Below are 144,179 nucleotides of genomic sequence, written 5' to 3' on the forward strand. Positions count from 1 at the left end.
GTGCAGAGGTAGGTCTAGGCTAGGAACACAGGAAGCTGCCAAGTCATGGGTCCATCTAGCCCAGTACTGTCAACACTGACTGGCAGCAGCTCTCCAGGGTTTCAGGCAGGAGTTTTTCCATCCCTACCTGGAGATGCTGGGGATTGAACCTGGGACCTTCCACATGCAGAGCAGGTGCTCTACCACTGAGCTATGGCCCCTCCCACTAGGCTAGAAATTGCATGGTTTTATTGCTCAGAAATTGAACTTGAAAATCATATCTGTTCAATACATATAGATTCTAATTCAGAGCTGTCCTATAGCGGATGAACTCCAGTTGAAGCCTATCAGATGCTAGTAGTGTACACTGGCAGATACATACAGAAATATATATATATATATATATATATATATATATATATACACACACACACACACACATACACACACACACACACACACACACACTCATATACTGTATACCATACAGGAATGGGGGAAACGAATGAGAACAATTACTATTGTAGGACTTCCACTGTTTGAGCTCTATGGCACATTTGATTTCATTTTGCAGTTTGTAACTGTTTGAAGGGATCAGAAATGGGTGGGGGAGTCCATTGCTATATGGCTATTCAGACATGAAGAGTAGGGGGTGTTGGGGAGTTAAAGAATGTAATGGAAAGAATGAATGGTAGTTGAGGAAGAGTTCACATCCCTTGTCCGCACCATTTAGGACCACTTTCCATTATATGGAAGTCACTTTTTATAAATGAAAATCATCCATTGCAAGACAGTCAACTACAGTGGGTTAACTTAGGTAAAGGACTGAGAAGCAGTGGAGGCTGGTGGCTCTGATATCAGCAGGGCGGTGAATCTGCTCCAGGTTTCTGTCAGAACCAGTCAGAACTCTAAAAAGGCACTATCCAAGGTGCAAAGCAAAGGCAGCCATGCTTTGCACCTTGGATAGCTCCTTTTTAGAGATCTGACTGGTTCTGACCAAAACCTGGAGCAGATTTGCCACCCCGCTGACATCAGAGCCACCAGCCTCCACTGCTGAGAAGATTAACCTTAGAACCCCAGAAACACATGTTTTAATACTACTTATCTAATCGAGGCAGTTGTCTGGAAGAGGAATTACACATTGACCTCCATTCTGTTAACCCCTTAAAATTCGGATGTCTTAAAATGCTCTACAGATCCGCCACTGTGTCTGGTGCCTCAGGCTGGGAGAAAACGCTTTGAGCACTTCGGTTACCCGTCTCACATCACCTTGGCCTTCTCATTCTTTCTTTTCTCCTCCCTTTTGTGCTTTATTTTATGGCAGGGAGAACTCTTTTGTCTGGCTGTGATTACATAAGCGTGATGCAGCCAAGCTTGGCTTGCAACAGTAAAAGGATTCGTCTGATTAGCATTACAGAACTTTGCGATAGCAGCAGCAGAAGCGGCAGGGGACACTTCAGTGCAACTCCTTTGACTGCTGAATGTTTCCACGTCATTGGTTTACCAAAGTAGGCCAAGTTAACAATTTCCAGGAATTATCTGGGCTGGATTTACACACTAGTACAAGGATGTGCATTAACCTTGACTGGCTGGTTTTAGCAATGCCCGCTGCAAACTGCTAAAGGTTTATACTCCTTGAAGAAGGAAATAAATGTTAGACTTTTATGGCAGAGGTGAACAATTGTCATATCTATTCTGGTTCCAAGTCTACATTATTCTGCCCAACAACCATTTCTTACCTTTTTTGTGATGACTGTTTCCCACTTTGACCAGAAAAGGAATTGGAGTTCAGCACAGACATGCTTTTCTCCATCAAATGATTAAACTCTCACTCTGGAGGATGATGTGAAACTTGAAATTACATCTGATCTTTTTCACCCATTGCTAAAGGGTTCTAAGGTTGCAGCCCTATGCATATTTTCATGGAAGTAAGGCTTCTGATAAAAACTTACTTTGGAATAAACATCAGTGGAACTGGGCTGTGAGATTCTTGGGACTCTCAAGTGACAATAATGGCACATATGCCCAACTTATCTAAACCTGTTTGAAATTGGTTTATCTATTATGGCTCTCCATCTCCATCATCTCAAAAAAAACCCTTGTGAATTCTAGTTGGTGGGGATACTGAGAGCTTTTCTACACGAGGTATTTATTGTGCGCTCATCATTTCCTACTCATGGTTGTTTATGGGTTCTTTGGAAGATGTTGTGACACTTCAGTTTTGCTTCAGTTTTTAAAGAGCACCCTAGGTGAGTTTTTTCAGAGCAGGAAAAATGCAGTATTATTTCTGAAACCAAAAGAAAATGCTTTTTCCACTTGTGTATTTGTGTATTCCACTATTCCACTATACCATAGTTCCACCTAGAAGTTATGAAGTGGAAAAGCAGGAAAGGAAACACTCCTCGTGTAGTGCACAGATCTCAGCTCTGTGACAAAACTGAAAGTAAAAACAGCCTAATGTAGAGAAGCCCTGAGAGTTTTCCAATAGAAATCCTCTGCTTTTCATGAAATTTCAGTTCACAGGACTTCTTTCTTGAGAGCCATGATGTATGCAGCCTGATCTTATGCATGTTTGCTCAGAGGTAAGCCCCACTGAGTTCAATGGGACTGACTCCCAGATCAGTGCACACATGATTGCAGCCTGAAGCCGTTTTACTTTTGTATCATAGACGTGTTCTAAGAATGGCTTTTAATTTTATGTATTTATTTCTTACATTTGTATCCCACCATTCCTCCATGGAATGCAAGGCTAAGGATGGGAGACAAATTTGTCTAGTTCACATTTTTCATACTAACTGACCCACTTCACATTTCTCAAAATGATACGCAAATTGGAACAAAAATATCCTTTGGTTTTCACATTTATCTGAATTTGGTTGTGCAGTTCTGTGATCAAAAATGTGTACATTTGGGGAAAGAGCATAGAAAAACAGAGTATATAGGAGAAAAGGGCTTGCAAAAATGCATATACTAAGGGAAATTATGTACTAAAATGCATATGAGTTTTCATACAGATGAAAATGCATATGAATTTCCATACAGATCAGAATGCATATGATTTTTGGTGAGGAATTTTTTTTAAAAAAATTGCAAGCTGTTGCAGAAATGAGATGGAATGAACTTGTGCTTGAAAAAATGCAATGTTATAGAAAAGAAAACAGGCAGATTCATCTATGCCTGCTGAATGCAGTGGTGTGTATTGGTTCCCAGGCAGTCTCCTATGCAGGCACTGACTAAACACAGACGCGATCCAGTTGCTGTATCTTGTTGCTGTATCAAGTTCTTTCAATGCTATGCTGTGGAAAGTACGTGTCAGCTGAGGCACCATCTGGCCAACCTCAAAAAAGCACATGTCATAAAACAGAAGGTATCTTCATCAAGACAACAACAGTGATCCATGCGCTGGTAACCTCAAGAGTGGACTGTTGTAATGTGCTTTATGTGGGGCTGCCAGTGAGACTGGTTTGAAAGCTGCAGCTACTGCAGAATGCAGCAGCTAGATGTGCTGAAAACTCTGCACTGGCTGCCAATTGGCTACCGAGCCATGTCTGAGGTGTTACTGCTGGTTTATAATAGGGATGTCACAAAGACATTAGCAACAAAATCAGGTGAATTTGGATTTCTATGAATCTGATGCATGGACTCTGCAGCAGACCAGCTTTTCCTGACTCGTGCAAATTCCACAGATTTGCAGGCTTAAAAAAAAAAAAAAACTTTCTGGGGTTTTATGCAAATTTAGTCCTAGAAAAATTCATAAAATTTAAAAAATGGCTGAAAATGCACAAGGGCTAAACCATGAAAATGAGCATTTGTGGGGATTTGTGCATTTTGGGGAAATGTGTGCAAAATTCGGGAAATTGGAAAGAATCGAATTCTGTCAATGAGCAGATGATGGAACAAAAGGCACCTGACAATCTGCGAAACGCAGACGGAACAGATTTTTAAAATCCATACATCCCTAGTTTATAAGACCCTAAACAGCTCAAGGCCAGGTTATATGGGAGACCACCTTCTCCCGTATAGGCTGCCTCAGTCTCTGCATTCTAAGGGGGAGGCCTTGCTCTACCATACCTCAGCCTACTGTGGCTCATTTGGCCATAGTGCATAGCAAAGGCTTCTCAGTTGTGGTGCCCATGAACTGGAATGATCTCCCCATGGAGACCAGGCCAAGTCCTAGTGAGGAGTATTTCCACCGACAACTTAAAACACATCTCTTTGCCCAGATGGTCCCCTGACCATTAGCATTGTCAACTACCCCCTGGCCATTTTAATGAGATTTTAATGTTTTATTTCTGTTTTAATGGTTGGCTTTATTGTATTTTATCATGATTTTATCTTGTAAAACTGCTTTGGGATTGATGGATTTTTTTTAAAAAAAATGAAAAGCAGTATAAAACCCTTCTGAAATAAATAAATAAAACAAAATAATGTCCTGTGCTGGCTGAATGGTGTACATCAGAGGTGGGCAATGTATGGCCCTCCAGATCTTTTGACCTACAACTCCCATCATCCCTCACCATTGGCTATGCTGCCTAGGGTTGATGGGAGTTATAAGCCAAATATCTGGAGGGCACAAGTTGTCCATCCCCGGTATACGTAATATTTACCTTTTAGTGGTTCCCATGAACATATGGAAAAGATAGCATGGTTAACGTATAAGTACAAACAACATTTGCTGCAGCAGACTGAAGTTTCAGTGAGTGGTTGCAGATGCTAAAAAGGTTTTATTGAGGCAAAGTAGCCTATGCAGGCATTCTCCAGGGAAACCTCTTTTCTTCCCCCTTAGCGCTTTCTGACTCATTGTGGGATAATTTAATCACATCTCTCTGCCATGTAGTTCCTGATGAGAAGCTGCCAATCGCGCTGGTGTAATTGCAGTTATTCATGTCTGTTATTGTTCCCCTGACAAAAGCGCCACTTCTAAATGTTGCAGATTCTTTAATACGCAAATATCTCCTGCTGTTAACCGATCGATCGGTTTGTCCCATGCTCTTGGTTTGTGCCTTACTCATTATAGCTTTGCATGATTGTGGTCCCTCTAGTTGTCCTCATTATCGTTATGCCCTTGCCTCCATTTTGCTGGCATTGTGTCTCATGCTCCTAGCCAGACTGTCTGAAAAGTTAATTTGGTACATGGCCAATTTTCAGCCTGGGGGAAATTTTGGTGCACCATTTATGGCTTGTATATGTGCCAAGCCGGGTTGGTCTGTGCTATATGTTATCATTGTCACAACTGTATCATTCACAGTATTCTATGTACACATCCGTAGATATCTTTAAACATATATGAATGCTCACCTGCTGTTCTTTGTGATGCCATTTGTGTAGAGGATGGAACAAAGAGAACCACTTTCCTACATTCATTTCAGCTGCACAAATCCCCCCCCCCCCGCATACTGCTACGAACTCAGAGGTAACAATAGCTGGCAGTAGTTTTTTTTAAGAGGCGGACAAGAGTGTTTAAGAGAGCTGGAGCCTGGCCATATGGTTCATATGCAGTCTGAAGCCACATGGCATTGTGCTGCAAGGAAGTCAATTCTGCGCTGTGGGGGTTGCATGTGAAGGGGACCATAATTAGCATCAGATGACTATTTACCAAGGTAATCACCTTCCATGGTGGTTATACTGGTGAGGGTTGTTTAACTCTATACTGTCTTTTCCTGCTCTTTATCACTTACTCCTGTGTGTGTTTTTTACCCAGAATTCTGTTCTGTTTCATGTCCTAAGTAATCTGATTTTTTTAAAAAAAAATCCTCTTAGGGTGTGATCCTGTTAGACAGAAATAACTTCTACAACTCCCATCATTCCCCAGCCTTACACTGCAATCCTTCACATGACTACTCAATCAATCAATCTTTATTTGCTTTCAGCAGACTACCAGTAGATCACATTGAATATACACGCATCAATATAATTCATATTAGTAAAATGGAGGGATACAAAATCTATAAAGGACTGAAAAGTAAATTTGTCTCCAAGAGGAGTATAATCAAACAAACATAACTACTAAGAAGTGAGTTCAATGGGACTTATTTCCAGCTAAGTGAGTACAGGGCTGAACCTACACATAGCAGTTTTACTGTTATCATACCGCAGTGATAATTATTGGTGCACATGACACCATTGGGCACCAATAGTTATCACTGCAGTATGATAACGGTAAATCTGCTATGTGTAGATTCAGCCCAGGATTGCAGCCTCAAAATAGTATTTATATACATATTTAAATGCATATTTTGGTCATTTAAAGTGCCAAGAACTGTGTCAAGACATGCAGAGGAAACTGTTGGACAGCTACATTCCTATATACATTAGTCCAAGGGTACAGATCAGCTCACTTGTCACTTCATATAGAAATGCATTTATATGTTCATTTGTTGGCTTGTTGGCTTGTTTGTTACCTTTATATCCTGCCTTTTCCTCCAAGGAGCCCAAGGCAGCGTACATGATCTTCCTCTCCATGTTATTCTCACAACAACCCTGTGACATAGATTAAGCTGAGAGTCAGTGACTGGCCCCAAGTCACCCAGAAGGCATTTTAATAATCTAATTCTAGATGTGGCTGTTTTATCAATGTCTGTGCTGTTTGTTGTATTGTATTGTATTCTTTTAAATATTTGTATTGTATTTTTTATTTTAACTTCCACTGTATGTAATCTGCCCAGAGACCATTGGTTATTGGATGGATTAAACATATAATAAAGTAATAATAATTCCCAGTCCCAGTCCAGCACTCTAACCATTACACCATACTGACCAGGTTCAAATGATATGCTATGGTGGCTGTCAGTGCCAAATTGCATATCCCACCCCTGCTTGGGGGTTGTTGTCACGTTGTGTCATGCGAACCTGCTGAGCGTAGGTCATGTGAGAGTTAAACAACCCTCACATAACCCTGAAAAACACCATGAGTTATGCGAGGGTTATTTAACCCTCACATAACCCATGCTTGCTGGGTTCGCACATCACAACAACCCCAAGTAGGGCTTGCATATTCAAAATGACAGCCACAAACACCTTGCTCAGGCCACAAACTCATCACAACTAGGGATGTATGAAAGAGCCTTACCTGGAGTCCATGGGGAGGTCCGCGGGGGGGGAGGCGATCCATCCCTCCCCCCCAGAATCCTCGCTGGCCAGCTCTGCTCCACGGTGAGCCCACAGAGCTGCTGGCCGGCTCTGGCCACCGGCGGACTTCCGGCAGTTGGGACGCAAATGGCATCTGCTACACCATTTGCGTCCCTGCTCTTTGTCATGATAGGCTACGTAAATATTTACATAGCCTATCATGGCTAAAGCAGCGGATGGCAGCGGATGGACCCCATGGGCTGGCAGCAGGTAAGTTCCGTCCCAGGGGGATTTCGGGGGGGGTGGAGGGGGGTAGTCCATTCCGCCACTGACTCCGGACTCATTGGAGTCCATGGTGGATTTCTCCTCCATCCCTACCCACAACTTAAAATAACTTACAGTGGCTGTCATGTCATCTGAACAGCCCCACTGACTGTCACAAATTCACATTTATGTATGTGTTTGTTTGTTTTAAAGATATCTAGGCCACCTTTTAGGGCAAATCCCTCTCATGACAGTTGACTTAAAAAGGATAAATTGTAACTCCAATAAAATACAATAAAGTGTAAAACAGGAATGATAATGTTTCATGCGCTCGTATTAATTTAAACAGCTAACAAGAGCAATTCAAAACCAATGGTTTAAACCCAAATTACTCTGGCATACTTAATTTATACTGATATATGGAAAACCAGTGGTTTATAAGTTCTACCCGCATGTTGAGGAGAACATGGCCCTGTTTCTGCACCCAATCAGAAATCCAGGAAAGAAGGTGAGTGATAATATTCTCCTCACAATATAAGAGGATACTGATGTTAGGTTCCCCTTGTGTCTGCTACAGTAAGTAACCATTTGGCAAAGGGTTGCCTGTATTCACCTGGTCAGTCAACCCAGAGTCCAGTACTAAAATCAGGGCAGTGGGATTTTGAGTTACCTCCCTAAGCTGTGGCAAACATCTCTACTTCCATTCTCTGACCTGTCCTGTGTCAAAATATACAGCACACGCTATCAAAGTGACAGGGAGGGAGGGAGAAATAAGGCAAAGAACACCTTGCTAATCACATCCCCCTGTGCTTGGAGAGCAGCTCTTGTCAGTGTCATAGTGCCTCCGCCAGGAGGGACTCTTGGGAAGGTGCATGTGTATGAACTTTTAATTACAGATGGATTCTCCTGCTTCAGTGGGTTGGAAGTAGGGATGTCGGAGAATTTCTCCACGAATCTCCAGGAGGCCGAATGCCAACGCATTCGGCCCCCCAAAATTAGTGGAGAAACGGTCCATCACCCCCCCCGCCACCCCCCGGAATGGGACTTACCTTTGTCGAATGTCCCTGGCGCTGGCGGCTCCCGGCTTTGTCGAATGTCCCTGCTGCCGCCACCATTTCCCAGTAAAAAACAAAACAAAACAACAAACGTGATAGGCTACATGAAGATTTACATAGCCTATCACGGCTAGATTTTCAAAAAACACCGTGATAGGCTACATAAATCCTTACGTAGCCTATCACAGCTGACTTTGGGGGGGGAGCGTGTACGCAAATGGCGGTGCCCATTTGCGTTCCTTAATTGGGCACGTGTAGTCTACGTAAACATTTACGTAGACTACGGCGAAAATAAGGGCTGGCTGCAGGGACGCAAACAGCGGCGGCTACGGCCGCCGCCATTTAAGTCCCGGCCGGCCAAGAGGATTCGCGGCCGGAGGGATGGGGCGCCTCCCCCCCGGCCAGAATTTCGGCGGGGAGGGATGGGGCACCTCCCCCCCGGCCAGAATTTCGGCGGGGAGGGATGGGGCACCTCCCCCCCACCCAGAATTTTGGGGGGAGGGACGGAGCGCCTCCCCCCCACCGCGAAGCAAGCTGCGGGATGAGGTAAGGGACTTTCGTCCATCCCTAGTAGTTGGAAGTTATTTTTTCAAAGGTTTAAAGACCAAACTTTCAGAAAGGGCAGGCCAAGATCTGTGTCCTTTTCTGGTTAAGCAAGCATTCAAAAGAGGTGGTCTTTTGTTGTCATTGTTCATTAAACTGGCATTTAGAAGGGTTCGTGTTGTTGCTTTTTATGAAACAGGATCATTGTTAAAGCCAGAAATTACAGTGTGTGCGGGGGGGGGGGCACATACAGGAAATTTTAAAGGGGATCCTGAGAAAGTACTACATATGCAAGAGGATTATGTTCACACCAAAACGTCATCCTACAAGCAGGCTGCTTAAATCCCCTTGAAAATCAATAGAATTCAAGTAGCCTACTTGTGTATAGGGTGCAACCCTAAATGCTTTGCAGGACAAAACTGACAAGATAGATGGGTGGTTTACTAGGCGATGACATGCACAGATCGTGGAAGGTTTCCACTTGGTAAATGGCCATTTGTAATTGCCTCATCTTTCTTTTGGAAAAAAAATATCTCAAATGTCTCAGGCACTGAACAGTTTTAAGCAGGCCTTGCTACCAATTGCAGCTCTATGGCCACATCAGAAGAAGAAAAACAGCAGGGTACCTCCATCAGCTTGGCTGAGATCAACTCCCAGTTGGCTCCCCCGATCCCAGAACTATCTTTATCTGCAGTCATTCCACTTGGCTGCTCAGAAGGAGAGATGAGAAGGCAAGGCCTCCTCCTCCATCAGCCGGCTTGTGACCACTATCCTCTTATCTGGTAACAGTTATCGATGCCTCTGTTACATCATGGTTAGACTATTGCTATGCTGTCTACCTGTAGCTACACTTGAAGATGACCAGAAACTTCAATTGGTGGAAAATGTGGCAGTTAGGCTGCTAACCAGTGCACGGGATTGTGATCACTTCTTTCCAATACTGAAAGATCTTGCAGTGGTAGCCAATTGTTTGGGGGGCTCATTTCAAGGTGTTGGTTGGTTTATTTATTTATTCATTCATTCATTCATTCATTCATTTCATTTCATTTCTATACTGCCCAGTAGCCGAAGCTCTCTGGTTAAAACCTTCAAAGCTCTAAACAGCTTGGAACCTGGCTGTCTGAGGGATCACCTATCTCAGTATGAACCTGCTTGGTTATTAAGATCAGCAGGAGAGGCCCTTTTGAAGACACCCTCACTTGCAGAGGTCTGCTTGTCAGGCACACCAGAAAGGGCTTTCTCCTGCGTTGCTCCCAAACTTTGGAATGCACTCCCTTTGGAGTTGTGACTGTGGTCCCTGCAGTCTCCACATTTAGGAAGGGGGTCAAGATGCCAGGTGCTATGGTCCATGGGGTCACGAAGAGTCGGACACGACTGAACGACTGAACAACAACAAACAAGATACATCTTTTTAACTTGGCTTTTAAAATTGTTGTCTGGGTTGTTATGGTTTTTAGTAGCGCTACGCTGAAAATTTCTCCCAATTGTTTTCCCAGCCATTCTCATTCAATTTGAGAGAAAATAAATTGCTTTGGAAAAGAAATTCATGGTTAAGAAAATGTCAGAGAAATGCTCACACGTTGGGTTTAGGTTTTTTGTGCTTACCTTACTTAAGATGTAGCTGAGGAGTGTGTGTATGTGTCCTGTTTTTCATTGCACAATCATCTCTCTGGCAGCCTGTAGCCACCTTGGCTTCTCATATTTCAGGCAAGACATCATGAGGTCATTCCTCCCATAGGGTTTCAGATCAGGAAGTATAGGCAGCCTGGGAGCCTGCAGTGCAATGGAGAGAAGTGTAATGGAAAGAAAACACTTACACACACACACACACCATCCTCAGCCACCTCACAGTGATTACGTAAGCTCAAAAACAGCAGAAAAATAAATTACAAAACAGCCTGAGAATAAGGCAGAAGAATAGAAGCCTCTTTCATGGGAGGAAGAAAACTTTCAGGAAATTGGAGGATAGATTTGGACACAGCACTAGCTCCACCTCTTCCCTGGAGCTAGACACAATACTGCACCCCTCACACCTGCAGTGTGGTGGACCCAAAATGGGGGCCAATCTGCCAACACAGTTGATTCTGTTGCCATTTGCAGTGGCAGCACACACACACATCTAAACCCTTACAAATAAAAAGAAAAGCTGTGTGGCAACCCCTGCCAATAGTGAGCCCTGCTTGTGAAAAACTGTCAAGAATTTCTCTGCCACCTGGCGACATTCGGTGAAATTATCCCCCCAATTTTTCTGCCCACAAATACAGTGGAGAATTTTGAGAGGCCATTTGTGCTCAGCTGAAGTTTGTAAGGTTGGTTAAAATGTTTTACTATGTTTTAATTTGATTATGTTTTTTATTCTCTGATATTTTTGTAAACCACCTTAGATGGCTTCAGAAAGGCAATATAGAAATGCAATCAATCAATTGATAATAAAAAATAAATTGGCTCCTCCATTCTCAGAACTCTCTTATACACTGGCTAGGATGACTTTTCTTTTTCTGCAAAACATGGCCCTTCCAAGAAATTCCTCACTTGTGTTGCTGATAACTTCCTCCTACAGAAAGTGGAGAAAGAAACTAGAGGATTGGCTATCCTTGACTTGATGCTAACCAGCAGAGATGACTTAGTGGATAAAGTAACAGTTACGGAAACTCTGGGGGGAAGTGACCGTGTTATACTTGAGTTCTTGGTTCTAAAGGAAGCAAAAGCCGAGTGTAGCCAAACACATACCCTGGATTTTAAGAAAGCTGATTTTAATAAACTCAGAACAATAATCAGGAAGGTCCCATGGCAAGTGACTCTAACAAGAAAAGGAGTCCAAGATAGGTGGGAGCTTTTAAAAAAGGAAATTCTAAAGGCACAATTACAAACAATTCCAACCAGAAAAAAAGGTGGAAGGCAACAGAATAAGCCAATGTGTCTTCACAGAAAGCTTGGAGCTGACCTGAAAACAAAAAAGCACACATATAGAAAGTGGAAGGAAGGCTAAGCTACAAAGGAAAAGTACAGGCAAGTAGCACAGAATTGCAGGGCTGGTGTCAGGAATGCTAAAGCTGAGAATGAGTTGAAGTTAGCGAGGGATGCTAAAAGCAACAAAAAGGCTTTCTTCAGCTACATGCATAGTAAAAGATAGAGGAAAGAAATTGTGGTTCATCTATTAAATAAGGATGGCAAAATGATAAAGAAAAGGCAGAAGTGCTCAATTCCTACTTTGGCTCAGTCTTCTCCCAAAAGAGGGTCTATGACCACCCTGGCAAAGGCGAAGTAAAGGCTGAAGAGACAGGACCGCAGCTTGAGATCAATAGGCATATGGTCAAGGAACACCTCATTACTTTGAATGAGTTCAAGATGAACTGCATCCTAGAGTAATAAAGGAACTGGCAGAAGAACTCTCGGAACCACTGTCTATTCTCTTTGAGAAATCGTGGAGGATAGGTGAAGTGCCAGATGACTGGAGGGGGGCTAATGTTGTCCCTACCTTCAAAAAGGGCAAAAAGGAGGAACCTGGGAACTACAGACCAGTCTGTCTGACATCAATCCCTGGGGAAATTCTGGAGCAGATTATAAAGCAATCCATCTGTAAGCACCTTGAAAACAATGCAGTGATTACTCGAAGCCAACATGGATTTGTCAAGAACAAATCCTGCCAGACTAACCTGATCTCATTTTTGATCAGGTAACCTCCCTTGTGGACTGTGGGAATGCTGTGGACATTATATACCTCGACTTCAGCAAAGCTTTCAACAAAGTGCCCCATGATATCCTGATTAGCAAGCTAGCTCAAAGTGGGCTAGATGAAACAACAATCAGGTGGGTCCACAGTTGGTTACAGAATCGGACTCGAAGAGTGCTTATCAATGGGATCTTCTCAAACAGGGGAGAGGTATCGAGCAGGGTACCACAGGGCTCAGTCCTGGGCCCAGTGCTCTTCAACATTTTTATTAATGGCTTGGAGGAGGAGGTGCAGGGAATGCTGATCAAATCTGCAGATGACACAAAATTGGGTGGGATAGCTAATACCGTGGAAGGCAGAAACAAAATTCAAAGTTATCTTGACAGGCTGGAGCTCTGGGCAGAAAACAACAGAATGAAATTGAATAGGGATAAATGCCAAGTTCTGCACCTAGGAAAAAGAAACCAAATGCACAGTTACAAGATGGGAGATACTTGACTCAACAATACTACAAGCGAGAAGGATCTTGGAATTGTTGTAGATCACAAGCTGAATATGAGCCAACAATGTGATGTGGCTGCAGAAAAGACAAATGCTATTTTGGGCTGCATTAATAGAAGCATAGCTTCCAAATCACGTGAAGTACTAGTTCCCCTCTACTCAGCACTAGTTAGGCCTCATCTGGAGTACTGTGTCCAGTTCTGGGCACCACACTTTAAGAAGGACGCAGACAAACTGGAGAGGGTTTAGACCAAGGCAACGAAGATGATCAGGGGAGGGACTGGAAACAAGGCCCTATGAGGAGAGACTGAAAGAACTGGGCATGTTTAGCCTTGAGAAGAGAAGACTAAAGGGAGATAGGATAGTGCTCTTCAAGTTCTTGAAAGGTTGTCACAGAGAGGAAGGCCAGGATTGCTTCTCAATCATCCAAGCACAGGACACGGAATAATGGGCTCAAGTTACAGAAAGCCAAATTCCGGCTGAACATCAGGAAAAACTTCCTGGCTGTTAGAGCAATACGACAATGGAACCAATTACCTGGGGAGGTGGTGGGCTCTCCCATGCTGAAGGCCTTCAAGACGAGGCTGGACAGCCACTTGTCAGGGATGTTTGACTTGGATTCCTGCACTGAGCAGGGGGTTGGACTTGACAGTCTTATAGGCCCCTTCCAACCCTGCTGATCTATGATTCTATTCTATGATTCCCCTTTTGTACTGTGACTATTAAATTGTGAGCCCAGCTCAGTGGTACAGGATATGATTTGCCCAAAGCCCTGGAGAGCCACTGCCAGTCTCTGTTAACAATATGAGCTAGACAGAGCGATGGTCTGACTCAGTATAAGGCTGTTTCAAACGTCCCTGTCTTGGGTGAATTGGCAGAAAGGTGGTAAAGATACGTAGTAAATAAATAAATAAATAAATAAACGTGAGTTTAGGTGCTCCTAGCACTAATAACGAGGACACATTGTGCAGCTATTTTGTCTTTTTCTCCTTAATGGATTTTCCGTGGTAAGAAAAGAGACCGACAAAGCAGTGGAAAAACACAGGATGTTATGAGTGGGAGACGACAATATCCGGACCCTGCAAAATCCCATGAATGAGGCAGGGCAGCGGCACAATTAAAGTTAATATAACCCATTCATTCATTTTCATTTATCATATTTTTATACCACCCCATAGCCAAAGCTCTCTGGGTGGTTCGCAAAGATTAAAACCCATCAAAAATGCATTATATAAAGTAAAAAACCATTTATATAAAAGCATATAAACAGACAGCACACACAGAGGCAACATATACCTAAAAACATTTTTTCCATTTTTTTTTCTTTTTCTTTTTTGCCGGGTTCTTTTTCCTTGCTGGAGCTTACCAGCCCCAAGCTGTCCATCCAAGCGAATGTCTGTGAGTTTTCAGGCTCACAGTCACAGGTGGAACCAGGCTGGGATACTTCCTTAAGTATATATAACTGCATGTGTTCAAATTCATCCTTGTTACCCTGGCTTTTCACCCCCTTCCTCTCTTCCCATCCCTCTGTTGCCTCCCATCATCACCACCACCCTATCTAAGTTTCAGCTGCAAGATCTTTTTATAACGTTTGTTTTTTCCTTGTATTACCAGCCTTATTTACACCCCACTTGGACTTCTGTAACTTGCTCTACATGGGACTGCCTTCAAAAACTGTTCAGAGACTTTAGCTGGTCCAGAATGCTGCAGCCAGACTGCTGACGGATTACAGGGAACACACAGTTCCCTTATTATGACAGATTCTGTTTCGGTCTGTTTCCGGGCAGAATTCAAAATATTGATTATGACCTATGAACTGAAGCCCCGTATGCCTTGGGACCAGGGTACCTGAAAGACTACCTTCTTCCATACAAGCCTGTCCAGTTCTTAAGATCTTCCAGGGAGGTAGTCTTTTAAGACTACCACCTTCACGTTTGGTGGTGACACGAGAGAAGGCCTTCTCAGTGGCCGCTTCCAGGCTGTGGAACTCCCTTCAAACAAAGTGAAGCTAGGTTTGCTCTCTCTCTCTCTGCAGTCCTTCTGCCAGCATGCAAGGACTACTTTATTTAAGCAGGCCTTTAGCCTATAACTTGTCTGTTGGGTTGAGAGCTGTTTTTAATTTTAAAAATTTACTGTAACTGTTATGTTTTTATTGTATTTTAAAGTATTGTTTTATTGTTTTAATCAACTGTAATTGTTTCTGTCAGCTGCCTTGAGTGCCATTTTCTGGTAGTAAGGCAGGGTACAACTAAAATAAATAAATATTACTCTGTAAAGCACCTTGTGCACCGAAGGCAGGGGTCTGCCTTTTTCGCCTGTGTTGTTATTCCATAAAGAGTCCTGTTCATCAGTTGTGATGTATAAATAACTAAGGATGATCGAAAAACCTTGAATCCGTTTGGATAAGGAACAGCAATTGTAAGTGACTTTAAATAACCCATGGATTTTTAAAAGAGTTCTAAATGTTCTAATAATTAGGGCTGTGCACCGCTTCAGCTCTGGAGCCGAATTCTGAGCTGAAGTGGAGCACTTCAGCCTGCACCTAAAGCAGATCGGGATTGGCCCGAAGCAACTCGAAGCGGGTCGGGTTGATCCGAAGCACTTCGGCATGCTTCAGCACAATCTGGAAGCCCAGCCACCCCTCTGCCCAGCCATGCCCCTTGCCGCCCCTCCACCCAGCCGCGTGAGCCCCTTGCTCCGTACCTGAACACTCAGAAGGCACACCAGCAGCCAGCAGCCTCTTCAAGGGTGTTGCCATTGTGACTTCCTCTATTTCTCAAAATTGAATCCTGTGCAAATGGCAGCCATAAGGCCATCATGTAACCAACTTTTCAGGCATAAACACCTGTAGGGTTGCGTACATGATGGCCTTACGGCTGCCATTTGCACAGGTTTCAATTTCTGGCAACTGAATGGCAACTTCCTTGAAGAGGTCAATGGCGCACATCCCACAGAGGGTTCCTGCACTGCCCTACTAATAATTACCAACTCCTGAATCCCTACCCCACTCTTATCTGGCAGCTGTAGCTGGGCTCTGGAGGCTACTTTGGCAGTGATGATTATGGTAGTGGCAGGAAAAGCAGCTTCTCTGTCCCTTCTTTTTCGTCTCCTTCCCCGTCTTCCTTGCCCGTCTTCTCCATCCCTGGTGCAGCTGTGTTCCAAGTGCCAGGAACTCTAGGAAATGTAGGGTTTTTTAGAGCACTTCCCTTTCCCTAACTCCCCTTTCCCTTCCCAGGAAATGTAATTTTCCCATGGGCCAAGGAGGGAGGGATAGGTGAAGGAAGAAAAAGAAAGGTGCCTTGGGAAAAATAAATTTCCTATGATCCTAGTTCTTGGAACACAGCCATAGCAGTGTTCTAAGCACCAGGGATGGAGGAAGAAAGACACCTCACTCCGTGCCCACTCCACCTTTGCTACAGTGGCAGCAAGAGCTGGGTAAATAAGTGGGAGGGAGGAGCAACCCATATCTCCCACCACCACATCCTTCCCCAGCTTCAAATTGTAATTTGAGTTGCAGAATCATGGGAAAAGAGGGTGGTATGGAATACAGGCATGCATTATATGTGACCCAAATGTATATAATGAACCAGTATATAATGAGCCTTAGCAACATCACTAATAATAATAATAATAATTAGTGATACTGCTGAAATTGAGAATTAGTCAGTTCGTAAGCTGAATCTGGCATGTTCTTGAATGTATAACAAGCCCTTATTTAGATCCAACAAACTTTATTTTTATTGATGCAAACTGAGTTAATTTATATTTTAGTCTCCTGACCTGTGCAGTCAGTGTTGGGGGATGGGGGTGAGAGGTCTTGGTAAACTTGTGGTAATATGATGTAGTTTGAGGGCTTAAAAACAATTTCCTTCTTTATTTTTAAAATATTTTTAAAGGTAAAAGCCTCTCCAAGAGGCTAGAAAGCACAGTACCTGCTACGCCATTTCAAAATGGGACTGGGATAGTCTCTGGAAATGGCACTATGTGATCATATTATGTTGTTTCCAAAGGCTGTACAGAAAAAGAAACAAGATAGCTGACCCCATGGGCCTCCTGAAAACACTGTGACATGATCACATGGCTCCATTCCCAGGGACAATTTCAGCCTGTTTTAAAAGCAACCATTCCTAGCCTTGGAGAGGCTCTTACTCGTAAAGAAGTTACAGAAAATTAAGAAGAAATGGTTAAAAAGCACTGAGGCCACCTCATACTAATGTAAATTTATATTTGTTATCACTTCAAAATCTTGCAGAACCAAAACCCCTTTCACCTCTGATGATAGTAATTTTGTTACTATTTAGAACTCTGTCCTGCCTTGAGGTATCACAGGAGTGGATGGTACTATTCATGGAGAACAGTTGGCTACTGATGCTTGCGACTAATCTATCCCTTTCTCAGACCTGCACACACCATGACGTCTCATGTTCTCTGAATGACACACTTATCATCAGATCTGGCTATATTCAATTAAGAATGTTGTGGGGCCATCTTTACAGGGGCAAGATTTGTAAGGAAGTTCACGTGTCAAGAATTCTGTTTGCTCTTAAATGAATTGCTCACAGTTAACATGACATTAGAGCTCTAGGCACATTGGTTCATTAACTAAAATCTAGTCAATAGGCTGCTGATGAGGAGCTATCTCAGGAGGTACATAAGAGTGCAAGTTGGAGACAGGGAAGAGAGCATCATGTTTGCCTATTAGGACATGAATGAGAAAGAATTACAGAGTAATTCGAAGACAAATTAGTCATGGCCAGCCATTAATAATAGTCCTCCTAGGCCTCTAATGAGCTGGATCCAAACCATCACAGAAAAGTGTGTTGTTTTTTTAATGAGATTAATGCATGGCGCATCGTCCCACTGCTCACCGTGTAATCATGCACACCAGTGGGACTGTATATGACATTCTGGTTTAATTGTTCTTTATTTTTTCAACTTTTCTTCTGAGGTTCTCTTTCCTCCAGAGAACATCCCTCCTCAGTTCCCCTGCACCTTTGCTAGCATAAGCTAAATGTTAGCCATAAAATTCTGAGTATGCAAGTGCAGCCAAAAGGAGCTTATCTGATTCAATTGACCTTTAAAATGTATTTTGCTTCTGTCAAAAAACATGTCAGCCTGCACAAGAGATTTCCAAGGCTATTAGGAGTGGAAACTATAGAAAAAGTCTACTTGTTGCATTTATCTGCAGAACATGAAGTGTGTACTCTCTTTCGCTCCTCTCTTCTTGTTTAATGAAAGAGAAATGAATGAAGAGAATTTTAATAAGAGACTCAAAAGACAGTAGTCAAGAATCTACAAAAGATTCACGTGGACCAATTGTTGAACATGAGTGCTCCTTTGGAGTATTTGATATTGGCTTTGGGGATCTCATTTTAAGCTCCTATCAGATATAAAACTAAAATCGTTCACTCACACAGGATGTTCACACTGTACTTTGTCATGGTGTATTGCATTGAATTTTCAGGATGCACGTATTTCAGACCTGGTGAGGAGGCAGCTCATCTGCATATTCTCCCAGCAGGCTCAGCTGGAAATGTTGGAGATCGCTGTGAGCTGACTAGTGCATGGGCTTTGGGTAGGCTGACCATATGTACATACCATTTTAAATGGGACAGTACCATTTTTTTCATATTTCCTGACCGTCCCGTTGTTTTAATATAAATGTCAATTTTGTCCCATTTTTAATTTTTTGTAAAAAAATGAACCCGGTTATCATAAGGCTCTATGCTAATCAAACTACTAGTGTGATGAAAGAGGAAGTTCCATTTACTTTATCCAGTCATGGCCAGGCTTCTTGAGCTAGCGACGATCAGATGCCGCCCCCTTGCTTGTCTGCAGTGGCGAGGAATTCAAGAAGCATTGCTAAGCCCCATTCAGTGTGTGGGAGCCAGGAGGGTGAGTCTTACTGTTATTTCTACCATCATTCAGCCCATAGAGATTCTTTCTGCCCTACATTCAGTTTGATTCGGACTTTTCAGACTCATATTTCGGTTCAACAGGCTGTTAGCTATTTTTTTATTACAGCGGAACTCTCTGGTGGGACACAAGCATATACCGGCTTGTGATAGCAGTCAGGGTGTTCATTTCTTTTTTTCTTTTTTGTGTATGTTTATGATTTTTTGCAGTCTGGCCACTGCAGTCCTGCATTAGAGTGTTCAGTGTGGTATGCCATACAGATTTTTTTCCTGCTCATGTGATAATTTATAAGTATTTTATATATGTATATTTATGAGTGTTTTTTTGTGTGTATATGCAATAAATTAGTGTTATTCATTTGCACCCCTTTCCATGTTCTTTTGCAGTGAGTTTAGGTTGTTTTTTAGGTCTCTTATAGCCTGAGAGACCACAAAGGGAGCTGCAGTTGTTTTGTTATATTGTGGTTTTATTATTATTTTTTTGACCTTAGCGCAGTTTCCCCCTCTACGTCTACCTAAATTTTTGTATGAGTTCTGTCACTGAAGAATAGTTGTTAGCTCAATGTGTTCATGTAATAAAACTTTTGTTATCGTCTTACTTTTTCATGAATACAGAATATTACATAACCCCGTCCCGTTTTGGTCATCCCAATATCCCGTTTGGGACACCCTGCACTCTCTCCACCAGTAGGCTGAGATCTGGTGAAACAGCGTGCATATTGATAACAACAAACCACCCCCCCACATCGCTACCATTTAAACTACTACCATGAAATAACAACCTCATCAAAGAAAAGGAAAGAAATAACCAGCCTCTGCTATATTATTTTCCACATTATCTGACATCTGTCTCAAACAACAGTAAGACTTGAAAGCCTCATTATCGCCTCATTCACTTGCTAGAGCAAAGACAGTGTTATCTTACCCTGGCAGTCCAGGAGATAAGATAATCACTCCTGCTCTGAAAAAAGTCCTGGAGCTGTGCTCCGCTGTGTTTTCCCTCTTCTACACTTTTCTCCAGAATAAGCACAAATCTCAGCTTCAAAGAAGAAGCAAAAACTGCAGAAAATGGGGGGCGGGGAAGAAGAGCAGGAAACCCGGATTCCTAAAACATGACATTAGGCCTGCTGTCTGCAAGGCCAAAGCTGGGCTATAAATCTGCATGTTATAGCTACAGGCACTGAGGGTCAAAAATGTTAAGGCTGCAAACTATTCACATAAGTTATCTGGGAGTGACTCCCATTGAACTCAGTGGGCCTTATGTCTGAGTAGACATGTACAGAATTGCACTAGAGATCAGTGAAACAGTCTATTTCTGTTCTGTGGCAATGTCCCATGTATTCAATGATAAATCTGTCTCATCTGATTTCTGCATAAGTCTGTGTGATTTTAAAAAAATAAATAACGCATGAACATTTTCATTTTTTTTGTATGCAATTTCCCTTAACGTGCGTTTTGTCTGCAACGTTACATAACATGTGCAGTTTTGTATACAACACCCCCTAATCTATCCATTTTTGCACACAGTGTTTGAGCTGGGAACTGCAGCACAAAATTGGAGTGTGCACAATCCAAAGAAAAACGGTTCCAAGACCAATACACATATTAGTCTGTGAAGTGCAACTTAGGTCGATTCACTTAGAAGTGCAGACTAAACTAATTTCTCCCCCACCCCTTGAGTGTACAGGAAATTATTTACCCATCTCCCCCATAATAATCCATTGGCATTTCCTGTCTCTTAATCCCATTCTCTGCCGATGAAATTTATTCTGATCAGCAGTTTGAAACCATGTAACACCTTGCAGGCACCATAAACGAAGCAAGCAAACAAAAACATGTTGCATCGTCTGCTCAACAGTGCAAAGGCAGCTCACAGACAATAGGCAGATTGCTGCCATTACAGTAGTTGGGGATTAAGCTCAGTGCTTGTTAAAGAAAATGGAAGAAATGTTTATTTTCCACCTGAGCTGTGAAATGGTGCATGAGGGAGAGATCTCATAAATTGTCAAAAGTACCGCTAAGGAAATTATCAGGTAGAGTGCTTCATTTGCATCTCACCAGCACAGCAAGAGGATAAACCACGCAGACCGACACAGCATGCTTTCCAAGGCATGGAGAGGTACCGCCAGCATTAGACGGACAGCAGTGTATTCTGAAACCTCTGAGAATTTTGCAGTTTTAGGGCCAAACTAAACGTGATGTTATTACAATTTTTGGTCTTGCATGGTTGTTTGTTTTTTAAAGAATAGCTGGGGGGTGCACTTCAGAATGGCCCTTGTGAGGCTTTAACCCTTTGCCACTGGTGCAGTTCGAAATGGGGGGGGGGCACCTGCCATTTGTAATATGGCCAGTGGGAGTTTTTTTCACCAGGTTTACAGGCTAGAGCATCCGTCCCAAATTGGTGCCCTCCAAATGTTTTGGACTAGAACTCCCAGACTCCTGACAATTGGCCATGCTGCCCAGAAATGATGGGGTTGAAGTCCAAAACATCTGGAGGGCACCAGGTTGGGGAAGGCTGGGCTAGAACAACTCTGTAGGCAGTAAAGTATTCCCAGGAACTGGGTGGTTCCTCCCACTCAGGTTGGCCATTGTCTCTCCTCAATTAGGAAGTGCTTTAAAGGCTTCCTTTTTGTGCTGAGACTTCACCTGGGCAATTATAGTACTATTTACTGGCTCTGGACTGGGCCTCTAGTTCTGACTCTTGGCTTGACATCTCTAGTCTTCCTCTAATCTAGCTCTGCTGCCTATAGTTCTGCTCTGACAATTAGTCTTAAAATTTTATACTGATCATGTACTTCTTCTATATCATTCTGTCTCCAAAATTAAACAGAGGAATTTAGCAGGATAGATCATATAATACACTTCCTGCTACCCTTGTACTACTGTTTAATTCTGCTCTCATTATCCCCCTTGTCTCCTGCATTGACTGATTCAGCACATTTTCCTTTAGAGATAAATGTCATATGGTCCAATTTTGTTTTTTATTTAATGTAAATTTTTTATTCTTCTAAAGCTCTCAGTATTTGGCCTTTCTCTTATCCCCTTGATTTCTATTACATGTTAGTCTTGATACATCTGCTTTTCCTTTTTGTAAGCCCTCTTCTATCAAACTTTTTCCTTTTTCCTCTTTCTTCTCTATACAGCTAGAATGCCCTCCATAATCACGAACTCTTTCATTGAACGTATCTCTTTTGATCATCCTTTTGTTCCTAAATCTTCTTTTTAAAAATCTACTTTCCACTGACCTGTTAAAGTTTAAAGTTTAACTTAAACTGTGTCTAATTTGCTGCAAAGTCTGTTTTGTTTTCATTTGCTTTCGTAAAGTAATATCTTTAAGATCTTTTTTGCTGCTCCTGCCTTTTGATCTTTTAAGCCTTTTCTCAGATTGCTTATCAGTTTTATTGATTTTTATTATTTTTTTATGACTGTATATTGTTTTACTATTGCTGTAAGCCACCTTGGATATTTTATAGAAAGACAGGATATACAGTAAATGCTGAAAATAAATATGTATTCCCTCAATTTTCCAATTCCATTTCTTTTAAAAAAATGTAATCTGATTTAGGAAATGTCTTTGTTATATAAAGTAGAACCTTAGATAATAACAATAACAACCACAACCACAACAAGAAATGCCCAAGAACACCTAGGTTGAACTGCAGCTCTCTAATGAAATGGAGAGAATCCTAATTTCAGAATGCCACAAAATAAGCCTGATTTTGGAGATTTTGCTTTGGAAAAATGAGGTTTAGAAGTTTTACCACTTTCATAAGAAGCATGGAGTGGGTGGGTGGGGGGAACAACACTGATGATAATGAAGATGGTAATGATGGTTTTGATATTCCTCCTTTCCTCCCTGGTCCTCAAAGCAGCCTACGTGGTTCCCCCCCCCCCATTTTATCATCACAACAACCCTGTGATGTAAGTTAGGCTGAGATATTAGTGAATGTCCCATGGTGATCCAGTGAGCTTCATGGCTGAGCCTGAGTGTGGATTTAAAGCTGCATCTCCCCAGTTCATCCATCTTCTGGTAGAGATACTGAGAACCTTAAGCATTCTGGAAAGGAACTGATGGAGATTGAGTCATTAAAAAGACCGCAGTGTCTGCTTTTGCTATTAAACAAATATTTTGCAACTTACATGGCTGTTTGAGAATTTCTTTGTAAATCTCCCTGAGCTTTCTTTAGGGGAATGGCTGGTACTAGGGATTTTTAATACAATATATTAATATGTATGGATGGATTTTATCATGGCATACATCGCTCTATAACAGCCTTCCCAAATTACCCTCCAGATGTTTTGAACTACAACTCCCAGCATTCCTGACCATTGGCTGTGCTGGCTGGGGCTGATGCGAGTCAAAGTCGAAAACATCTGGAGGTCACCGGGTCGGGGAAGGCTGCTGTATAATATGCAGGGGAATTAAAATGTCCTACATCTTTCACACTGATATAATGTCTGCATAGTGCAGAGGATTCTGGGAGAAGTTAGAGGGTGCATCTTACATTTCCTCAGGATGTGGTGAGGCCTGCAGGCCCTACCCTTACTACCATTAGGAAGAGTGAAGCGACCGCCACAGCAGCTAATTTGGAGGGTCATGAAAGGGCAGCAAATTGTTTGATATTCATTCCCTATCGTTGTACTTTTACTGTCAGGGAGGGGAAAAGGTGCTTGTGGATTTAACTGCCTCAGGTGCCAAGATAACTTTGCCAGCCTCGGGTAGTATGCATTTTGACTTGGTGGGGGCGGGGGGCGTGTTCCATTTGCTGCTCTGCCTAAGGTAGCAAAATGTCTGGCTTCTTGGCCCATCTCTGGAAAACACACAAAAATGTGAACAGAAAATACATCTTAGAACCAGGGAGGGCAACCTTCAGCCCGCAGGTTTAATCCAGCCTGCAGAGGGCTGAGCACCCTTCTGCAGCCCCCACCTCCTGCCCTTGCCTTTGCCCCACTCCCTGAGGAGGAGCGGTGCAGAAGGGAATCCCTTTGTTATCTTTGATCAGATTGATCATAGATGAGTGGGGGATTCCCCTGCCCCACTTCAGGATGTGGGGGGCCCAGGCAGAAGGAGCTCAGCCTGGCTGGGGCTTGCAGGAGGAGGCTCCTGCAAGCCCCAGCTGAGTCCCTTTCCACACTCGCACTCAGTTGGGTCAGAGAGACTGTCGACGTGGATTTTTAAGACCCCAAGGAGAAGGGATGGGGATATTGTCAGAATACTATAAAGTGAGCTAAGCATCGTGGACTGACATTAAAGCTGGCAGGGGTTCGAGTTGTCCAGAATGTCCAGAATGAGAAATGTTGGGACAAGGCACACAAGCTCAAAACTGGCAGGATGTGGCAAGGAGAAGGCCAACAGCACCACAGCCTTCAGGGTGAGGTAGAAAGAGAGATCTCTAAGCGAAGGGCAGCAGCAATAGCAGTGAGACAAGAGAGGATACAGGTTTGAGTGAGGCAGGCCCACCTCAAGAGGGGGTGTAATGGGGCAGCTGCCAAATTCTGGTGCCAAATTCTGGGGGCACTAAACAATCCACTGAAGGTGGCGACAGCGGCTGTGAGGTGGTGGCAGCAGTGCTCTGTCTCTTCCTTCTCCTAGCCTGGACCCAGAGGGCCACATCCACATGTCCCTCCACTGTTGCCACTGCTGGGAGAGCCACAGGCCCCATTGCTCCAGCTGTCCAGAGTGGCAGGCTGATGCCTTGCTCTGAGATCGGAAGAGAACGTGTGGGTGAGCTCCATGATGTTAGAGGCAACCACAAGTACCATAGGAATAAGTGTCTGCAGATGGATAGACCAGAAGCGATGGGGAGCAAGAAGAAGCCCTGCACAAGAGATGGAAGATGACTTTGAAAGAACAAGGGGAGCCATAAGGGCAGTAGAGGCAATCCGCAACCTCCTGTAAGCCTCTTCAGCAGCTGTTTGCTCCTGTAGTGCAGGGAACAGATTGGTAGGTGGATCAGCTGAACATCTGCTGGAAGCAATGCACCACTTTCCTCAATGCTTCCTCAGCACCTCTGATACCAAGCGGTCAGAAACAGACACCAAATCAAAGATGCCCCCGCCACTGCCCTTTGGCAGTGGCTGACCTGGCTGGCCCCAGCCCTGAGTCCAGGCCCCAGGTGCACATGGGTCCTATGCTAGAGGGGAGGAAATTTCAGCAAAAACAGCACAAAGCAGAGGCAGGCATATTTATTCTGCTTTGGAAGGAGCAAAGTTCACTGCAGTTCTGTAGTTCATTGACTGACTGGCCACGTGTTAATGCAGTGAGCTGGCCCCACTCCCATGAGAATGATCGTGCTTCGTTTCAGAGAGAGAAAGATGTGCAGGGGCTTAAGCTCATATTGAAAGCCATGCATTCTTAATGTATTTGTTTTAACTCTGGGTTTTTAAAAAAAAAAAAAAACGTTTGGATGATTGTTAGCCACTTTGAGCAGCATTTTCTTGGTGAAAAGGTGGGCTATGAACTGAATGAATGAATGAATGTCTTCTGAGCTCGATGTCCTGTATGTATATGGGCTTCTGGTGGTTATTCAGTCCCAAATGTATATGGGCTTACTTGTAGGTATTCAATGAGACAGAAAAGGTTTACTTCTTTACTTAAGGAAAAGGCTTCCTTCTTATCCCTTCCCATATTTCAGAGAAGTGCCATGCATCATGGACTGTGGATGAAATCAAGTTCTTATGGCTTTTGTTTGTTTACAGCTACAGCCTTGTTCAAAGTAAATTGATGCTTCTTTAATTCTAGATCCCAGGAGCCACCTTTGAATGCCTAGCTCTTGTTTCCATTGATGTATCATTTCAGTAATGTGGCCTTCATTTGGAGCAGGAGATGTGGAAAGGGAAGGGAGTAAATCTATCGCCCTATGCAGAGGTTTTAGTCATGTGTTCTCTGAACACCTGAACAGGGGGCAGGGGTGCAGTGACTAGCCCTGCCCCCTGACATCTTTGCATAGAGTACAAACATGTGTGGGGTAGAACCTTCACATATAGCTGTCAGCATGAAGGTTTCCACACAACCTGGATGGAACCCCAATCACACAGGGTTTCAGATTGCTTGAAGCCTTGACACATACAGTTACACACATGAAGACTACATCCCTGTGCTGTGTGTGCAGATGCCAGGGGTCAGAGCTAGTCTATACAGGTAACATCAGCGGTGTGGCTACTTGGTGCAGCCCGACTCCCCATGCATTCATTGGGAGAATTCATCAGTAGGGCTATATGAGAGATGCATTTCAGTTTGTTTTTATTAGGGTTGTGCGAACTCACACCCGTTCAGCTTCTCCAGGTGCCCGCCCAGCCCCTGTCCCTATTCGCCGGTCCCTAGACTGTGCTCAAGCCCTTCCCGCTCTCAGTGAGTAGCTCGCACTTACCCTGGCAGCTTCGTCAAGCTCCACAGTGATATTTTTTGAAACATAAAATGGTGAACACAAAATACGCATATTTGCATACATGCAAAAATACACACTTTGCGAGTGTGCGTGTTTGTGTGTGTGTGAGAATGCACATTCTTGCAAAAATGCGCATTTTTGTGCACGTGCAAATATGCACATTTTTGCAATCACCGTTTAATTTCTAAAAAAATGGCAACTGCGAAGCTCGATGAGGCTGCTGGGGTGTGTGCAGGCCATTTGCTGAGCACAGGCAGGGGGAGAGCAGGGGCTCGGCGGGCGGGCGGGGCTCAGGGGTGCGGGCAGGGCAGTTCTGCTAGATTCCCAGACAGAATCAGGTGGCCATGCCATCCTTATTTTTTATCAGAATTTACCCTGGCCACACCTCCCAGAACCCAACACAGACCCAAATGCAATCTGTGGTCAAAGTCCATACATTTCTGACCTTGAGATGTGATTTACAGGACACACCGAATGTGTTTTGAATGTGTTCAAAAATGCATACATTTGAAAAATGCGCAAGAAAAAATGTGTATGTTTGGAAAATGCATACAAACAAGCTTTAATCAATGAGAGAAAAGTGTGTACATTTAAAAAAAACACACACTTGATGTGTACATTTGGAAAAATGTGCACAAAAATGCACACAAATTTTTGTGCAAAATGAAAAAAACAAATCTTGCAATCCGCTAGAGACCTGAGTTGGAACGAGCTCCAAGGTGGAATGCAGAGCACCTCAATAAGCTCGAGTTTTGCTGATTTGCATGTCCCTATGCATCAGTAAAACTTCTGAATAGGGCTTCTGTTACAGAACTTATACACTGCTGGGATTCTTTTTAGTCAATTAATTATCTTGAGTTGTTAGAAACTTGTTACTGTGTTAATCTTAGGTACAGATGAAGAATTGTGTTTCCCATTTGTGAACAACCATGATAAGAAGGAAATAACAGCTGGGCCATGTGTTGTCTTTGCACTGAAATAATGAGAGCCTTCTGCAAAGAGGGCGAAGTAGGGTTTCTTGTCTTCTTCCCTGACAGTTCATCACTAAGACTGTGGCCTCTGGGGGCTTTAAGACACCTGGCTCTCAATTAAATAGCTAATCTGTGAAGCAAAACACTTAACGCCAGGAAGGAAAAATAGCTTATCAAGTAAACCAGTTCTGGCCTAAGGCCATCAGCGAGGAGAACATCAATAATTTTAAAGGATTCCAGCATGGTAGCAAGCAACAGCAGCAGCAGCCAAAGAACTGTTCTACATATTATTCAGAATGAGGTGCTAGGTTGTGTTGGTGGAATTCTGGATTGTACCACTTTAGGGTACACCCAGAAGGGATAGAGAGAGGCGGGGAGGGAGAGAGAGGTTGGTGTAAAGCGGCACAACAGCAAAGCAACAAGGAGGCCTTGGATCCACTGTGGATGCAGTCAGTCTTAAGGTAAAATGTATAAGAAAAAGAGAAAGACTAACAACAGAGTATTAAAAAAAAAATTTACACTAAACATTTCAGTGTCCGTCCTCATCAGTAGCTGTGCCGTTATAATATATATAATTTAAGAACATAAGAGCCATGCGGGACCAGACCAAGGATCCATCTAGTCCAGCATGCTGTTCACATAGTGGCCAACCAGCTGTCGACCAGGAACCCACAAGCAGGGCATGAGCACAACAGCACCCTCCCACCCATGTTCCCCAGCAACTGGCATACATAGGCCCACTGCCTCTGGTACTGGAGGTAGTACATAGCCATCAAGACTAGTGGCCTTTTCCTCCAGGAATTTGTCCAACCCCCTTTTAAAGCCATCCACATTTCTTGATGTTAAAAATGCCCTGGATGTAGTAAATTAGGGTGGGGTCAAATGCAAAAGGGGTGGGGCCAAACATACCAACATATTTTGGCATGAAGCTCTTTCTACCACGAGCAAAGCCTTAGGTGAGGCACTTCAACATTTTAGAATGGGGGGGAAATCTGCACAAAAGTTGGCAAACCACCAAATGAGCAGTGGTTGGGGGAAAGGGGTGGGGCCAAGGGAAGGGGGTGTGGCCATCTGAGGAACCCTGGAGGGCCAAAATTGGTACCCCAGGAGGGCCAAATGAGGCCCTCTGAGGTTCTCCACCCCGCTGTAGAGCTTACATGTTAGCCTTAGCACCACTTTGCAACTGCATCCATGTCCATCTGAAATCATCACATAGTCCTGTGGAGTTGAAAGCGAAAGGTGACTATTTGTACTGGCCTCCCTTCCTCTCTCCTGTACAAGGTACATAATATGAATTAAGGCTCAGGGCAATCGCTGCAGGCTGCCAATCATTCTGGGGTCTTCCCCTAGCTCTGAAAGTGGAAATGATAGCAGTGTCCTTTGACCTTTAGGGGATGTAAAGCTAAATTAAATACCACGTTAATTTTCCCTGGCTTAGTCTCAAAGAACAGACTTCACTCTGATATTTTTAACTGTGCCTGACAACAAGGGGGACTTTCAGTTTTGAGTTTGGGATTATATACCGATTGGCAAAGGAGGTGTTAAAAAAACGTAGATGGAGAGCTCTGAGTTCAGAGTCCTTTGCCTATCCTATGCTCTCCTGGGGCAAGAGGAGGGTGGAGATGATTGAGAGAGGATAGGGAGATTGCACAGAAGCTAACTTAAGTTCTTTGCATCAGCCTTTGCTGCAGACAATGTTGAACTTCTACATGCCTGAACCTATGCCCAGTTCAGAGAAAGTAGGGAGAGCATCTGAATAAGTAAGTCAGTTAGAAGTAAAGACTGCGTGTGTATGAATCTGTGTGTGTTATAGGTTGTGTGTGAATGAATGTGTGTCTATAGCAGGGCAGCTGCGGCCATTCTTGGATGAAACCATTTATCTAGATCCTTTGTGGTTCAGGCCTGGTTTGGGGACCGAATCAGCCTTGGTTGCCCAGCTGGATGCCTTTTATCGAGAGAGGGATAGAGAGAAGGCAGTCGTGCTGCTCTTGCTCAATCCCTCTGTGGCTTTTGATACCATCAACCATGGTATCCTTTTAGACTGGCTTTGTGGAATGGGAATCAGGGACACTGTACTTCCGTGGTCCGTCCCTACCTATGATGCTGATCTCAGAGAGTAGTGTTGGAGGAGTGCACCTCGGTCCCCTGGCATTTGTGCTGTGGGGTGCTGCAGGGCACTATGTTACCTCAAGTGCTATTCAACCTCTATATAAAGCCACTGGGAGCAGTCATCTGGGGCTTTGAAGTGAAGTGCCATCAGTATGAATATGACGCCCAGCTCTGTTTCTGTGTAACATCTGAATCAGGTATGGCCGTACAGGCTCTGGACCAAGCACTTGGATGCTGTGGTGGGCTGAATGAGGGCCAGTAAACTGAGCATGACAGAAGCAAGATGGAAGCACTGTGGGTGGGTGGGTCACAGATCTGAGAAATAGGTCAATTGCCTGCTTTGGGTGGGGTTAGACTCCCTGAAAGAACAGGTGCATAGTTTGGGGGTACTCCTGGATTCATCTTTGTCACATGAGGATCAGGTGGCTGTAGTGGCTAGGAGTGCCTTTTCACCAGCTTCGGCTGGTACACCAACTATGGCTGTTCCTGGACCATGATAGCTTAGCCACAGTAGTACAGGCAAAGGTAACCTCAAGATTGGATTATTGTAATGCGCTCTATGTGGGGCTATCTTTGGGCTTGGCCTGGAAGCTGTGGTGGGTGAAGAATGAAGCAGTGAGCCTGCTTGCTGGAGCCTCCTTCTGACAGCAAGCTACACCCTTGCTTAAAGAACTGCACTGGCTGCCCATATGGTCCTGGGCCAAGTTCAATGTACTGCTGTTAACATATAAAGCCCTAAACAACTTGGGACCAGGTTATCTTAGGAACCGTCTCATTTTTTATGTCCCTGCCCAATCTCTGCGATCATTAGAGGGAGCCCTTCTGAGGATGCTACATGCCTCAGGAATGCTTGTAGTAGAGCATTCTACTACAATGCAGCACCCGCCCTCTGCAACACTTTACCAATTCTTATTAGACAGGTTCCCACAGTTGTCTTCTTAAAACTCATCCCTTTACAGAGGTTTTCCCTGAAGTTTGACCCATCCCTCTATGGTTTGTAGCACACGTAGGGATGTTAGAGAATTCCGCCATGGACTCCAGTGAGGCCGGATTCCCCCCTGCCACCCTGCGAAACTTCCCCAGGACGGATCTTACCTTGTGTCGGCCGTCCAGTCCATTTGCTTCCCCTGGTCTGTGGCCATGAATGGCTGCCCTGGTCTGCGGCTGCCATTTCCCTCCCTACTTTAGCCATGATAGGCTATGTATATATTTACGTAGCCTATCACAGCAAAGAGCAGGGATGCAAATAGCATCCGCTATGCCATTTGCATCCCTGCTCTTTTCGTGATAGGCTACGTAAATATATTCAGTTTCAGTTACTGAGGCCTGAGGATGCGGACAAGGTGCTTGGCCAAGTCCAATCGACCACTTGCTTGACCCTTGCCCTTCATGGCTTATTAAATCAAACAAGGAGGGGATGTCCAGCTGGGTCCAGGAGGTTGTAAATTCCTCCTTGAGAGAGGGAGTGGTGCCTGCAGCTTTAAAAGAGGTGGTAATTAGACCATTCCTGAAAAAGCCTAACCTGGACCCGGAGGATGTTAACAATTATAGGCCAGTGGCCAACATCCCCTTCCTGGGCAAGGTGCTTGAGCGGGTGGTTGTAGGACAGCTCCAGGCACTGTTGAATGAAATGGATTATCTAGATCCATTTCAATCGGGCTTCAGGCCTGGTTTTGGAATGGAAACTGCCTTGGTTGCCCTGTGGGATGACCTCTGCCGGGAGAGGGAGGGGGACAGGGGGAGTGCAACCCTGTTGATTCTCCTGGACCTCTCAGCGGCATTCGATATTATCGACCATGGTATCCTTCTGGATAGGTTGTCTGGGCTGGGAGTTGGAGGCACTGCACTGCAGTGGTTCCGCTCCTACTTGGATGGCCGATTCCAGAAGGTGGTGCTGGGGGATTATTGCTCTGTGACACGGCAATTGTGCCATGGGGTTCCACAGGGCTCTATTTTATCCCCTATGCTGTTTGACATCTACATGAAACCACTGGAGGAGGTTATCCGGAGGTGTGGGCTGAGGTACCATCGATATGCAGATGACACCCAGTTCTACCTCTCTTTCTCATCAAACCCAGGTGAGGCAGTGGCTATTCTGAACCAGTGCCTGGGCACGGTAATGGACTGGATGAGGGCCAATAAACTGAAACTCAATCCAGACAAGATGGAGGTACTGTTAGTGGGTGGCTTGTCTGCCCAGCTAGGTGATATTCAACCTGTTCTGGAGGGGTTGCACTCCCCCTAAAGGATCGTGTTCATTGTTTAGGGGTGCTCTTGGATCCAGAACTGTCACTTGAGGCACAGGTGAAATCAGCGGCACGGAGCACTTTTTATCAGCTTAGGCTGGTATACCAACTATGCCCTTATCTGGACAGAGAGAGATAGCCTAGCTACAGTTATCCGTGCTCTGATAACGTCTCGTCTGGATTACTGCAATGCGTTATACATGGGGCTGCCTTTGAAAACGGTCTGGAAACTTCAGCTGGTCCACAATAGGGCAGCAAGATTGTTAACAGGGACTGGCCTGCGAGCTCATATTACACCAGTACTTTTTCAGCTGCACTGACTGCCAGTCGATTTCCAGGCCCGATTCAAAGTGCTGGTATTAACATTCAAAGCTCTCAACAGCTTGGGGCCAGGTTATCTGAAGGATTGCCTCCTCCCATATGTGTCTGCCCAGACCTTAAGATCATCCTCAGCAGGCCTGCTCCGTGAGGCCCTGCAAAAGGAATTGAGGCGGATGGTGAGGAGGGCTTTTTCTGCTATGGCACCCCGGCTCTGGAATGAGCTCCCTAGTGAGGTTCGCCTGGCACCTACATTGTATTCCTTTTGGTGCCAGGTGAAGACCTTTTTATTTTCCCAGGCATTTTAGCGTTTTAGCTTTCTAGACTTTTAGCTTTGCTGTTTTAAATCTGTATTTTAAACTCCTGCACTGCTGCTAGGTTTTATTGTGGTTGTATTGTTATATTGTGGTTTCAACATTCTATATATTTTAAATTGTTTTATTGTGTGCTGTTTGGTTTTAATTTTTGTGAACTGCCCAGAGAGCTTCAGCTATTGGGCAGTATAGAAATGAAATAAATAAATAAATAAATTATATATATATATATATGCACACACACACACACATAGCCTATGACGGCTAACGCAGGGAAGCAAATGGCGGCCGCTATGCCATTTGCATCCCCGCATTAGCTGTGATAGGTTATGTATATATTTACGTAGCCTATCACGAAAAGAGCAGGGACACAAATGGCATAGCAGCCGCCATTTGTGTCTCTGCTCATTGCCGTGATAGGCTACGTAAATATATACGTAGCTTATCACAGCTAACGCAGGGACACAAATGGTGGCTGCTACGGCAGCTGCCATTTGCGGCCGCAGCCCGGCAGCAGACGGAGGTCCAGCTGCAGGCAGCCCTGGCCGGTGGCTCCGCAGACTCGCCACAGAATGGAGCTGGCCTGGGAGGATTCCAGGGGGGAGGGACGGCTCGCCTCCCCGCCACCGCGGCCGCCTGGACCGGAACAAAGTAAGGGATTCGTACATCCGTAAGCACACATAACAGTATAAGGTTTTATTGCTGATTAATTGTATTGTGTTGTTTTTATTGTTATATTTATGCCACTGTATTTTATGTTCACCGCTTTGATACTTTTGCAGAAAGCGGTATATAAATCTAAAAAATAAATAAGTAATGCATGAGAATGGGAGGGGGTGAATGAATGGATGAGTATTATGTGTAAAAATTGGTGTGTGTGTGTGTGTGTGTGAGAGAGAGAGAGAGAGAGAGAGAGAAGTGGCCCCACCCTCCTTTTGGTTTGGCCTTCTGGGTGGTTAGGAAACTTCTCCCAATTCCTGGCAGGGGGTGTTGTAATCTAGGTGTCTATAAAGAGGCGGGGGGCTTGCAGTTTTGAGAATGAGACAGTGGCTGAGAAAGACGCACAAGGCTGTGTTTGGGCTCTGTAAGTACCTTAAGGCACTGGCTATCTCCTTGGATATCTGGTGTGGAAACAGTGGACTTTGGCTGTCTGCTTAGAGTGCTTAAGCTGTACCTCCACTGATGCTTTATTTGTAAATAAGCACAATCCTTACAAAGTGTGTCTAGTGATCTCCTTCAAAGGAAACAAAACCTAGGTAAGTGCCGTGCCCCAAGAACATATTGCTGCTTGGAGAAGTGGGGTTGCATAACAAGGTGTTCCAATTGTAGCAAAGTATTTGCTGGCAGAATGAGTACTAAGAACAGGGCATTAGCCCACTTCCCAACCACCTGTGATTAATGTGTCTCATCCTCATAAATGTGCCTCCTCCCCATAGAGCAAGCATCTGCTTTTTATTATGCTGATATAAATCCAGAATAAACCCACAGGCTGCTGCTGATTTATGCTGGGTTTATCCCAGCGCCACTGAGAGTTTAATCTAGCACCATACTGTCTGAGTGGCTTATGTGACACAGCCTTTGCAGTACCTGCAGTATTTCACAACACTTCTATCCATGTTAAGCAACATGTCAACCTACATGTTAACAAGCAGGCAATTAAAAATACATTAAAGATGCTCAGCTCTCCAGGTGGAGAGAGTGGTATGTTTTTTAAAGAAATCTACAAAAACATTCATTCAAACGAAATACGGTGCAGGTGATCTCAACAGAATCATCTTCCTCATTCAGCGTAATTAATTACTTACAATTTCTTTAATTACTGTTGGAAATTTTAATATTCCACTATCTTGAATGTTTTCCTGGCCAAAGAGATTCCTAAAGGGCTCTGTTTTCAGGAAGAATGGAGAAAATATATACACAGAGGTTTTGGTTTCTGGTCTTGCTTGATAAAACTTGTGAAGAAGCCCCTATAAGAAAGTTTTGCAAAGGAGCCGCATGCATTCAATCCTATGCCTGTTCAGACAGAAAGAAGTCCTACAACTCCCAGCATTCCCCAGCCAGCACAGATGGAAGTTGTAGGATTTCTTTCTGTCTAAACATGCATAGGATTGCACTCTTAGGAAGGCATGAGGGGTACACATTCTCACACTGTTTTCTGAGCCTGCCCCAGGCCTCACTCTCCTGTCATATCTCTCATATTTTCAGGTCTATGTGTATTGTATGATTTCACAGAAGCACTACTGTAGGGTGCAGAATTCAGCATCCTAAGGAGCTAAACACATGTAGCACACAAACGTCCACATTAGAAGCTTGACATCATTTTCCTGTTTTCGGTCACAATCATGGATTTCTCCAAGTCACACAAAAAACAAAGGTAGCCATGTTGGCCATAAGAAAAAAAAATCCAAAATCCATAGGACAACTCAAAGGTCACAAAAAACATGCAAGCTTTCAAGATCTCCAGATCTTTTCATTCGGGAAAATGTTCCCAAAAGCAGGTCGGTGTGGGGGAATAAGGTGTGTGTGGGGGGGGGAGGCTGACCTGGTGTTGAAGTCATGATGACTGGAGTCTTAAGCTGAAATGGGGAAGGAGGGTTTGCAGACATTCAAATTGGACTTTCAGGCGATCAACAATGGTTGCTCCCCCATTTTGACATTTGATTATATGTTTTCAAGTGTTCCCAATAGGTTTCCCTCCCTGAATGGGCCCCCTTCCTGCGCCTTGCCACTGTTGCTGCCGCCTATTGACTTGCCTCTCACTCTGGGCCAAACGGGCACTACCTACCTCTCAGAGAGAGAAAGGACACAAGGCATACAGAGGTTACTGTGCCTTCTGCTCTCACTGCTCGGTCACTCAGAGAGCGTAGGTAGCAGCAACAAGGAAAAGCAGGGCCTGGAGGCTCCAGGAGTTAGCAGTGAGCCCCCAACTTCAGTGTGGGACTCCGCTGGTGGCAGTGGATGCTGATGGTGCCAATTTCCGTGGGGCTGTGAATCCAGTCAGTTTCAGTCAGAACCAACCAGAATGCTAAAGGTGCTATCCAAGGTTCTGAACCCCCAAATAAGTTCAGCACCTTGGATAGCTCCTTTCAGTGGAGGCTGGTGGCTCTGATGTCAGTGGGGCTGTAAATCCGCTCTGCGTTTCAGTCAGACCCAATCAGAACTCTAAAGGAACTACCCAAGGTGCTTTGCCACCCCACTGACATCAGAGTCACCAACTTCCCCTGGCTCCTTCACAATTCTGACTGGAGCCCAGAATGGATTCACAGATCCACCAGAATCAGAGCCACCAGCCTCCACTGGCTGGTGCCCAACATTGTCTGCCCTTGTTAGCCTGCGTTGAACCAAAGCCTCCAAGTCTCATCTAGCTACCTACCAGGCTGCCCCTGAAGCCTCTATGGCCTGTCTCTGCCAGGACTGGGCTTTGAGCAGCAGTCTGCAGCAAGTCAGATGCTGGAAACTAGGATGCAGGACTGAAGAGTAATCAGGAGCAGAGGACAAACCAGAAGGCGGGATCGGAGAACAAGACCAGAAACACAAGACATGACATCAGTGATAGATAATGCCAGGTAGACATTGTTGTCCAATGAGATAGGAAGCCCTCTTATGCTCCTTCCCACCCAGGAGGAACCAATGGCCAGTGTGAACAAAGCTTGTCCAGAAGGTTCTTTGCCGAGAAGTGGTAATGACACTACTCACCAGATGGGGCAGTGGTCAGCAGTTCCTGACAGTTTCATGCATCCTGCTGTGGTTAATGAAAGTCCAGTTTCCACAGCACAGTGGTAACATCTACAATAAAGGTAAAGGTAAAGGTGTCCCCAACCAGTCGTTTCCGACTCTAGGGTGCGGTGCTCATCCCCGTTTCTAAGCCGAAGAGCCAGCGCTGTCCGAAGATGCTTCCATGGTCATGTGGCCGGCATGACTGAACACCGAGGTGCACGGAACGCTGTTACCTTTCCTGCCGAGGCGGTACCTATTTATCTACTTGCAATTTCTTGCTTTCGAACTGCTAGGTTGGCAGAAGCTGGGACTGAAGACAGGAGCTCACTCCGTCACGCAGCACTCGGGTCTCGAACTGCTGACCTGCCGACCTTCCAGTCTGCAGTTCAGCGTCTTAACCACTAAGCCACCGCGGCCCCTTACATCTACAATAGGCAATCATTTAGGAAAGGTGGATCACTTAATAAGTTCCCACGCTAGTACCACTATGTCCTTCCTTCAAGTGGGGCTGGCATAGGAAGGAACTTTCCATGTGATGCACTCATTCCACATTCTTCCTGGTTGCAGACATTACTGGTCCCACATGGAGACTAGACCATATAAAAGCAACAACACAGTATAGCAGTAGATATGAATAGGGCCTATGTCTTCCATAGATATACACACACATACCTGCTACGCCAGCCAAGTCACTACCATGTGTCAGGATCCTGATTAGACATTTATGGAGGGGCAGCATGTGTACCTAGTTCTCTTTTCCACAGGAGAATTCCTCTTAGTTTCATGCAGCTTACTACAGAAAAGGGGGATCTAGTTCCATGCTGCACAGTTCCAAGATGTTTCTAAGCACATTGTTTCCCCAATGAAAGGGACAATAAGCCAGTGTGGCTGATACCAGTGTGGCAGGTAAAAAGGAGGAACCTGGGAACTACAGACCAGTCAGCCTGACATCAATCCCTGGGAAAATTCTGGAGCAGATTATACAGCAATCAAGAAGACTAAAGCTGAGAATGAGCTGAGGTTAACGAGGGATGCTAAAAGCAACAAAAAGGCTTTCTTCAGATACAGGCATAGAAGAAGACAGAGGAAAGAAATGGTGGTTCAACTACTAAATAAGGATGGAAAAATGATTACAGATGACAAAGAAAAGGCAGAAGTGCTCAATTCCTACTTTGGCTCAGTCTTCTCCCAAAAGAGGGTCTATGACCCTCCTGGCAAAGGTGAAGAAGTACAGGCTGAAGGGTTGTGGGCTCTGAATGCCTCCACACTGGAGGCATTCAAGATGAAGCTAGACAGCCATCTGTCGGGGATGCTCTGACTTGGATTCCTGCACTGAGGAGGGGGTTGGACTCGATGGTCTTGTAGGCCCCTTCCAACCCTACTATTCTATGATTCCATGATTCTATACAATGCTAGCATTAATCTGCATACAGTGTGTAATACTCTCAATGCTACAATGCAATTATGCAGAGCATGAAATATTAATATATGGTGGCTTAATGTAGGGTTTTTTTAAAAAAAAAACTTGTCACAGTAAAGGGGGCACTAAGTAGTGTGAAATTATTACAGACTATTTTTCACAAAAACTCTGCAACATGTTCCAAAAGGGAGGACTTTTTCCCTAATGACCGATAGACTAATCTATACAATCTACTTTGTTTTAACATTTCAGCTGATCCTTTTTGTGTTATACTTCCTGTATTAGCAATTTCTTGTTTCATGTTACAGGCTCCAGATGCTTTTGTGTATAAATATTATTACTCATTTTGTACTGCATCATGGATTTTGTACTGCATCAACAGAGGTTCTAGTGCATGATATTGCAAGATTATAGAATTTTCACTGCTCTGGAACTAAAAAGCAGTCAAGCATTTCCTGGATAAATGGCCAAAGAGAATATAAATTTCTACATAAATTCTGTTTAAATAAAAATCAAACTATTCAGCCTGGTAGAAAGTAAGGCTGTGCACCGCCTCATTGCAAAGTCCAAATAAGGAGGTAAAGCAAGCTTATTCGGCGCAAGCTCCTCATGATATGAGGCGGGTCAGAGCTGTACCGAGGCACCCTGGGTAGAAGCACGCGCTTCACAAAGCGTCTCCTTCGCCTTGTATATTCGGAGCTCTACTTAATGCCTGAGAAGTCCAGACAGGCTGTCTCCAAAATGTATCAACTTCTGAACACTCACATGGAGGGGCATGAGAGGGAGGAGGAGGGAGGGGGGAGGCAAGCAGACGAGGGAAGGCAGGGGGAGGCAGGAAGGCGAGTGCCGGAGGAGGAGGGAGCGTGCTTTGGCAAATAGGAACTTTCAGCCGGAACCAACATCAGCAGTCTCCAATCAGAGGGAGGAGGAAGGTGGTATATATATAGTTTGGTGAAAGGCTGCATTCGATTATTGCACTAGCTGTGCCTTTGGGAGAGGGCTGGTGTGGGTAGATGATCGTGTGCGTGCACACGCACATGCATTCCTAGGAGGTGCGCCTTCAATTCATTTGATTTCCTCAAACTTTAAATTAAAATGAAACAGCTTGGTTGTACTGGGAGCATTTCCTCGCTCCTTGATACTCCGTCCCCTTTGGGACGGTGTCTTTTGCAGCACCTCTTCCAGCCACCCTCTCCTATTTCCTTCTACCTCCGACTCATTCGTTATTTGTATTTCATTTGATTCATCTCTCCTTCCCATAATTTTTCGAACGAACATAGCTTTTTCTCGGTTGTTGCTGGTACACTCTCCCCTCCCCCACAATTCCTGTGTTTGTTTGTTTATCTTGATTTTGGATTCCGGAAAAGGCTGAGTTTGGTGCTTAAGGTCAGCCATCACTTCTGCTTTCTCCAACCTATTTCCTTGTCATTTTTGTCTGTCAACTCTGTCTCTTTTAGATTTTTTAAAACTCAGTCTTATTTTGATTTTTAAAAGCAAACCTTGACTTCGGAACATATTCCTCCCCCCTCCTTTTTAAGTCATATTCAAGCATTTACTTTTATCTTTCTAAATTCTGAAAGAAAGGCACATGATAGCAGCCTCTGTAGTGCTTGTTTCCCCCACCGTGCTGAAGTGAACCATCTGTGTCTTCTTTCTCTCTTGATCCCCCCAAAACAGAAATTAAAGGGGCTTTTTTAACATTTGTTTGATTTCTGCTCTTATCTTATTGCCTGTGTTGTACTGTATTGCTTGAAGTTACCCTGCCTTCCATAAAAGAACATGAAATATAAAACAAAAAAATGAAGACACCTGTCATTTGCTTAGGTAGTTCTGCTTTTCTTTAGCTCTTTTGTGTCTGTGTCCGTGTGTGTCTGTGTCCGTGTGTGTGTCTGTGTCCGTGTCCGTGTGGGTGTGCGTGCTAGGGTGTTTTTCCACCAACACTATATATCCATATTTCAAGGCAGTGTTGAAAACTCATGAGACATATGGTATTTTATATTAATCACCCTCTTATTCCAATAACTCTCCACTGTGTAGCAAATCAATCCAGCGCAATATGAGGTATCTTCGGGGTGTTGGCAGGGACAGAGGTAGGGAGAAGTTACAGCTCTCAGCTTTGGACGTTTTCCTGGAAAACCTCAAATTTCACCAGCGCCTTGCACACAAGCCAGTGGCCCAAAGTTCTTGGAATTTGGCAAGTGGGATGCCCTCAAGGGGTGCTGGGAGGGGCCCAGGTTTCACGCCTGTCTGTGGAAACAGGGAGAAGTTACAGCTCTTTGCTTTGTGAGTTTCTGTGGAAAACATCAGATTTTAACTCCACCTAGCATAAAAACCACTGGGCCAAACTGTCTGAGATTTTGCAGGTGGCCTCCGCTCCAGGGGGGGGGGGGGAATCCCAAATTTTCATGACTGTATCCTAAAAACTGGAAAAGTTATGACCATTTGTGTTTCCCATTTGCAAGTCAATGGTAAAACACCAAAAACATGTGACCCGGATATCCGAATCTCACTTCGGATTTGGATCCGAGTCAGATCGGAGGGGGTCCAAATCGGTCCGAGGCAGATCAGGATCACTTTGGATGATCCGAAGCTGCATCCAAAGCTGATTGAGGGAGTCCGTGCACAGCCCTAGTAGAAAGCACTAGCCTTAGATGATGGGGAAGTTTAAGCAGCCGGAGATCAACCTGCTATAGTGACAGTAGGGTTGGAGCGGACAGTGGTTTAGACCAAAGATAAATTTGGTCCACATTGTTCCATAGCACTCTTCAGATACCTGAAGTGCTGTAAGACAGGAGAGGGCAAATACTTGTTCTCTGCTGCCCCAGAGGGCAGGACTAGATCTAATAAGCTTAAAGGTTTTTCTACAAGGGGCATTTATTGTACGCTCATCATTCCCTACTCATGGTTGTTTACAGGTTCTTTAGATGATGTGACCCTCCAGTTTTGCTGCTGCATCTAACAAGTTTTTCTTAGAGCAGGGAAAATGCAGCATTTAATTGTGAAAGTGAAAGAAACCGCTTTTTCCACTTGTGTATTTGCCCTATTCCGCTACAACATAGTACCACCTAGAGGTTATGCAGCAGAAAAGCAGAAAAAGAAACACTCTGCGTGTAGTGCTCAAATCTCAATTCTGTAATGAATCTGAAAGTAGATACAGTGGATAAGGAGCTGATTAACAGCTTCATGTAGAAAAGCTCTACATTACAGAAGCGTAAATTTTGGTTGCACATTAGGAGAAATGTCTTGATGGCAAAAGCAGTTTGACCATGGAACCAAATACCTAAAGAGGTATGAGCTCTCTCTTGCCGGAGATGATCAAACAGAGGCTGGACAGCCAGCTGGTGGTAGGGACAGTGGGGGATGGTGGATCCAATGTCAGTGGGGCAGTGAATCCACTCCACGTTTCAGGCAGAGCCAGGCAGGACTCTGAAGGAGTTATCCAAGGTGCTCCACCCCTTGGATAGCTTCTTTAGAGTTCTGATTGGTTCCAACTGATACCTGGAGGTATTCACCACCCCACTGACATCAGAGCCACCAGTCTCCACTGGGTAGGAATTATCTAGCTCTGGGTTTCCTGCATCAAGGAGGGGGTTGTCTAGATGCCTACAAGGTCCCCTTCAACTCTCAAATTTTACAGCCCAGCATTGTTTCCATCAATCTATCAGTCAGATGTGCTATCATTTCTCTTTGGCTTATCACAGTTAATATCCATTCATAGACATGTCTTGCCTGAATTTGTCTAATCCTTTTCTAAAAACCACCTGGGCTCTCACCCAAATCAACCACCAAGTTCCAGTTTGGGCAGAATTCTTCATCACCCCATTCAACCCCTTACTATACATTGCTTTCAATGAGATTGCAGCCAGTTTGCCCACATGCTTCCAAATCAGAGCTCAGCATACTGGCAGTGATGATATTATTGTTTACAGCAAAGCCAGCTGGTCAGAGATTTGAGCTTTTGTAAATATCATTGTTCAGGGTCCATTAGAATTTGGGAAGCATTTAGACTAATAGCAGAATGAGCCTTTCTTAAGCTGGTGCTTGAGATACTGGCATTTAAGTTCTTTAGAGGCATAGCATCAAGTGTGAAGCAGGACTTTGTTCATTTTATTTTAAAAGATATTGAGATATTTAGAGGGATTTTTCCCTATCTGCTTTTCTCAGGCTTAATGATAAAGCTGGGAATCCACATGCCTGAATCTTTGAGAATAGCCTAGAGCAGAAAGGATAAGAAGGCATTAATGGAGCAGATGGAGAGTTAAAACAAACCAGCATAAAATGCAAACTAATGAGAATTTCAACAACATTTTTGAAGGCCCTTTACCCTGAGAAGTCTAGCCAAATGGATGTTAACACATACATGATTTGGTGCCTATTCCAGGAAATGGTGGTGTGATGCAATGCAATTTCAATGTGCATGGCAAATTTCACACACATAACAGATGGTTCAAGACTACTCCAGTTCACATTGTTGGAAAACCCAATGCAATGCAACTTTTATATGTGTGGCTGATTTCACACACACAGCAAGTAGGTGGCTCAAGAAAAATGGCTGGTTCACATTGTTGGCAAACCCAATGCAGTGCAACTTTTATGCAGTTGGCTGATTTTACACATACAGCCAGTGGCTCAACACTACTCCAGTTCACATTGTTGGAAACTCAAGCCTGCAATTCAGAATCACCTCTGAAATATCAGCTGCTGACTAGTGTAAAGAGTGAGGCTCTTAATCTAATCACAAGTCTTCTAAATTAGTTTAGGATGGACATAGGATGCTGCCTTATCCTGAGTAAGACCGTTGGTCCATCTAGCTCAGTATTGTCGACACTGGCTGGCAGCAGCTCTCCAGGGTTTCGGATAGGGGTCTTTCCCAGCTAGGGGTGTACAAAACCCCCTTACCTGGAGTCCACTGGGGGTTCTGTGTGGGGGGAGGCGATCCGGTCCTCCCCTCCAGAATCCTCCCCAGCTGGCTCCGCTCAACGGCAACTCCGTGGAGCCGCCAACTGCAGCCGGACTTCCAGCCACAGCTGGTCTTCGGACGCAAATTGCATCCAGCCTAGTGGACGCTATTTGCATCCTTTCCCCTTCCTGTGATAGGCTACGTAAATCTTACATAGCCTATCACGGGAAGGGGAAGGGACGCAAATGGCGTCCGCTAGGCAGGACGCCATTCGCATCTGAAGACCGGCCGTGGATGGACCCGGCTGAATCTGGACCCGGCGGTGCCAGGAAGGATCTGGCCGGGTCCAACTTTGCAGGGTGGTAGGGTGGTCCGTTCCACCACAGACTCTGGGGGGGCAGATTCTAAGAATCCGCCCACCCCCGGAGTCCGTGGCGGAATTCTCCACCATCCCTATTCTCAACCCTACCTGGAGAAAGGGGTGTCAGAGAAATCTGCAATGGATTCAAATGAGTTTGGGTTTCTCTGAATACGACCTGTGGATTCCTCAGCGGACCGGCTTTTTCCAAGTTGAGTGGATCCCGTGGACCTGTGGACCAGTTTTTCACTTGGGGGGATTGGTGCTAATGCGCATTTGTGCAAGTGTACATTAGCGCTAATATACACTTGCACTAATCTGCTAATGCACATTAGTGCTAATGTGAATTAGCACAAGTAGAACAACATTCTTGTAAAAAAAACACCAGTTGTGTCAATGAGCAGACGATGGAGTGAAAGATGCCTGACAATCTGTGAAACACAGACGGAATGGATCTTACAAAACCCACACATCCCTACCTGGAGATGCCAGGGATTGAACTTGGGACCTTCTGCATGCAAAGCAGGTGCTCAACCACTGGACTACAGGTCTTCTGCCTGGGGGCTCCTGCACCACTGGGGGGATGTCACGTCAGTGCCCAGTGCTAAATGCTGGTTATAAGCTGGGCATGAAGAACCCAAAGAGATGAAAATGTCCCGAGAAATGTCTTATTGAAAATGTTTAACAGAAAGTGAAAAAACCAAAGTTGCAAAAGCAGGAGTGCATCCAAAATAGACCCACAAAAGGAAGGGAAATTCTCAAGATGCTGGAACAAAGATTTCATTTGTTTAAAAGCCTAGTGCATTTTGGCCTATTCTTATTTTAGGCCTTCTTCAAGGGTTATAAAAACATCTGCAGAAATTCCTTTAATAATGTCTCTTAATAAAATTCACAGGCTTATTACTCTAGTATAGTACCTACAAAGGTCTGCATAGTTAAAGCAGTGGTATTCCCCATAGTAACCTATGGCTGCGAGAGCTGGACCATAAGGAAGGCTGAGCGAAGGAAGATAGATGCTTTTGAACTGTGGTGCTGGAGGAAAATTCTGAGAGTGCCTTGGACTGCAAGAAGATCAAACCAGTCCATACGCCAGGAAATAAAGCCAGACTGCTCACTTGAGGAAAGGATATTAAAGGCAAAACTGAAGTACTTTGGCCACATCATGAGAAGACAGGATACCCTGGAGAAGATGCTGATGCTAGGGAAAGTGGAAGGCAAAAGGAAGAGGGGCTGACCAAGGGCAAGATAGATGGATGATATTCTGGAGGTGACAGACTCAACCTTGGGGGATCTGGGGGTGGCGACAGCTGACAGGAAGCTCTGGCGTGGGCAGGTCCATGAAGTCACGAAGAGTCAGAAGCAACTGACCAAATAAACAACAACAACAAATAGTACCTACAGAAGATGCTCAGTGCCTGATCTTAGGAGAGTAGGAAGGCATATATGGAAGAAGGCACCCCTTCAATAATATTTCCACCAGCGACTGTTCCCCATGTGTCATAATGGTATATTACAACTTCATATTACTATGTATGCACCTTTGTGAAGGTCACCATTCATCATATTGCCCTGGAATCAATTTTAGTGAAGAGTAGTATATCAATATTTTTTAAAAAGTGATATATCATACATCAAGCCCTTGTGACTCTTTCCCCCTCCACCCCAGAATGTGTACCCTGACCAATAAATAGGAGTTTCTATCAATCCACAGGCCCCAAGATTTCAGCAGTAAGAAGGAAACACTTTATCTGCTCCTGGCTCCAAGTGATATATCTTGTCAGAGTTTATAGTTGCACCCAAATTGTTCAGGGACAAGCAGGCTCTTTCCTTCAGCCCTCCAGCAACACCAGCAGATAGTTAACAAGGAAGTACATCAGGGTAATAGAGAACTCCACTGTTTGCCTTGGTAGCATTCTTCCTGAACTGGAGCCTTCATCAGGAAAACATATCCTGACAGATGGCTTAAAAATCTATTCAGTAACAAATAATATGCAATGTACATTGCTCTATTGATATATTCTTCCCCTCCCCCACCTCACATTTTTTCTGGCTTTGTCAAGTCTGGCACCAGTGATCTTGGCTAAACAAGCATCTATTCCCAGTTGGGTAATACCTAAATGTGGTATGACAACTTCACCACATTGTCCCTACTCTCTATGCTCCATACTGGCTGGCTATATATACTCCCACCAGATCAGCTCCAGCCTTTGCTCATGTGGTTGCTAACTAGAGATGGGGAAGACATTTGTTCAGTTTGCATTGTAATTTTAATGTGAACTTACCTAATTTTGCCCTTTCAAACCACTATGTTAACCAAAACTCAGTTGTCCTTCAAAATTCGCCCTTCTACGAATTTTGCGATGAAGTGGTCCAATCCAAAAATGCATATGAAGTTGTGTATATCAGGGGGGAAATTTTCAAAAAGTATTATATTAGGAAATGTCCTCCAAAAATGTGTATGTTAGGCAAACCTTCATACAAAAATATTAGTAGAAACATTAGGGGAAATGAGCACAAAAATGCAAACCTTTAAAAAGAAAGTTCTCAGCATTCGGGAAGAACCAAACTGGATAAATTATCGAAGTCTGAGACAAACCAAACTTAAAACTGGAAAAATTAGAAACTGAGAGAAACCAAAAATGACAGATTCATCCATCCCTATTGCTAACCCTTTCTTACCTTGACAATCCCTGTCACGCTTGCCCCAGCCTTTATCTGCTTGCTTTCCAGCCCTTTTGTCTCCACTCCTGCCCTCCTGCCAAACCCTGGCTTGGTTCAAACAGCACTTAGATCTCTTCCTTACAGGTCACTCACTTCCTCTCCACAGACTGATTCATTCTCAGCCACCAAACTTAGCAAACCAACAGCATAAGGACTACCGTGCTGGATTCAGCCAGAGGTCCATCTAGACCAGCAACTTATTTTCTAGAGGCATCAGTGTTCAGTATTCAGTGATTTGCTTCTTCTGAATGTGGAAATTTGGCTTGTAGCAAGCTCATTAGAGCAGACCTTGCTATGACATATACTGCTCCAGCAAAGCCAGAGCTGAGCGGCTTGCCTCCTCACTCTGCAGCACCAATCAAACCACTCACGGGGCCAAAACAGCCATTACGTTAAATCTGTGCTTAGCAGTTATATCTTTTCATCATTTTAATCTCGAATAGGCACAGGGGGGCTGAATCCAGATCTTAAAAGCCCTCTTACCCTCCATGCTAGGGCCCTGATCTGGATTGGGACCCTGTGATTACTCTAGACTAAAAATGGGGGGAAAGATGTGGCTAATAGACCCAGATTTAAAGTAACATCTGTTTTAGCCCATCGTGTCCTAGAAGATTCCTCCAACAGCAGCCATGTGGTGAAACAGATGAGAGAGGAAGCAGTAAGCAGCAGAGCTGGATAGCTCCCAGCTGAAGTAATGAGAGAGCCCAGGTGGCAAGTTCTGCTTAATCAGAGCTCTATTTTTAATCAACAATCCATTCATCAGTTAATTAGACCAATTAATTGATTAATATATATTTTGCATCTAAACAGATACTTCTGGTTAGCTGTAATGTCTATAGGCAGTAGAAGAGTTCCGTTTTGATAACAGTGTTTGCTCTGCCGCTTATTGCTTGTTCGGGGTGATCAGGTTTGGGTGGTTTTTCTTTAGACAGCATGTTAAGTACCAGAGAGTTCTCAACACATGTAGATTAGATACAGCTAGTGCCTCCTACACCGGAGAAAAGAGATCTATTGTATTCTGTCTGCCCGTGTGTTTTTGGAAGTAAGCAGCAGACAGTTAACCTATTCTTCACCACTTTAATTGGTACTGGCATGAAGAAGATTAAAATCCAATCTGATCCTTGAAGCACATTTTCATTTCATTGGATATATTGTCAAGGCTCCAGTGTTGCAGTTGTGGGTATGTTTTTAAGACTGTTGTTAGGTCAGTGGTGTAGTAGCAATCTTCGAACGGCAGGTGCTTATGACAGTCCCCCAGTAGAGTCCAAGAATTCAGGCAGTTGTGTTGATCCATATCGACAAACCAGTTCTAGCAGTTTTCATCTCCACCAGGAGCAGGACTTTTGCAAAGCTAATGGGTCTTAATAGCCCATTCAAGACCAGGCCATCCCAAAATACTTTGCATTACAACAGGGAACACTACATGATTGCTGGTAAAATTACTTCCCCCAACTACTGTGAGGATTTTAGCAAGCTTAGAGGAAACAGGGAATTCTGAGGGAGGCTGTGGATGGCATCAGTGTCCCTACTAATCAGGCAGTGCCAGTGCTGTGTCCCTGTGAGCTCTGGCTCGCCTCTGGTTAAGGTTGGTTGCCACTGCTCACCCCAGATGCTAGACACTGCCTTGGAGACTACTTGTTCAAGCAAGAGAAAAGGCAGCAGCAGCTGCTCCTGCCCATTCCCTTTGCGATCCTGTCATCCACACCTGGCCCTCACCTCCTGTGCTACACACCTGGAGACTTGCTCACCACAATGAATGAAGGTGAGCACAGATGATAGGACCACAAAGGAAAGGGTGAGAGGGGCTGCAGCTGCCTTTAGTTTCTTCCCCTGCCTCAGCTATGGAGATTTCAAGGGCCAGGTGACCTATTAAGAATGAAATCAGTGTTTGAAACAGCTGAGCCAGTGAGTCTCTCAGGCTTCCTGTTCCCAATGTAATAGCATCACCTACTGTTCAAGAGGAGACCCACAGCCACCTTCACAAGACTATATTGTAAGGATGCAAGAGGCCAATATGCTGCCAAAACTCATAACTAGTTGATCCATACTTTGAACCTAGGCTCTTTGTAATTCCTGTAAGTATAACGAGCCCTGACTTTGATCTACTGAAATTGTTACACTTTCATAGTTAAAACTGCAATTTATTACAAAGTAATTTCTCCTTTCTGCATCTGTGTGGCCTGTGTGTATGGCATGATTAATCCTCCAAACTCAGCCATCCTAGTGCATGCTCAGATGTTGGTTATTGCAACCTTCCCCAACCTAGTGCCATTCAGATGTCTTAGACTATAACTCCTAGCCAGCATGCTGGGAGTTGTAGTTCAACACATCTGGTTGGCGCCAGGTTGGGGAAGACTGGCTTACTGTAACCTCTTAGTTACCTTCTCTCTCTCTCTCTCTCTGTGTGTGTGTGTATGAAAAAAAATCTGTTTGCTCATGGAATGGATTTACTTTAATCCTTTCATTATTCTTTGCCAAAGAAACCAATCAATGTAAAAGGTTCATATGCAGCAACCAGTTACATAGGAAGAATCAGATGAACAACAGTTTTGCTGAGAACAGAACAATCAGGCCTGGAAGGATACTCCCTTCTGAAAGAAGTTAGACTGGCCCTGTGTCTGATGGTTTCTAGGCAGACAGTAAATATATTTTTGTTTTGCCTGACTTTAAATGGTTTTTAGTGTTTGAAGGTTTAATTTCTTCACCCCATAGGTTGAAAATCTCTTGTCCTAATTGTGTTTTGTTGTTTAAACCATATTAGTGGTTGTTACTAGTTTTAATGTTGTTGTAAAATGCCTTGGGAATCCTTGTTAGAGCCAAAAGGCTGTCTAGAGATGGATGGATGGATGGATGGATGGTGAGTCATCTCATAAAACAGGGATGTGGAACCTGCAGCCCTCCAAACATTGTTGGCCTCTCCCTATCCACTTTCTCCGTGCCATGCATAATTTTTTACATCTCTATCATGTCCCTTGAATGCCTGTTTTCTAAGCTAAACAACCCCAAACCTTGTAACCTTTCTTCATAGGGGACTTGCTCCAGCCCCTCGATCACTTCTATTTCCCCTTTCTGCATTTGTATCCACCCCATGCCCAGCAGACCAGATGTGATCTTGTCAACTTGTTAAATGTTCCTTCCTCACTTGCATTGGACTTCTTTTTTCCCCCTTATTTGCAGTGGCCAGTTGACTGGTAGCTGACAATTTTCTACAGAATCAAAAAAATGTCTGATGTTTGTAAGTAAGGTATAAGTTGTCTCCCGGGTGGAATGTCTTCTGCTTGTTCCATCATAGCCACTGCTTCTACCTGTGGCTCCACTTTAATCTACTCAGTTTGTAAGCAAAGTACATGTAATATTGTCCAATCAGAGAAAGATTTGTTGAGACACATGATGTCATGGCATACAGGGATGGAAAAAGAATATCATGCTAAGCACACACCATGTTCCCAAGATGCACTTCACTAACATGCATGTGCTAAAATTGGGGGGGGGGGGAATGAAAGCTTTGAATATGGGAAAGCTTTTTTTCTGAGCTATAACATAGGACTCATAAATTAGCTGCCCAGTCCCAAACGGCAATGGAGTCAGTTCAAGTTTCACCAATGTAAACATTTTGTCTCCATGTGGAGATGATTGGGAAAGTTCTTAAGGTGCTTACCACATAGATTTGTTTGATGGCCTGCCAGATTTCTCTGGCCAGATTTCCTCCATGCCAATTTCCCACTGCAGTCTCACATTTTTAAAGGCTGCAGACTTATAATGTCATAGAATCATATAATAGAAGGGTTGGAAGGGGCCTATAAGACCATCGAGTCCAACCCCCTGCTCAATGCAGGAATCCAAGTCAAAGCACCCCATCCATGTCCTTCTCCCCCAATGTCAGACCCTTACAAAGCTATATTTATTTCCAGAAAACTTGTTAAAATTTGAATGTGTTGGTCTCCATTCCAACTCCAAAGAATTATGGTCTGCAGTAGCAAAAACATTAACCTGTTTCTCTCAAGCTACATGATATGACCACTAAATGAGCACATACTATAGTGCCAGTGGCAACAGCCAGAAGAAAATGTGATAGTATCCCACTCAATGTATTAGTATGGGCAGGCCTATTCTGGGATACCCATTTTTCACTGGATTGTTTTAGCTGAATCTGGACTTTGCCTAAGCCTTGTAGGCTGCAGCCTTGCCATGGCTTTCTCCTTCAGCAGTGAACTTCACCCAGTGTGTGTCAAACCTATTACCTGATAATTTAATGTTAGTTTTCACCTGCCATTACGTAGCTGAGAGTACCACTTCTCCACTCTTTGAAAGAAGCAAGCTAATGTTTTTGGTTGAACGGACTGTAATTCATTAGGGAGGGGGTGGACTGGAAACCCACACATTCACTAGTGCTTTTAACAAGTGACCGGAAGGTTTTTGCAATCCATCAAGTCAAAGCCTGATGAAAACCAGCACTCTTGGAGTGAGAAATAACTCACTCCCTTCTGCTCTTCTCTTTCAGCTTGTCATGAGAATAGGGATGACAAGACAGAATGAAAACATATCAGATGCTGAAATTCAGTGATAACTCACTGTTCAGATGGAGGTGGTAACTAGAGCATGGCACCTGATGCAGGCCTCCCATGAAAATGAATCAATGCAGCTTCCACTCAAAATAGAAAAGAGCAGGACATCCGTGACTTTCTAGAGTGTATGGACAACTGGCTCAGTTGTCTCTTTATTGGAGCTGGTGGTTCTTTCATCAGGATGAGGAAAGTTTGGGGTCAAGCTGAACAACCGTCTGAGACGAGGTAGTAATAAAAAAAATCAGATGCTGATTTTGACCAGGAAAAGCAACAGGAACAAGGAGCAAAATGCTAAGGGAAGTAGAGATGCTTGAGGAATTGGATATCTAGGGATTCCAATATGAACTAAACTGATCCACACCTCCCAGAAAAATGCATGGGTTGTGATGTGGTTTCTTCAGATTTCGTACCTCTCCAAATGCTGCAGTGCTGTTCTTGGCTCAAAGAATCCATGAAATGTGTATTTTGAGAGAAAAGTATGTTCAGAATACATATTTTGAGAGGAAATACATTTAGAGAGCAATCCTGTGCCCCCTAGACAGCGTCGGGGGGGGGGGCATAGGATTATTTGGTTTCTGGGATTCAAAGTCAGAAACTGGGCTCCAACCTCAGAGCCCAGAAACCACACTGTCAACGGTGTTTCTGAGCACAGGGAGTGAGATAGCAGTTCAGATTCTGAGGGAGAACCGCCAGACATGGGGGAGGTGTTTTCCCAGGCTAGTCCAGATATGAATAGGCCGGCTTCCCAGGTTACAAATGTCCAGCTGGCTGAGGAGGAGGGTCCCCTTTCACCCACCCACCCCCCATGAGAGGCAGCAAACAGGAGGAGGCGGAGTCTGGGGAGTATGACCTAACAGACGCCAGACGCAAGCTCAGAGCAAAGAAAGAGAAGGCAGGGGTGGAACTTAGATCGTCTACCGGATTGGCCTTGCATGAAAAGCTGCGCTTAGAGGCCTCATGAGAAGAGAGGGACCTCCCCCGCTTAAGTTAGGCTAGTCAGACCACCTCCCTCTTCGAACGGCGGGCAACTCTCATAACTTCCTTTTGAATCCCCTGAAGGCATTCCTTTGTAGACTGAGAGTCACTGAGAATTTTCATCTGTATGACCCTGTGAAGTAATGGATTAAAAGCTGTAGACTGAAGCCTCTAGTCTGTGTATGTTTGAGCTTAGAAGTAAAGTGGGGGCTAAAGGAATCCTGACACACACTCCCCCTCCCCCTCATAGCCAGCACAGTTCTGGCTATGGCTCCCCACTCGGAAACAGAGCATGGAGACAGGGAAAAGGGAGCAGTCTGGGGGCAGGGAGGGGAGGAGACTGGGGAAGCTGTGTTACTGAGCTTCCTGTGCTCAACCCAGCCTCCTTCCCTCACACTCAGAAGCATCGCAGTTAGATAGGAAAAATCGCCCATCTAGCGAAAATGCAGGGCAGTCTGAGCACGGAGCAAGGGTCACCTCCATGCTCTGGCCACCCTGCACTGGAGACTCGGCAACCTCCAACTTCGAAGGCTGCCAACTATCTCCATAGGGTTCTGCCCTTAGTGAAGGAGAAAATATGCTCAAGATGCATACTTAAATATGCATTTACACACAAATTTTTGTGCAGATTTTTTTTAAAGTGCAGATGAATGCAGAAAAAGTGATAGAACAGATGAATGAATGAACACATGTGAAAGTGATGTAGGCTAGAAATGGATGGATCCACCCATGCCTATAGGGGAGTGGTGGCTCTTAGGCTCTTGGGAGCCCTTAGCTTAATATTATGTGGCTGGCCTTGGAGAGAACAGCAGTATGTGGCAGCTGTCGGGGGAGATTAAATGTCATGACAAGACTTGTACGGCACCACATGCCAGGGCTCCACATCCTTCTTGGCCCCTAGCTGATGCGTTTTCATCTCTCCATATTTATTTATTTGTGATTTATTAATGACATTTCTATGCCGCCCAACAGCCAAAGCTCTCTGGGAGGCTCACAGCCATGAAGTACTCACATCATAGAGAGGCACAGACAAATGAAGCCCCTTCACATCCACAGGGCCCCCTCACATCCACAGAGCCCCCTCCCTTTTGTGGCCACGTCGTCTACCTTGAAAGCCCTGCATGAGCCGTTTCTTCCTTTCCCTTCTGGCAGACTGTCAATCATCTGCAGTTTTCTCTAGCTGTGAAAATGATCACTGTACTTCTGCTTTGAGAAAAAGAGAATAGGCACTATGTACTGAGTTACAGGAAATTCTAAAGAAGCCTGGGGGGAGATGCAAGATGAGCACATCGCTTTTGGTAATGATCGGCTAACAAACCATGGCAGAAGCTATAATCTGTCTCAGGTTTTGTACTGTGTTGTACTGCATAATGCATGGGTGGTGAACCTGTGGCTCTCCAGATGTTGTTGGATTACAACTCCCATCATTCCTGGCCAGTGGCCATGCTGGCTGGGGCTCATGGGAATTGATGTCCAGCAATATCTGGAGGGCCACACATTCCCCGCCCCTGGCATAATGGTAAATGTGATCAAGGAGATGCTCCTGTAATCATCACAGCCATTCCAAGACAGAAGAAAAGAGAGAGGAGAATCAGGACAAAGCCTCCATGATGATGACGACGATGATGATTGTTAAGGCTGTTCTGCTATGCAATTCTATGTATGTTTACTTGGATATAAGTGCCACTGACTTCAATGCAGTAGGCATGCATAGGATTGCAGCCTTGTTTCTGATCAAGCAAAAGCAACATTTCCTTTGGAAACATATCAAACAATATCTTAAATAATTTGTAAATATTGTGGCCTAATTCCATAGTGCTTCTCCCATAACAAGCCATTCTTGAAGCCATATTAGGGATGTCCACAGCAGAAGCAAATGTGTTTGAATTTTTATGAATCCAACCCATGGATTCCATAGCAGACGGGCTTTTCCCCTGTTGGGCAGATTCTGCAGACTTCCGGACCATTTTTCTAACCTTCAGGAATTTTGCACAAATTTTGTTATAGAAAAATATGCAGAATGTGCATTTCCCCCCCTGGGCTAAAGAATGAAAATGCACATTTGGGGAGATTTATGCATTTTGTGGGCATTTGCACATTTTTGTACATGTGAATTTATGCAAATTTGGAAACTTTAAAAAATCCAATTCCATCCATGGGCAGACTACAGAATGAAAGGCACCTGACAACCTGCAAAACACAGACAGAAAGGATTTTACACAACCCATACATCCCTAAGCCACATTAGCGTGGGGCTGCTAATACTGTAATACTATCACAAATGTCCTCTGTACATCCTCATACACACATGCACACTCCATGTACAAAGCATGTCTCACTGCACCGAAGGAAGGACTCTGCCCAGGGCAACTAGAAAACTGGCATCTCTGGGAAAGATGAATGTCCAACACTGATTTTTACTGGAAGCTGAGCCCACTGACATTGGTGGTGTTGACTCTGCATTGTGAGAGTGAAAATGGAAGCCAAAGTCTGGCTCTGTGCTCTGTTTGGATTACACATGCAGAGTACAAATCTATCCAGATTGATCTGTCAGCATGCATAATTCATCAGGCAGGAGAGCAGTGGGAAAGGTGAGTCTGACATGCCCAATGGTATTCCAAGGCCAGCACTGCTCTGTATACTGAAAACAGCATTCAGTCTTCCTCACTGTGGTCATGTGCAATCAAAGTGGCAGGCAGAAGAGTCTTTCTGGAGAGCAGAATCTTGCTGCTACTCAAGCAGAGATTGTAAGTGCTTGGCAAGGACTCGAGTCAATATGGACATGAACGTACTTGAGCCATGGCAGGGAGCGAGCTACAGAGGCCTTGGCCCTAGGCCCACAGAATCAGGAGGAGAACCACTTGGAATTGGCAGGTGAGAGGAGTATATTGAGAGACATTGAGGAGCAGCTTTCAGCTGAGAGGCTAGAGCTGGTAAGGCAAGAAGGAGAGGTGATTTGAAGAACAACAGATGGTATCCCTTTCACTGCAGTTGACCATTCTCTGTTGCAACTTTCCAAGAAGGGGGCCTCACAGGCAGGGACAGGGGAGGCTGGGGCTGGAGGCAGTCATTGTTTCTTGACTGGGGGTTGCCAAGAAACATTGGAGCAAGCCTCCTAAGTTCACCGCCAGTACAGCCTATTCTTTCATTGTTTAGGACTCAATTTCTAGACTCAATTTCTGGAAAGAATTCCTTCTTAGAAGTTTGGTTTAGGGGAGGGTTTCTCATCTAAGATCTAAAGAAGAGTGAGGGGGTATCTAGCGTAGCAGTGAACATACCATGGGTAGTGAATGCATATGTCTAGATTGCAAATGGCGAGGTCCGTGTGCAAATTCTGCGTGTAGGTCCTAACCTTAGGAGGTCCTAATGAGTGCTAATGTGTTTCCCAGTCATGGCAGTGCCTTCGCATGGAATGTTCTCTCTTAGGGCTATGGATGGCCAATCCAAGATGTGCTTTGAATGGCTTGCTGGGTTAGGGACTGGATAGAAGGAAGACCTCTGTGTATTCCAGAGGTCCCACACCTATTGCACAGGTATGGAAACCCCAGCTGTTGTGTATACCAAAAGAAGACAGCCCATGTGCAACTGATTTTTTTTTCCATGTATGTCCAAGCTTTTCTTGACTTACCTTAGACTTGGGCAACATGGACATTTATAGAGTCAAGGTGCCAGGAATATATTTAAAACAGCAGCAAGGCTGAGCTCCTTGGCAATAGTCCCAGTGAGGTTTCTTTAAGATGCCACAATAGTATAGCTTCTGGGGTTCTCCACAGAATGATTTCTGTATGAACAATATCTGAAAAATAGAACTGTGCACATCACCTTGGTTTTCACCAGTACTAAATTCACTTAGTTCTCTGCAGAACCTTGATGGGTCATCTTTGTTCTAATCCTGTATGGCCACCATTGCCTCCATCTATGGCACTCTCAGGCTATTTTCTGTAGGATATTAGTGCCTTCCTGACCCTCCCTATCTTGCTTACTCAGGTGTCAAGATGTCACTGAAAGTGCAGACGAGTAACATCACAAACAAGAATGACCCCAAGTCCATCAACTCCAGAGTCTTCATTGGGAACCTCAACACAGCAGTGGTCAAGAAGTCAGACGTAGAGACCATCTTCTCTAAATACGGCAGGGTGGTGGGCTGCTCCGTTCACAAGGGCTATGCATTTGTACAGTACTCAAACGAGAGGCACGCACGGGCTGCTGTCCTGGGGGAAAATGGGAGAGTTCTCGCCGGGCAAACCTTAGGTAAGGTCTCCTCATATCTTCCTCTGACATCCCTGTGTGGAACTTTATATGTGTGTCCTAAGAAAAAGCTCCCTGAAAGCTGAAGGTCACTTTGGAATTGTGGGAAGGGCTCTTCCATGTAGGGCTGAGAAGAATATTCTCAACCTTGATTTTTTCACTAAAATTTGTCTTCCAAGGTAGAACCTTCAGTAGAAAAAGTAGGCAACTTATGCAAACATTGATGTCTTTGAGGCTGTTTAAAGAGCAGTGGCTTCCCAGTTTTGGAGGCAGAGCAGGCTAGTTTTAGGAAGAGTGAGGACGTCGCCTCAGGAAGCAGATGTTGGGAGGCGGCCAGCAACATGGAGTTGATGGAGAGAGTTGTGTGCCATATGGCCCACTCTGTGCCCTCTAAACTAGCCTGCTGCGTTGAGGTGTAGTGGAGGATGTTGTCCCATTGTCAGTGTTGATATATTTATCTGTCAGTCAGGTCGACTTTTGTATATAGAATGGGAGGGGTGCCATCTTGTTCCTTGCATCAGGCAGCAACATGTCATGGGCTGGCCCTGCATTTTGTCCCTGGTAAACCCTAAAGAGACACGCTTGAAAATGCTCCAAAATCTCAGCTAAATAGCTGTGCAGTCCCAATGTGATCCCAGGAAGAACAAGACTGGAGAAGTTTGCAGATTCTGCTAAAAAGTGGTGACATCTCCAACAAGCCCTAATGAAAGAAGCTGTTCAGCCATTTGGAAGCTGTGCACAATAGGACTTTCTCCTCCCCTCCTCCCTTCTACAGCCCCTCCATCAGTTCCAGAGGAGGATGTCCTAACCATAGCAGATTTTAAGAGCAAACGGGGAGCTGCAGGGGGAGAGGAAATAGGAAATTGCTCCCCTCCCGGTTCTGGCAACTGAAGCAATTCTATCAGTGGAAAGACTTCACTGGATTCCACCCTAAGTTTCATTCTATTCAAATGCACACCTGTATGAAAGTTTTTGTTTTGCCCTATTTCTGTAGAGCTCTATTGATCTGGAATGTTTTTATCCAAGAGATATCCTTCCTATCCTAGACAGAGAAAAAATGTCCCCTTCATTTATGTAAAGGCATGGACAACTCAGTAGTGCCAGGAGTCAAAGTCACAGTTTTCCTAACAAAGGAAGTCATAAGCCCATTCCCAAACACGTCCTTTTCAGGCCAGGAGTAAAGATGGGAAATGGTGGAAAGGGCCAATATTCTTCTGGGTTAGGAGTATGAATTTCTGCTGATGCCTTCCCACCAAACCACTCCCAGATTAATCAGTAAGCAACCCTGTAAGAATCACCCTGCTACTTATTACTGAATCACTTTGCACATATTTTGAAGCAAATGTTGATTGCTTGTCAGCTTTAACTTGCACCTTTAGTCTGGATATCTTTCCTTCTGCATGAGTTTTATTTATTTATTTACTTATTTAAGAACTTTCCTACCTGCTTTTCATTATAAAACAATCCCAAAGTGGGCTACAAGCAATAAAACACAGTAAAATAATACAATGCAAAACTTAATCAAATAAGGGAGAACAATAACAGATAAATAACAGTTTACATGGTGCAGCAAAAGAAAAGAGAGGAAAATGCAATCAAAAGTGTTCTGATTTTACAACTTTACACTTTGGATGCATGTCAAAAAAGGTTTGGTGCGACCGGAAGAAGCACCATCCGTGTTTAAATTAGAGCTATCAGTCAGCTACAGAATGGATTGATCATCTGCCTTTAAACTATTTACAGTGCAATCCTATGCATGTATGCTGGGATTTGTAGGACTTTGTTCTGTCTAAACATGCATAGGATTGTGCCCTTAATCATTTAAGGGTGCAATCCTATGCATGTTTAGACAGTCAAAAGGCCTACAGCTCCCAGCATGCCCTAGATAGCCATGCTGGCTGAGGGATGCTGGAGCTGTAAACCTTTTGTCTGTCTAAACATGCATAGGATTGTGCCCTAATTGGTTAATTCTAGGGATATGCAAATCAGCAAAACGTGAGCTCACCGCAGTTCTCGGAATTCCATCTCAAAGCTCATTCCAACTCAAGTCCATACCAGATTGCAAGCTTTGGTGGGTGGGTGTTTTTTTTCCCCTTTCACGTGAAAATCCATGTGTATTTTTCTAAACATATGCATCAATCGTGCATCAGTTTCCAAATGTATGCATCATCTTTGAAATGTACACATTCTTCTCCCTTTGATTAAATTGTATTTGTGTGCATTCTTCTGGAAGGTGCGAACTGTATAAATGCTGATCAAAATCAAACTGGAACAAATTTCCCCTACATCCCTAATTCATTCATTTATTATATTTCTATACTGCACCATAGCTGAAGCTCTGTCGGCGGTTAACAAAAATTAGTTAATTCCCTTTAAGTTCATGTGCAATGTTACCAAAACCTCAAAGGCACTTATGTGGAAGGCAGTACAAGATTGTTGTTGCTGTTTATTCGGTCAGTCGCTTCCAACTCTTCGTGACTTCATGGACCAGCCCACACCAGAGCTTCCTGTAGGCCGTTGCCATCCCCAGATCCCCCAAGGTCGAGTCCGTCACCTCCAGAATATCCTCCATCCATCTTGCCCTTGGTCGGCCCCTCTTCCTTTTGCCTTCCACTTTCCCTAGCATCAGCATCTTCTCCAGGGTGTCCTGTCTTCTCTCATTATGTGGCCAAAGTACTTCAGTTTTGCCTTTAATATCATTCCCTCAAGTGAGCAGTCTGGCTTTATTTCCTGGAGTATGGACTGGTTTGATCTTCTTGCAGTCCAAGGCACTCTCAGAATTTTCCTCCAGCACCACAGTTCAAAAGCATCTATCTTCCTTCGCTCAGCCTTCCTTATGGTCCAGCTCTCGCAGCCATAGGTTACTACGGGGAATACCATTGCTTTAACTATGTGGACCTTTGTTGTCAGTGTGATGTCTCTGCTCTTCACTATTTTATCAAGATTTGTCATTGCTCTCCTCCCAAGAAGTAAACGTCTTCTGATTTCCTGGCTGCAGTCAGCGTCTGCAATAATCTTTGCGCCTAGAAAGACAAAGTCCATCACTGCCTCCACGTTTTCTTCCTCTATTTGCCAGTCACCAGTCAAGCTGGTTGCCATAATCTTGGTTTTTTTGAGGTTTAACTGCAACCCAGCGTTTGCACTTTCTTCTTTCACCTTCGTCGTGAGGTTCCCCAGCTCCTCCTCGCTTTCAGCCTTCGAAGTGGTATCATCTGCATATCTGAGATTGTTAATGTTTCTTCCAGTGATTTTAACTCCAGCCTTGGATTCATCAAGCCCAGCTCTTTGCATGATGTGTTCTGAGTACAGGTTGAATAGATAGGGTGAAAGTATACAACCCTGCCGTACTCCTTTCCCAATCTTAAACCAGTCCGTTGTTCCGTGGTCTGTTCTTACCGTTGCTACTTAGTCGTTATACGGATTCCTCAGGAGGCAGACAAGATTATTTAGTATCCCCATACCACCAAGAATTTGCCACAATTTGTTATGATCCACACAATTTGTTATGATCCACAAAACTAAATGGATCAGTACAAGATTACCATATAATAAACAAATTTCCTGTTCAATATTAAAAGATGATAAAATTTGTTTATTTATTTATTTACAATATTTGTATACCGCTCCATATCTAAAACAGATTTTGGAGCCATGAACACAAAAGATAAAACAGTAACAGAATAAAAAGATTACAACACCACGTTAAAATCATGCTTTAAAAAAAACAAACAGCATGCCAATAAAAACGGTGACTGGTCAATTAAGGAATGCCTCCTGGAACAGTGCTGTTTTCAGGAGACGCTGGAAACAACACAGTGTTGGCGCCTGCCTGACCTCCAGGGGCAGAGAGTTCCAAAGAGAGGGGGCCACCACACTGAAGGCTCTTCTGGTGGACTCTAATCTGGCCATAGAGCCATATTATTAGAGTAACAATGGGAAATACAGCCAAATGGGCTCAAATAAAAATGCGCCTGGTCAACTAACAGCCTGAGTGATTATTGTGGGCTCTTGCTGATTAAGCAACTCAACTTTTCATTAATTAATGTACCAGTTAAGCTAACTGCAGCCCTAATTTAAAAGACATTGGCGAAGTATGCCAGCCCTGCTCACGGGTCAGCTTATCCACATTCTTCTGCTGTAGCTCTTTGTAACTAACTTCTGCCTGATTGCTATAGATCCGTTTGAAACATTGTTGCAAGGCAGATGTTCTAAAACTAGGTGTGTGGGTGTTGTTTAGTATTTGATTTTTTTGCAGTGAGGCCGCCAGATGCTGAACACAAAGCCTTGGATGTGATGATGATGTTTGCTGTAATGTGCACTACAGCAGCACTGAGAGGTCCCAAATCAAATCAGGCACCTAATGTGGCAAGCACTGTGAAAAACACAAAAGGTTTATTCTCAGTGCGTCGGTACCATTATAACGTGACCACAGCCCCCAAATGTTCACAAATTACAAAAAGCCGCCTATCCACTAAACAGTAGTGAATGATCACGCAGTGCAGTAAGGGTTTTTAATCATAAGCTGCTAGAAGTATAATGGGAGAACACTGTAGAGAAACCACAGGATTTCCTCGGGGATAATCCTGATTACCTTCACTGCAAACATAACATGTGAGCAAGCTGGCTGTGAAAAACATTTGCTGATGGATATTGTGATTTCTTTCAAATGTCGTTTGGATTGAAATGTATGAGCGCGACATTCAATATCACTCACTCGTATAACAGCTTTAATATAGCAAGTGACGTATAGTACCTTGTACAAGGTCCTTAATACTCTTTCACAAGAAAATGGAACCCTCTGACCCAGATCACATCTACAACATACACAGACACATACACACCCTTCTGCAAACCTTTTAGAGCAGGGGTGGGCAACATGCAGCTCCCACAGCCCCCTCAGTGTGGTCCCCGCCACCCCCAAAAAATATGAGGATACCCCAAAAAATGGAGGGGGGATTTTTTTGCAAACAAAATGGCATCCATACCTCCTACAGAGTCCCAAAAGAGTTATAATTAGCTTGCAAACAAGTTAATTTTGACCTTTGATGCTCTGTAGCAACTCCAGATGCCGTTTTGTTTTTATTTATTTTTATTCCTCCCCCCATTTTTGGCACCTGTGGCAGTAATGCAGCCTACAAAGGGGTCCGGGGGGGCAAACATGGCCCCCAAACCTCCCAGGGTTGCTCACCCCTGCTTTAGAGTTCAGTAGTGCATCACATGCCTTGCATACATAAGGTTAACCCTCTAGTATCTCTGGTTAAGGAATCCCAAGCTGCACAGCTGGGAAAGCGCAGGAAATTTCAACAGGGTCCATGGCTCAGAAGCAGAGCAGAAGCTTTGCATGCCCAAGGTCTGGGGTTCGATTCCCAGCATCTGCACTGAAAGGGTCTCAGGTGGCAGAGCTGCAGCAGGCCCACCCTAATCATCTCAGTAGCCATTCTGAGTCCGAGCCGACAATACTAGGCTAGCCTTCCCCAACTGAGTGCCCTCCAGATGTATTGGACTACAAATCCCATCATCTGCAGCCACTGTGGTTAACCACCACCACCCCAGGCCAGTAAAGTTGTGACCCTAGGTTCAGGTTTTATGAGAAAAACATCTCCGTATCTACTTTCTCCATACCTTGCATAATGTCATAAATCTCTATGATGTTGCCCCTTACTCGCCTTTTTCTAAACTAAAAAGGCCCAGATGTTATAGGAAAGTTGCCCCAGACCCCCTGATCATTGTGGTTGCCCTTTTCTGCACCTTTCCCTGTTCTACAATGTCATTTTGGAGATGCATCAACCAAAACTGAGCACAATATTCCAAGTGTCACACCATCTATGGTCACACCATAGACCTGTAAAATGCACCCTTCCTCCGATGCTTGTAAGCAGTTCAGCTTTAGGTAAACTGTAAACTCTGATTACATAACAGCATGAAAATGTATTTGTTAGATCGAGCCAAGGATCATCTCATCCAGCGTTGCACCTTCAATGGAGAAGCTCACAGGCAGGGCATGTTGTTTATAGCCATCCTTTGTTATTAGTCCCGCAGCATCTGATTGTGATGTTTGCAGAAATGTTGAGCCAACCTCTCCCCTCCTTCCTCGCCAAGACTGAGGGCATGTTTGAACCAGGAACGATGAGTGCACATAGCTGCAATAAAAACATCCATTAAGCCACACAGTTGCGCCTTTTGGGCTAGGAATTCAGAATACTTGATCTGATGCAAAGTGGCTGTAACAGAGCAGCTGAGTAACTTGTGGAAACAGTCTTCATCTGCCTACATTAGAACTGGGTGTTATGAACAGCCAGAACTATGCCAGAACAAGCCAAATTATGCCAGAACATCATTGTCTTCACTGGCTCCTCATCTGTTTCCAGGCCTAGTTCAAAGTGCAGGTTCCGCCCTTTAAAGTCCTTCATAGTTTCGGAACTCAGTAACTGAAGGATCACCTCTTTCGACACCCATCTCCTTGAATCCTGATTATCATTAGAATCATTAGTTGTGGTTCTTCTTCATGTGCCTCCACTAGTGAAGTACCCCCAGTGGGTGGCTACAAGAGAGACGGCCTTTTATGTCGAGGGCCTCCATTTGTGCAATGCCCTCCACAAACAGCTCTGCCAGGAGAATGTTTCTGCACCAGGCAAAGACTTTTTTATTCACCCTTTTAGACTATCTTGCAGTTTTTTATATCATTTACTTCTGGGTTTTCATGCTGTCTGTTTTAAGTGATGTGATTCTGTAATGATTATTACTTTGCTCTCTGTTTTTATTTATGGACTGGTTTTATTGTGTTTTTATCTGTTGCTTTCATTGGTGCAGAAAACACATTCAAGGCATAATCCTGTGTATGTTTAGACAGACAAAAGTCCTACAGCAGCCAGCATTCCCCAGCCAGCATGGCTGGGCGGGGAACGCTGGGCATTGCAGGACTTTTGTCTGTCTAAACATGCGTAGGATTGCATCCTTAATGTTGTGCGTAACTTGGCCCATACAACCCACACTAGAGGCATTCAAGATGACGCTGGACAGCCATCTGTCGGGGATGCTCTGACTTGGATTCCTGCACTGAGCAGGGGGTTGGACTCAATGGCCTTGTAGGCCCCTTCTAACCCTACTATCCTATGATTCTATGAACCCATTGTAGTCTCAAGTGTAAAGGAAGGTAGCAATGTCTTTCCATATCCTAACTAGTATTGTAATTACCAACTTTTCACACATGGCTCAAACCTCAGCTGCCAGTATATGGTAAGGCTCAAGGCAGTGCCCTAAAATAGTGACAGTATCTACCTCAATACTTATTTTTCCTGAAACGAACTGTTTCTCAGCGTACCCTTTCTTGTGCAATGCTCTGAAATGCCACCTGCTGAGAAGCCTTTTGTCACCAGGCATAAACTGAGAATTGTTGTTGAAGATAGCTTTTTTCAATCAGAAATTGGCATTTTTGATATCCCAGCTGGTGGCAGTGATATTGAAGGCAGTGGGAGTGCTAGACGCTCCTGTGCACCGCCTCAAAGCCAATTCCTACCCTGCGCAGAGTCTGGTGTAACAACCTGAAATAAGGACTCCAATATTTTGCTGTCCTTTAAAACAATGGATATTGTAATTTACTTAGTAGTGATCTCTTGGGGGGGGGGGGTCAGAAAGACACACTCTGCTCCCTGACTGCCATCTCTCTCCTTACGCAAAGGTGACGCGGAACTGAAATGCAGTTTGCGCAGTGGCACATGGGACTGGCTTGTACATGTATACGCAGTCATTTGATTTTGCCACCCTTGGGGTTGTATCGCATGCTAGTCCTACTCAGAGTAGACCCACTGAAATTTGCTTTAGACTGTCGTCGGACACAACCAGTGGAGGCTGGTGGCTCTGATTTGGATGGGGCTGTGAATCCATTCTGGGTTTCAGTCAGAACCAGCCAGAACTCTAAAGGAGCTATCCAAGCTGCTGAACCTATTTAGGACATTGAGTCCAACACCTTGGGTAGCTTCTTTGGAGTTCTGGCTGGTTCTGGCTGAAATTCAGAATGGATTTACAGCCTCATGGAAGTCAGAGCCACCAGCCTCTAAGGGTGTATGAACCCCACTTACTGTTCCGCTCTGGGGTCCTCTGGGGGGGGGGAGGCAATCCGTCCCTCCCCCCAGAATCCTCCCCGGCTGGTTCCGCTCCATGGCGAGTCCACGGAGCCGGTGGCCGGGCCGCCCGCAGCCAGACTTCCGTCCACTGCCGGGCTGCAGCCACAAATGGCGTCTGGCGTAGGGGACGCCATTTGCATCCCTGCCCTTTGCCGTAATAGGCTACGTAAATATTTACGTAAATATTTACTATCATGGCAAAGAGCAGGGACGCAAATGGTGTAGCGGACACCATTTGAGTCCCTGCTCTTTTTGTGATTCAATCACATCAAAGGGCAGGGACACAAATGGCGTCCTCTACGCCGGATGCCATTTGCGGCCGCAGCCTGGCAACGGCTGGCTGCGGAACAAAGAGGATGGATGGACCCAGACCATCCGGAGCCAGGTAGGGTCCATCCTGACCAATGGTGAGGGGGAGCAGTCCGTTCTGCCACAGACTCCAGGGGGGCGGATTCTAAAGAATCCAGCCTCATTGGAGTCCGTGGCGGATTTCTCTTCCATCCCTACCAGCCTCCACTGTGCACAACCCTTGGTTATTACTGGAACCTGAATGCTTGAGCTGACTCCATTTCAAAGCATTGTGCCTGAGGTGAAATGGCTGGCTGACTTCCAACAGCGCATGAGCAGAATCCTGCTTGTGCAATGGGGCTCCCCCTTTCTCTCGGTCTCCCTGCATCCCTCCCAAATCTTTTATGAACAGTAGGACACAATCCTATGCATATTTAGAAAGAAAAAAGCCCTACATCTCCCAGCATCCTCCAGCCAGCATGGCTGGCAAGAGCATGCTGGGAGTTGTAGGACTTCCTACTGCCTAAGCATGCACCAGATTGCACCCAGAGGGAGCAATCTTATTGGGATAGGCAGCTGCCTCCAAACTCTGAGGCAACCGCCTATCCAATGCAAGGTGGGCTGTGCACGGAAGGGATCTTCTCCTCTGCACTCCAGCCACCCTGCATCCTCAGCTAGACAGCCGATTTTGGACCTTGGAACAGGGGTGGGGGAGGCCAGACGACACATAGGAAGCATCATACCAGCACTTTTGCACTCCCTGCCCCTGAGAGCGCCCCCTTTTGCCCTGGTCCATGCTGCTCTTACAAGCGTGGAGTCCAGGGACATTCTCTGCCACCTATGAGGTGGCTGGAGAGGGGGCAGGGAGGTGGTTTTCTGGGAGCCGACATCAGTTCCCAGAAACTGACCAATCTTATGGCCATCTAGCTGCTGTCTAGCAGCCATAGGATTGCTTCATAATCTCTGTATGAAGCCCTATCAGTTCGATGGGGAAAGAAAGCAATCACTTCTGGCAAGTGAGAAAGAGCAATGTGATCATGGTTTTCTCCAAAGTTACCACTCTGGTGTGCGGTACAATAGCATACATGCAGCCTCTCTTGCCTTGGGGTGGCTGCGCCTCTAGTCTACTGGCTGGGAAACATGAAGCACTCTGACACAGCCCAGCCTGTAGGCCAGGGGTGTCGAGCCTCTTTCTGCCTGAGGGCAGAATTCACTTTTGGGGTAGCTCTTGGGGGCCACATTCCAAAGGCAAAGGCACAGGGGCCAGAGCCAAAATACAAAGCTACAAAAGAAATGCCAGCGTATTTTAGCTTAGAGCTCGTAAAGCTGAGTGCCAGTAACTCAGCTTTAGGAAAGGCCCAGGGAAGGGGACATGCCCAGCCCAGAGGGTGAGATTGGGAGCCCAGGAGGTCCACATTTGGCCCACAGGCCAGAAGTGCGACACCCCCTTTGCCCTACACAGCAGTGCCATGCGCTCCAATGGGGTGTGCCAGTGGTGCAGCTAGGGGTGGGGCATTGGGCCAAAGTCCAGGGCCACACAGCTCAGGGGCTCCCACATGACCCCCTATGGTGTAGCAGGTGATGAGGGCAGCAAGGCAGCAGAAGCAAACTCCATTTTATTCCTGGAGTTCTCATGGTGCTATGATTTCAGTGAGTTTCAAATCTAAAACTGCACACACTCAGAGTATTATTATTTTTAAACCAGGGCTGACAAATGCTTTTGTTGTGGTTGCTGTTCTAACGCATTAGGAATCTACAAGCAGCTTTAAAGCATGGATAGCCATGGGAGGGGGAAGAGAAACGTATGTTGTATGCTTCAGAACTGACGTATTAAACATGGCCACCTAAAGGGAGCCCCCATAAGACCATTATGTCCAGGGTCTCAAATTACCCTAGTGCACCACTGGGCTGTACCAGCTGCGGAGCCTGCCTTGAAAGCTGGCCACCCAAAGGTTCAGGAGTACCCTGGTCTCTTTCTGCCCTGTGCTTCCATAGAACACCACCTTCACCTCCTGGCCACTCCCCCTGTCGTGACATTAGCAGGCTCCTGTTTAATTTGTCAGTCACCTTAGCTTGGATAGTCTGAAGCACAGGAGGCAGCCACCTTGCTGAAGCAAAGCAGGTCTGGGTCTGGTCAGTGCTTGGAGGGGAGACCACCTGGGAACCACAAGTAGCCACCTTGCGTTCCATGACGGAAGAAAGGTGGGATAAAGAGGTAATAAATAAAATAAAATGTGTGGCGCTGTAATCGTGGTGCTGGCAATACCCCAGTGTGTGGGGGGGGAGGGGCAGGAAGAGACTTGTGGAAAGCTGTGTCAAGCATGTGAATTTTGTCAAGCATGTGAATGGAAGGGTGCACCAGCTTTCCTTATGCTTTGCTTCTATAAAGCAGTGTCTTTGTGCTTGGCGTTACTTTGTTCAGTTTTCCACGCACACTGTGACAAATTGGATGCGTTGCTCTATCCTCTGTCTTCCATATGTAGACTCGGGGCTGAGCTTTCCTTGGCAGATGAAAAAAACCTCATCCCCCCTCCGCCCCCCCCCGGTTTTTCTGGAATTGAAAACTGTCCCTGAGATCATGTTGGGTGACCTCAGACATGCTTCTGCACCCAGCACAGCCTTTAGCACAGACGGAATGGAAGAGGGATTTCAGAAGGATGAGCAGCCTTTTTAAGTGCTCCCTAAGGAGCATGACCAAACTTTCCTATGTTTGGCATTCATTTTACAGCAGGACAAAGGCAGACTGTCTTATCCAATATCCATGCCTTTGGAGGGTGCTGAATTCTTCATGAACCAATTTCATGAAGGAGTGTGCTGATCTGATCTGAGGAGCTCTGAGGGGTGGGAGGAGAGAGTAAGGGAGACCAGGTTCAGACATAACAACAAACCTCTTGTCTGGATTACTGCAATGCATTATACGTCATTGAGCTGCCTTTGAAAACAGTCTGTAAAGTTCAGCTAGTCCAAAATAGGGCAGCAAGATCGTTAACAGGGACTGGCCAACGAGATCACATTACGCCAGTACTTTTCCAGCTGCACTGGCTGCCAGTCCATTTCCAGGTCCGATCCAGGTATTAACATTCAAAGCCCAAAATGATTTGGGGCCATGTTATCTGAAGGATCACCTCCTCCCATATGTGCCTGCCTGGACCCTAAGATCATCCTCAGGGGTCCTTCTCCGGGAGCCCAAAGGAAGTGAGGCGGGTGGCTACCAGAAAGAGGGCCTTTTCTGCTGTGGCACCCTTGCTGTGGAATGAGCTCCCTAGAGAGGTTCACCTGGCACCTATGTTGTGTTCCTTCCAGCACCAGGTGAAGTTCTTTCTATTCTCCCAGTATTTTAGCTTTTTAGCTTCCTAGTCTTTTAGCTTTGGGGTTTTAAATCTGTATTTTAAATCTCTACATTGCTGCTAGGTTTTATTCTGGTTGTATTGTTATATTGTGGTTTTAAGCTTTCATATTTTATATTGCTTTATGCTGCACTCTGTAGTTTTAATCTTTGTGAACCGCCCAGAGAGCTTCAGCTATTGGGCAGTATAGAGATGAAATGAATGAATAAATAAACAAACAAACAAACAAACAAACCATGGTTTGTTGTTATGTACATGAGCTGCAGCAAGCCTCTGGCTTGTGTGCTGCTTGTCCTTTTGGCCCCTTCTTTGCGCATGCCGGGAAGAGATTAGATGCTTTCATTCACAGTTTGCAACAAAAAGCCACTGTTTCTCATTTCATCTGAGTCAAGAAAACTGGGTTGTACACAAACCAGGTGCAGATATAATGCTGCCTGATTTCATAACCATGCTTAGAAGATAGGACAGCCCTATGAATTCTCATGTTGCTTCCCTCCTACACTAATCCCTCTTCCCTTCCCAAAGCTAAACAGCATGAGAACTGCACCAGTGCTTTCATGAATCATGAGTTGCAAATCTACTTCTAAGCACAGTTGCAAACTGTTATTTGGAGCTGATCATGGTTATTGTTGTTATTTCTGTTTTGGTTGTTTTCACTGTTGTTAGACGACTTGGACTTTCATTATGCAACGGCAGGTAATAATGTTTTAAATAATTGAAAAAATTGTTACTTAGGGTGCAAACCTATAATGATAGATAGGCATCTCTGACCTCCCCTGAAGTTGAAGGCAACCACCTATCCCGTGCAGGGCACAAGCATCACAGAGGAGAGGATTCCCTCTGTGCTGCAGCTACCCTGCACTTTGCCTTAGACATCATGCGTGTTTTCACACTGCTTTTATCCTGCGATTGAGATTGCTCCTTCATGGAAGTTTGTGGGCTCTTTACACGATGTCGTGACCCTGCCGTGACCTTCCAGGGCATCTCCTGCACTAAATTCCCTTTGTTCCATTTTTAAATAGGTCGCAGGTAATGAGCTGTCAAATTACCCCCTTGTGTTCCGCTTCAGTTTCCTCCGTGAAAAGAGGAAAAGCGGCAAGAAGAGGAGTGAGATCGATGATAGATAATGGAAGATTCAGAGGCAGGGAGAAGGAGGGGGAAGGGGGTGGGGGAAAGGAAGCACATGAAAAAGGGATTCGTTGTGATCCTGCATTTAAAACGGAAGCAGAAAGCCCCATTTTAAATGCAGGATTTTAGGCTGGTGTAGAGATGCCCTAAGTGCAGCATCGAGGAGGGGGCAGGAACAGGTCTGGAGACCACATAGCAAGCTGTCTAAAACAGCTTCCGTGGTCCCCTCCCATCCCTGCCCCCAGGAACGCCCCATTTTCACCTCTCCATGCTCCATGTTACGAGCACGGAGGCGGCGGTGATGCGGTTCTCTCCGCTGCAGCTACGAGGGGGCAGGAGAGGGGGAGAGGAGAACGGTTTCCCGGCTATGAGCTCGTAGTGCTGTCTACAAGCTCGTAGCTGGGAAACCGAAAAATCCTATCTTCCCAAGATGCTGCCTAGGGGATGTAGGATTGCTCTCTTAAAATACTAATGCAGATGTAACACTAACCATGATTAATTTCAGAAAAGGAAAGTGAGGAGGGAATTTGCATGAGTGAGGGGAGGAGGGAATGGGAAAGAATGCCCAAGCGGTGCTCCTGATCTCCTTACCATGGTTAGAAGCTCAGGTAGCATAACATCTGCAGCGTAGTAGTAGCTTTTCTTTAGTAAATTGTAAATCATTTCACAGTCCAAGTTGAAAATCTTGGTATAAAACATGATTGCATTTATACTTCTCACAAAAGAAGAAAAGGCCACTGCTCCCTTGCATATGCTGATTTATTTAAAGGTATGCAAATGGCCATTGCCTAGTACTAAAGCTGAAAAGCTGTATTACAAAAATAGTGATCAAGGCAGCTTGGATTGGTCCTTAATTTTTGCATTAAGGACAGAAAGGGAACGATAGAGCATTCATTCCAAATTGTTATCCGTTGCAGATATAAACATGGCTGGAGAACCAAAACCCAACAGACCAAAAGGACTGAAGAGGACAGCATCTGCCTTGTACAGGTAGGTTCAGTGTTGAGATTTCCACCTTGTGAAGTGAGATAGTGACCAGGTTCGCATGATCACGGAGGGAAAATAAGCCATCCTGGTTTATTTTCCCTCCTCGCTGGTTGCAAGCCACCTAATTAGCATAATTACCCTCGCCAGGCATGGGTTGTCATGATGTCTGAACCCTTTGAGGGTGGGTGGTTGCATGATCACTGCAGCCCACTATGGCTTATTTAAGCCATGATAGATTGTGGCGCATGTCAGTACATGCCAAGCAGACATCCAAACCATCCACAATCCTAAACCAGCCTGTGGGTTCTGTGTGGTTTGTTGACAATGCCAATGACCCACCCTTGCTGGCTTTGGACATCACAACCAGCCATGGGCATGGCTTGAATATTCACACTGGCCGCCCTCATGCACCGCAGCTCACCATGGCTTAAATAGGCCTGCTTGAATCAGGGCTGCTTCATCATGCGAACAGACCCATTTTGTCAAACATAACCAGGGCTATTCATCATGATGACCAAGCATTTGTCATGCAGGAGTGAGCAGAAGATAGACCAGGCTCTTCTTGTAGTTCTTTGGGTGATTTGCAGTTGACCAGCAAAGGTTTGCAACTCCCAATTCTTTTAACATGAGTCATTTTAAGTCTAAATTAGATGGTTAGAATTTCTGATCTCTAGTAATTTAGGTTCAGATTTGTATTTGTGCACGCAGTATATGCTCATGTTTTTCAGCAGTGATTATCTCTCCCACCCACCCCTGAGCCAACATTTTGCACCTGGTTCCAGTTGATGGACCTCAGGGGTTCTACTAAAAAGGGGGGGGGGGATCCTGAAATCAGAGGAGGCTGCTGGCTCCAGTTTCAGTGGGGCTATGAATCCACTCTGGGTTGCACTCGGAACCAGTCAGAATGAGCTATCCAATCCCCAAAGTGGTTTCAGCACCTTGGATAGCTCCTTTAGAGTTCTGATTGGTTCTGACTGAAACCCAAAGCAGATTCATAGCCCCACTGAAATTGGAGCCATCAGCCTCCACTGCCTGAAATCCTGAACTCTGCCCATTTTTCCCTTGTGTAAATATTTGCACTATTCCACTATACCACAGTGCCACCTCGAGGTTACGTAGTGGAAAAGCAGGAAAAGAATATATCTTTGTGTGGTGTTCAGATCTCAATTCTGTCATGAAACCGAAAGTAGATACAGCGGATTACCAGCTGCAGATTAACAGGCCATTGGTGCTTTTTTGTGAGGATAGTTTCAGCAGAGTGAAGTAGGCGGCAACCAGATTGGATGTGGTCAAGAGCAGAGTTGACAGCACACTCCAGGAGTTAGGAGGTAAAGGGTAACACATGGAGAGGGAAGTTGGGTCAGAGCATAGTTTTTAGATAATAGGGCAGGCAGACGGTGGCATGTTTTGTACACAGTGTGAAAGGAGCCAGAGAAGGAAAAAAAGACTGATTATGTGGTGTGGAATTAATGGCCAGAGAGTTGGCAACCAGGAAACAGGAGGGGAGGGGAACTAGGGGGCTTGTAGAGGACTCAGATAAGGACAGCAGGGTAGTGACCTCATCAAGCAAGACATGGGGGAAATGGAAAGGGTAGAGGTAGGTTTAGGAGAAAGGCAACTAGCAGAGAGAGGGGAGAGGGGGGAAGAGAGGAAGAGAGATCAGATGGATGGTTTCAACTTTTGCATTATAGAAAGTGCATCTGAGAGTGGATATGAATGACTGCTTACTGTATGCTTGCTGCTTATAAACTGACACTATGGAGTGACAGAATTTATTTGGAGAACTGGAAGAGGTTGGCCATGTTGTGAGACAAACCTTGTCTCCATAGGGAAATGTGGACTAGTAGTGGAGTGGTAATATTATTTACTAACTTGCATGGCTGGATCTTACAGACGATGGGATCCACTGGGGTTGCAGTCTCTCTGTATAGGAATTATAAGCAGCCAACCAGAGGCAAATGGTTGAGGACTTATCAAGCTTTTCTACACAAGGCATTTATTGTGTGCTTGTGATTCCTTACTCATGGTTGTTTCCAAGTTCTTTAGACAACATCATGATCCTCCAGTTTTACTTGTTTTTTAAGTGCACTTTCCCTGGTTTTTTTTAAAGTGGGGGAAAATGGGAATTATTTCTGAAAGCAAAAGAAAAGGTATTTTCCTACTTGTGTTTTTGCACTATTCCACTATAACACAGTGCCACCTAGAGGTTACGTAGCAGAAAAGCAGGGAAGGAAAAGCTCTGTGTAGAGCTTGGATCTAAATTCTGAAATTAAACTGAAAGTAGACACAGTGATTCACAGCCTCGTGTAGAAAAGCTCTTAGACCTGGGGTCTCCCATGTGACCATGAGCACTTCTTTTGGCACCCGCCAGACTCCTTGTCTCTCCTGATTTTTATTTGTTTTTCTTGATATTTTTTTTCTTTTTAACTGGGAGACTGGCATTTCTCAAAGTGAAGGGCTGCCCTCCACCATCATCGTTATTTCGATTCAAAACAGGGGCTTTGTATTTTGGAGCTCAGACCTAACCTCTGCCTTGCACTTATGTCCTTGGGCAAGTTACTTTTCTTTTAGTCACACCAGTTTGCCTTCTCGGAAATGGCTGTTTTGTGACCAGCCATGCCCTCCATGGCAGCCATTTTATGCAAGTGCCGACAGCATTCTCTCAAAATTCTAAATGTAGCCACCGCCCCAAAAAGGCTGGGGACCTCTGCTTTAGACTGCTCCAACCTTGCAAACTCCCTTTCATTGGAGATTAGAATGAATCATAGAATCATAGAATAGTAGGGTTGGAAGGGGCCTACAAGGCCATCGAGTCCAACCCCCTGCTCAATGCAGGAATCCAAGTCAGAGCATCCCTGACAAATGGCTGTCCAGCCTCGTCTTAAAGGCCTCCAGTGTGGGAGAGCCCACCACCTCCCCAGGTAATTGGTTCCATTGCCGTATTGCTCTGACACTCAGGAAGTTTTTCCTGATGTTCAGCCGGAATCTGGCTTCCTGTAACTTGAGCCCATTATTCCGTGTCCTGCACTCTGGGATGATCAAGAAGAGATCCTGGCCTTCTTCTCTGTGACAACCTTTCAAGTACTTGAAGAGTGCTATCATATCTCCCCTCAGTCTTCTCTTCTCAAGGCTAAACATGCCCAGTTCTTTCAGTCTCTCTTCATAGGGCTTTGTTTCCAGTCCCCTGATCATCTTTGTTGCCCTCCTTTGAACCCTCTCCAGCTTGTCTGCATCCTTCTTAAAGTGTGGTGCCCAGAACTGGACACAGTACTCCAGATGAGGCCTAACCAGTGCTGAGTAGAGGGGAACTAGTACTTCCCGGGATTTGGAAGCGATGCTTCTATGAATGCAGCCCAAAATAGCATTTGCCTTTTTTGCAGCCACATCACATTGTTGGCTCATATTCAGCTTGTGATCGACGACAATTCCAAGATCCTTCTCGCTCGTAGTGTGGTTGAGCCACGTATCCCCCATCTTGTAACTGTGCATTTGGTTTCTTTTTCCTAGGTGCAGAACTTGGCATTTGTCCCTATTAAATGCCATTCTGTTGTTTTCTGCCCAGCACTCCAGTCTATCCAGATCACTTTGAATTTTGTTTCTGTCTTCCAAAGTATTAGCTATCCCTCCCAATTTTGTGTCATCTGCAAATTTGATCAGCATTCCCTGCACCTCCTCCTCCAAGTCATTAATAAAAATGTTGAAGAGCACTGGGCCCAGGACTGAGCCCTGCGGTACCCCACTCGTTACCTCTCCCCAGCTTGAGAAGGTCCCATTGATAAGCACTCTTTGAGTCCGATTCTGTAGCCAACTGTGGATCCACTGGATCGTTGTTTCAGCGAGCCCACTTCGAGCAAGTTTGCTCATCAGGATATCATGGGGCACTTTGTCGAAAGCTTTGCTGAAGTCGAGGTATATGATGTCTACAGCATTCCCACGGTCTACAAGGGAGGTGACTTGATCAAAAAATGAGATCAGATTTGTCTGGCAGGACTTGTTTTTGACAAATCCATGTTGGCTTCGAGTAATCACGGCATTGTTGTCAAGGTGCTTCCAGATGGATTGCTTTATGATCTGCTCCAGAATTTTCCCAGGGATTGATGTCAGACTGACTGGTCTGTAGTTCCCAGGTTCCTCCTTTTTACCCTTTTTGAAGATAGGGACAACGTTAGCCCTCCTCCAGTCATCTGGCACTTCCCCCGTCCTCCATGATTTCTCAAAGAGAATAGACAGCGGTTCTGAGAGTTCTTCTGCCAGTTCCTTTATGACTCTAGGATGCAGTTCATCTGGCCCTGGAGATTTGAACTCATTCAAAGTAATGAGGTGTTCCTTGACCATATGCCTGTCGATCTCAAGCTGCAATCCTGCCCCTTCAGCCTGTACTTCGCCTTTGCCAGGTGGGTCATAGACCCTCTTTTGGGAGAAGACTGAGCCAAAGTAGGAATTGAGCACCTCTGCCTTTTCTTTGTCCTCTGTTATCATTTTGCCATCCTTATTTAATAGCTGAACAACCATTTCTTTCCTCTGCCTTTTACTATGCACGTAGCTGAAGAAAGCCTTTTTGTTGTTTTTAGCATCCCTCGCTAACCTCACCTCGTTCTCCGCTTTAGCCTTCCTGACGCCATCCCTGCAATTCTGTGCTACCTGCCTGTACTCTTCCTTTGTTACTTGGCCTTCTTTCCACTTCCTATATGTGTCCTTTTTTGTTTTCAGGTCATCCCTAAGCTTTTTGTGAAGCCACATTGGCTTCTTCTGTTGTCTTCCACCTTTTCTTCTTGTTGGAATTGTTTGTGATTGTGCCTTGAGAATTTCCTTTTTAAAAGTTCCCACCCATCTTGGACTCCTTTTCTCGCTAGCATTGTTTGCCATGGGACCTTACTGATCATTGTTCTGAGTTTATTAAAATCAGCTTTCCTAAAATCCAGGGTACGCGTTTGAGTACACTCGGCTTTTGCTTCCCTTAGAACCAAGAACTCAAGTACAACATGGTCGCTTTCCCCCAGAGTTCCTGTAACTGCTACTTTATCCACTAAGTCATCTCTGTTGGTTAGGATCAAGTCAAGGATAGCCGATCCTCTAGTTCCTTCCTCTACTTTCTGTAGGAGGAAGTTATCCGCCACACAAGTCAGGAATTTCCTGGAGGGGCCATGTTTTGCAGAATTTGTCTCCCAACAAATATCGGGGAAATTGAAGTCCCCCATTACTACTACATCATGCTTCCTTAAAACATTGGCTATTTGCTTTTCAAAAGTTTCATCCTTGGCTTCTCCTTGATTGGGTGGCCGGTAGTAGACTCCGACCACCAGGTTCCTTTTATTCTTTGCTCCATTTATTTCAACCCAGATGCTCTCGATGGGGCTACCAAGCTCCTCCTCCTGTATTTCTGTGCAGAGATATGTATTTTTCACATACAGTGCAACCCCGCCTCCCTTTCTGTTCCTCCTGTTCTTTTTGAACAAGTTATATCCTTCAACTGCTGTATTCCAGTCATGAGAGTCATCCCACCAAGTCTCAGTTATACCTATCAAGTCATAATTTCCCTCCTGTATTAAGAGTTCAAGTTCGTTCTGTTTGTTTCCCATACTCTGGGCATTAGTATATAGACATCGAAGACCATGTGCTTCATAGTCTGGCTTTCTTCTCTCTCCGAATGGAGAGAGAAAGGGGCAGGGCTAGAACAGATTGCAAGGTAGAGAAATATTTGCTGGCATAATCATGATGCTAGTTGTGCAAAGTTATTTAGGGTAAGAAGTGGTATGTTTTGTACTGAATTCCCCAAATGGCAGGTTAGGCATAATTATGGACACTATGGGGCATGGGGCAGTTGGGGACTGAATGAATTATCTTCCCAGCTTCTTATTGGTTCAAGTCAAAGAAACTCAGCAGGGAAATGTGCAAGCTTTTCATCTGTTGCCCCGCTACTTAATAGCACTACAGTCAATAATTTCTTCCACTCTGCTTCTTTCATCGTATCATTACTTCAGGTAAATCCTAGTAGTCCCTTTAGCCCAGCTCCTGCAACATTGAAAAACCCTTTCTGAAGATTAAAGGGAAACCATGGTCCTCTCACTGTTATTACCCTGGGGCTTTCTTCCTGGGGCTTTCTTCTCTGCCCAGGCTGGTGTTTTGGCCTCATCTTTGTTATGTTACCTTCAAGCAAACTATAGACACATCAAACACTCTAATGTATCACTTGTATGATTAAGGGATGAAAAAACAGGGTAATCATCTCTAATAATAATAATAAGATGGCAACACTGTGAACATTTAGAGAAAGATGATGGGAGGGGCTTTACCAACTTTCTAGGAGAACTCACTGAGATATGAATACAACACCTTCCATAGCCATAACAACCTGAAGAGTTTAGTGGCCCTGAGTTTTGGTGGTAAGTTATGGTTATGCATCAGTCTGTGTGTATTCCACATGACCATAGTTGTTGATCTTATTTGTATTGTGATTTAGGGCGCAATCCTATGCATGTTTAGACAGAGAAAAGTCCTACAACTCCCAGCATCTCCCAACAACAGCAATCAGCTTTTCAACTCAAACTCCAAATGGCTTGTGCCCTATATACCTTAGACCAGCTTTCCCCAACCTGGAGTCCTCCAGATGTTTTTAATTACAATTCCCGCCATTCCTAAACGTTGGCCATGCTGGCTGGGGCTGAAGAGAGTTGAAGTCCAAAATATCTGGAGGGTATCAGGGCGGGGAAGGCTGCCTTAAACATGCCTTCACCTATTTTGGTCTTTAAAGATCAACTCATCATGTCCTTTTGAATATACAATCTGTGTGACATTTAGGGGCTGCTCTGCAGCTCTAGACTCCCTTCCCAGGCAACTCGCCCAATTCTAAGCCTATAGCCTGGGCATTTTTTAGAAGCACAGCAAGTCATTATTTATTTGGGCTGTCTTTTCACAACCAAGGTTCAAACAGTAGGAGGCAATCATCAAAGTATTTGAACTTGAATTTTGTTTTAGTGCAGTCGTCTCCAACCTGGTACTGTCCAGAAGTTTTTGACTTCACCTCCCATCAGTCCCAGCCAGCATCATGAATAATCACGAATTCTGGTCATTGTAGTCAAAAACATCTGGAAGGCACCAGGTTGGAGAAGGCTCTTTTCATAGGGTTGGAAGGGGCCTACAAGGCCATCGAGTCCAGCCCCCTGCTCAATGCAGGAATCCAAGTCAGAGCATCCCTGACAGATGGCTGTCCAGCCTTGTCTTGAATGCCTCCAGTGCGGGAGAGCCCACTACCTCCCTAGGTCATTGGTTCCATTGTTCTATTGCTCTAACAGTCAGGAAGTTTTTCCTGATGTTTAGCCAGAATCTGGCTTCCTGCAACTTGAGCCCATTATTCTGTGTCCTGCACTCTGGGATGATCAAGAAGAGATCCTGGCCTTCCTCCCTGTGACAACCTTTCAAGTACTTGAAGAGCGCTATCCTATCTCCCCTCAGTCTTCTCTTCTCAAGGCTAAACATGCCCAGCTCTTTCAGTCTCTCTTCATAGGGCTTTGTTTCCAGTCCCCTGATCATCTTGGCTGCCTTCCCCTGAACCCTCTCCAGCTTGTCTGCATCCTTCTTAAAGTGTGGTGCCCAGAACTGGACACAGTACTCCAGATGAGGCCTGACTAGTGCTGAGTAAAGGGGAATTAGTACTTCCCGGGATTGGAAGCTATGCTTCTATTAATGCAGCCCAAAATAGCATTTGCTGTTAAGTGGTTAGTGATTAAAGGCACAATCCTATGCATGTTTAGATAGAAAAGAAGCCCTACAACTCCCAGCATTCTTCAGCCAACCAAGCTGGCTGGGGAATGCTGAGAGTTGTAGGACTTCTTCTGTCTAAACATGCATAGGATTGTGCCCTAAATACTCTAATCAATTTTGGCCATGGGAAAAAGGGCTGGTTTCCAGGCAGTTAGCTCATGCAGCAAACCCTACTTTACAAAAAAAAAAACAAACACAGCCATGGCTATTCTGTGATCTAATATTAAATGGGGTGATTTAATTTTAAAGCTTACAAAAACTGCTCTCTACTGGAGTGCTGAATCCTGTTATGAGGAACATTTTGTATAATGTGTTTCAAGCATTTCGCCTAAAACATGTGATACCACAGCCAGCGGAAGCTGGTGACTCCAGTGTCAGTGGGACTGTGAATCCACTGTGGGTTTCAGTCAAAACCAGTCAGAACTCTGAAGGAAGTAACCAAAGTGCTGAACCATATCCCCAAACTGGGTTCAGCACCTTGGATAGCTCCCTTAGAGTTCTGAGTGGTTCTGGCTGAAACCCAGAGCAAATTCACCAGCCCACTGACATAACATTCTTATCTTTTCGGTGCCAGGTTTAGACCTTTCTCATCTCTCAGGCATTTGACAGCATATGATGAGTTGTCAGTCAGGTCCTGGATTAGTCTTATGGATAGGGATGTCAGAGAATTCCGCCACGGACTCCAGTGAGGCCTTAAGAATCCAGCCCCCCGGAATCCATGGCGGAACACACACACCCCCCACCACCCCATGGAATCCCCCCGGGACGGAGCGTACCTGGCGGCAGATGTGGCAGCTCGTCAACTGATGCTGTTCCCCAGTTCCTAAGAAACCTGAACCCCTCCTCCTTGCACCACCATCTTATCCACATACTGAGACTCCTCAGCTTTGCCTGTGTAGCTGGCCCTGCACGTGGAACAGGTAGCATTTCAGAGGAAGTCACCTTGGTGGCCCTAGATTTCAACCTCCTACCTAGCAACCTAAATTTGGCTTCCAGGACCTCACAACTACATTTCACCACATCTTTGGTACCAACATGGACCACTACCACTGACTCCACCCCAGCACTATCACCCTCTTCCTCAGAATGATGCCCACCTTCTCCAAGACCCCTATTCTCTGAGACCACAGAGAAGCTGTCACCCATGGAATGGGACACCACTATTAGGTCCTTGAAGGTCTCATCCACCAACCTCTCTGCCTCTCTTAGCTTCTCCAAGTCAGCAAGCTTGGCTTGAAGGGAACAAACTTGGTCCCTGAGAGCCAGGAGCTCATTACACCAAGCACACACTCAGGACTTCTTTCCAGAAGGCAGACAGTCGTACATGTGGCACTCAGGGCAATCCACTGGATAGCCTCCACACCACTGCTGGCTCTCTACCTTCATAACTGGTTCTATTATTATTATTATTATTATTATTAGGTTTATTTATCTAGAAAACTTAGTTGTTACTAAGAGAAAGTGTGGAATATATTTATAGTTATTTATTTACAGTTACTATGAGTAGGGAGGGGAGAGTAGATTGCCCTGGCTTCCTCATCCTATTGCTAAACTTGCACAGATGCTTAACTCCCTCATGTGCTGTAGGGGTGTACGGATTCCCCACTGTCCATTGGGATGTCAGAGAATTCTGCCATGGACTCCAGTGAGGCCAGCCCCCCAGAATCCGTGGTGGAATAGCCTCCCCCCCACCACCCCGTGGAATCCCCCCGGAACAGGGCTTACCTGGCGGCAGATGCAGCAGTGGCAGCAGCTCTGGCGGTGGCAGATATGGCAGCAGCGGTGGTGGCAGCTCCGGCTGGTCTTCTGGCCGCTGCTGGGCTGCTGCGGCCACAAATGGTGGCCATCGTAGCAGCCACCATTTGTGTGGCTGCCTTTCTTTGTGATACGCTACGTAAATACTTACGTAGCCTATCACGGCAAAAAGCAGGGGCGCAAATGGCGGCTGCTATGCCATTTGCACCCCTGCTCTTTGCCGTAATAGGCTACATAAGTATTTACATAGCCTATCACGGCTTGGCAGCCACGCAAATGGTGTAGCGGCTGCCATTTGCGTGGCTTCCTTTTGTCGTGATAGGCTACATAAATACGTACGTAGCCTATCACAGCTTGGCAGCCATGCAAATGGCAGCCGGCATAGCGGCCGCCATTTGTGGCCGCAGCAGCCCAGCAGAGGCCAGAATTCCGACTGCGGCTGGCCCCGGCCGGTGGCTCTGCGGAGTTGCCGTGGAGCGGAGCTGGCCAGGGAGGATTCTGGGGGGAGGGACGGAGCAACTCCCCCCCACTGCAGATACCCCGGAATGGAGCCAGATAAGTGTTTTGTACATCCCTACTTATGGATGATTGTTTAAAGTTGTTTTAGATATAAGTTGTCTATGTATGTGCTGTCTGTTTATACATTTTTATGTAAATGGTTTTACACTTTGTATAATGTGTTTTAACGGTTTGTTAATTTTTGTAAACTGCCCAGAGAGCTTCGGCTATGGGATGGTATAGAAATGTTACTAACAACAACAACAACAACAGGAACCACTAGCCTCCACTGACCACAGCTCTCTTTAGGCAAAGGTCTAATCATGGATGAGATATGGGGATGTTCCCATTGGATGTACCGACTGGCCCTGCCTCCTTTCGCTCTGAACAGAAAGTTGTAACCATGTTTAGCTGAACAAAGTCACAATCGTCTGTGTGCTTAGGAGCCCTGTGCAATCAGGGTCTGTGATCCTGTGGAGGGCTGTAACCATCTTCAGTTGAACATGGTTACAGCATCTGTTCAAACCTTCTGGTTTAACATTCCAGAAGTCCAGGGGTAGAGGAAGGAAGTGCTCCTTCACACAGCACATAGGTAAACTATGGAATTCAATACCACAAGATGTAGTGATGGCCACCAACCTGGATGGCTTTACAGGGGGGTTAGACAAATTCCTGGAGGAAAAGGCTATCAATGGCTACTACACTTGAGGGCTATGTGCTACCTCCAGTGCCTGAGGCGGTATGCCTATGTACATGAGTTGTTGCAGAACATGGGCAGGAAGGCCAAGCCTCATATGAATATTATAGAATGCAGATTGTCAGAATTTTCCTTTCACACACATGAACTGGCCTCAGATTGCGGGGGGGGGGGGGCAGATGGGGGTTTGCAGTGGCTGAGGGGAACAGGCCTTTGAAACCAGAAGGTCCCTGGTTTATTTATTTTATTAAAAGATTTACACTTTGCCTTTTAAGAGAAAGTCTCTCAAGGTAGTGCACATAATTTAAACCCACAAAACACAATACAACAATGAGAAAAACAATAATAAAACCATAACAATATTAAAATTGAATGGTTCTATAACAGAAAGAAAAGATGCAGCAGTTATTCCTTCAAACACTTTAAAATTCCTCAGGATGGGGAAGTTGTATTACCAGTTGTGGCCCACAACATATCTATACTTGCAGGATACAAGTTATATTGATTTTAAATATTTTTCTTTGAAACCCTGGATCTTTTACATATGTAGCCTTCAGACAGAACAAGGAGAGGTATAAGCATTGCTATTTATCTTTAGTCTACTTTTCAGAGCTAATAGCCCAATTGAGAAGTATCTCCTAGCCTTTTTCTTTCTCTACTTGGGATCTGAATGTGAAAGCTGGCTGCCTGTAGATCTCTTTGGTGGACACAGAATGGACTCCATTCTTTCACACTACCTGACATGTGGTAGATCGGATGTAATGAGACTCATTTTTTGTCCCTTTCTCATCATGCGGTGCCTCATAGTTATTTACTGGTAATTATTTACCAGAAGCAAGCTAGATGCAAAATAAGCAGATGGATGCAAATGTGCTTAATTGCCTGATTTATTCACATCACAGAATAGGTTGGCTTGATACAGATTTGGGTCACCTTGGTGCTGATCTGTTTGTTCGTTTTCACAGAGTACAGGAAGCTCTCAGTATTTGCCCTCACACTTCTTAGAGCAGCCTTCCCCAACCTGGTGCCCTCCTGACGTTTTGGTCTACAGTTCCCAGCATGCCTGACTCTTGGCCATAATATAAAGTGTGAAAGAGATAAATGCATGTGTGTGTGTGTGTGTGTGTATGTGTATGTGTGTGTGTGTGTGTGTATGTATGTGTGTGTCTGTGTCTGTGTGTGTGTATGTGTGTGTATATATATATATATATCGTACATCTATTTATTATGTACTGATTAAATTGATATCACATACTTCCAAAGAGCTCAAGGCAGTGCAAACGGTTCCCCTCAGGGTTGGTATCAAGGGTAGGCATAGTTGGGCACCTGCTGAGGGCCCACACCCCAACAGAGACATACTGACAAGAGCCCCCAGGAGTCGCTCCTCCTCCTCCTCACCGCTGCAACAAGCTTGTTCATCTGCCTCTCACTCTGGCCCTGACAACAGCGGTGGTGGGGAGGAGGAGGAGCAGATGCCACTGCCTGCTTGTTCACCGGCTCTCTGCCTGCCAGGTAAGGAAGCGGCAGCAATGATGAGAAAGAAGATGAAGACCAATAGCAGCTGGTGACCATGGTGGTGAGAGAAAAAGTGGACTCACTGAAGGATGGGCCCCACTGAGGGTGCCTTGCCCAAGGGCCCTCCAAAACGTGGAGTCCTCCTGTCCATTTTTATCTTCACAAAAAACCTGCGAGGTAGGTGAGGCTGACAGATAGTGAGCCCACTTAATGAGCGACTTAGCAGAGTCAGGATGTGAGTCCGCATCTCTCCAATCCTCGTCCAAAGTACCAAATACTAAGCCATGCTTTGGCTCCCTGTTGGGTGTTCACTCCATGGTAAATCCAGGCTTGCCTTCCCCTAACATAAGAAATGTCCCTGATGTGGCAGGGTTTTGTAGCATGGTAGCTACAAAGGCCGTTGCAGGACAGACCACCACTACCCAAATTGGGTTGTAATATGTGTCAGTGGCTCATATCGCTGTGCAGGAAAATAAACCAGGTCATCTGAAACCACTATAAGGATCAGAGGATCTGCAGGAGTAAGGACAAGCTTACTGAGGGTGGAAATGATGTGCTTTGGTTAGTGGTGGTGTTTAAGTGTCAAACATCAGAGAGGAAGTACCAATCTACATAAGAACGTAAGAAGAGCCATGCTGGATCAGACCAAGGTCCATCTAGTCCAGTATTCTGTTCACACAGTGGCCAACCAGCTGCCCACAGGAAACCACAAGCAAGATATGGGTGCAACAGCAACTGGTGCACATAGGTTTACAGCCTCTGATACTGGATGTAGTATATAGCCATCAGGACTGGTAGCCATTGATACCCTTATCCACCAGGAATTTGTCTAACACCCTTTTTAAATCCATCCAAATTGGTGGCCATCACTACTTCTTGTGGTAGCAAATTCCATAGTTTAACTATGCGCTGTGTGAAGAAGTACTTCCTTCTACTGCTTTACCATAGGCTTACACAGCGTGACTAATGGATGCAATTAAACAATAAAATATAAAATGCAATTAACTAAAACAGCAGCAAAAAACATTTAAAATAACAACAGTAAAAATTATACACTGGAAAGGGGTGTCCCATTCATTTAACAGCAGACTGAAACATCCAGGTCTTTAAGGCATGTTTAAAAACAGATAAGTAATTATTGTTGCCCTTTAAGAGGACCCCATACAACTCTTACTCCCAGGGCTGTCATTCAGTTATAGACGCCTTTGTTGATTGATCATGGAGTTTTGGATATGTATAAAATAATCATTTTGAAGAAAATGCTTATGTTCTTAGAAGATGACACACCCATACGTTACAGCATGCACCATCTTATAAGACATATTACTTCTGATCCATGAGAGAAAATGGGGAATGCATCTTCTAAGACTGCACCTACCACCTGCAATTTTTGAAATTATTTACAAAATCTGCTAAGTTGGTGAGAAGCACCTTTTTAGTCAATTGAAAGGTTTTTAATCAATTAATCAAATTGATTAATAGACCAACTGTTGCAACCTTACTAATGAACTAGACTTCAGGTTACAGCTGGTCAGCAGCAGGGACTGCCAAACTGAACCTAGCAATGTACTGTGAGGAGCAGTATAGAAAAGGTTGCCTCAGCACTTTGATAGGAGGCTGTCGCTGGGCCAGATGATCTGTGCTGAAGGCACTTAGAAAAGCAGGTCAGACACTCATCAAATATCTGTAAGTGGCCATTTCATACATTGCCAGATGAAGTAAATTCATTCCCAGGTGAACTGACCAGGATATAACACAGTACAGGTAAGGCAGAGCAAACATTTATGTGTGAATGCATGCAAAAGTGATAAGGACCAGAGATTCATCTAGCCCTAGTTAAAGTCTAGCACCTCAGTTCTAAGCACATGAAGTTGGAAGGAAGGAAGGAAGGAAGGAAGGAAGGAAGGAAGGAAGGAAGGAAGGAAGGAAGGAAGCTCAGTTTATTTCAGTGGCACTTGCACAGCCTAGGGCCATAAGTTGGTTTCAGCTAAGTCATGGGTGGGGTCACTTGGAGAGTGCTTTCTAAGGAGATACCACCCAGCGAGCTTCAGCTATTGGGCAGTATAGAAATGCAAAAAATAAAAATAAATTGGTAAGAGCAGTTTTAGGGAGAGAAGAGCCCTTTGAAAGTGCAGATCCCACCCAATCAGGGCTGGTCCTGCTATGAGGCCAAGTGAAGTGACCACCTCAGGCAACAGAGGCTGAGGAGTAGAGAGTAGACAGAGGTACCTGTGCCCCATGACCTGCCCTGGGCTTCCTAAACTAGCCTTGCGCCCTCAGGTGCAGCAGCAGACACTGTCGCATCACCACTACTGAAGTAAGATTCAACTGCCAGTCTGGTCAGATGTCAGATGTGGAATGGGAGGGGGTGCTGTCTTGACCTTCGCCTCAGGCCGCAAAATGTCCTTGGCCAGCCCTGGACCAAACCCACAATTTTCAAAACACTCTTCTGTCCCTGAAAGCACTGCTATCACCTTTGAAAGCACTCTCCGTGATGGCCGCTGCTCTCTGCCATCTTCTGTACTTTTGTTCAAGCTGAGGAGAGCGAAAAAAGAGAGCAGCAGGAAAGAGAGCAGCAAGCAGACAGCAAGGCACAAATCACAGAGGCACCTTTCCCCAACCTGCTGCATTCCAGATGTTTTGGACTACAGCTCCTATTAGCCCCGGCCAGCATGGCTGGCTAACTATGATCTGGGAGTTGTAGTCCAAAACATCTGGAGGATACCAGGTTGGGTAAGCCAGCCTAAAGCATCATTCCTAAGGACTTTCTAGTCTCAATGCTTTCCAGCCAGTTTCTTCTTTTTCCTTGTGATTAAGCAGCCCAAAGGTACAGGAGATGCCAGCAGTGTCAGGGGCCACATGGAGAGGGCTGCATATGGCCCACAGCTTGCCCACATGTGAGCTAGGTACATCACATGGAAATGCTTTCAGTGTTGGGGTCAGTGATGGTAAGGGGTCACTGCCAGTCATTCATTTGAGTCAGTAAAGAATATTGTTCCAAGGCTGTTGTTCACTGTGCCTGTGCTGTTGCGTTTGTCGTATTGAATTGCACAAGGCACGGGAAGGGAGTGGATTTCTCCTAAGCTTCCACTTTTGATACAGTCCCAAATTAGCAGCATGCTGGAAACAATTATCAGGAATAAAATCAAGAAGAACTCCATGAGAGAAAGAGAAAAGTGAGCTTAATCACATCTCATCTGTCAAGCGCTAGATAACAAGAGGGGGGAGGCAATGGTGCCCGCCCACCCCCCTCAAGGAGACCAGCAGTCAGCCAGCTGTCTCATTCAGATCCCAGGTGGGGACAGAGAAAGGCAAGAAGCTATTTCTCGCATGGTCATGCCTGGCATCTCAGTCAATTAGACTATTAGCACTGGAGTATAAAGGTAAATAGCAGCTGTTATTGATGCACATCCCAGCATCTACCTCTATTAATACCCTCCCATTGGTAGATTCTGCAGGGTGGCAGCTATTCACCAGTTGAGACAGCAGCACTCCTGTCTGTGCACAGAGATTGTGTCCTTTGTACAAGCCTTTCAAAAGAGGATCTTAGATTTGGGAGGCACCACAAAGCCATCTAATCCAACCCCTTGCCAAGAGGCAGAGAGCAAGTGGGCTTCAGAAAGGTGCTTGGAGAACAGATTGCTCATGCAAATGAGCCAAATCAGATACTGCAAGAAAAGGGGGGGGGGAGTCCCTGCTACTGGACTGCTGTTTTAGTCAGGACATGTTTCCTGCCACAGAACCTAAGCCTATTTTCCACTGATTGATTGATTGCATCCAGTATACAATTAAGCCATAGATTTCCTAATCATACTTACCTGGAAGCAATGGGATTTACTTTCTACTAAGTGAGCTTATGTTTGCAGTCTTATCTGGGAGTAAGCCCCACTGAACATAGTAGTACTTGCTTCTCAGTAAAAATGCAAAGAAAGGACGGTGCTGCGGTCTATGGAATGTTTAATGCGCTTAATCCTGTGCAGGATTGCAGTCCTTGTTTCTTGTCCTAATCACAGTGAGTATCCCCCTCTTTTTCCAGTCCTTTATTGAGGGGTATTTACTAGCACAAATTCCAAGCAATGTGGATGCACAATGCTTCAAAATCCTCTTCGAAGCCCTTTGCTAATTTAAATAGTGGAAATTAAAATCAAGCAAACAAGAGGGCATCATAATGATTCGTGGCATTTGTCATATCATGATTCATGGCATTTGTCATATCAAGCCCACAGGGGTTGTTTATTGAGAGCAGTGATTTATGCCTGGATCAGTGTCTGCCACAGCCTTGTAAATCTTTACATACAGCTTGGGAGCAGGTGGAATTACAGTCTGCTGTCTGTTCTTAAGGTTAGTTCCCATACAGAAGTAGGGGATGGCATAGAGAAACTCCAACAATGAAGGAAGATACAGGGGTGAGAGTAGGTGGTATTGTACAGTTACAGCACATTGATTTTTGAGCTATAAACCACAGAGAAGATCATTATTGCTATCAGCGGTGAGTCCATCGTTCCTTTAAAAGAGAAGAAATTACTTATTGCCCAACTGCTGTTTCTGATTAAAGAGCCTTACAATGTAATCCCAAAGACATCCTACTGAGTTCAATGGGACATACTCTCAAGTAAGCACACACAGGGTGGTAGCCTGAGTGACTCCAAGCAGCACTTCTGTAGCGTGTTGTCCATGAGTATTGATGTTTGAATTACGTTGCTACAGTATCATCTGTGCAAATGAAAAGTTCAGGTGGTGCAAAATGCAGCAGCTAGAGTGCTAATGGATGCAATAGTTTCAGATCATATTGTACCAACTACATTTGACCCCATTCACAGTGTTGGGTTTGACTGTTAAAGCCCTGAATGATTCAGGATATCTCCAACATGGATGGGCAACTTTTTCAGATGGGGGAGGGGGGGCAACTTGGTCCTTGCAGAACCCTTTGGGGGGTGCACAAGTAGAAGGGGCTAGTGGTGACTGGGACATGCTGTATGCATGTCTGATTTGTTAGTTTGGGTCACATTCATGACATTTAGAAGGCTACAAAGAGTGGTAGAAAATCTTCAGAAATCCGAATTTGACAGCACTAAGAGCTTTTCGACACAAGGCTGTTAATTGGGCTCTTAATCCGCTGTATCTACTTTCGGTTTTGTTGCAGAATTGAGATCCAAGCCCTATATGAGGAAAGTTTCCTTTCCTGCTTTTCTGCTATATAACCTTTAGGTGGCACTGTCATATAGAGGAATATTCAATAATGTTCAAGTAAAAAAACCATTTTCTTTCCGTTTTACAATTAAATACTGCAATTTCCCTGCTTTTAAAAAACATCAGCAAAAGTGCTCTTTAGATACAGAAGCAAAACTGGAGGGTCACATCATCTAAAGAACCCAAAACCCATAAACAACCTTGAGTAGAGAATGATGAGTGCACAATCAGTGCCTCATGTAAAAAAGCCCTAATACAGACACATGTTATATTCATGTTTCACACAAGAGGCATCATGAACTCCAACAAAAGCTGGAGTGAGGAAATACTTAAAACAGACACACCTAAGAACAACCCACTGAGGCAGGTTTCGCTAAAGCAGAGGTGAAGAAGCCACAGCCCTCCAGATTTTGCTGGACTACAGCTCCCATCAGTTCTGTCCATTGGCTATATGGCTGGGGCTGATGGAAGTCCAGCAACATCTGGAGGGGTACAGGTCCCTCAGCCCTGGCCTAAAAGATAGTGACCAGTGCAAGGTCAGCCAGCGGTCTTCATGGTTAGGCAAAAATTTGAACCTAGGTCTGCTTGGTCAAAGTCTAACATTCTGTCCTATACAGACTATCTGGCAGCATAAGAGAAATGGGGTTTGCATCTGTGGAACATGGTGAGGGTTGAGCTCTAAATCTCTGGTGGTTTTTATTGCCCTTAAATGCCACTTCAGTGTCACTGTGAAGTCAAAGGTGTCAAGCCAAAATTAAAATTTTCACTTCTTTAGCTGACCTTTCAAATTGATATGTTGCTGTGCTCCTTTTCAATAGGAAATGTCAAAGCTTTCAATTTCTGCTATTTGCTGGCTGGATTCATGCTGAAAGTTTTCTTCTATGAAGGGTTTCAATATTATAGTTTCATTTACGGCGTATAAAATATCACTCTCGGAGGAGAAAGGGAAATGGCAGGTTATCAAGTCAGCCGCTGGCTCTGTGACGGTAGTGACTACACCTAAACCATCCATGACAGGTGCTCATGCAGACTCTGCTGAAGTCCCACTCCCCGACCTGATCCCTCTGGCTGAGAACATTTTGCAGCATCCCTCAGAGATGCTGGCTATACTGCCCATTTTCCCTTTGGCCCCCGACACTGCTGCTTGAGACAGCTTCTGCACCCCTGTTACATGGACCGAAAGCCATTACTATAGCTCAAAGCAGTTACTGGACAGGAAGCAGTTACTATAGCTCAAAGCTGGCTACTCACATCGTTCTTTGCAGGCCCTGTTGAATGCCTATTTGTGATGTAATACATGTGCAACTGCAGATTTTGTGACAAAATGGTTCTCCTTCTCAGGCTCAGAAACACATCAAGTTAAAGCAGGGCCAGCATCAATTGTAGGCATGGTCGGGAACCTTTCACGGATCCACACCCCAGCAGGTGCCCACTGACTAGAGCCCCCTGGAGTTGCTCCTCCTCTTCACCATTGCAACTTGCTCCTTCACCTGCCTCTCATTCGAGTCCAGGCAATGGTGGTGGTGAGAAGAAGGATCAGTAGATGCCATTGCCAATGTGCTCACTGGCTGTCAAGCAAGCAAATGCTGCCAGTGATGAGAAGGAAGATGAGGAGCAATACCAGCTGTTGACAATGGTGTTGATAAAGTAGGCTCACTGGCCCTATTCAGACATAACGCTCAGCCATGATAGTTAAGTATTTTGGGCAAACTATGATGGCTTCGTGTGTTGTCTGTAGGGCATTTTTCCTAACCACAGTGGCTATATAACCACAGTGTAACCATGACCACTAACCATGAACACTAAGACATGCTGCCATAGGGTCAGTGGCCCCTATCATGGCTTAGCATTGTGTCTGTCAGGAGGGATGGACAAATCCCTCAACGTCCGGTCCAGGGGGACAGGGCAGGTCCGCCATGGGGCAATTCTCCTGAGCCCTGCCGCATCTGCCTGAGTTGGCACAGCAGCTCTCCAGCTTTCTAAAAGAAAAGATAGGCTAATGGTGACTGCCATTAGCCTATTGCGGGGAAATTACAGCTGTAAATGGCCTATTTACAGCGGTGAATGATGTATTTTACACCCTGAAGACCTCATTTGAGTCCATGGTAGATTTCTCCAGCATCCCTATCTGTCAGGCCCCCATGGTTGACCAAGAAGTACCATACAGCTCTGCAGCAAAAGCAGCCGAAAATGGCCCTGCCACTCCTGCCAGTGCACAACATCTCCATGGTCAAAAACTGCCTAGCAACACATGATGCAACAGCTGAGAGCCAGCCTCCTCACTCCCCATCCCTGCCCGCAGTACAAAACTGGAGAGGTGCGTGGAGAACAACAATGGTTTCAATCCCACGCCACTGTTAGCAGCACAGTGATGTTGAGCACTCCGCGCTCCCAGGCACAAACACCTGCAGCTCTGCAAAAAGTGAAAACATTCTTGCTGCTGGGCCATTGGCCAAGCAGTGTCTTCCCGGCCACAAACCAACCCCCCCCCCCCCGATGCTGCAGACCCCCAGACCCCATTGCCAGTTTGGCCAAGCCCCAATATGCAGAACAGATGTTTTGTCTGTTCCCCCTTCACACCTCCACAGATTGGTCTGCCGCCAAGCTGCCTCCAGCACCTCCTTCCAGCGCTATGAGTGCATGATTCCCCCGTGCTATGGGTGGGGTCCCCATTCTGCTTCCCCTGCATTCCCCCCCCCAAATCATTGCCTGCCCCACTGCCCTCTGTCCTGTTTTGACTCCATTAGGTGCCTTAGCATTTTTCTACACATTTTGCTCTTTGGCAAGGCTGGATTTCTACATGCCCACCCCGCTGCTTTGTTCCCCAATAAAGCATAACTTTGCACCCAGACTTGCTCCTTTGTTGTTGGGGAGGCTTTGCTGGGGAGCCCAGGGAGGGGAGGGGATGGCGACGTGCTGGCAGAGGAGCTCTCGCCCATTGCCTCCTTCCCTCTGCCACTCCACTGTGCACCTGTTGGGGGGGAGTGCAGCTTGGCAGGCTGTTGCCATGCCATCTTTGGTGCCCGCAGGTCCACCTCAGGCAGCAAGGCCCCATGGCCACCCCTCGGCTGTATGGTGGGGGTTCTGTACTGGAGCTTGGCAACATGGTGGGTACTGCAGATGTTTGGGACCTGCACCCATGGGTCCCATGCCCATGAGGAGGGGAGGCTTGCTGGGGATGGCAGCTTGGGCTGCCAACACATGCAGACCCACTTTCCCTCAGACACAACTGGGGCTGGGATGCACAGGGATGGGGTTGTGGGATGGGGGGGGTGGCACTGGAGCTCAGGTTCTGCAGTTAGCCATTGGGGGCAGTGCCAGGGGGAGGGGCCGGTGGGCGGGTAGCAGATCCACTTCACCGCCCTGCACCACTGGGGGAGAGATGGGCAGAGAGCTGGGGGATGGCATCCAGCATGGGAAAGCGAGAACTTGTTTCTTCAGAGACATGCAAAAAGCCAACAGGTGAGAATGTTATCTTCAATACAACTAAATCAGTTCTTACCAGGGTAGAAATTGTTCTATGAATGTAAAGACAGAAATGACACTTTAAAGCCAGATCACAGGCTGCATGTCTGGCGGTGGGCCTGGCCCAGGCCCCATGCACCTCAACCCAGTGGGGAGGCAATTGCTGCAGCGCCGGCCACAAGATGGCCGTTTGCTCCGCTGAGGCCCCTGGGATGCAGGGCGGCCCAGCTGGACGACTGTGGGGTTTTGCAGGACAGGGGGTGGTCAGGCCAACCATGCTGCAGGCCATGGTTCCATGCATGTGTGGCAGGAGCGCACAGTGGTAACGACCATGCACCGTGGTGAGCCTAACCACCTTTCCCAAGTAGAAAGACAGAATAATATATTATTAAGGATTTAAAAACAAGTATAACAGATGACTAAGCCAAGAACACATGAAAGTAACAGAGGAGGAGGAGGAAGAGAAGCAGCTGCAAGTGATATTTAGGTATACAAGAGAAATAAACACTGTAGAAATCGCAACGGATATCTTACAACAATATATCAATACCCAAAAGAGGAAGATATTATACATATTAAGCTATGTTCAAAGGTTCTTATCTTGTGTTCAAATCAAATCAAATACTCTTTATTACGGTCATTTAGAACCGTTCTGGTTAAAATACTCAGACAAGTATACAAATGGACACAGGCTACAATTTTTTTCAGTTTAACGAATATAGTCAGACAGCTTGGCTCTTGTTCACATGGCAATTAGAAAGAAATTAGCCACCTGTTCAGTGACATGTGGGATTTTATCCTTCCCCAAGCCACGTCTGAACAGGGCCACTGAGAAAGTAGGTGTCTTGCCCAAGGGCCCTCAAAAACCTGGAGCTGGCACTAAGTCAGAGCGGGGGGGGGGGGTTTCTTCCAAATCTACAAGAGTGAAGATCAGCGATTTCATAATTGGTGGGAAGAGGTTTAATACTTAATCAGTTTTCTTTGATTTTACAGTGGCTATGACTTTGACTATGACTACTACAGAGATGACTTCTATGACAGGTAAGTAGATGAGATATTTATCAATTTCTTTTTAAAATGTATAACCTGCAGCTTCACCCCAAAGGGGATCTCAGGGCGATGTACATAAAGATCAAACACTCAATCAGGGTCGGCCCTACTATAAGGCAGAGTGAGGCAGTCAACTCAGGCAGCAGATTCTGGGTGCATGAAGGGCAGCAAAAGGTTAGTTATTTAGGGCCCAGTCCCATGCACGTTTAGACAGAAAAAACACTTGCAATTCCCAGCATGCTGGGAGTTGTAGGCCTTTTTTCTGTCTAAACATGCATAGGATTGCACCTGTAATACATTATTGTGTTTTTACCACCAGGGATGGGGAGAGGTGTTTGTGGAGTTTGGGGCTTCATATGCCAAAATAACTTTGCTGGCTTTTGTACAATGCACCTTGACTTGGGGCGGAGGGGCGGGGATGCGTTTGCTGCTTAACCTCCGGCAGCAAAATGTCTTGGCCTGGCCCTACATTCAATCCAATAAAAACGACATAAAATCTAAACATCAGTACAATAACAAGTTCAACTGGCTACAAAAAAAAGTTTAGATTTAAGATGATGATGATAATAAAAATAGATGCAGTTTTAACCTGGCACTGAAAGGAGTACAGTGTTAGCACCAGATGTGTGTCCCATAACAGGGCATTCCAAAGTCAGGGTGCCATCTCAGAGAAGGCCCTCTCTTTCGTAAATGATAAATGTATTTCTCTTATTGAAGGCATGCAGAGAAGGGTGCCCCATCATGCCCGTAATGCAGGAATGGGTTGATCACCAAGTGTGTATCTTCAGACTGAACAATGCTTCACATTTCCTTTGAATAGAATAAAGAGCAACACATTAAGAAGGGAAACATTTGATATTGCTTGTGCACACAGAATTCTCATTGCCCTGATCTTTTTGTACCAAGTCTATTCTATAGCAAAAAGGACGGCAGTAATATAGATATATTTTAATGGCCATTTTATAATGTTGAAAGATTGGGGGGGGGGGTAATAGAACAGGCATTTGCAGAAATTTAGCCAACTGTTCAAAACTGAAACCTGAACATTTGAGTTTCAAAAGCATCAGTATTTGTTTTAAAATTCAGGTTTGGGGGATACTTTATATATTTTTAAAAGCCTGAAGCTTAACAGCACAATCCTATACATGTCTACGGAGACATTAGTCCCACTGAGTCCCAAACCCTGCCTTAAACGCTGCCGTTTAAGTGTCCAGAACCTCATCCAAAAATTGTTGGAGCTATTTTGCCACTGCTCACTCAACTGCCTTGTGACCATTTGACCATTTATAAGCAAAACTTCTTTACAGTTCCAAGGGACCAGTGGAAGTTCACACAAAGCCACGTGAAGGAATAGGGGGAAGGTATACTGCTTGCACCATTCCATCTCTGCCAAATGGCCCTTGGGTGCCATGCAGAAAGATGGGTCAAGACCTAGCATGCCAGCAGGAAGGGACAGGTTTTCCCTTCACACTGGGAATTGGGCCCGTCATACTGGGACTTGAATCCCTATGGCTCTAAGCAGTCTGCATTCATTTTGGAAAAAATGGAAAACTAAACCAAAGAGGTCCCATTCAGCTCAATTTTTGTTTGCCCCCAAATGAGTGCTGCAGACAGACAAATGGGCATAAATGTGAGCACCGTTGATGGGGGCGGGGCTTACCTTCCCCAGTAGCGGTGACAGCAAGAGCTCTATCTGACTTTTTATGCTATGTTTTCCTGATGGTGGTGGAAGTAGCTGATTTCTGTAGCCACTACAGGTGTCCACCATTTTCTTTTTCCCAGAAATGCCTTAGATGTCACATTCCAGGTCATGATGTTGGGGAAATACAGCCACCAGCTGAAGCTCCCATTTTTTATAGTGGCTGCCATTTTGTTTTTCCCACATTCCCTGAGAAAGATGCAATGTTTGGGGCACTGAAATGGGGCGGGGGGATGGTGACTACGAGGAGTGGTTGCAGAAGTCGGCAGAATAAAGCAAGGGGGAGGGAAGCTGAAGGCAGATGTGAGTTTTAAAATAACATGAATGCCAATGAATTTTTGCCAATACAAATACGATTTTGCTAGATGAAAGACAAACTAAATGAGGCTTCCAGCAACAAAAACAAACGGTATCCCAAAACAAAGCAAAAAAGTCTTGCACAACCCTCTATGAGTCACTGCCTTAGTACCACAGCTCATAGAATCAAGCTGTCAGGTACAGATTTGTGCAGGAGACCAAATGTATTAACTCCTCAGAATCCAACTAATGGGGGGGTAAGATTTTCAAACTGCACGAGAGGCAAATCCCCAACCCTTTAAGGAGATGGGATGTGTAGCTGGATCCATGATTTTTCCCCAAGGTTACTGAGGCAATCTGAGGTGGAACAGGGAATGGCCATGCTTTTAAAATTCAGGTTCATGATCATAGAATCATAGAATAGTATAGTAGGGTTGGAAGGGGCCTACAAGGCCATCGAGTCCAACCCCTGCTCAATGCAGGAATCCAAGTCAGAGCATCCCTGACAGATGGCTGTCCAGCCTCGTCTTGAATGCCTCCAGCATGGGAGAGCCCACCACCTCCCTAGGTCATTGGTTCCATTGTTGTATTGCTTTAACAGTCAGGAAGATTTTCCTGATGTTCAGCTGGAATCTGGATTCCTGTAACTTGAGCCCCTTATTCCGTGTCCTGCACTCTGGGATGATCGAGAAGAGATCCTGGCCTTCCTCCCTGTGACAACCTTTCAAGTTCTTGAAGAGCGCTATCATCTCTCCCCTCAGTCTTCTCTTCTCACAGCTAAACATGCCCAGTTCTTTCAGTCTCTCTTCATAGGGCTTTGTTTCCAGTCCCCTGATCATCTTTGTTGCCCTTCTCTGAACCCTCTCCAATTTGTCTGCATCCTTCTTAAAATGTGGTGCCCAGAACTGGACACAGTACTCCAGATGAGGCCTAACCAGTGCTGAGTAGAGGGGAAGTAGCACTTCCCGGGATGTGGAAGCAATGCTTCTATTAATGCAGCCCAAAATAGAATTTGCCTTTTTTTGCAGCCACATCACATTGTTGCCTCATATTCAGCTTGTGATCGACAACAATTCCAAGATCCTTCTCACTTGTAGCATTGTTGAGCCACATATCCCCCATCTTGTAATTGTGCATTTGGTTTCTTTTTCCTAGGTGCAGAACTTGGCATTTATCCCTATTAAATGTGATTCTGTTGTTTTCTGCCCAGCACTCCAGTCTATCAAGATCACTTTGAATTTTGTTTCTGTCTTCCAAAGTATCAGCTCTCCTGCCCAGTTTGGTGTCATCTGCAAATTTGATCAGCATTCTCTGCACCACCTCCTCCAAGTCTTTCATAAAAATGTTGAAGAGCACTGGGCCCAGGACTGAGCCCTGCAGTACCCCGCTCATTACTTCTCCTCTGTTTGAGAAGATCCCATTGATCAGCACTCTTTGAGTCTGATTCTGTAGCCAACTGTGGATCCACCGGATCGTTGTTTCATCTAGCCCACTTTGAGCTAGTTTGCTCATCAGGATATCATGGGGCACTTTGTTGAAAGCTTTGCTGAAGTTGAGGTATATTATGTCTACAGCATTCCCACAGTCCGCAAGGGAGGTGACTTGATCAAAAAATGAGATCAGATTGGTCTGGCACGATCTGTTCTTGACAAATCCATGTTGGCTTCGAGTAATCACGGCATTGTTTGCTTACAGATGGCTTGCTTGATAATCTGCTCCAGAATTTTCCCAGGGATTGATGTCAGACTGACTGGTCTGTAGTTCTCAGGTTCTGCCTTTTTACCCTTTTTGAAGATAGGGACAATCTACCCTCCTCCAATCATCTGGCACTTCCCCCGTCCTCCATGATTTCTCAAAGAGAATAGACAGTGGTTCTGAGAGTTTTTTTTCCGGTTCCTTGATTACTCTAGGGTGCAGTTCATCTGGCTCTGGAGACTTGAACTCATTCAAAGTAATTAGGTGTTCCTTGACCATATGCCTATCGATCTCAAGCTGCAATCCTGCCCCTTCAGCCTGTACTTTGCCTTTGCCAGGGGGGCAAAGGGTCCAGATCCATGAACTGTTCACATTGCCTATTTTCCCAGCCCTCTTAAAGGCTTTCACATTCTTCCTCAGTTTGACATTTTCCCAATAGATCCTTGAGTCCTCTGGTCATCCAAGCCTTCTTAACTTGACTAAAGCCAATGGCCACTAGTTTTGAGAAGATTCCATTCAGCTGCAAGGGAACAGGAGGCAGGAACTGAGCAACTGTCTGCATGTAGCGTGGGTAATATCGTTGTGCCTAGGACGGCCATGTATCCTACTTTAAAGAGGACAGTCTTCTACTTAAAGGACTGTCAGAGGACAGTCCTCTGTCTGAAGTCATCCTCTAGCTGAAGGTCTGTTTAGTCCAAGATAAAGAGTCATGGGAAGGGAGAGCTGGGGCCATGACATTTCCCATCAACAGCACGTGGACAGCAGACTGAGCGGGCACACAGGTCACCTGGTCAACGTCTTCCCAAGTATGGTGAGATGCCTTGTATTTCTATTTAAATTATAATAATAATGTATCAATGTGCATCTATCTATATAAATTAGCATATGCAAATTTTATGCAAATCTGTGTCCTCTTTTCCATTCTTGCATTTCCTCTTCGGGGGCAATGCATAAGCAGCCACCCTAGTTGTGCTGGCCTCTCTTTACATCTCAAATCTCATGGTATAAAAAGGCACAACCTTACCTTGCTGGATCCACACCATAAGCCAAGCATCTTAGAGAGCGTGGCCACGTACAAGACATCTCACCGTAGTGGGGAAGACTGTGGCCAGGTGATTCTTGCTCAGGCTACTGCTGTCCAGGTGCTAACTGTGGCCAGGAAAACTTCAAGGCCCCTGCTGCTCTCCCTTCTTTGGGTTCTTTATCTTTAAACCGGACGGGACAGCCCTTCAAATAGAGGACTGTCCTCTGTAAAGTAGGACACCCGGCCACCCTAAGGGTGGGTACGAAACTGATATAAGGGACACAGGAGGGGAAGGCATAGAAAACCAAAAGATTTGGCCTTGCATATCAGTCCATAAGCCCTTGGGACTTCCTGGATTAATTCTAAGAGCAGAGACATTAAGGTGAGTGTTTTAAAAAGGCATTAAAAGTCACAGTCTTTCAGGTTATAGTGATTTGCTAAGTAAAAGTCTTCTGTGTGAGTTTTAACTGCATTATCTCACCGTGAAATGGCTTGACGAATGTGTCTTCCGGAACCTTCACAATCAAGTATCTTCCCCGGTGGCTTTTACGATCCTGGGCATAATCATGGGGTGCCGTGCATGGATGGAACGCTAGCTCCCCCTAGAGGGAACCTGTGAATTTTGTCTCGTGTTCTTCAGAACTTGTTACTGATGCGTATGCCTTTGCCCAGTCTGGCCCTTTGCTGCTGAAAAGCACTTCCTCTACTGTCAGCTGATGTGTCTTATAATAATATTGTCTTGCAGACTCTTTGAATATCGGGGACGAGTCTCTCCCATACCCAGGGTGGTTCCTGTGAAGCGTCCACGAGTGACCATCCCTTTAGTAAGGCGTGTAAAAGCAACGCTCCCCGTCAAACTCTTTGCCCGCTCAGCTGCCATTGCAAACAGCTCCGCCAAATTAAAATGTAAGTTTCTCTATTGTTACACAGACATGTCGTTCACACTTGAAAGAATGGAAGTCTGCTTGCAGCTCATCTTTGTGTCACACATGCGGTTACAGCTTTACAAGGGAAGCATGGTTACTGCCTGTATTTGATGTATTATTTACTATAAAAGCGTTATAGACACCCACCTCCCGGTGTCTAAGCCAGCTCATAATCACAGGAAATACAATTACAATATAACCATAAAAACTATCTATCTGTCTATCATCTATCTATCTATCTATCTATCTATCTATCTATCTATCTATTTCTATACCGCCCAATAGCCAAAGCTGTCTGGGTGGTTCACAAAAATTAAACCCCTCAAGTGCAGCATAAAACACTATAAAATATGAAAACATTAAAACCACAATATAACAGTACAACCAGAATAAAACCTAGCAGCAATGCAGAGATTTAAAATACAGATTTAGAACACCAAAGCTAAAAGGCTAGGAAGCTAAAATGCTAAAATACTGGGAGAATAAAAAGGTCTTCACCTGGCGCCGGAAGGAGTACAACGTAGGTGCCAGGTGAACTTCTCTAGGTTCGCCTTACAACAACAAATAACGGAGAGTGTTAAAACCAGAACCAGGTAAAAGTTACGCACAGGGCAGAGAGAAAATCTCATCACGCCAAACGCTTGGTGAAACAGAAAAGACTTCACAGCTCAACTGAAAGTCACACTAGGGCTAGATCTACACTAGTGCTTTTGAGCAGTATTGAAGTGCGCTGATAACTGCTGGGGCACATTAAGCGTTCCAGATACTGCTTTTCTAGCATTATTTCCCACTTTTTATTCTGTATTATCCAAAATACCACAACAGATGTTATTGTGTGTGCTACGAGGTATAAATGCGCAAGAGGGATATAGTGTCACCATGATATGATCGTATTGATATGACACGAGAGGTAGGTCTGGCCCAGAACCCCTTTCAGCCCAAGGGCCAAATTCCATTTTAGAGAAGACAGAGGTTCAAATCCTCAATCAGCCATGAAGCTCTCCCTGGGTGACATTAGGATCATGATCTACCTCACAGGGTTGTTGTGAGGATAAAATGGGAAGGGGAAGAACCATGCGTGCTGCCTTGAGCACCTTGGAAGAAAGGCAGAATAATGCCATCCTATATGCTAATAGCAAACTCATGCGATTGGATCTTTATGCAGCTAAAATGGTACCATCCATGCACAAGAGGGAAGCATCAGCTGGTCAAGGTTTGCAGAAGTACAAAAACATCTTCAGGAGGGGAAAAATCCTAAGGCGGGTGGGGAGGAACCCAAAACAGCCTAATGAGAAAGGAGCATGGCCTGTGGGGATGAAATGCTGGCTGACTGTTGAATGGGTGTGGAGTCTCCTGGAAGAGGATATGGCTGGCAGGAACCCTGAACTGGAGTACTCCACACTGCAACATTTTGTTTCAGGTTCCACTTGTATATACCAATAGCTATCTCGGGTGTTGAGTTATAATGGCTTTGTAGCCAAAATAGGTCTACTAGGAAACAAGAGGGAGGTATCAACAGACTCAGTAGAACCCAAAGGTTTGCAGCCGTAGAAAAAAATATTTAGTCAAAAAAACTAAGGAGTCATGAGAAGGAAGGAAGGAAGGAAGGAAGGAAGGAAGGAAGGAAGGAAGGAAGGAGCCCAGCCCAATGAGGACTTAGCATGCTCGATGACCACAGAATGCTGGCTGGCACACTGAACAGGAGCAACATTTTGTCGCAGGTCCCACTTGTGTTAAGATGGTATAACAACAACAACAACAAGAAGAAACAACAATGTGTACAGATGGTGAGGGATTGTGACCCAATAAAGGTCCCCAGAAGCATGTGAATGGGAGTACATCACACACAATTGTACACACTTGCTGAGGGAAACACCGTAGGGAACACACAGTGAACATGTTGCCACATGAAGGGTAGGGCAGCCCATATACACAGTGCTCAATAATACTTGGTGGCACTTGCTTATCCACACTTATTCCAAAAACCTTACTGAATAACAGCATCACACAAACAGACCTTCCAACTTTTCCTCCCCCTAAAGTGATTGTGTAGAGCATCTTTGAACCAAAAGTTCAAGGCAGTGGGATGGGAGAATGCTGGGCTTTGTTTTTGTTCTTTTCATGGTCCAAAGTTACAAATCCTTGGTGACCTGTTGAGATATCATATCTTCCTAGCAATGTCATCATCTTGCCAGAGTCATTATAGTACAGGGCTTCCATACCTTTAATTAGCTGTGTATGAGAATTTGGGCATTGGCAGCGTATCCCATTTATGAAGCACTATGATGGGAGAAATTGTACCTGCCAAAATTCTCCTGTCTTCTTCACAGCTATGAAAGGCAAACGGGACTCTGTCCTATACTGAATCCAACATCCTTATATTGCGATGGCCGCCCAGCAGGACCTGCTACTGAAAGGTATATAAGGAAAATAACTAAATCTCTGCTCAAGAAAATCACATTTGCAGAATAAGGAAGAAGGGCAAGGCTCACTTCCAACTTTCTCTCTTTCAAGTGAAATGCAACGAACTGCAGACAATTAAAACAGAGCTGACGCAGATCAAATCCAACATTGACGCTCTCCTGGGCAGATTGGAGCAGATTGCTGAACAACAGAAAACATCGACAGGTCAGTTGGTTGACTGCAAGTGTCCCATCAATGATGCCAAGACATGGGGATCCAGGTGCAGGGAGAAACTCAGCGCCAGCTACCAACTGTCCTTAATTTGGGGCGGGGGGGTCTGCATTCATTTATTCTTTTGCAGCTGTAATCTGCAGCTGGTGCCACAGTGCTATTCCAAGGCACTAGTGCTATGAGGTACAAGTGATTATTTCTACAGCATCTAAATGGCGGGGATGTTTCATATATTTATCATAAAGGCTGTGAGAGCAGAGCTCAAGAGAACAGCCCTTGGAAATCTGTGGTTTCAAAAGACCACCAGCTTTCCACAAGAACATAAAGATACTGTGCTGGTTTGGTTTTGCCCTTGAGAGTATACCTTCAGGGGCTAGAGTTACCAAATATTACTAAGCCCAGATTTTATTTTATTATTATTTATTATTGCATTTATATTCCACCTTTTTTCCTCTTGCAAGGAACCCAAGGCGGCTTACATTATCCTCCTCCTCTCCATTTTATCCTCACAACAACAACCCTGTGAGGTGGGTTGGGCTGAGAGTCTGTGACTGGCCCAAAGTCACCCAGTGAGTTTCCATGGCCGAGTGGGGACTAGAACCCGGATCTCCCGGCTCCATCTTTACGTAGACTACCGGGACCAAATAAGGAACGCAAATGGCGGCACCCATAGGGCGCCGCCATATGCGTACGCGCTTTTTTTTTTTTTTCAAAGTCACCCGTGATAGGCTACATAACGATTTGACTTTGGAAATCTAGCCGTGATAGGCTACGTTAATCATTACGTAGCCTATCACGGGGTTTTGTTTTGTTTTTACACTTTACTTTGTAATGGCGGCAGCGGCAGCCGGTTGGAAGACCGGCTGCCGCCCCCGACGAAAGGCTGATGAACCGCCGCCGGGACCCACCGCCGGGAGGGACATTCGCCAAAGGTAAGTCCCATCCCGGGGGGGGGCGGGGGGTGGAGAATTTCACCGCCGATTTCGGGGGGCCGAATGCGTTGGCACTTGGCCCCCCAAAGATTTGGGGAGAAATTGTCCGCCATCCCTACCCCAAACTAAGGGGTTTGTCAAGGGCTCCTTGGAGGCCTCTCTCAGTCTAATCCAGTAGCCAAGTCCAGACACAGACAAAGGGATTCCTTTCAAAGCTTTATTCTTCTTTTACAACTTAACAACTCTACCGTTTGCAACTAGATCTGAGCAGCACAGTACCTATGCCCTAAGTTGGAACAGTTGGTCCCCGTTTGAAAGGGAATTACTGGCAGACCCCTGAACTTAAGGACTAGGGAGAGTCCCTCCCCTTTTCCCTTGGATCCTCTGGGCGCAGCCGTTGTTTGCGCACCAACCAGGCACTACGCCTCCTTTCTGCGCCCTCCATTTGGCGCCGCTCTCTGTGTCGGCATCGCGCGTCCACCAAGTCTGCTATCCGCGCTCTGTCACTCCCTGGACTGCTATCTAAGCTAGGAATGCTGGTGGGAGGAATCTCCGTCAGCTGTTGGCCCTGGGAAAGAGGAGCGCGCTCCTCTCCCAGGAGCGACTCCTCTTCCTCAGAATCAGAACTACTCTGGGATTCTCTGGGCTCAGTGTCTACCCTGACAGGGTTGTAGATACTCCCATCCCCTTGTACCAAAACCACATGGAGACCACCCCCCCCTAAGCTTTTACCTCCAGCTGTTGTTAGGGGATCATGGCTGCTCCTAACCCCTCTCACCCAAAATTACATGGGGGAACTGCACCCCTCTAAGCCTCTACCCCAAGCTCTCAGTAGCTTGTCCAGGCTCCTCCCATACCCTCTCCTCACTCTCCCCTGGGATAAGAGACAAAATCTATCACGGAGGTAAGAGATCCCAGACCATTGTTTAGCATGCTAGGAGAGGGACAGAGATGGAATGGGATCTCTCAGGGCTAGCATCAGCACCTGGCATACTTGGACAACTTTGGGGTCCTGGCAGGGCCCACTGCTGACATGTAAGGGGAGACATAGAGGTGTACAAAATTGTGCATGGTGTGGAGAAAGTCGATAGAGAGACATTTTTCTCCCTCTCTCATAATACTAGAACCCAGTGGGGTCATTCCCATGAAGCTGATTGGTGGGAGATTCAGGACAGATAAAAGGAAGTACTTCTTCACACAGCACATAGTCAAGCTATGGAATTCGCTACCTCAAGATGTAGTGATGGCCACCAACCTGGATGGCTTTAAAGGAGGGTTAGACAAATTCCTGGAGAAGACTATCAATGGCTACTAGTCCTGTTGGCTCTATGCTACCTCCAGTATCAGAGGCAGCATGCCTATGTGCACCAGTTGCTGGGGAACTTGGGGCGGGGGGTGCTGTTGCACTCCTGTCCTGCTTATGGGTATCCTGTGGGCAGCTGGTCAGGCACTGTGTGAACAGAATGCTGGACTAGATGGACCCTTGGTCTGATCCAGCAGGGCTCATCTTATGTTCTTATATCCTGGAGGTCCCTTTACCTTTTTTTTTCTGGTGCTCCAAGCAGCTGGAGCTGGCCGCCATTTAACTTCCCCTCTGTGAGCCCCAGTGTAGCCTTCTAAAGTATTATAGGAAGTTAAAAGAGCAGCTCCCACCTACCCAGTTCTGCTTTGCCCGTCACCACTAATGGGTAAATGGCACTGACAGGACCTGCCAACAGAGGAGTGGGGGTGGGGGGCCACCAGAGAGCGTTTTTTCCAAGGCCCCTCAAACCTAAAGCCTTGCTTGGATCTCTTTTATGCGTGTGTCCTTTGCATCTTATCCTCCAGAGGTTAGAAAGAAAGCAGATGGGAACAAAAGTGAGATTTCCCAAGAAGACACAGCATCAGAGGCAGAGATTAACACAGAGGAGCCACTAAATGGGGAGGAGGGAGAAGAGGAAGGCCTCGTGCGGGACGATTATGAAGATGAATTGGTAAGAGAAAACAGAAAAGCATCCTTCTCCCACCTGTGTGGATTTATCAGCCTTGTACTATTTTAACAATGCTCAGATTTCTGGGGAAACTCATCTTCTTCTCCCCACCGACCCACCCACCCTGGAATAAATAGCCATCTTTAATGCTGTGATTGGTTACAGCTGGGTTACCTCCTTTACGGTCCATTAGGAGAAGGTCTTCCAGGAGGCACTTGGCATGGTGATGCTGAAGAATCAGATCTGCCCTTTCAAATTCACTTCATCAGCAAATCCAGGTTTTCTCAACTGTCAGTGCCTGGCTAATGCAAAGAGCTTTGATCCAAGATAATTTATTCTCAAATGAGTGACTGCCTGAATACGTGGCTGGGAAATGTACTGTAGCCCTTGTAGCTGAATACAGAGAGATGCAAAATTTCTCAAAACACATTGCCTTGAGCCCAATCCAACAGAGCACATGCATAACTCTTTTTTTTTAACAAATAATAATAAATAAACAAATTAGAAATCTTCCTAGCACCTCGTTGTGCGGGAACGGGAGAGTGGAGAGGTAACCCCACCTGGTATTAGCCCCTCTTGAACAACTGATCTTTGGGATTTCACATGTTTCTTTTCTTTTAAGAGATCCACATGCTCAGCCTAGGATTGTGACTGGGAGTTATGCACGCACCACATCCAGCTAGGGATACCTGGTCCTGCACATGTGTAGCTCTTAGCTGAATCAGGCCACGTATCCAGAACTGATGTCACTGGGCTCCTGCCAAGACCCATGGTCAATATGGGACTCACTGCCAGTCCCTGGAGTGTCCTGGTCCTAGTGGTCGTTCTCCTTGTTCACCTGCCCTCTTTGAGTAAGCAGTGAACAGAGCAAGGAAAAGGGGCAGCAACCTCTGCTCTCTCTATGGGAGGTGGTACCAATTGGGCCCAGAGGAAGAGGTAAAAAATGGGCAGCAGGCAACAGCAGTGAGAAGGAGGGGGAAGACGCCCACGCAGGGAGGAAGGGGGGCCTATTGAGTGTATCTTGCCCAAGGGCCCCCAAAACCTGGAACTGACGCTGCAAGTATCTGTAGATCCTGCTCTGTTTTAATAGATCTGCAGACAACACTCTGAAATTTGTGGCCCCAACTTCACCCTCCTCATGCCATTCATAGCAGAAAGTACACTACTGAAAGACTTTGGGAACTGGTTTACCGCAATATTTACTTTATCACTCAGGCACTTTTCATAGCACCTCCCGTTTCAGTTAGAGAGGAAGATTAAATCTCCTTTACTGCCACATTACAGTGAAACCTATGTTAATGTTTAGCCTTGAGAAGAGAAGATTGAGGGGAGATATGATAGCACTCTTCAAGTACTTGAAAGGTTGTCACAGAGAAGAAGGCCAAGATCTCTTCTGGATCATCCCAGAGTGCAGGACACGGAATAATGGGCTCAAGTGACAGGAAGCCAGATTCTGGCTGAACATCAGGAAAAACTTCCTGACTGTTAGAGCAGTACGACAATGGAACCAATTACCTAGGGAGGTACACTGGAGGCATTCAAGATGAGGCTGGACAGCCAGTCAGGGATGCTCTGACTTGGATTCCTGCATTGAGCAGGGGGTTGGACTCGATGGCCTTGTAGGCCCCTTCCAACCCTACTATTCTATGATTCTATGAAACCCAACCAGCTCTTAGGAGCATTTCTGCTTGAGGCTTTTAGTGCTTGCGATGTCACTCACGGATGTTTGCAAGTCCTTTACTCGGCGGCATCAACCTCTGGGGCGTTTCCTGTGCTCTCTGACTTTCATCCCACTTTTTAAAAGATCGGAGATAACCCAATAAGGAATGTTAATCCAATATAACAGCTGTGTGTAATTGTGCAGTTTCGCTATAACCACAGCACCATCTAGTGGCTGTAAAATGAAACATATAGAATTTGACAAGAAAGGAATTCCCTGATTCAATGTACATGTCCACCCATGTCAAGGAGTCAATCTTAATCCCACAAAGAATTCGGAAGCAGAAGCCCCGATAAGGATGTGGGGTTTTAGCCTTGTGTGGTGAAGTTCTAACACTGTATGGACATTCAGGCACATTGAATGTATGTGGGTATGGCATGGGGTTGACAGGCCTGGCCTTCCATGTGTTCCATCACATGACCACAATGTGCCTATGCTTGGAGGTGCATAGGTAGGCACATCACAGATATGCAACAGAACATGTGCATGGCACAACACAGAGTCTGCCATGCTATGCTATACCAATTGAACATTTTTGAAATTTTGAAAGTTGTGTACATTGAAGTAACATGTGCAAATCAAAGTTTAGAGAAGTGGAAATTCCAGAGCATCTATCTCATTCACTGAAAGCCACTGCAGCATGTTGGATAAAGTGGGGCATCTTCAGTTCCCCACGTACCCATTACACTTACAGTGACTATTTCCCAACCTAACCTTCTTCACTGGGTTGTTGTGAGGATAGGGTGGCCATGTCCGATTTTACAGCAGACAATCCTCTATTTGAAGGGCTGTCAGAAGACAGTCTTCTATTTGAAGGTGTCCTCTGTTTGAAGGGTTCTCTAGTCCAAGTCCAGTTTAAAGAACCATAAGAAGGGAGACCAGAGAGAAGTTGCCCCTCTACAGTTAGCACCTGGGCAGCAGCAGACTGAGCAGGCACACAGGTCACCTAGAACCTTTCTACCCAAGGCTTTGTGTGCTCATGATTGCGCACTCACGGTAGTTTGTGGATCCTTTACACAACATCCTCCTCCTCCAGGGCATCTCCCACTCTTTGCAACCATTTCCCTGGCTTTTTTTAGATCAAGGAAAGTGTGGTATTGTTTAGAAATGGTGGAATGAGACTCTCATATATTTGCACAGTTCCACTATATCACAGCACTATCTAGTGGTTGTATAATGAAATATTTAGAAGGGCAGAGAAAGAAAAAATCCAGAAAAAAACATGTGAAAAGGAACCAATCTTAATCCTGCAAAGAATCTGGAAGCAGACACCTCGGTAAAAGTGCAGGTTAAAAGCCTCATGTAGAAAAGCCTATATAGTTACAGTCTTCCCCACTATGGTGAGCGGTATTGTATTCCTGTTTGAGTTATAAGAAACCAAAAGGGAAAGACACTAAATGCAACCAATGAGCATGCCCTGGAATTACCACCTCTCTAAATTTCCAGTACTGAAAGAGCCAAGGAGCTAACTTTTTGCAGGTTGCTGACTGCCCCCGAGGAAGAAAATTTTGTTTTCCAAAATATATCGGGATTGAATAAATTCTGCAACTTCTGAGAACAGTTTCTCCCCTATTTAAATTTATTTATTTATTTATTTAAAGTATTTCTTGGGCGCCTTTCAGGGCAGAAGCCCTCTCTTCTTAATAGCCTACAATGATGAAGCATGGTGGACCCCCAATGGCAATGTATTCCAGAGGTGTGGAGCCACTGCAAAGAAGGCCCTCACATGTAGCCACCCACCTAACTCCTCTCACAGGTGGACAAATGAGAAGGGACTCTCTTGGTGATCTTAACATGTGGGCAGCCTGATATGGGTGAAGACGGCCCTTCAAGTAATTTGGTCCCAAACCCTTTAAGGCTTTAAAGGTCAAAACTACCAGTTTAAATAGGACTCAGAAACACACTGGTAACCAGTGCAGCTGGCACAGCATAGGTGTTATGTGATCAAATCACCTTGCCCTAGTAATTCTTTTCAAATGTGCATCTATACATATAAATTAGCATGTATAAATGTGATACAGAACATAGAATCATAGAATAGTAAGATTGGAAGGGGTCTATGAGACCATCAACTCCAACCCCTACTCAATGCAGGAATCCAAGCCAAAGCATCCCTTACAGATGGCTGTCCAGCTTCATCTTGAATGCCTCCAGTGTGGGAGAGCCCACCACCTCCCTAGGTAATTGGTTCCATTGATCTGTACCCACTTCTGTACCACTCTTTTTTTTTTTTTTTGGTGACACATTTCCTTTGGGGTAGGGGAGTGATCCTTAAATAAGGCTGTGTACGCATCTTCCATCCTTAAATAATCCTGTGTAGAAACCCCTACACTGAGGGATAATGGTAACAGAGTATACTGGCCCTGACTCCTAGTTGGAATATGAGACCTAAATTGTAGAATGGAGCAGCTGAGTATGAGAGCTCAGATTCTGAGCTTGGGGGTGTCTCCATGAGCGATCTCCTCCGAGATGGCTGTATTTGGAGGTTGTTAGGGATACATGACGTCGTGGCCATCCAGCAGCCACCCCAGAGCTTATCAGGGAAAAAACGGATTTCCCAAGACTGCTTATAGCCTGATTCTGTTCCTTATGTCGGGTTCTCCTCAGTATAGTTGCTGTGTGCCCCAACCCCCGCGTTGACCTTGGGTATGCTAGCCCTGCCCAGGGGTGTGCCTTTCACCATGACCCAGGTCAAGGGGTGTTTCCTGTCTCCTGCCCCTGTGCTTCCCAGCACAAACCAAGTAGTGTCTACTCAGAAGTAACTCCAATTGTGCTTAATGAGGCTTGGCCCCTGAATGTGCCCTTCAGAATTTACAGAGATCCCCCTCAATCGAAATAGCACACTTAAAAGCACTAATTCCCGAAAGGTTGTAAAGTGCTCTACCAAGCTGCGATTCTCCATTGTTTGGTTTATTCCCTTTGGAAGTAACTAATTCACACCTTCATTGCAGTGATCCTGTGCACTATCGGGTTAGAAAGGGGCTGATTTCCCCTACGTGTCTTTCCCAGCACAAACATAAGCATGTCTACTTAGAAGTAATTCCCACTGTGCTCAACGAGGCTTGTAATTAAGAAGAAGAAAGTGGGGGGGAGCCTGGAACAGCCCCTGCCCGTCAGATGACATTCACTCCAACCTCCCCACCCTACCCGGAAGTACGTATGTTCTGTAAAGTGACTTAGAGTGGTGCGATGCACTTGCTCATGGAGCCTTCGTGGAGCAAAGCTGGCTCCTTGAAAAATCCGGGTAAGCCACGATTGGCTTCTCCTTCCATTGTCGTGGAGAAACTCCCCTTGTCTCCAGAATCCAGACAAAGGAGGAGGCTGCTAGTGAGGCTATTGCTGACAGGTAGAGTTCAGAATCATCTTCTATTGGGATCCCTAGCATCATCCTCTTTCCAGTCCATTTCATGCCATCCTGTTACTGTTACTTCTCAGAGTAGGAGTTTCTACACAGGCTTATTTAGGGATGGATGACGCTTATTTAAAACACTTGACTCCAATAGCCAAATAGCCCTGGGAGTTTCAACTCATATTCTGCTGCCAACCCAACCATGCATTTTCACAACTGCAGAAAGAAAGAAAGAAAGAAAGAAAGAAAGAAAGAAAGAAAGAAAGAAAAGTACCTGTTCTGGGTCTCCACCAGCCCATCCCAAACAAAGGCGGTGGGGAGCTTCCATACAGATGTATACATGGGTCACACACATGTAACATTGGGAGCAAGTCCCTTGAACTCAGTGGCACTTGCCTCTGAGTACATATGTATAGGATTGTACTGTTAGGCTTCAGTCCTCTACACACTTACCTGGGAGTAAGCCTCATTGACCTCAGTGGGACTTAAGTTCTGAGCAGACATGCTGTTAGCCTGCTTTTCCTTCATTACGCCTAATGCCCATCCTAGCAACAACTAAATAATAATAATAATAACAATAATGTTTTTTCCCTTTTTCTCTCCCCCCGACCTCCAATACCATTTCAGGAGAATAGCCATTACACAGATGTGGAGGACTCCAGCCTACAGTAACCAGGTATATTTCAAAGCATAGACAATCCTTTAAAAAATGCTGCAGCCATGATACCCAGATTCTGCTGTGTGAATGAATTATGCAGACCGAGAGACAAGAATAGATAGACAGACAGGAAAGAATAGATAGATTTGCATGCCTAACTTCAATTGTATAGTTTGCTTCTTCTCCCCCAGCCCCCAGTCCGCTTTTTTTTTTTTTTGGCAATTATCATCATCATCATCATGGACTGCAGAAAGAGGATTGCAGCATATATCAGGAGGATTAGGCATGTAGAGGAAGCAGTGGAGGCTGGTAGCTCCGATATCAGTGGGGTGGTGAATCCACTCCAGGTTTTAGTCAGAGCCAGTTGGAACTTTAAAGGAGCTATCCGAGGTGTGCCTCCGAGAGCTCCTTTAGAGTTCTGACTGGTTCTGACTGAAACTCGGAGCAGATGTACTGCCCCACTGACATTGGAGCCACCATCCTCCACTGGGGGGGAAGGGGAAGAAGGGAGGGGTCTATGGAGATGGGCTAGCAAACTGTATTATGAAGCTCCCACATCATTTTTAGTCCTTGGAAGCCTTCACCCACCCATCTTCCTATTGATCTTAGACTGGAAACCAGGAGTGAGCAATACACAGCCCGCAGGCTACATGAGGATCCTATGCCCACCCCACCCCTCCAGTCCTGCCCCCATCACACGCTGCATTGCTGAATTCAGCTGTGAAAAAAACGGGGTGTGGAATGTCCCACTATAGCCATTCTGGAGCTCTAAAAGGGTCAAATGAGATATTTTCTGACGCTTTTTTTTCCACACTAGGCCCTATGCCCTAGGCAGTGACCGATAGAGTGTGGCTTGCCGGGAGTCTCGGGTGTGTGAAAATGATCCCCAGGTCCCCTGCAGTTGCTCATTTTATTTTATTTATTTATTTATTCATTTCATTTCTATACCGCCCAATAGCCGAAGCTCTCTGGGCGGTTCACAAAAATTAACACCAAACAACACACAATAAAACAATTTAAAATATATAGAACATTAAAACCACAATATAACAATACAACCACAATAAAACCTAGCAGCAGTGCAGGAGTTTAAAATACAGATTTAAAACAGTAAAGATAAAAATTTAGAAAGCTAAAATGCTAAAATGCCTGGGAAAACAAAAAGGTCTTCACCTGGCGCCGAAAGGAATACAATGTAGGCGCCAGGCGAACCTCACTAGGGAGCTCATTCCAGAGCCGGGGTGCCACAGCAGAAAAAGCCCTCCTCCTAGTAGCCACCCGCCTCACTTCCTTTGGCAGGTGCTCACGGAGAAGGGCCGCTGATGATGATCTTAAGGTCCGGGCAGGCACATATGGGAGGAGGCGATCCTTCAGGTAACCTGGCCCCAAGCCGTTAAGGGCTTTAAATGTTAACACCAGCACTTTGAATCAGGCCCAGAAATGGACTGGCAGCCAGTGCAGCTGGAAAAGTACTGGCGTAATATGAGCTCGCAGGCCAGTCCCTGTTAACAATCTTGCTGCCCTATTTTGGACCAGCTGAAGTTTCCGGACCGTTTTCAAAGGCAGCCCCACGTATAACGCATTGCAGTAATCCAGACGAGAAGTTATCAGAGCATGGATAACTGTAGCTAGGCTATCTCTGTCCAGATAAGGGCGTAGTTGGTATACCAGCCTAAGCTGATAAAAAGTGCTCCGTGCCACTGAGTTAACCTGTGCCTCAAGTGACAGTTCTGGATCCAAGAGCACCCCCAAACTACGAACCTGATCCTTTAGGGGGAGTGCAAGCCCCTCCAGAACAGGTTGAATATCACCTAGCCGGGCAGACGAACCACCCACTAACAGTACCTCCATCTTGTCTGGATTGAGTTTCAGTTTATTAGCCCTCATCCAGTCCATTACCGTGCCCAGGCACTGGTTCAGAACAGCCACTGCCTCACCTGGTTTTGATGAGAAAGAGAGGTAGAGCTGGGTGTCATCTGCATATTGATGGCACCTCAGCCCACACCTCCGGATAACCTCCCCCAGCGGTTTCATGTAGATGTTAAACAGCATGGGGGATAAAATAGAGCCCTGTGGAACCCCATGGCACAATTGCCATGGCACAGAGCAATAATCCCCCAGCACCACCTTCTGGAATCGGCCATCCAAGTAGGAGTGGAACCACTGTAGTGCAGTGCCTCCAACTCCCAACCCAGACAACCTATCCAGAAGGATACCATGGTCGATGGTATCGAAAGCCGCTGAGAGGTCCAGGAGAATCAACAGGGTCGCACTCCCCCTGTCCCTCTCCCGGCAGAGGTCATCCCACAGGGCAACCAAGGCAGTTTCCGTTCCAAAACCAGGCCTGAAGCCCGATTGAAATGGATCTAGATAATCCGTTTCATTCAACAGTGCCTGGAACTGTCCTACAACCACCCGCTCAAGCACCTTGCCCAGGAAGGGGATGTTGGCCACTGGCCTATAATTGTTAACATCCTCTGGGTCCAGGTTAGGCTTTTTCAGGAGTGGTCTAATTACTGCCTCTTTTAAAGTGGCAGGCACCACTCCCTCTCTCAAGGAGGAATTTACAACCTCCTGGACCCAGCCAGACAACCCCTCCTTGTTTGATTTAATAAGCCATGAAGGGCAAGGGTCAAGCATACAAGTGGTCGATCGGACTTGGCCAAGCACCTTGTCCGCATCCTCAGGCCTCAGTAACTGAAACTCATCCAATAAAACTGGACCAGACAGTGCTCTGAACGCCTCTACCAATGGAACTGCATTAATGGTTGTGTCCAATTCATGATGAATCTGAGCGACTTTATCCTCAAAGTGCCGCGCAAACTTGTCACAGCGTGCTACCGAGGGTTCCACCGTCTCTTTCCCTGGCCCAGAATGTAACAGGCCGCGAACCACTCGGAAAAGCTCTGCTGGACGACACTGAGAAGATGCAATGCTGGTGGAAAAGAACTGCCTCTTTGCCACCCTCACCGCCACAGAGTAGGCTCGATAGTGGGCTCTTACCTGTGTTCGGTCAGACTCAGCACGAGTTTTCCTCCACCTGCATTCTAGCTGTCTCCCCTCTTGCTTCATTGCCCTCAGCTCAGGTGTATACCAAGGAGCTGGCCGGGCTCTGCTCAGAGGGAGAGGGCGCTTGGGCGCGATCGTGTCAACCGCCCGAGTCATCTCTGCATTCCACAAAGCGACCTGGGCTTCGACAGGAGCACCAGCCATACCAGCAGGAAAATCCCCCAGAGCCTTCTGGAATCCATCAGAATCCATTAATCTCTGGGGGCGGACCATTTTAATAGGTCCCCCACCCTTGCAGAGGGGAAAGGCCGCCAGGAGTCTAAACCTCAGCAGGAAGTGATCTGACCATGACAAAGGGACAGATGTTAATTCCTCCACTTTCAGATCACCATCCACCTGCCCAGTCGAGAAAACCAGATCAAGCATGTGTCCTTTTATATGCATTGGGCCGATGACATGTTGGGACAGCCCCATGGTTGTCATGGTGGCCATGAAGTCCTGAGCCGCCCCGGATACAGCGGCCTCGGCATGGAAGTTGAGATCCCCCAGGACCATCATCCTGGGGGTCCTCAACACCAAGTCCGAGACCACCTCCGTCAGCTCAGGCAGGGAGTCTGATGGGCAGCGGGGTGGGCGGTACACCAACAGAATTCCTAATCTGTCCCAGGTACCCAACACAAGGTACAAACACTCAAGATCTGCACTTGAATGAGCAGGAAGCCTGGAGAGGGAGATTGAATTCCTATAGACCACGGCAACCCCCCCTCCCCGACCCTCAAGTCGGTGTTGGTGCTGCAACGAGTACCCAGGAGGGCACAGCTGGGAGAGAGTGACCCCTCCCAGTTCCCCCACCCAGGTCTCAGTAATACATGCCAGGTCAGCCCCCTCATCCACAATCAAATCATGGATGAGGGAGGTCTTATTTGGGGCCGACCTGGCATTCAGCAGCAGCACCACCAGACCCGAGGGCAGACTGGTAAGCATCCCTGTTGTAGATGCTTATAGAAACATCACTCCATGTTTTCAAGTTTCTGTCTGCAGACATTAAGATTAGCAATGAGCTCTTTTGTATAAATTATGTTACTTTATTTAATGGGGGATTTGTACCCTGCCTGTCCACTTCCAAAATGGAGGTGCTCTCGGTGGTTTCTATAATAAGCACAATAAAACACTGAGCTGACCTCAGATAGGGGTGAGGAATTTGCAGGACTGCCTTGGCGGTGGGGTGGGGCTGTTTTTTACTACATGCTTACAGAGCTGCACAGCTACAAATAACCACACCAGTTATTTTCAAACCTGCATTCCTGCGCAGCTGCGAAGGTGCGCGTGCAGTTACTGGACTTTAGGAAGCAACATGACTTCCACTTCTAGCACACTTGCAGCACTGTACTGTGGCTTGTGGCATGTGCTTGCGCTATCAGCACAATGATAAAACACACATGGCCTTTCAAACTCCTCCTACTTCTCCTGCAATTGCAATACGGTGTTTTGGTGTGTGGAACGAGATCACATTATAAACACAGTGGATGCTGCACTGTCTTCATTAGCGTGTGCCCACGGAGCAGCAGTTGCGTTTGAAAAAAGCACTGGCACAGTTGTGCCTCACAGGAGGAAGGGGCAGCAGTGTAGAACCTACCCAGGTCAATGTACCATCTGAGAAGAGTTCAGATTTTTCAGTTAATGGAAAGGCAGAGCCAGAGACAAAAGCACAGTACTAGAAAATATCATTCAACTATCCCTTATTCAGGGTGCTTCCTGATGGGTCTTTTATCATGCCATAGCCCTGCCTCATTCATGCAATTTGACAGGGATCCAGATGATGATGTTTCCCACTCATAGCCCTCCCATGTTTTCCCCACCACTTCTTCCACCTTTCTTAACACAGAAAATCCACTGAGAAAAAGATGCAATTGCTGCACAGTGCCCTCTGATTCATAGTGCTAGGAGACCTCCATATGGAATCACCCTCAATCTGGGAAGAGCGTGTGCTGTTCTTGGGAACGGGATCTCATGTTTTGCTAGTGATTTCTTAATATTTAAATATTTCTTTATTTAAATATTTGAATATTTCTTTATTTAAATATTTAAATATTTCTTTATTTAAATATTTAAATATTTCTTTATTTAAATATTTAAATAAAGAAATATTAAATATTTCTTAATATTTAAATTCCTTTAAACCTGAGCTTTGGTATAGTGATGCAGTACACAATGGGAGTGAGTCTCTTAAATACAGTGGGCATTACTTCTGAGTAAATTTGCGTGCTTTCAGGTTGGTGGCCTCCTCCCCTTCCTCCTGTCATGGCCCAACCTATCTGAGGCAAATTCAGTACTGCAAATAAAGGGGGTAACTCCAGAACAGTGCAGAACTCACTCCGATGTTTTGCCTTCCTACCTGAGGCTTTTATTGTGTGCTCATGATTGCTCCCTCACAGTAGCTGGTGGGTCCTTCATATGACAGCAGCATCCTCCAAAGTCTCTCCCATGCTTTATGACCATTATTACGGTTTTTTTTTCTTAACAGGGAAAGTCTGACATATCCTGAATGGTGCCATTAAACTCTCAGTGTAATTGTGCAATTCCACTATACCACAGTGCCATCTAATGCTGTATAATAAAACATATAGAAAGGCAGAGAAAGAAAACACAGAACTTTACTGTGTACAGTTCTGGTCACCATCTAAAAAAAGATGTTGTAGACCTGGAAGAAGTGCAGAAAAGGGCAACTAAAATTATCAAAGGGCTGGAGCATCTCCCTTATGAGAGAAGGTTACAGCTGCTGGGATTGTTTAGCTTGGGAAAAAGGAGGGTAAGGGGAGACATGATATAGGTATACCTAATTATGCATGGTGTGGAGAATGTGGATAGGGAGACATTTTTCTCCCTCTCTCAAAATACTAGAACCCAGGGTCATCCTATGAAGCTGATTGGCAGGAGATTCAGGACAGACAAAAGGAAGTTCACACAGCACATAGTCAAAATATTTGCTACTACAGGATGTAGTGATGGCCACCAATTTGGATAGCTTTAAAAGGGGGTTGGACAAATTCCTGGAGAAAAAGGCTTTCAGTGGCTACTAGTCTTGATGCCTATGTGCTACCTCCAGTACCAGAGGCAGTGAGCCTATGTAATGTCCACCAGTTGATGGGGAACATGGGTGGGAGGGTGCTGTTGCACTCATGCCCTGCTTGTGGCTTTCCATCGACAGCTGGTTGGCCACTGTGTGGACAGAATGCTGGACTAGATGGACCCTTGGTCTGATCAAGCAGGACTCTTCTTATGTTCTTATGTACTTAAAAACCTGGGGGAAAGCATGTGTAAAGAGCTGACCTTAATCCCGCAAAAAATCCAAAAGCAGAAGCCCTGGTAAAGATGTGGGATAAAAAGCCTCATGTAGAAATGTCCTTATTTGTTGCAGCTGATATTAAGGAGAAGAGGAAGGAAACCAAAAAGAAGAACACAGGGAAGGGGGAAGGGAGGTTATGGAACAGTGCAGGTGAAAATGAGCTTGAGTCAGGTGAGGAGCACAGCTTGCCCTCCTCCTTCCCTTGCTGGCCAGTTTGATGCAATTGCACAATTGTATCAAATTGCTTGCACAATCTCCCCCATAGCTCTGCAGGTAAAGATTTCTTTTTACTCTGAGCACTGTGCTGTGCATTCTTATCCATCAGCCTTTATGGCAGGGATATTGAACCTCAGGCTGAGGGCCAAATCTAGCTTGCCCAGGGGCCAAATCTGGACCTCTGGGACTCCCCAGAGAGCCCTGGCCTCCTCCCTTGCCCCCGCTCCCCCGACCATCAATCATTTGGTGGCTTTCTGGCTTTTGCACAGTCTTTTTCCCCATTCTAAAATGTTGAAATGCCTCTCCTAAGACTTAGTTACTGGCAGAAAAAGCTTTAAGCTAATATATGTTGGGGGTTGTTTCTGTTTGGGGGGGGTATCTGTCCCCTTTTGCCTTTGGCCCCGCCCACCTATCGAATGTGGCCCCCGAGAGCTTCTCTGAAATTGAATTCAGCCCCTGGGTTGAAAGAGGTTCTGCACCCCTGCTCTAGTGTGACTTTCCGTTGAGCTGCTTTATGCATTGGGCCACATATGGGAATGGGGGGAAGGAGGTGTTGGGCCACATCATCTCCCCCACTGTAGTTTCCAACTATTTATAAGATACATGCGGGACTGACTCCAGAATTAAGGGGGCCTTGCTGGGCAAAGTATCCTCTGTTGAGGTCTCTCCTCTTTAGGTGGGCCTCAGTGGGCTTCCTGGCTACAGTGGCAGCAGCCTGAACAGCTGGGTCTAACTACCGTTTTCTTTCCCACAATGCCCCAGAGTTATGCTAGGTCTGGGCATTGTAGGAAAATAAAAGGGCAGCTAGATCCATCCAGCTCAGGCTGCTGGGAGTGCCAGGCCAGGGGGGAAAAAATAGGTGGGCCCAGATTGGGCATCAGCAGTGGGCCTTGACAAGGTTCTGGGGCCCTGACAACTGCCCAAAGATGCTGGATTCTGACACTGCCTTTGGAGACAAGTGGATTCTACAGGAACATAGAAAGATGCCTTACACCGAGTTAGACCAATGGCCCATCTAGCACCCTATTGCCTACAGTGACTGGCAGCAGCTGTCCAGGGTTTCAGGCAGGAGACCTCCCTAGCACTACCTGGAGATGCCTGGGATTAAACTAGGGACCATCTACATGCATGTGCTCTACCACCGAGCTACAGCTCTCCCCCACAACAAATGCTTCCTCGCAATTGAACATGAGTCACAGTGACTGTGCATCATGCAGGCAGTGTTTCTTTTAAAACTCTCTTTTTTTCCTGTCCCGTCCATCTTAGCACATTCAGCACAGCGGCAATGAAAAGAGGGAAGACAGCGAGAGGTTAAACCCTGCCTTGGCACGTTAAGCCAGACAAGCGTAACATGCAGGATGGCCATCATCTCTCTGCCTGGCATTCAAGAGGAGAAACATGGACCAATCTCTCCAAGCCGTTTCTTAATACGCAGCAAACTAGTCATCCCAGTGGATCCTCATCATTGCCCACCCCCCAGACAACCCATCCTTGTACTACAGATTCAGAGCCCTGCTGCCGGCACAAGCTAACACTTGTTCTGTGGTCTCCAATTGCCAGATATTGGAATTGGTCTTATAATGGCAGATGAAGATTTGAAATTTTCTTTCTAGCACCAGGAAAAGAGAGGAGAGAGGGAGACACAACATAAAGAGTCTTGTTCCTGAGACAGATGGGATCGTGATGTGTAATATGAAGAGAGGGGAAACAATGTTGCCATGTGCAAATTATGGTTTTGCTTTTGAAATCCAGATCATGACTGGGATAGCCAGGGGCTCGGTGCCTCCTACTAGTCCAACTTGCTTCCTTTGAATAGTTTTGGTCCAGCGCCACCCTGCGGCTATATGGAGACTATGGCATTCAGAGCATGCCTTCTGATGTGCAGTGTGTGCTCTTTGGAAAGATGGACAGAGAACATGGCTATTGACAGATTGTTCTGTACAGGAGTGACAAACCATCTTCCTCCATCCAGTTTCCTAAGCATCTGTAAAGGTTAAGGCAGGTGGCAGGTCTTCACTATGAAGGCAGGTGTGAGCACTGAACAAAGTTAAAATAGAGGATATAACAGGAGGCACATATTAAACTCAAACATTTCAGAGTGAGAGATGTGGTTGAAGTGATCAGTTTACAACCCAGCCAGCAGCCATGCTATTCACTGAAGTTCCATGAAATCGTTTATTTGCTGTTCATAAAGATAAGGTCAGCCAAATCCAGTCCAAAAGGAAGGGAAAAGATGAGATGATCACATGGAAATGGAGACACACACCCCCAATCACATGACAACTGAAGCCAATGACAGCAGTGTGTGTGTGTGTGCGCGTGAGCACTGTTTGTGATATAAGAGGCCTAAGATGAGAGGAAAATAAGGTTCTTCTAGTCATTCTCATCTAAGGATCCCCTTCTCTGACATGCAGGATCTGTCAGCCCATTAACACTCATAAAGACAAAAGGTAAGCAAGGTATGTTGTGCCGCATATTGAACTGAAACATCCTGCAGAACTGCACTTTTCTTTTGGTTTTGTTTGCAGTGTTCCCTTCTGCATTCAAGCTACTCCAAGGTAGTTTGCTCCTAGCCACCAACTTAAGAGGCAGATGATGTGATGTATGTGATCCAGTCCTTACAGACCCCAACAAATTGCTTAGAAAGGGAGGGTGAGAACCTCATGGCTGTTGGAAGACGTACACCAATTCCCGATGCAGGGGAGTTTCCCTTCCTTGGGACTTCTTAGGAGAGAATCATGGCTCTCAAAGCACAACCATTTACAACCATGTCTTTTTGACAATAATACATCCTAGAGAGTAAAAATGGCAAGTGTTTTGTTTTTCCTCTCTTTTTTCTATTGCCTTTTCGCTGTTGGCTCTTCCTGCAAAGTTTGGCCACTTTGTTGTATTGAGCTATTTTAGACCTGCTTTCTAGGCTTTGTTTTGCTATGACCCAACCATGAGACTGAGGTATATGGAAGGAAAGAGGGGGCTTTGTACATAAAATCCTGTATAATAAAAGGAGGAACTTGATTCATCTTATAGTATTGCTTTTGTTTTTACTCCCTCAAATATGCTACATATTACTGCTACCTTTGAAAAATTCCAATATAAGCTGATTTCAGGCTATACCTACATCACATAGGCTGTTATTAGTACGTTTGTTTGTTTGTTTGTTTGTTATTACAGTTATATCCCACCTTTTTTCCTCTTGCAAGGAACTCAAGGCAGCTTACATGCTCCTCCTCCTCTCCATTTCATCCTCACAACAACCCTGTGAGGTAGGTTAGGCTGAGAGTCACTGACTGGCCCAGTGAGCTTCATGGCTGAGTGGGGACAGGAACTGAAGCTTGTGAGTCCCAGTCCAACACTCTAACCACTACACCACACTGGCTCTCACCGGCTCTTTAAACCAACATATGATGGTTAAAGAGAACTATGTTTCTGCTAGGGATGTCAGAGACATCTGCAACTGATTCAAATGAGTTCAGTTTTCTATGAATCCAACCTGTGAATTCCACAGCGGACTTTTTTTCCCCAAGACATGTGGACTTGTGGACTGGTTTTTCACTGGGGGGGGGAGGTTGCGCTGATGCAGATTGGTGCATTAATGCAAATTAATGCCAGTGCGAATTAGCAGAATTAGAACAAAGTTCTGGTTGTAAAAAAATCCAATTCCAACAATGAACAGGTGATGGAACGAAAGATGCCTGACAATCCTCGAAACACAGACAGAATGGATTTAACAAAATCCGTACATTCCTAGTTTCTGCAAAATGAAAATGTTTCAATGCTGTGCTTGATTTTTCTGGTGAATTGTATGGGTCTAAATGCCTAAAACAGCATCATTTGCAGAGTTAGATAACCAAGCAGCTCCCTAGCACAGCCACCTGCCATATGCATGCTGACCTACTCCATCCACCCCCACACACATAGAGAGATCAACCCCCAAAAATAAGACTGAAGTCTGCCACAGCCAAGCAGTGTGCCACAAGGGAGATGATTCTAAACTTTACAAGAATTCAGCTGGAGACTACAAGCCTGCTCCACAGGTATCCTCACAAAACCTGTGTTGATAACCCATTCAGAGGCAACTTGTCTATGTGTGCTTGTGGGATTACTCAAAAGTAACTGAGGAAAATGAGGCTGAAGTTCCCAGCCTCTTATTCGACATAGAGCTGCCTGAATAGGGAACAGAAGTGTATATGTCCTTGCACCCCAAAATGAGCTTTGCACCCCAAAACACATCCATGCCATGGGGAAGCAATCCTCTACAGGGAGGGAGGGATGAGAATGTTGTTTCAGTTCATTTATTATAAGGATTTACCATAATTTGCAAAGTAGTTCATCTTCAGGAGAGAAAGAATTTAAGGTTTGACAAGTCGGAGATATGATAGCACTCTTCAGGTACTTGAAAGGTTGTCACAGAGAGGAAGGCCAGGATCTGTTCTCGATCATCCCAGAGTGCAGGACATGGAATAATGGGCTCAAGTCACAGGAAGCCAGATTCCGGCTGAACGCCAGGAAAAATGTCCTGTTAGAGCAATACAATGGAACCAGTTACCTAGGGAGGTGGTGGGCTCTCCCATACTGGAGGCATTCAAGAGGGGGCTGGACAGCCATCTGTCAGAGATGCTTTGACTTGGATTCCTGCACTGAGCAGGGGGTTGGACTCAATGGTTTTGTGGGCACCTTCCAACCCTACTATTCTATGATTCTATGGAATGCAGGAGAAAGCAAAACTGACAGGTTTGCTCATCCCTTCCTACCAGACACCCTAGCCTCATGTCTGGACCAATACTTGGTTTTGTATGAGATGATGTTGAATTGCCCAGTGTCTCCAGTCTGTGCCACTCTGTGGCAAAAAGCAGCAAACACACACACCTGGTCCTGCTCACTCTCTCCCCCACCAGTTTTCTTTCTGGGATTGAGCAAGGAGGTGGCAATGGTGACACAGAAGAGCGCCAGCCACTGGATTTGGCTGAGAAGAGGAAGGTAAGCAAGTGGGACGTTCTCTCTTTTTCTTGTTTTAAACCAATGAACGTTGTTCCTATTCAAGTTTCCTTCTCATCACTTAAAAAAGAGAAACAGGCCCAGCTCCCTCATTCAGCCAGTAACTTTCGAACCATGAGAGAGATGCAAGTGGGAGGCAAGAAATAAATGGAGTCCCCAAGCTTCCATTGACGCAGCAGAGGCTGCCTCCTGGATCTCTATTTAATTCAGTGCTCTGGCCTTACCACTAAGTTGGGGAATGGGTAGTTCTAGGCGTGGCATGGTAAGACCAGGTGGGGGGGACAAGGAAGCGAGATTGGGGCATCCAGTCCCTCCTATTGCAAAAGGGCACCATTAACTTCCCTCTGAGGATACTGCCTGACATCTTGTCTTTGTAGAAGTCTGGACAGGCCTCCTTGGACATCTAAGGGTAGGGCATGATAGAGATTATGTATTGTCCAGCCTCTGCAAGACCTTACTAAACTTTATTTAGAATACTTCTATACTGTGTAATACAATGAAATTCCTAAGCAGTTCACACTAAATGCATATATAATACAATAAGAAAACCAATGTAAAAACAACCTAAAATAATGTTTAAAAGCATTCCTGCGAAGACAACAATAAAACAGGGCAGTGTCATAGTCCCTTCATCATTACAAGTCAGGGAAAGCTCATCTTATTAACAGTAGGCATTCACAAAGAGTTGTTGCTGATAACTCAAACATCCTGGCATTGAGTGTGATTAGGGGAATGGGGTGGGGAGAGACACCTTTAATCTGATTCAAGTTGCAGGGGATAGAACTGACCCTCTTCATGTAACTATGTGGGTTTCTTGTTCTAATTTCCCTCTGAAGTTTCTTTGCACAAGCATGGCCACTTTAAAGTCAGCGACACAGCATCCCGGGAGGATGAAATGTTTTCCTACTGTTTTTTTTAAATATTAGCATTTCAGATGTCAGACCTGTGTCCATGTATTGTGAGAGGCCTGGAGACCAAACCCTACAAGGAAATGTTGAAATAGTTGGGTACATTTAGCCTGGAGAATAGACAATTGAGAAGTGATATGATAGCCATCTCCACACATTTGAAGGGCTGTCACATAGACGGAGCTCCAGATGGTAGGACACAAAACACGGGGTTCAAATTATAAGAAAAAGAACTTCCTGATGGTATGTACTGTTCGACAGTGGGATGAACTGCCTCAGAAGGTGGTGGACTCTCCTTCATAGGAAGGTGTTAAGCAATTGCTGGATGTGCAACTTTCAAGGATGCTGTAGTAAAGGATTCCTTGCATAAGGCTAGATAACCTTTGAGGAGCCTTCTGATTCTAGCAAGAGTGCCTGCCCATTGGCAGCTTGCAGGAACATAAGCCTTTCAGGATGTTTTAGGCAACTACTGTGACATCACCTCCAAGTACCCCTGCAAGAGCAGTGCTACCGCTAGGCATAGTCCTGGGTCTGCCACAGAGCCCCATTAAAAAATAGCTGTGCAGAGAATCTTGACATTTCCATGTGTGTTCAGTCCCACAGAAGCCCTATTCAGGTGTTCCTGATCGCATGGAGAGTTCAAGCAACCATGCTGGTTCAACATGAGAAGGTCTGAACCAAGGGTGCAGGGGTGGCAAGCCTAGAGACATAGGGGGTGGGCCCCACACACTTGTCCCCTGTCCCAGTACTCACTTCAAGCAAATGCCTGAACTGGGTTATGCATACACATGGTACTTGGATTCTGTCACTGCTATTTGCCAAAATTAACATGCAAATGTGGATATGCAATAAGTCATGAACAACTATGTAGAACACTCATTCTTGGTGGCAAAGTTTTTGTAATCCAAATGAGTAGAACTATTACTAGCCAGCCACTATTACCACCAGCATGGGCTAGTGGACAGAATGCCAAACTAGGAGCAGGAACACCCATGTTCAAAGGTGACCTTCCACCAGCCACGCCTAGCTCTATAGGGGTGTTGTTAGAATAAGGGAAAACTCAGTAATGGGCTAGATGAGGGCCAATAAAGTGAAGCTGAATCCTGGCAAGACGGAAGCCCTGGGCGTGAGTGGTTCCAGAGTCCAGGAGATAGGCTCACCGCCTGTTCTGGATGGGGGTACTCCTGGACCCATCACTGTTGCTGGAGGGCCAAGTGGCCATGGTGGCTCAGAGTGCCTTTTACCAACTTCAGCTGGTTTGCCAGCTATGGCCTCCCCTAGACAAAGATAGGTCTTGTCCTCCTAGACAAAGATAGCTTGGCCAGTGATACAGGCACTAGTAACTTCCAAGACTGCATTACTGCAATGAGCTCTCTTAGGGGCTGCTCCGGAAGCTAGAGCTAATGCAGCATACAGTAACTTGGCTGTTGTCAGGAGCTGCCCCCTTTCAGCATGCAAATCTTCTGCTGAGAAAACTGCAGTGGCTGCCTATTCGCTACCGGGCCAGGTTTAGTTTTGGTACTGCTGTATAAAGCTCTAAACAACTTGGGACAAGGATAGCTGAGAGAGCACCTTCTCCCTTATCAACCTGCCCAGTCACTGACGTCATCTGAGGGCTTGCTCCCAGTGCTTCCACATGGACCTATGGCCTGATTGGAGTCCACCAGGAGAACAGCCTTCAGTGTGGCGGCCCCCTTTCTTTGGAACACCCTGCTCCTGGAGGTCAGGCAGGCACCAACATTGTGTTTTTGACAGCTCCTGAAAACATTTTTATTTCACAAAGCCTACATTGAGTAACCAGCCATGGTTTTTTACTGGCATTGTTTTTAAAAATAACAGATTTAAGTATGTTTTATTCTTTTCACTTTTATTGTTCGTCCCTTTGGAAACTGTTTAGATGTGGAGCACTGAGTGTGCGCGCACGCGCGCATCTAAGGAAGGAAGGAAATAAATAAATACATACATACATACAACTGCCCTGAGTTCTTTGAGGGAAGGACAGGATAAAAATTAAGTAAATAAATATCTAATAGTCATTGAAATCAGTAACATTCAAGTCACACCATACATTTTTAATGAATGAAAATTTTTGGACTTGGGTTTGTTATTTAAGATGCATTGTGATACAGCTTTTCACACTTGCATGAAGTACAATTCACTGAGAACTTCTGGCATCTGCACATTCTTGTGTGTTTTGCACCTGCACATGGTTATCAGTTCTTTTGGTAAAGGGATTTACTTAGATGGTCATTTCTGACTTAGATGGTCAGAAAACTGTGTACATGTATTTGTGTTAAAGAATGGACAGATGAAACACTCCATTATGAGAAGGAAGCCAGAAGGGTTTGTTCATTTGTCACAAGACAGGGAAACATTAGTTCCAGCAGTAAAACCTTGTTAAGGAAAGACAGAGGTTTTACATAATGCATAATACAAAGGAATTCTATTAGGTCTTTCAAGACATTCAAATACATGGGACCATTTGGAATACTTCAGCTGACTGCAGAGGATGAGCTATTTCCAAAATAATCAAATTACCTCCACACTGTGCTTACTTGAAGCAGATTTTAAGCCCCACAATATAAGGTGATTATACTAGCATTTTTAATCTTGCTACAAGCACCATGTTCAAAAGATAACACGTTTTGCTATCTGGAGCCCTTAAATAGCAATCCTGCTCCACATTTTAAGCATAACGTTCAAGGCAAAGGTTTTGCTAGTGTTTGTGTGTGTTCATTCACGCAAACAAAAGTTATCCCTATGTGTTTTTCAAATAAAGTTGGCTTCAGTTTAATTAACTGCAACTACTTCATCAATGTGCATATGGGTACAAGTGCTGTGAAGTAAAGATGTCTACTCTGTTCCCAGAAGTTAGAATAGCTGAACCTTTAAAACCAGACAAGGATTGCAAGTGCTATGTGTTTTGTTAGCTCCCTCGGCTGGTGATATCCCCCTGCAACACCTAAAATTCTCCAGAGCAGCACTCCATAAGACAGGAGTAGGCAACTGCAGGCACCAATGTGCCCCTGGCTACCCATTATAGCACCCAGGAAGATTCCCTTCCCCTCCCACTTTTTTTAAATAACACATTTTCTTACCAGCAGCTGGAATTGCTGTGAAATAGGTTTCTGTTGGTACTAAGAGCTGTAGGTTCAAAGGAGTTTAGCGTATTGAGGCTAAGACCCCACCTCTGCCTTGTACCTTGTCTTTGGGGCAGGTTACCTGCCCTTTGCCATGCCTTCTATTGCAACCACTTTGTAGTGATGCCCACAAGTGTTTCTCAGATTGCCAAATGTGCCCACAGCCCAAAAAGGTTGTCTATTTTTGCCATAAGGTATGAGATCTTACCACCAGCAGGGAAAAATCCTAGCATACGCTCACAGACACACACACAGCACAGGTTTCTCAAGATCACAACTGGGATTAATGTAGCCGAGCGATTTTGCATTCAGTCACTGATCAAAGCCAGATCTGTATGCTTCAGCAAGCTTGCTGCATCGTGTACCTTCACACCATGTCATAAGAACATAAGAGCCATGCTGGATCAGACCAACTAGTCCAGCATTCTGTTCACACAGTGGCCAACCAGCTGTCAACCAGAAAACCACAAGCAGTTTTCTTGTGCCACCACCCTCTCAACCATGTTCCCCAGCAACCGGTGTACATAGGCATACTCCCCAGTAGCAGAGGCAGTATGCCTATGTGCACTAATGTTTCAACAAGCAAAATCTATTTCTATGTTGTATCCAGATGGAAGACTTGAAACATAGTGTTTACTTAGGATTTGTGCTTATGTATACAAGGACGGATTGGTAAAAAAGCATCTATACAAATGGAAATATGTAAATGACTACTTTAGGTTTAACAAATGCGGTATGGGTTCATAAAAGTGTCTGTGAAGATAACCACAATGCCATAGTAATGTTACACAAGAGGCACTGATCTTGGCTTTATTCATTTTAAAAGATACATCCAACATTAATTACAGCTCAGATGCTATTAAAAACCATTTGCAAATCCAAGTCTTTAGTTTTACTGTTCTCAAGTAGCTTTTGGAGAAAGAATAAAAATGGTCTGCTGGCAAAACTGAAGTGTTAGTATACAAATTAAAATTTAAAAAAGACATATTCCAGTGTTAAACATGAGACAGCACGTTACAGTCAACCCCAACTTTTGTTTAATCAAGCTATACAGCTACTTTGGTTAACTTTAGTACTATGCATACATGCCACCCCTCTGTAGCCATCCAACCCCCACAACCATGTTCTACTTGTGGGTTTCCCACACGTAGCTGGTTGGCCATCGTATGAACAAAAGGCTGGACTAGATGGACCTTTGGTCTGATCCAGCATAACCCTCTGTTTTTATCATATACCTTCCACTGTTTTACCCTCTATCTTCCTTTTGGTAAGTTGTGAACTCTGAAGTAGCAAATAGTGAAAAGACCCACCTCCCTAATCCATATGAATATTCCAACTATTTTAACCCTTATTTGTAAGTTATCACAGCTTTAAAAACCTCAGAAGACAAAGAAACATAAGAGCAGCCCTGTTGGATCAGACCAAAGGCTTTTCTAGTCCAGCATCTTGTTTCCCATAGTGGCTGACCAGATGCCTATAAGAATCCCACAAGCAGAACATGAGTGCCTAACTATACACTCTGTGTAGTATTATTGCCTTTTGCCTGTCTGCCTCCCACCATTCAACTTCACTATATGACCCCAGGTTCTAGAATGCAGTGACCGGGCCAGCACATGGTATTCCAAGTGTGGCTGCACCATAAACTGTACAAAGGCATTATGGTATCAGATTTATTTCAATACCATTTTTTTCCACAGCTGTCAGGTCGTTTTTTATTGAGATATCCAGCACAACCCCAAGACCGCTTTCCTGGTCATTCACTGCCAGCTCAGTATATATGCGAAGTAAGACCCTTTTTCCACAATGTGCATCACTTTTCAGTTCCTTACACTGAACCACATGTGCCATTTTAATGCCTATTCACCTGGTTTGGAGAGATTCTTTTGGAGCTCTCCACAATCCAATTTTGTTTTTACCAACCAGAATAATTTAGTGTCATCAGGAAAAACTCACTGTTCACCGCTAATTTTAGGTCATTTATGAACAAGTTAAAAAGCACCAGTAGCAATCCAGATCACAACCCTCCATTGTGAAAACTTGTCTTTTTATTCCTACTCTGCTTCTTCTTTAACCAGTCACCAGTCCATAAGAGAACCTTTCCTTTTAGCTCATTACTGGTAAGTTTAATCAGGAGACTGTGCTGAGGGACTTTGTCAAAAGCTTTTTGAAAGTCCAAGTACATAATGTCTACAGATCACCCCTATCCATATGCATATTAACATTCCCAAAGAACTCTAAAAGTGTTTCGTCTGTTCAAACTGATAAAGTGAATACAAATTAATGAATAAAAAAGACCAAGCCATATACATACATACATATATGTATGTCAGTGCCCAGTTCTGTTACACACTAGTGGGGAAGAAATTACACCACATATCTTTCAGAAAGTGTGGAGGTGAAGCCAATGGGGAGAGAAGGAGAGAAAAGACACAGGAATAACTGAGTTTTAATAGGTATGCTAACTTCTATAATTACCTTGTAACTGGATACTTTCATTTAAATTCACTTGCAACACACTTAGCTCAACCTTATAATTCAATCTGAAGATTTAACTGTCCCAATGCATAACTAAAAGATAGCACTGCAGAACCCTCTAAATAGATAAGGGAGTGATAATGTGCATTTACACTGCAACATTTTCCCAAAACTATTCACATCAACATGGTATCCTGATCTAATGATCAAATGATGTGTTTTATTAATGAACTGTATTGGACAACCGCAGTGAACCCATGATAAAAAGAAGTCCCAAAATATGAAGGAGAGCTGACCATCGACAGCCTAATCAATTCTGGATGGCAGCATAAATATCTGTGGGGTTGGTACAAGTAATTAGAAATATGGATAGAGTAATTCAACTGAAATCTATCTGTATAACAGAATATTTTTATGATGTAAACCATCTCATTCATTAACTGTTTCCTTTACTCTTACAATATACTTATTCAAGACAAACTATCTTTTTAGAACAAAGGGGAGTATCAAACCAACACAACCGCTAATGTAAGTTACATTGCACCAGCGTAAACTACTCTAGTGCAACACCACCATTTGTGCCTATATCCTGGGAGAATAGTTTATGCTAGCGTGACGTGATTTAGGTTAGCAGCTGCGCCCCACTGTATACTGCCCAGTCATCTGATGATTTGGAACCAGTTACGATGCTCGCATGTATTCACAGTATTGTTGTTGCCATAGCAATTGTTTAACAGAAAAGAAAAATTCAAATGAAAGAGTCACTGTTATAATAACTTTAATTTCTCTTGCATTTTACAGAATTCTATGAACAGATTAAAAAGCACCTCCTCTCTCATCACACTTGACAGTTGGTAAAATATTCAGTTAGCAAATGTCAAACAGCTTGAGGATCTGCAGCTTGCAAGAATTTTCACAGACCAACCCAAAGCCAAGCAGCTTTTACACTCTTGTTTTAATACATTGGAACTCCACTCAGGTTGTAAGCCTGTCCAGCCATTTCTGCCCAGATCACTTTGCAAAAATCCAGTGTCAACCAACCAACCAACTAGTTAGCTTTGGCACGGAGCTGCGCTCTCTTGCCCGTGACAGCCTGGAAACCAGTTTTGATGCTGGCGACAGAGCAGCGCGAATGGCAGGTCTCACACTGCAAAAAATATAATCTGGTGTCCTTCTGCAAGATTGTGTCTGGTGACCGACACGTGTGACAGGTGACATATTCCTCTGGGGGAACAATTAAACATGCTATATTAGCAACAAAAGATTAATTATGATAGTTAACAACAAAGTTCATGTATTCAACCAAGCAGAATTATTAGTTAGCATTTAATTGGTGGGGCAGCATAATTTTCAAAGACAGCTACAAACTGGCTGTGCTAGTTTCTGGGTCAAGGCATGCAAATCCTGTTCTTAGGCAGCAGTGACACTGGTATAAAGCATGAACAAGTATTTTGCCAAAGCAGCACTTCAATGATAGAGTACCTCCTTATCTGCCTCATAAATATGTTTCAAAGTTAATTATCTCATAAGCAGTATTTAATCCTAGCTTATTTTTCTAGTATGTAATGCAGTCTTAGGAGGAATATACAAAAGAGTTAGCACTCCACAAAAAGTTGTACCTGCCAGCCCACTCACCATATGTACCTATGTATCACAGGGTGAACTGAGCGATTGGTCTGGCAAGCAGCTTGCATGGGGGAAACTTGAGACTTGGCTCTGTACACATATGTAAGTTACAATTCCAGTATTTCTCAATCTTTTATCAGTGCAACACTCTGGATTGTCAACATGCTCTGAATTATCAAAGAAAAAGAAACACTTTGAACTGCTCTTACTGCATATCAGTTCAGAAATTGGAACTCAACCCTTCTATCACTTTTGTGTCACTAATCTTTAAATATATTAAGCTGCCTTATACTGACTCATACCATCAATCCATAGGCTATCAGTAGGGATGGCAGAGAAATCCGCATGGACTCCAATGAGGCCAGATTCTTTAGAATCCAGCCCCCCGGAGTCCGTGGCGGAACGGACTGCTCCCCCTCTGCCACCCCGCGAAGCCCGGTAAGGACGGACCCTACCTGGCACCAGCCGGTCCAGGCCCATCCTCTTCATTCTGCAGCCAGCCGCTGCCGGGCTGCAGCCGCAAATGGCATCCGGTGTAGCGGACACCATTTGCATCCCTGCTCTTTGCCGTGATAGGCTATGAGGCAAAGGGCAGGGACACAAATGGCGTCCGCTACGTCATTTGCGTCCCTGCTCTTTGCCCTGATAGGCTATGTAAATATTTACGTAGCCAATCACGGCAAAGGGCAGGGACACAAATGCCGTCCCCTACGCCGGATGCCATTTGCGGCTGCAGGCCAGCAGCGGACAGAAGTCGCCATGGAGCAGAACCGGCCAGGCAGGATTCCAGGGGGAGGGACAGATTGCCTCCCCCCCCCAGTGGACCCCGGAGCGGAACAGTAAATGGGGTTCGTACACCCCATAGCTATCAGTGACTTTCCAGGCTCTGAGGCAAAAGTCTTGCCCATCACCTGCTATTATATTAAATTTTATCCTGGCTTTCCATTAAAAAAAGTGTTCAATGCAGCTATCAAATACAGAACTAAAACTTGAAACAAATCAATTAAAAACACATCAATAAAAACAGCATAAACAGCACCCACCAGTTAAAATCTAGTTCAGCAAACAAGTCAGCTTAGAAGCCAGAAGCCTGTCTGAATAAAAACATCTTTGCCTGCTGATGAAAGCACAACTGACATGAGGCTGGCTTAGCCTCCCTTAGATAGGAGTTCTAGAGCCTGGGAGCAGCCACCAAGAAGGCCATCTCTTGCATTCCCAAACATGTCTGATAGTGGCGAGACAGAAAAAAGAGCCCTTCCTGAGAATTTAAAACCCAGACAGGCCCATATGGGAGAATGTGACCTTTCAAACACTGGTCCCAAGCCAGATAGAGTGTCATAGGTCATAACCAACACTTTGAATTATGTCCAGAAATGAACCAGTAGCCAGTGAAGTTGTTGTAACAACAGTCACATGCGCCCTATCACTAACCCTGGTCAGTAGTCTAGCTGCAGCATTCTGAACCAGCTGAAGTTTCCAAACACTTTTCAGAGGCTCCCCAATCTTTTTAACTGAAGATGTCCGGGACTTTCCACATGCAACGCATGTGCTGTGGCACTGACCTAATTATTCTACTGTGTGATAGCAAAAAGCCTACAGCAGAACACACATAGAGGACTATGTATCGTGTGTGTGCGTGTGTATAATCTGAGAAATACCTTAACTAAAAAGAGGTACAAAGCAATTTAACTGAAATGTAGAATGAATATTTTGTTCAGTCTGTGACAAAGATATCTAAGGACCACCTCTTTCCAAATGTACTTACCAAAACACTCAGACTAACATCAGCAATCTTCTGTGCCCCCCACCCCACCCCTCAAGATATAGCAGGTGGGTGCACAGTATGGCCTTTCTAGTTGCAGAATGCCCTTCAGATTACCCACCTACTCTAAACACTACTTGACTTTTGGCAATCAGCAAACATGTGGTCATTTCAGAGGACTTCCATGAAAGTGCAAGCTGATAATTATAGTGGTACATCTGCTGTGGTTTGTTCTCTTTTGACGTGTTTAGGATTTATACATGTGTCTTATGACTGTTGGCCACCTTTGGGGTTTCAGAAAGGTGACATATAAATATTTTAAATAAATAAACTTTTAGAGGATATTTGGATTAAATATAGTATTTCAGAACATTTCCATGTAAGCTAACTAGCAAGATGTACTACTCATGTGTAAGTGCTCACAGGACTAAAATCTACATTAAACAAAGCAGAAGCAAGGCTAAACACTCTTTGAAAGATGAGTAACATGTTCCTCCAACTGTACAATATACTTACTGATATATCTTCTCAAGACATTTTCTATCTGTTTTTGCTGGAATCTTCCTTTGATTACAAGTTGGTTGTTACCATCTATTGAGCCACTGATTTGAAAGAAGAATTTTATGGTTTAGAACTAAGACACAAATTACACATAATGCAGAGAAGTTGCAAGTTTCCCTAATGTTGATAGCATATGCAACATACTGCTAAGAGGATCTCCATCTGTATTGAGACTGCAAACTTTATAGCTCCCTTCTAAGTATTAGTACACTCAGGGGAACCCGGAGGTTTGCAGTAATACAAAAACAGAATTAAAAAACGTGGGGAGGGGGGACCCAATACAGCTCAATGAGGATTGAGCATGCTCAGTAGCCACAGAATTTGCAAGTCCATTGAAAAAGTAAACTGAGGAAGGGGGAAAGCAGATCAGCAGACATGCTGGTAGAGTAGCTGAGAGAGAAGGCAAAGAGTGCAGAGGATAATGGAAGGTGGGCAGTTATATTTCTGTGCCTCTTCCTCAGTTGTCCTTTGCCCCTTTTCCCTGAGAGAAATGAGCAGAATGGCACAGAGGAAGAGACAGATCTGAAAGACGCAGAGAGAGCCATCTCATTGGCAGGACAGGTCACTTCCTGTTTTACAATGAAAAGGTATTTTATTCTCAGGGATGGAACAGAGAGCCCATTAAAACAAAAATCAATGAAGAAATCCACGATTTTAATGTTGCTGTGAACAGGCACCAATATGTCCACACCCCCAAAATCCGCAGACATACCAACAAGATAGGAGTTCCTGTTCTTTCTAAGTCAGTGTTATTTAAAGATAGCCCTGTTAATGCAAATTCCAAGACAAATGCAGTTCATTCTCCCCATACTACAGACTGAACGGGGCTGTGGCTGGGAAAGAGTGGTTTGCAGCAACCTTGCCATGTTCTCCAGAAATATTATACTTCTATTGCAGATTAGGCTAAGCTGCAAACGTAGCTTATGACAACCCTGCAAAGTTCTCCAGTGCCATTATCCCCACGTTGCAAGGTAAGCTGAGAAAGCACAACACCGCGGTGTACTTCACTGTTATGCCCCTGTGTTGCAGATTTCCTTCCAGGCCAAATCCAGCGCTCAAATACATGTTATAGCCTCATGCTCCATGGACTAAATATATTCATGAGAAAATAAAAAATTGAAAATGTTAGGGTGCTTACCTTGTACCCAATTCTGCAAGCAAAAAAGCCAAGAGATGCTTTGGTTGACGATGTAATCTAAAAATAAAGATTTACTTAGTTACCATTACAAAATATATAAATTTAGGGCACTTGTTTCTAAAAGCAGATACCTCAAAATAATTGCACAAAGCGGTGATTAAATGTTCAGTGTCCTTATATACATCATCATCATCATCGTATCTGGCATGCAGTATTACCCAGGTATTTCGTCTGAGGGTTCAGAAGCCATGATATAAACCAGGAGTAGGCAACCTGGTGTCCTCCAGATGTTTTAGACTACAACTCCCATAAACCTCAGCCAGGGATTATGGGACCTGTCATCCAAAACATCTGGGGGGGCACCAACTTGACTATCCTCAATATAAATCTAGCAACAAAGACAGTTTAGACAGACCTCTCTTTAGGATATTTGAGGAGGCCAAGGCATCAGAATCAAGGACAAGGAATTAAGGAAAGAAAGTTTATAACACAGAGGACTATCACTCAATGAGATCAATGCAAGACTCAGATTTCAGCAGTATCAACCAAGATGACAAATTGATCTAATATCAACAGGTATTTCAGTGTTTTCAGTGAAGTCTCAAAGCAGTGCTAGCAGCTCTTTGATAAAATTCAAAAACATAAAGATTGTTTTTAATGCAAGGCTGCCAGGGACAGCCAGCACCACTATGTGTATCACTTTTAATATTTTAACTGTTTTTATGTATGTTATTGTTGTAAGCCGCCTTCTTTCAGGCTTCTGCTCTGAAAGGCAGCCAAGAAATATTTTAAATAAATAAAATAAAAACCTTTGGGCATTCAGTGCAGAGGCCCAACTCTAGATTCTAAGCAGGTCTGGATCAGGCAGACAGAAGGGACTGGTGTTCTCTGGTGGCTACATTCTGGTGCTCTTAAAGAGACTTCAAGTATAGGATACTGTGGGGCCAACCTCACTGTGAATGTATCTTGCCCAAATTAATGGGGATTTCACAAGAGTACACACAGCACATTCCCTTCACCGTAACTGGAACACTGGTTCCCAGCTGACTACCTTGTGAATCTTTCACCCTTGAACCACTCATGCTGGAGTAGGCCACTAAAATATTTTACAACTACAACTGAATGATTATGTTCAGACAATGTGCTCAGGCTTGTCATGGGTTATTTAACCCACGACAAGCCATAGTGCCTGCAGGCGCCACATTAGGTATGCAACCCCTGCTCAGGAGTTGTGTCATGCGAACCCAGCGAGCCCTCACATAACCCTAAAACAGATCCTCACATAATCCACACTCACAGGGTTCACATGACACAACAACCCCCAAGTGGAGGCTGCATATTCAAAATAATAGCCACACCCATCCCGTATGTTCTGCAGCCTCACTGTGAGTTAAATAACCCAGTGGGCTGTTGTGTCATGCGAATAGTTCCAATAGTTACTCCCCCTCCAGCCCATGTAACAAAACACAGTGTACACCTGAAGAACCATGGTACCCCCTCTTCCCTTTTGCCACTTCCTGCCCCAGATCACAATATAGCCAGACTTACAGTTTACAGATATCTGTGAAGTTGACAAATGATGTTTTCTTGGTTCCTACTCTTACAACTTGAGGAGGTTTCATGACAAATTTTCTTTTTTCACCAGCTACCATATCTGGATTTTTTTCCCGCATAATGTTAAATACACGATTCAGCAACTGGAAACGTGGGAAAGAATATTAATAAACTTCAATCATGAACCATCTCTCGCTACTGCATTTCTATATTTCTTAATTAGTAACAGAGGTAGGGGGTTCTATCAGGAAAGCAAGATTTTTCCAGTGATCCCAGAACAAGTCAGCATATTAAAATTGTGCTTTGCTTCTCTCTGAAATGCTTTAGCTCTTACATAAGAGGCCTCCCTCTGATGCTCCAGTCCATGCATTCCATCTAACGTATATCGGGGAGTGGGATTACATCAGGGCTGCTGATCTGTATACACAGAGCACTCTCTCACATTCCATCCAATGTGCAGAAGTCAGAGGCACAGCAAGCGGACAGATGCAGGTTAGGGACAGGGCCAATGGCCACGAATGTAATCCCCTCCATACACTGAACATGTGGCCAACAGAGAACATAAACTCTTATTTGAGCTTCCCTGAGGAAAAAAACTTGATAAACTCTTCTGGTGCCACTAATTGCTCCTTCTTGCTTTGGAACCTAGGAAAGGCACAGCCGGGGGAAAAAGCAGGGCCATAAAAGCCCACATAAAAGCTTTTACACCATAATGTCATAAAAGCCCACAAAAAAGATCTGTAGCGACCACCCAGTGTCATTGACTTAATCAGTGACTTAAATAAGATAGTGTATGCTCTGCCTACTGGCTCAAAACTGAAAGAACTGAGACAAGAGGTTTCAAGGACATTACATCACCATTTCCCCTTGGTTACTGTCTCTTTAGCAAATCCCACTATGCATTTTTATAACCAGACGTTGCAAGAAGCTATCATTCTCTATTTTACAGGTATTAAACATTGACATAGCAAGTGCACCTATAACAACAATTAGGACTTAGCTCTTGCACAATACAGAACTTTCTCCTCTTTCTCTCTCTTCCCTAAGATAAGGTCCTGTTCACAAGAACGTTACTTTAGTTTACCACTATATTTAGTCCTCTACACTTTTAACTCCTATACTATTCATGCAGAACTATGCTGAAGTGAAGAAAAAAAAAAAAAGCATGTAAACTGCTTTGAAGAGAAATAATCTTATACTTGAACTTTTTATATGAACTTCCAGAGCCTCTAACAGGAAATATGGCTACCTGCACTGAAGGAATTAAAGCTATTCTAAATTACTTCTCAAGGCTTCACTGAACATGATCTTCCTGGGAAAGGACAGTATTATGGACTCCTATTAAAGTATATGTGAATGCACAACTCATGACCTCATGATTAACCTCTACAAAACGAGACTACATTTCCCTATGTTCACACAACTTCAGCTCAAGTTCAACAGCATGTTGCAGGCATTGTATATATTTAAAGTAATTCTAGACTCACTATATTTGTTAACATATCCCCACCCCCACCAAGCTATAAATAAAAGACAAGACATCAGAACTAGTTAAGAGGTATAGAAAGTATTACTTCATCATACGTGTAGTCCCTCTCCGAGCCTGCCCACGCAGGTCCTGACTGAGAGCTAAAAGAGATTCCATCATCTTTTTTGCTGTCTTCATCCTCCAATGCTGCAAAATAAGAAATATACTTGAGATCCCAGCCATCTTCCACCATGCGCATGACAAAAGCTTAAGTTTCTTTCAGAAATATAGGATGCAAATAAAACTAGTAGTACAGCAGAAACCACTCACAATGGTCTATGTGCACTGGGACTTTTCAGCCAGTCCTTGCTACTGTACCCCTTGTGCCCCTCGAAAAGCTGTTCCTAAAAGGTGAGGGATTATACAAAGTGGAATTCAGAATGCTGCGAGGTGCTGAAGCTAGAAGGAGAAACATAGCAACTCCCCCATGAAAGTGCTTGGTGCATGTGCTGAAGCCTCTTCAAACAATATGGGTTTCCCAGAAAAAAAGTGAATCAGAAAATTCTGATGCCATAGATCCATGAGAATCAGATATAGCATGTTTGGATTATATGTACTTTTGGTTTTAATTTACCCTGCTGTTTACAATAACTAGAGCATGTGTGTGGGACATATGTGCTTCCTAGGAATAATCATTTGAGAAAATTACAACTTTGAAACTGACCAGTTTGAATGGTATTGTGTCCATTTGCTGCATGACTAATTAACTTCATGAACTAATTAACTCCATGTTTTTGGAAATGGAAAATGTTGAACAGAAAAATATAAAGTTCTGGGGAAAAAATTCCTCCCCACATCACTTCCTTTGGATCCTGGATATAGCATCCAGAAGATGATACAGTTCTAGCACTTGTATATTATATTATACAAGTGGTAGAACTACTCCGAAAACAGTCCAGAAACTTCAGCTGGTCCAAAATAGGGCAGCAAGATTGTTAACAGGGACTGGCCTGCGAGCTTATATTAAGCCAGTACTTTTTCACTGGCTGCCAGTCCATTTCCGGGCCCGATTCAAAGTGCTGGTATTAACATTTAAAGCCCTTAACGGCTTGAGGCCAGGTTATGTGAAGGATCGCCTCCTCCCACATGTGCCTGCCTGGACCATCCTCAGCAGCCCTTCTCCGTGAGCCCCTGCCAAAGGAAGTGGGGGGGGGGCTACTAGGAGGGCTTTTTCTGCTGTGGCACCCCAGCTGTGGAATGAGCTCCCTAGTGAGGTTCGCCTGGCGCCTACATTGTATTCCTTTCGGCACTAGGTAAAGACCTTTTTGTTTTCCCAGGCATTTTAGCTTTCTAGACTTTTAGCTTTGCTGTTTTAAATCTGTATTTTAAATTCCTGCACTGCTGCTAGGTTTTATTGTGGTTGTATTGTTATATTGTGGTTTTAATGTTCTATATATTTTAAATTGTTTTATTGTGTGCCATTTGGTTTTAATTTTTGTGAACCACCCAGACAGCTTCGGCTATTGGGCAGTATAGAAATGAAATGAAATAAATAAATAAATAAATAAATTGTGCAAGAAGCCAGTAGAGTGGCAAACTTGATTTATACCACCTTTAAGTCATATGAAACCTCTTAGACCACAGCTGCATCATAAAGCTAAATCTATTTTGGTTTTAAACAGATTTAGTTCAGAGTAGGCTAGGGATCCCAAGTACAGTTCTCAACACACACCAAAGGACCCAAAGATTTCCTGAAATAGTCATGAAATGAAATCCCTGGTTTAAGTTTGATCCTTTGATCCAGGCTCTGGAGAAATGTTTCCCCACTGTCTGACTGACAATTCAATCAACTTTATTGTTAACAGAATTTCCTATAGTAGTATTTATTTCATGGCTACTACCAATTGTCAGTGATTACACTGACAGAAATCCTTTAACAGCTGCAGCCTTCCTCTCAACTTATTTCTCTTCCCCTCACTGAAGAAGTTAGATAGAACTCCAAGACAGAGAATGTTGCCCTACAAAGAGGGATGTCTGTCACTGGGAAATCTGGTCCTTTTTTGACTTGACGGTGTTTCATGGCAAGCATGAGTTGCTTTGCAATTGCGAGCCTGTGGGCTTTTCCTCGAAATCCGGGAACTTTTTTTGCGCAGTTTTCGCAGATTCTGAAATTTGCGGCAAAATGTGTGCAAACTGTGGTGGGATTTGCGCAAACTGCAGAACCTGTAGTGGGAAAATGCCCAGAAAAATCCATGAACTGGCCCGACTCACTGGAGACTGAGTCAGGCGCTGCAGTAGGAACTGGTAATAAATTCAGGGGCGGGGTGAACCTAGGAAGACTCGTCAAACTCCACCCCCCTAAACAGATTTCCCCAACACCCCTATCTACGACTCTCCCCATGTCCATCACAGCACCCCACTGGGATTTTGAGCAAGCAAGAATGGGGAGAGGGAGAAAGTTATACAGACTTGGGCTCACAAAACAGCAAAGAGATGGTAAGGACAGAAAGTGGTTGCAGAACTAGATGCTGAATGGGGTGGAAGCTGAAGCTGCTGTGGAGCACTTAGAACACAAGACTAAGGGTGCAATCCTATGGGGAAAGGCGGCCGCCTCTGAACTCAGAGGCAACCACCTACCCAATGCAGGGCAGGAGAAGACCAGAGGGGATCGTTCCCTCCGCACTTCTCCTGCCCAGCATTTGCGGCTTCACAGCCAATTTCAGCTGTCTGGCCGCGGGAAGGCGGAGCTGGGGAGGAGGCTGCTGGACGATACATAGGATGTGTTGTACCGGCATTTCCACCTTCCCCACCCCAGAATGCCCCCCAGAATGCCCCGTTTTGGCCACTCTGCACTCCTCTTCTGAGTGTGGAGCCATTCCACGCTGCCTGCAATGCAGCGCATAAGGGGAAGGAAGATCGGTTCCTGGAAACCCACATATCCTATGGCCGTCTAGTAGCCATAGGATTGCTCCCTTAAATATTTTTCTTCTGCCCTACACTAGTTATAAATTTCAATTATGATGTTTTGCTCAAACTTTTAAAAATTAACTTTCAGCAATAGCGAAAAAACAAAGTAATTCAAAATTACCTTCATCTTTATCCAATATGTCATCCTCATCTGGAAACTTAACAGTCTTCTTTTTCTTCTTCTTTCCAAGCATGATATCAAGATCATCTTCTGGTTCTACTGCCTCCTGCACATCACCCTCAATTTTCAAATCCTTTAAAAAATAGATTGGGTCACAAAAAAGCATGCATTAATACAAATAAGTGGCAGTAAAAATAAATTATCTAGCAGTTCAAAATATTCAACATACACTTATCATGACAACTGAACTACCCTTAACTAGGAATTCTAGAACCAGGATGTTAAGTATCTAATGCTGCAATCATATTTACTTGGAAGTAAATCCCACTGAATTCAGTGGGACTTAATACTGCATAGACATTCATAAAACTGTGCTGTAGGTACATATAAATATGCAACACCAAGAATGCCTTCTTTGTTAAAACATTCTGATATGAGTGCTTTTATTTCAAACCATTCAACAGAATTCTCAGGATGGGTTGTTGCTACTAGTGGGTGACGGTTTGAGTCTATATAGTCTAGCCTTCTCCAACTTGGTCCCCTCTAGATGTGCTGGACTACAAGTCCCATCTTCCCCTCCCTGTCCTACCTGAGGGAAGATGGGAGCTGTAGTCCAATACATCTGCAGGGCACCAGGTTGGAGAAGGCTGATATAGCTTATAGACACACCAATTAGTCAGACACATACATATTATAGGTTAGCTGGATGTCACACCATAGACAGAGAACCTCATGGCAGTGGCAGCAGAAAACACTCCCAAAGTATATGCATTATGAAAAATAAGTAAAATTCTCATGTTAGAAGTGATAGTAATGATGGACCAAAACCACATTTCTCCATTTCAGTTATTCCCCACCACCCATGAATGTGTACTGAGACATTTCTACCAGTAACTGTTTATTTTTTAAATTGGATACACCAGTCTTAAATGCATGCTGTGGGACAACCTTCCCCAACCTGCTTTCCAGATGTGTGGGGATGATGGAAGTTGTAGCCCAACACACCTGTAAGGCACCAGGTTGGGTAAGGCTACTCTAGAAAAGCAAGGCTGCATTCAGCCAGAGTGAAGACATTGGATATCACCCATTGGGCTGTTTCAGATGTAATGCTAAACTAAGGTTGAGTGTTGGAGGAAACTAGGCTCATTCTTACAAGATTATGCACTCCCCTCTCCTCCTGCAGTACAGCCACAAGGAGGCAATCAAAAGTTTCCACTGTGAACAGGAGAGGGAAGCTCATGGAAGGATGCCTTGCACAAGCACAATTCTCCTCTTCACGGAGTGAAACACTGCATACCACTAAATATCACAGATTATATGATATATAACATGAAATATGATGGGACATGACACAAACATTTCCGCTCATCAATACCAATCATATGAAACATTTTACGACATGAAACTTGAAGCAGGACCCATCTTATGAGCATAAATTGGTATTTGTTGTATGCACCTCCAATTTTAGTCATTGGTACTGAGAATAACAGGCATGCTAGGAGCTTTTGGGAGTCTCTTTTTGGTTCTTTGGTTCTATAATAGCAAATGAGAGAGAATATTAAAGATGGTATTTCCGTGTAGCAATTAAAGGGAGCTTTTATTTTATTAAGTTGTACAATCTTATACCTCCTACAATAATGACAAAGAAAGACAAGTTTTGACAATGAGAAAATTTGAATTTAACTGAGTTGAGCACATAAGTCACCAAAGTTCTTTAGCTGGGCCACATCCCAATTATACAACATTTAAAATTGATCCTTGCTTTATTGTTGATAAAGATAGAAAGGTTGAAATGCTAGAGTGTTTCTTCTAATTTTAACCTCAGAATGCACCATGCAGCATCTGACAAGTACTGAAATTGATATTTCCCACCTCACAAAAAAACTGGCAAGATTTAACCTTAATTCAACTGACCTTTATACCTTCTTCTGCTTCGTCTATATCAAATATCTTTTTTGTTTTCTTCTTTTTTTTCTTTTGATTGAAGAAGGTTAAGTCATCTAAATCATTTGATGCATCTGAAAGTAAAAGGCAATATATTACAAAGCAGTCTGAATGTTAGCAATTATGTTACAAGTATGGAAGACAGACATCTGCAACACTGAAATGTATTCATCAATACAATCTAAGCAACCTGACAGTATTCTACACTACTTCAGCTGTGTGCAAAATGTTGATCTATGCTGACTTTTGCACATGGCACAGCATCTGTGCCATGTGCACAGCTAGAAGTCAAGGTATGCCAGCTGAGAATCAGAACTGGTTCCCAGTTTAAATCTAAGAGCTTACATGGTTTCAGACATGACCTCCAAAGGAAACTGGAGTTTATCAATGAATTTAATATTCATAACAGAAGGCAGAAAGTGAACATGTAAGCTTACTTTCTTTTAAAGCCAGATTATAAAGTGAAAATAATACAAATAGTTCAACCAGTTTCCTCATGAAATAAATAGAACAAACTAATAGCCAAATTGTAAAACGTCCTACAAAAGTAAAATGCTTATAGCAGCCAGGTTCAGACTGTTGGCACATACAAATGGACTGGTGAAAGGAAAACCTTTTACCAGTCCAATTCAATATCCTGAACAGATGTAGCAAATAAGGCCATTAGGGCTGCAATCCTATGATGTGTTAAGTGTGCTTAAACCCACTGATTTTGGGTGTGGGTAATTCTGCACAGGACTGGTGCCCAAGTAGATGTTTTATTTATGATATAGAATAGAACCATAGAATAGTAGGGTTGGAAGGGGCCCACAAGATCATCGAGTCCAGCCTCCTGCTCAATGCAGGAATCGAAGTCAGAGCATCCCTGACAGATGGCTATCCAACCTCATCTTGAATGCCTCCAGCATGGGAGAGCCCGCTACCTCCCTAGGTCATTGGTTCCATTGTCGTATTGCTCTAACAGTCAGGAAGTTTTTCCTGATGTTCAGCCGGAATCTGGCTTCCTGTCACTTGAGCCCATTATTCCGTGTCCTGCACTCTGGGATGATCGAGAAGAGATGCTAGCCTTCCTCTCTGTGACAACCTTTCAAGTACTTGAAGCGCGCTATCATATCTCCCCTCAGTCTTCTCTTCTCAAGGCTAAATATGCCCAGCTCTTTCAGTCTCTCTTCATAGGGCTTTGTTTCCAGGCCCCTGATCATCTTGGTTGCCCTCCTCTGAACCCTCTCCAGCTTGTCTGCATCCTTCTTCAAGTGCGCTGCCCAGAACTGGACACAGTACTCCAGATGAGGCCTAACCAGTGCTGTGTAGAGGGGAACTAGTACTTCCCGGGATTTGGAAGCTATGCTTCTATTAATGCAGCCCAAGACAGCATTTGCCTTTTTTGCAGCCATATCACATTTAATATTTACATCCTCTCTCCCAGGAAGCCATGGCAACAAACACATGGTTACCCAATTTGATGCTCAGTACAACCCTGTGCGGAGGGTTAGGATGAGCAAGACAGTGCCTTGCCCAAAGCCAGCCAATGAGCAGGGTCTAAATCCAGGACCCCCCAAAATCTACCACTACACTGCTTCACACATGGGCTTTCTTGAAAAGCTTCAAAACCACGAAGTAAATGCCATGCCTTTTTATATCTGAGCATTCATTTGAGAAGTAAAACTTAAAAGACAGTGTTTCCAAGAGATGTACGCCATTTTACCCTTTCTCCTGCTGTCCTCTTCATCAGCTTCTGTATCTTTGTCTTCCGCTGGTTCTGGCTCCACTTCTTTTGTTTCTGATAACTGTGTTTCTTCTGTTTGTGCATCACCTCCTTCTTCATCAAGCATAAAAGGCTTCTTTTTCTTCTTCTTCTTCTTGCTCATTGTAGGATCAAAAATCATCTGTAAGAAAAAAGTAGTATTTTCCTTCAGAAACTTGACAATTTTTACAAGACACTTCTCCAGCTTTAAGGCAGTCTACTACACATATTAGACAACTAACAGTTTGTTCAAATTAAGATTTTCTTCTCAACCTACACAGTAAATTAGGATAAAACTGAAACTTAATATAGATAAAATCGGGAAAGGAGTCTCAAAATGTAAGAAGGGAAATGCTCTACAGATTCCACAATCCCAAGGTTGATTTCATAGGAAGTTTTAAAAATCTAACTTCATCTGACACTCAAGGTAAGTTTCAGCAGGAAGGGTTGATGACTGCAAGTTCTATCATCAAGTGACAAGTCTTGCACATATAATTATTAATTTGAAAAGGAACACTTTCAACCTAGAGATCTGACAGATTTTTATCAGTAACTACAGCAGCGGCAGTATTGAATTTTGTGGATCAAGGCTGTAATTCTATGCACTTACTTTGAAAGTAAGTCCCACTGAACTGAATGGGATTTACTTCTCAGTAAACATGCTTTATGCCAGTGTTTTGCCAGATTTTTTTTTAAAAAACACACATGGTTTCAAAAGGTTCTGAAAGCAGACAATATAAAATTTACAGTGATGCACGTTTTTCTTTTAGCCCAAATAATACATTGACAATTTAATTACAGTTTTGCACTTTTGAGATTAGTAATACAAGGGAGTCTCATCATGCCAGCTGGTTAAACAGGACTTGTTAGGAGCAGGGACACCAGCTAAAGTTTCCTGGAAGTACAGCACCCCATAAAGCACAAACACATACAATTTATATTTAAAGACAAAAGGTAACCAAATCTTCGGGGAGATTTAATATGCAAAGTTAGTTCAATGTATATTTATGCTATTCTCTTTGGCAGTGAATTGAAATCCCAAGACAGTCTCCACAATAACATACAACTGTGAATACTAGTTTCATTGAGACGAGCCATGCTCAACTTAGGGCACAATCCTATGCAGGTTTAGACAGGAAAAAAGTCCTACAACTCCCAGCTGGCTGGGGAATGCTGGGGGTTGTAGGACTTTTTCTGTCTAAACCTACATAAGATTGCACCCTTGACTAACTAACGTTAGTTAAATGCCCTTCTGAACTTAAGAGCCATGCTGGATGAGATCAAGGGTCCATCTAGCCCAGCATTCTGTTCATACAGTGGCCAACCAGCTCTCTGTGGAAACTCCTGCTCATGTTCCTGAGCAACTGGTATACATAGGCATAATTCTGGATTCCTTCCCCCAACATGCACTGCAATCCTTAGAACAGGGACAGTCTAGAACAGGGACTCTTAGCATCTGCCATGATACTACAGATTGGTTCTAACATTACTGGAAAAAATGCAAGCCTAGTGCAGAAAGGACTGCATGTGCATATTTCATACGAGGCACAGATATTCTCCCCAAAGATTTCAATGTTCTACCAAGTACATCTATCACAAACAGGCATCTAGGTAACCCTTGTTTTAACATTTTGGTTGGTCCCAATAAAGATATTGCCCTATGGGGTTCAATACCTTTCTGTACAATATATTTAAAACGTAATGCCATATAAAACTCTTGATTTTGTATGTGTGGTAGTCTAGGGTCCAGTGAGGATCCTACAGTGGTATATGGCTCACATGTACAGTTCTTATTGTTTTTTTGTTTTAAATTTTGTACGACAGCTTGGGAGGGTTTTCCCCTAAAAGCCAGCTTAGAAATCTTTTCAAATAATATTTACCCCAAGGAGCTAGCAATATAAGAACAGTGCCAATGATGAGTCCCTCAAGTATTCAGAAAAACTAAGGAATATAGTATAATACCAAAAATAGTAGATATAGTATAGTAGAATACCAGTAGTATAAAAAGGTAAAGGTGACCCCAACCAGTCGTGTCCGACTCTAGGGTGCGGTGCTCATCCCCGTTTCTAAGCCGAAGAGCCAGCGCTGTCCAAAGACGCATCCGTGGTCATGTGGCCGGCATGACTGAACACCGAGGTGCACGGAACGCTGTTACCTTTCCCGCCGAGGCGGTACCTATTTATCTACTTGCAATTTCTTGCTTTCGTACTGCTAGGTTGGCAGGAGCTGGGACTGAAGACGGGAGTTCACTCCGTCACGCAGCACTCGGGTCTCGAACTGCTGTCCTGCCGACCTTCCGGTCTGCAGTTCAGCATCTTAAGAATATAATAGAATACCAGAAATTATCTGAACCAAAAAGTTCCTAACCCAGCACTGCCTAGTGCTCTTCAGATGCTTTGGATTTCAACTCCCATCAGCCCCAGACCGCATGACCAATAGTCAGGAATGTTGGAAATTGTAGGCCAAGGCATTCAGAGGGCATCATGTTGGGGAAGGCTGTCCTAACCATTTGAACTGTGATAGTAAAACTTATAAGTGACTCAGAATCAAGGAAAAAAATACTCCAAGTGCCTAGAAATCTAGTGCGCTCTCATTCCTGTGCAGGAGTGGTGTTTTAATACCTCCTCCTAAACAGTGCATTTTAGCCTAACACAATAGTTATCCAGATTTTGTGCTTGCAGGTTTTCGAGGGGCTGAACTTTAATACCTCTGGGGGTTACAATTTGTGCAGTGCCACTACAACTACTTTAATTCTATTTATTTAACATTATTTTAGGCTGCCTTTAAGGGTAGAACCCTTAGCCTAGCATAGCAAGAAATGCTACAACTGAGTCATCCCATCAACCAAACCAGATCAGAAAGAACCCATATATAGTTTTAATAAGTCACATGAGCACACACAAGATTTTGACTACCTAAAATCGGTTCGAGACCGCCAGCTTGCCTCGGATAGAACTTACGTCTAAGTAAATGCTGTCACAGGGACAAGGGGAGCCTCCTGATAACTCTTACAAATGCAATGAAAGCGTAACTTCCCCATAACACATTTTGGGACGTTCGGATTGTGCACCACGGGTGTGACAGCGAAGTGAACACACTGTACAAGTAGAAGCCATCCCCACGAGGGTGGAAGCCGGGATTAGCCACAGAAAAGCACCCCAACCCACACATTACGCAGTGGTAAGCGCAGGCCCGCCATCAAGGGCACACTTAATTAGGACCCACACTTAGTCCTGGCTCTCCATGTTC

General features: G+C 44.7%; 2 protein-coding genes across 2 annotated transcripts in view; one reads left to right on the top strand and one right to left on the bottom strand.

Moving 5' to 3' along the window:
* The first annotated feature begins 54,995 nt into the window (after window positions 1-54,995).
* Window positions 54,996-117,550, top strand: RALY (RALY heterogeneous nuclear ribonucleoprotein). Its single transcript, XM_084848364.1, has 8 exons — window positions 54,996-55,251; window positions 69,052-69,124; window positions 90,996-91,043; window positions 96,513-96,673; window positions 99,208-99,321; window positions 102,087-102,232; window positions 107,926-107,974; window positions 115,794-117,550. Exons 1-7 carry the CDS (start codon window positions 54,996-54,998, stop codon window positions 107,968-107,970), a joined length of 843 nt encoding a protein of 280 aa, XP_084704490.1. The 3' UTR covers window positions 107,971-107,974; window positions 115,794-117,550.
* A 9,259-nt stretch (window positions 117,551-126,809) lies between these two features.
* Window positions 126,810-144,179, bottom strand: part of EIF2S2 (eukaryotic translation initiation factor 2 subunit beta) — a 17,964-nt gene continuing 594 nt past the window's right edge. Inside the window, exons 2-9 of the mRNA XM_084853858.1 lie at window positions 140,892-141,072; window positions 139,157-139,260; window positions 137,243-137,375; window positions 134,261-134,361; window positions 132,681-132,829; window positions 131,133-131,189; window positions 129,950-130,035; window positions 126,810-127,269 (exon numbers count right to left, since the gene is read on the bottom strand). Coding sequence (XP_084709984.1) covers window positions 127,094-127,269; window positions 129,950-130,035; window positions 131,133-131,189; window positions 132,681-132,829; window positions 134,261-134,361; window positions 137,243-137,375; window positions 139,157-139,260; window positions 140,892-141,072 — 987 coding nt within the window. The 3' untranslated portion in view covers window positions 126,810-127,093. The remainder of the gene's footprint in view (window positions 127,270-129,949; window positions 130,036-131,132; window positions 131,190-132,680; window positions 132,830-134,260; window positions 134,362-137,242; window positions 137,376-139,156; window positions 139,261-140,891; window positions 141,073-144,179) is intronic.

The sequence above is a fragment of the Heloderma suspectum genome, chromosome 4, assembly GCF_057233095.1.
Source record: "Heloderma suspectum isolate Gila_16-S chromosome 4, 16-S_ref, whole genome shotgun sequence".
NCBI classification, from domain to species: domain Eukaryota; kingdom Metazoa; phylum Chordata; class Lepidosauria; order Squamata; family Helodermatidae; genus Heloderma; species Heloderma suspectum.

Bases quoted from the DNA above. Each gene is read 5' to 3' on its own strand.
- RALY (XM_084848364.1), top strand. From the start codon at position 54,996: ATGTCACTGAAAGTGCAGACGAGTAACATCACAAACAAGAATGACCCC. The intron at 91,044-96,512 runs GTAAGTAGATGA...ATTGTCTTGCAG, and splicing joins AGAGATGACTTCTATGACAG to ACTCTTTGAATATCGGGGAC. The intron at 99,322-102,086 runs GTCAGTTGGTTG...CTTATCCTCCAG, and splicing joins ACAACAGAAAACATCGACAG to AGGTTAGAAAGAAAGCAGAT.